This window comes from Trifolium pratense, linkage group LG3 (genome assembly GCF_020283565.1).
Source record: "Trifolium pratense cultivar HEN17-A07 linkage group LG3, ARS_RC_1.1, whole genome shotgun sequence".
Classification (NCBI taxonomy): Eukaryota; Viridiplantae; Streptophyta; class Magnoliopsida; order Fabales; family Fabaceae; genus Trifolium; species Trifolium pratense.
This window is the reverse complement of record NC_060061.1, coordinates 4,257,935-4,389,255: the sequence shown is the minus strand read 5'-3', so window position 1 is coordinate 4,389,255 and position 131,321 is coordinate 4,257,935. Positions and strand designations below refer to the sequence as shown.

Genomic DNA, 131,321 nt, shown 5'->3' with positions numbered 1-131,321 from the left:
GAGTTGCTAATTTACACTCATTTTTTTAGGAGTGTTTTAGAAGCATTCACATTAAGGTTTATTTAATCACTTTTTAGTTATAACTTGTTAAAATAAACCTTCATATTAGTGAATGTGTTCTAACAAATGTGTGTGTTACTCTTTCTCACCGAAGGTTTTTTCTTTTTTTATTGATTTCTGATCAAAGTATTTAAAAGTATTTAGAGGTAATATTGGATTTGGATGGTTTTAATTGAGTTTGCCAGTTGATTTCCAATCTGATTCGCTCTTTTGGATTGGGGTTTGGTGCAGTAAATAAACACAGTTTTTCCATAGTTTTCAATCTCAGCTATTAATTATTGATCGGATGGATTCTATTAATAAAGTATAAATTTTTTTAAAATGATCTCGACAGCACATTTTAGATCAGACAGTCCTAAATTAAAACTGTGTGAAAACTGTGGCAAACTTGACAGCAGAAATCTGATAAGCTCTTTCTAACCAAAGTGTTAATTGAGCTGCTGATGGCGTGAATGTGTAGAATCTTTTAATGCAAAATATTTGGATTCTTCACACTCACTATTTTAGTCACACATGGCAGCTAGTCTCCAACAACTACCACTTACATAGTGATGGATGGTCTTGAATCTGTCCCCATCCCTTGAGATTGCATGACACATCTCATTCCAAGGTTTGGTTTGGTGAATGATAAACATTACTCAACTTAACCTGGCTCGTCCCATGGCATGAATACTCACTCCCTCCTAACCTATCGTTATATTGAAAAGAAAAAAAAGCATCATGTCCATTGTTTCTCACCTTTCCATGACAAACAAGAAGTTCACTTACATTAACTTGAAGAGATAGGGTGAACAAGTTAATAGAGAAATACAAAATTTATATACTAATAACAGCCTTCATGACTGTGATTAAAGTAAGCAACAACCTAAGAAGCATCGAGAACGTCTACACCAAAATGATTTGTAGTCGTCCATACCATAACATGCCTAATATATTTGGCCTACTATAAAGTTTAGGATTAGAAAGCTTTGTATATAGAATTATACATACATAAGCAAACAACAAGGTATTTTAAACTTAAAATAGATGTCATCTTCAGTCTTTACTGATCAGTATACAACTTGCACATTGCATGCTAGTTGCGACTTTTGCACTTTTCCATGGCTCGAGGTGCTGCATGAATCAGAGTAATAATAAATCAGTCCAATTTGAATACAAGATTCTTGACGAATTAGTTATCATTTGTGAAGGAAATGTCGATATTTTTTATATAACAAACATCGGCCTTACCTAGTCCAATTGCTTCAGAGCTCTTCATTATCCTCAGCCTCTTGCAAGACTCGGTGAACATTCTAAAATATGAAAAATAACATCAGTTTAGATTGCAGAATGAAATCACTCTTCATTTGTTGATTATGATATTGTTCGTCGGACAAAATAATGTCTAACTATCAACTCAGTGAACATAGCTAATTATCGATTATCAATGTAATGAAAATGGACTTACTCCCATGGAACATCACCAACTAGCATCCAATCACCATCCTTGTCTTCATAGGTAAGCACATATTCCGAACCATGAAGAAGATCCACCAATCTACTTTCACTTAAAATTTTTTCTTGACAAGAAACTCCATATGATCCACATTGACCTAAACATGTCAAAAAGAAAAACATCAGAATCTGTGCCATATAAATACATGCATATCCCATAGTGGTTTTTCTATGCCACAATTTCAACCAACAATATACAAAATGGTTGAAAGTGAGTGTTGGTAGGTAGCAGCTATCTTCAATTGAAACACTATACAACACTGGAATTGATCAATGTTAAACTATCAAAGCATAGGCAAAATGTGTGACTGTGTTTGAACTAGCAATATATTTTTTACATTTGGATTCATCGTGTTTACCTTTTCATAGGCAACTAAATAATTACTATACGAAGAACTTTTTTCGGTAAAGAATTGATTGAACTGGTTGTAATTAGGGTATATGCTTTATGTTTTCAGAGTACAATATAGTTACCAGCATAGTTTTTATCACATAACTTATAACTATTTGTGATTATGCATGAGAACAAACACAAAACATCAAGACACACAAAGAATGTGAGAAAATGATAACAAGTAGATAAGAACTCACTGATTGTAAAACAACTGAACATCTTTTCGAGTGCCGAAGAAAGTTCCCTATAAGAGCTAAAACCATTCAGATCCACTTTCCTCAAGTATGGAGCACCTTCCATGCTGACTTTTACATAGAGGCATTCAGATTTGGCTTCTGCATCAGCATCATTCTTTTGAGGTGGAGTAGCCATTGAGTTCTTCCTGAAAGATCGGATTGGTGGCCATCCTACAACTTGCGCCCTGATTCACATAAGAATCCATATTGAGAAAAGAAAAAGAAAAAAAACCAATCATAAGGCCAGTGATTATAAATTCAAAGGAATCAAAACTAAACAGATGTATCTTCATGTGTAGGTGAAAATCAATGAAGACAACAGCATAGTAAACATCTTTCAGCGGAAGAAAAAAAAGAGCAATTGGATGAGATCAAATCTCATGCCATAAGCAAATAAATAAATCACAGATAACCAACATGCAGATTTATTTTTTAAGGAACAACTAAAGCAACTATCTATTTGAAATTTTGAAGAACACATAAAGAAAATCCTCTAATTCACTAGAGTACAATTAACAACAACACCATGATAACTATATATTAGCATAAACACATCACATGTGAGACTGTTTGGGAGAACTTAAAGAAACAAGTCCATAAGTTGTTTTCATCTTATTTCCATAAGTTCTCCATGACAGCTTAGGAAAACAAGTTATACCTTATATGAAAACAATTTAATCTTTATTTTAATTTTCTCTGAATTATCAGCATACTCAATTACTCTAAACCAAAAGAAACATCAAAATCAACATAATTTTGTTCTTGCTTTCAAGTTTCAACATTTAGCAAACACAAAGAAGAAAGCATAAACACTAAATAGTGACAAGACAAATAACAAAAAAAGAAACAAGCATCACACACACACAAAGAGAAACATAACCTACAACAAAATAAGAAGAAAAAAAATCTTACTTTGCAGAAGGAGGAGAAGAAATCTGTGGTTTGTTATCATGCAAAGGCTTTGGAGAGTGTGGAACAGATTCTTTAACAACTGAGGCAGCAGAGAAAGGGTTTTGTTGTTTGTTGCATTCACCAACACCACCTTTAGCTTTAGGAGAAAACAAGTTTCCATCTTTACACAACCCCACTTCAGATCCACCATTTCCAGACAAAACCCATTTCCCAGAACCTCCATCAATAGCATCAGAGAAACCCCTTTTAGCACCAGACACCAAACTCTTAAGCATAGACAACCCACCATTTTCTCTCTCAGGAGATTCAGAGCCTGGTAACCCAAGCCTCAGTTCAGTAGCTTTGAGGTTCAATCCAATGTTCCTCTCAGTAGTTTCCATTGAAGGAACCTCTTTCAAACAACCACCATAACCACCTTGTTCCACTGGCACAGACATCAAAAAAACCTTAAACCTTGTTCCACTCTTTTGTTTGTAGAAAAATGAAAAATCAGAAAACAGAACACAAGTTATTAACAGTAGACAAAGATAAGAGAATGTTCTGTGTAACTTATGAAGTGTTCATTAAAAAAATTGTATTGTATTCAAGTGAAGTGAGGGAGAAAGAACATAAACATGGAACATTTATTAAAGTGTTAAATACGGTTTTTGTGTTTTTGTTTGCTTTTATTAACAAATTTTTTAAGAGACTTTTTTTATTTTTAGATTTTAATAAATTTGAGTGAATCTTTTTGTGGCCAATTACTCCGACAACACACAGAAAGTACCGGCATACTTTTCTTATTTTATCATCCTTTTTATTCAAAAATAAATACTTATGCTTCATGAATGGTGTTGTTCAGGGCCGGCCCTGTGGGTGTGCAAGGTGAGCCACCGCACAGGGTCTCAAATATTTAGGGGTCTCAAATTGTTTATATCGGTCTATTAAAAAATTTATATATGTAAAAAATAATAATGACTTTGTTACTACTAAAAATATTTTAGTACTAAAAAAATTAATAGACACACTCTTAAATCTTAATTTTATAAGTAACTTGCGGTTGATTGTAAAAAAAGAAACTAGCATTTCAAGAAAGTTTTTTTTTACCGAAGGAACCGTAAGTTGATAATTATATTAGATTGAAGATGTATTTTAATGTTATTGATTAAAATATGTCGCTTTTAGATGTTATTTACTATAGTGACTATTTTTTATGTTATTTACGATTCAAATAGAGAATAACTTTTAAAAAAAATTGTATTTTTTATTAAAGATCTATTTTTAATTTTCAAACAGGGCCTCCAAATACTCGGGACCGGCCCTGGTGTTGTTAAATAAGGGTGGAGAATAATCATGATACTCCCTCCGTCCTATATTATAAGCAAAAAAATTCTTTTTTCATTTCTCAAATTATAAGCAAAAAAAATTGACTTTTATCATTTTCAAAATAAATTTTTACTTAATTTACTCTCTCTCTTCTTTTTCCTATAATCAATAACCAATAAAAACTGTTTTTACATCTTCCCATAAAACTTTGAAATTATCATATTTTACTTTTCTTAATAAGTGTGAAAATACTTTTTTTTGCCTATATTATAGGACGGAGACAGTATTTTCTTAAGAAAAAAATCTATTCTTTTATTTACTAAGTATAATCATAATAATGCACCCAAAAAATATAATCATAATTGTTATGAAGGGCAGAATGGGACCAATTTTCATTTGGCAAGGGCAAGACACTTGATGGGCAAATTAATGTCAGCAAGCGGTTGTCGGAAAACAGATGGAGAGTCATGAAAACAGTAAATGGTCATCATTCTGATGTCGGACATTACGACCTGGTGGCATGCTATCTATTGTCCTGGTGATGCGATCTTGGGCTGCTCCGTAAGTTGGGTTTTGCTCGACGGTTGAGGAATTGGACCTCATCAATCTTTGGGCCTTAGATCCAGTTTGGAAGAGTGTACTCTACATACTCTCTCCGTCCTAAATTGAGTGACATAGTTGTTTGTTCTTACTATTAATACATATTGCTTTGACAATATTTTTTTACTAGTCCCTAATCATAAGCACCATTTCAAAGATAAAATTTGTCCCTAAATATAAGCTCATTTTCAATTCCCTAGACACATTTATTATTACTTTTCCAAACATAACCATACTTTACATTGAAATCCGAAAAGTCAGCTACAAAAACATCTTTTCACCAAGGACAATTTAGTAATTGTAATACCCAAAAAATACACATTTATTACACTACTAACTTTTCTTAATATGCGTGAAAAACCACAATGGAGGATTATATTAAGGGACGGAGGGAGTAGCTTATAAGATTTTATTGAATTCGTCTCAATAAATATTTTTAAAATTATGCATCGACAAAATTATGTATCGGCAAACATGAAATGATCGACTGTGTCATCTTTTTGCGAAAGAGAAAGTATTATCTAAAGAAGATTAATCACTACCGTTAGAGGTGAAAATATTATACAGTTAACCAAAAAAATGTGGTATTTTATTGAAAAAAAAAACGGTAATATTGAACCCAAAAAAACAAAAGTGGCCTTGACTTGAATAGCGTTTGGAGGAAAAGTGAGACAGAGAGGACGGAAAGCGGAAAGAGTAAGGAACCAAAACAAAGGTCACATTTAAAAAATAGTACCTGTACGGTATTTCTTCTTTCCCATACAAATAAAAAAGATGATACACAAGACTTCAAAAAATAGGGATCTCACAGTTTAAAAGAAAATAGAACTTAAATAACAAGAAAGAACTTCACAGAAAATAATAATAGAAAAGGTAGAAATAAATGATTTTATTCAATTATCCATATTAATTATTGGTGATTTTTATTATTAACTACTGTGTTGACTAATTTACATATGTATTAACAAGTGTACATAAAAGAAAGAGAAATAATAGTATTTTTACAAAATACACTTATCATGCGTTGATATTTTTTTGGTAAATCATGCATTGATACATTAATTCATGCAAGAGTAATACAAATAATACAGTATTAATTAGGTTATACAATTAAAAAAAAGTCAATTATTTTAGAGCAAATATTTTTTGCAAATAGGATAATTATTTTGAGACGGAAAGTAACTTAAAAGTAGGGAAGAGAACATGTCAGACAAGTCAATAGAGACTACGAACAACCTAGCCGTTGAGCTTGAGACCATATTTGTTTTTATAATAGAAAAGATTAATTATGGCTTTTTTAAAAGAATATTTTGCTAAAAAAAAATCTCTGGAGCATAATTTTTATCTATACCTATATAAAGAGAATAAAAAAAAATTGGTGTGAATTTTTCAAAATATCAACAATACCCTTGATTTTTTTTTAACAAACAAAAATCTATCTTTTATTAACAAACTCACCATAACATAACACATTTTTTTTTTAACAGACAAATTCTTTTATTAACAAACTCAACACAACATAAGACATATTTTTTTTTAATTATTTTTTTACATAAATTTACATAATAGACACGAACAGGCGCGAAATTGACCCTATTTGACGCTAGTTTTTGATAAAGAAAACGATATAACATATTTTGAGATGATAAAAGAAACTTCAATTGAAACCTTTTCTTTAAAAAGAATTATTAACATATTTTGAGATGACAAAAGAAACTTGAATTGAAACTTTCCTAAAAAGAATTATTATTGATTAGGGATGTTATTTTTGTTTGGTATTGTTGTTGCAAAAGTATAGTCTTTTGATAAATGGAGTAGCATGGTGGGAGACAAAACGCCGTTACTTTGAGAAGTGAACGGCATCTTTGTTTTATTTCATCGTTATCTAAATACTATTACATGCTTAAATTCATCTCTAGTAGACACATGGAAAGATAATCATAATCAAGGGGATAATTAGTTTATCTCAATTCTATCCTTCACTCAATAACTGTTTCCAACAATTTGGTTGATTTTTCTTTTATATTTTCGTACAAAAATTATATATCTTAAGTTAGTCCTTGCATACTAATGTTAAAACAAGTTTCTATATGCATGGTTTATTTGCATACTAATTAATGCAAATCCCTTAAGTTTATATATTTTAAGTTAGTCCTTTCGCATAAACTTAAGTAAATTACAATAATGTTTCAAAAACCAAATTAATTGGACAATTTAATATGTTAAATCGTCTTTTTTGAAAAAGCTAAATTAGCAGTAACACTCTTTAAAATTCAATTATTTGAACTATTATGCATTGATTTCGTATCATCCTCAAAAATTTAAAAAATTACATGATTTCGTATCAATTCAAGTATTATAAAATACTTAAAATATAACTTAAAAGTTTTGTTAGTTCAATGCTTGGTTCAACTTTTTATTTTTCTACTTTGCTAATCCATTAATGATATAAAAAAATAAACATTATATCATGCTATGCTTAAATTACCAATACACTGAAGTTACTAGGTTTGATGTAATGATTAAAGGTTTGAGCAGTATGCTAGAGAATAGAGACCTAGTTTGATCATTAGTTCCATCGTAAACCAAACAAAAATTACCAATACACTTTTAATGTATAATAAACTTAACTCCAAATTAATTTAAGGTGTTCTATAAACGAAAATGATCATCACAAAGCAATGAACAAAATAATTGTAAGGTGTGACCTACATTCTCAAGTGGGTTCCATTATGAAAATTCTTACCCTAAATTGATGGCCCATTACAAAAGCACTGCTAGCAAAATTGTTAATGCTAAGTGCTTGTGCTTTAGCTTCTTTAGATTTTCCCCTCTCAAACAAAACTATGATTACACTCTCCACTATCAATTACACATTCAATAATGTTTTGTAAGAAGAGGCTTTTTATGGTTGTAAATTTGTTAGGCCAAGTTCAACTATATCCTAATCCTAATCTTTATAATCCTATGTTTGATGGCTAATTGTGGCAATATGTAGGGTCCAATTTGCCTACTATCATGCCACCATATACTATAACAAGATAATAAGATAAGCTCTCAACTTTCAAAACCGCACTTATTGAGGATCTTAACCTTTTTTCCTCAATACTCAAAGCATTGCATCTAATTTCTGCATGGAATAATGAACCATAACTACTGTCTACTAGTAATAATGGTACCAGTAATAATAATAATAATAACAACAATCCTTATCAATCATCATTGTAGCTTTATTTTACGGTGCCAAAGGGTTAAAACCTCTCATGCTGCCCAAGCACGGTACTTACTAACTACTAAAGTTTGTATGTTTTTATTCTTATTTCTTAGGGGTGTTTAATTTCATGCATTCTTATGTATGGAAAATTTTTGGAGACGGAGAGAAAAATTCACCTTATTTGTCGTATATATTTTTTGGTGGTGATTAGCCAGTATTAAACGACGATGAAAACTGTACTTATAATATGGTAATAAAATAAAATGTATATTATGGTGAGTGTGTAATGATAATCTATTCACTTAACTCTTCTACCAAGTCATCTTTGTATTACACCCATTACACATTTTTGAGAGAATGTTAACATCCTCAATCAACACTCGCAATCCCTCTTATTTTACAAATAGATTTTTTAGTTTAGTTAAAATTTACTATTCATTGGAAAGATCGGAGTTAGCATTTTTTAGTTTAATGAAACATTTTTTACATTCGTAATAATTCCTGATTCATGCAGGTTTTTCGACATAGATTAGTAACCATTGAGTGTAAAAAAAATAATTATTGAATGTGTGATAACACTCTTATTTTATTATTTTTCTTTAATTTAATATAACAACATTAAAAAATGAAGTAACCCTAATGCATTAAATCTTTTTTGAGACAAGAAGAAATGATGAAGCAAAAGTAATAATTATTTTGACCGTGTTGATCACCCTTTTACCTCTAGCACATGCAATGCAGCTGGATTCTATACACACACTCAACAGTGTTCCAGGTTTTGTTTTGTTTTTGTTAGTAAAAAGCCAAAACCACACCAAAAAGGACAACACAGCAAAATTAATAAAAAGTGAAAAGAAGAATTACAGCTTTCACACAGGTACAGAGTACTTCAATAAAGCCCAACACTAACGTGTGAAATGGTTGTCTTAATCGGACCAAAGACTTTTGTTGTAGTAAAAGGTAGAAGACAACATGAATCTTCAAAAACAATTCTCTTGACCCCATCATTGATTTGATTATACATCAAGTGGAATCCCAACCTAGCACTACCTTTTCTATTTTACAGTCCTAAATATATGCCTCTATGTATCAATAACAATGGCACAATTCCTACCCCATAACTTGTTGTACTTTACAAACCTTCAATAAACCCTAAATTTACTCCTCATAACATAACACTCCCACTTCACCAAATTTCTACGAACTTAGAATTTGACTTTGTCGAAACATATTTATATTTCGGCAAATTTAGCCTCTTACCTTTTATAATAGCACTTTAATCTCATTTTGCAAAAGATTGACCTGATCCACTGATGTTAACTAAGTCGTGGACCGGACAGTGTCACGTCAGCATGTCATGTGATAGTCATTGTCCACGTGTGCATTGACTTGGTCAAAATCAGCGAGATCAACCTTTTGCAAATGAGCTAAAATTAAAGGGTCAAAATTGATATTATGAAAGTTAGGGGCCAAAAATAAAAATTTGTAAAAGTTAGGGGTCAAAAATGAAATTTAGCCAAAAAATTATGTGTTTAAATAATTTACATCCACATAATCATAGCTTACTTACATGTTTACAACCATAGGTATGAAAAATCTAATCTAATCTAATCCAGCCTTTAATCTTAAAAGGTAGGTGAAATGAACCATCTAATTAATTTCCAATGTCAATCAAAAATCACATCCTTACATATATTTCTACTCTCTTGGTTTGTTTTTTTCAATCAGTGGGAAGTAGGGGTTTTCTTTATCAGAAATATTGTCAGCAACATGTTAATATAATGCTATTTAATTATTTGTAAAGTTTGTTTTATGAATAGAATGCACATGAACGGATTACCAAAATAAAAACATATTTATATGGATATTAAGCATGAATACCACTATCCAATTCAAGCCTTATTTTGTGCTAGCTCAATGGAATTCCCATTCATATTTTTACTATAGGAGATGAGAGTTCTTCATGTTCATTCATTCTTGTCATCTAGCACTATAAGTACTTGTGGGATATTTTAAAAAAGCCACCACCTTCTAGTTGTAATGAATTCTAATTCCAATCCATAATGCATTGCTACCAGCAAAGTAAAGGGCCCCTCCATTGCATGCATCAAACATGAATTATTAGGATTTTGATTCCTCACAATTAAGGTATGATGAATTTCTTTTTCCAAATAGCTTATTGACTAGAAATTCTACATTTGAGGTGGATAAATTGAATGTCCGAGGTTCGAATTTCGTCCCCTACATGCATAATGAGCTAAACTCACGGAGACAAAGTGTGATGCATTTAATTAGTGACAACTGTCTGATTCCAAATCAACCATAAAAATCATTTAAAAATAATTGGATAAAAATATAATCTCCAACTCGACCAGTCTCAAGTTAAATATTGCTGATATCAATTAATATGCGTAACTTATGTTTTTAAAATGTGGAGAATCCTTGATCCAATTTATGTATCATAAGATTTGTTGCAATGCAATCCTTTTTACTTAGACCCTTGTGATTTAATGATGTTTTTGAACATTTGTTTAACTTGATTGATTTTGATTTTACTAATTGACAAGTGCAGTGTACCATGATACCGTACAAGGATAAAGACAGAGAATGTTAGCCACTTGAAAACCACTAGCACTGAGTGTGTCAAAAGTAGAGCTTTTTCTGCAAAGCAAATATTTAGTTTCAGAAGCATAGATACAAGACATAACTTAAATCTTAACTATACATAAAGGATCGTACAAATTATTTGATTCAAAAAAAAATTGCAATGAAACTCTAATACATTGGAGGAAGCATGCTGATAAAATTTTGGAGAAGAGAGCTTATGAATCTCCTATGCATGGGATCAACCAAATAATAAACACTTGTCGGTGTATCATTGAATCCAATGGCGGATCCAGGAATTTTCTTCGGTGGGAGCTCAAAAATATTACAACCAATGAAAACATTGTATTTGTTACCTTGTTAAAAATACAAAATTTCTATTATTGTATAGTAGAGATTAATCATCGTCTGAAAACTTGTTGGGTACCCAAAACAATTTCTCTTCTTCTATCCAAATTTTTGCCATAAACACAAGTTGAGAGTCGAATGTCAAACAACTTGCTTAAATAGTCTTACCACTTGTATCAATTTATTGTTAGTAAATAATACTTTATTTACTTTGCTAAAGAGAGAGATATAAAATTATTTGATTGGAGAGTATGAGGATCTACACAAAATAAATTAGGAAGTAAAAATTGAGGTAATAATAAAAAGATGAACTTGAAATAAATATATAAGTGTAAGTTAGTGGTCTAATCAATTTTATGGGGCTTAAATAAAATAAATAAGTATTTTTGTATAATTCTTTTTTATATACGACGTCTCTGTTACGTAATTCTTTTTTTATTTATCTGTATTTCTCTTATGTAAAAAAACTGATTAATAATATATTTATCGTAAAAAAAAGAAATCTTAAATCTTATAAAAGAATTTATATTTACCTCTCTAAGAGGTATAAGAGACTCAAATCCAAATCCTATGAATTCAAAATATGTTTTATGTTTTATTAACACTCGAGACTCGACTCCTTAGAGTAATTAGTTTTTCATTCTATTCTTACATTTTTGTAAATTGAATTGATAAATAACGATCCTTAAATTAATGGACTGAATTTATCCATTTACTAGTGTTTCCGTGTCACTGTGCATGCATGTTAGTGGTGATTCATAACATTTGATTGACGTCTGACGAGATGGAGTTATGACAAAATTAAGCAAAATATTGAGTGCATATAATTTGGGAAAGGTGAGTATAAATCACACTAACTACGATATTAGAATAGTGAATGAGAGTTGTACCAAAAAAAAAAAGAATAGTGAATGAGAGTTCATGTGAATTTAACTCAATTGATAGAAACATCGATCGTATTATATTTGTAGGAGTTCGAGTTGAAACAAACATTTCATATTTATTTATTTACTCTAAAGGTAAACTACTTGAAAAAAAAAATAGTGAATGTGAAACAAGAAACTGAGTAGCAACACACTGCTAAGATGAAATTAATAGTATATACATGTTTCCTACATTGTTGTTGGAAAATCACAGATGACCAGTCCTAATCAGTCAACCGTAGTGGCATTGAAGTTAAAGTTTATAGTAAGATGAAAAATAAAATACCTATCTTTTCCAAAGACCACTTGTAACGGCTCATAATATTTAGCAATATAATAAACTTAATTATTTACATAGTAGCCATAAAAAAGATGTAAAATCACTATCTATGTATGTCGATAGAGTGGAGACATTCATGAATCTGTAGAAGTACTAGGTAGATAATTAACCAAAAGAGGTAAGGTAACCAAACCAACTAATTAAGGATATTGCTATTGCTATGTACATACATGAACCAGCAATACAAAATTAAGTCAAACTCTCAAGTCTAGATTGAACTGTAGAAAGTTATTTTAAGTTTTTCAATAGTGGCTGCATTGGAAGACTTGAGCTTTGTGTAGTTAGTGGAAGACTTTCAGAGTTGAGCAGTTATTTGAGTTTATGAAGGAATTTTAACTAGTGCAATTCTTAGTGGAATTTGACTTTAGGGATAATAATTTACATGCATAGAAAGCAAATACTCCTATCAATCTATGGCTCCTAATCACTAAAATGCTATATCTATCTATGCTATCAATATAACCAAAATTTTAAGAGTGGAAGTGTTGACTTACAAGTTATAAGTGAAACTAATCATTTTTTTCAATTATAAAACTATAAAGATACTGATGTTGGAGAAAGACATGGTTCCATTACTTTCTTCCAATCTAGTTTTATAATATTATATGTACAGAGCTTGAGATAATGAGTGGATAATGATAGAATAAGTTAATAAAAGGGATAAGTACTATCATTTGGTGGTTTGTGAAATGCATGTTTAATAAGATCATGTCTCTGACTGAATGGATCACAAACAAGATGTGACTTGGCTAAATATTTAAAATAACATATAAAGGATTTTACATACAAAGTTAGAACTCAAATCTCATTTAAATACCATCATGTGACTCAAACCTAAAGGTCTGTATTCCAATATATTGATTCTTTGAAAAAGTTTTAACTCATACAATCTTGTTATGTAAAAAGTTCATACAAAAACCCTGCAAAACAGACAAAAATGAAACACTTGAAAGGCTTAAATGATCGACTAAGTTTATAGCCATGCAAAGAGAATTGTGGGAATCCCATTTCTTTTCTAGAATGAGTCATAGTTTGTGGACTATATTTCATCTCATAACATTGAATTGAAATCATGTCTCTATAACTCGATCACTCAACTTTCATCAGAATCATTGTCAAGATAGCAATTTCATTATCTTATCCCATCATATGTACGATACACTAATGCAAAGCTCATGAATATTAACTGAGATAGATAAATGTTTAATCACCCTGTTTTAGGAATGATTATTACATTACACTGTTAAGACAGATAAAATTAGGTATTTGGCAAAAATTAATGGTTGATGACTACCTTTCCCTTGTGGGGATCAGCACAGTGAACATGACTATGTAATTGAAAGTAATGCTCCAAACTATCAAACATAACATGTGACACATGTAATTTATGCCATTACAGTAAAATATAAGCCGTTTGATGTAATACACCCTGAATATGTAAGAATATCCCTGCCTCATAGAGCATAGCATGTGTTTTACAGTCTGTGATGGAGCCAAAGAGGCAGAGCCACCCAAACATAATCTTCAGAAAATCACTTTGTTGGGCCACTTCTTTTTCCTTTTTGGGGCCACATGGGGCACTTCAAAATAGGTCAAATGTTAGAAAAGATATGGAGGGACAATAATTTCAATCTGAAATAGACTGTTTGGTTATGGCCTACTCCAAGTTTGGTTGAAGTTAAGATCAGTGCATCATATCATACAGGTAGCTGAGTACAGCCTGTGCTACAAAATTTAGTTAATGTGTACAATGAACTATGGAGCAAATAAGTGTTTAATAAATTACAATTATTAGAAATGATATCTGTAATGTCATTACTTATTTAATTTAATACAAAATAGTACAAAGACAATTGAAAGTGTCAATAAGACAATAACTATGCAATTATCATTGCTTAATTTCTAATTGTGTGCATTATTAGTATTGCAATCCAAAAATCATGCTTCTTACCGACACGAATCACAACAAAGAAGATTAGTACATTTTAGAAGCAAGAGAACTCTTGAACGGGACTTCCTTGTTGATATCTTCACCAATGAGTGTGTATATTGTCAAAAGCTTTCTTTCAATTATTTGGTTTTTCTTGGTGCATGATGAGATGTTTAACGGGGTAAAATAATGTATTACGTGGAATATTCAGTTCCTTCTGCGGTAGCTGTCAGTAGTTCGTTCCACGTGGCTAGTTTTTCCCTAGGCTTGTTCCTTGAACTTCCAAGCCTCCTTTCTTCAGAGTCTATCTTTTCCCAATCATTGAATGAAACTATTCTAACATTCCTATCATGCATAAGCTTGAGAAGACCATTTCTTCCCGGTTTCAGTGCGGCCGTTGATGAAATCAAAACTCCGTTCTCAAGGTCTTCTAATATGCTCGACACCTATCATCATGTCAATTGTCAGCAGAAAATACAATACTAGTAATCACAAGCAAACTTTAGCCACCCCTCCCTCCCTCTTCCTTGTTGTTAAAAGTTAAGCAGAAAAAATGAAACTAATACTAATGCTGCATACAGGTTCTTTATATGCACGAGGGAATAACAAAGAATTACAGCTAAATGAAATCAGATATTTGAACAATTAAAGCACGTGATTGTCACGTCAAATCTTAAGCAAGTCCAATCATAATTCTATGTACGATAATCAGATTAATTCATCTAAGTGTAATGAAGAGGATGGTGAGAAACAGATACAATCAGTATCCCTAATATCCCATCCAATATGCATGCTGCTGAAATATAATTCCAAGAGGAAAACAGAATGTTTTCTCATGAATTTAGTCTGACATTTGCAAGAGCTTATTCAGACTTATAACATAAGTACTTGTACCAATGTGCGAATACACTGTAAAAATAACTTGAGACGCCCATATTTTATCATACTTCAATAAACTCCCCAGAATAGCTTATAAGTAAGCATCAATTAAGAACCCTATAATTACTTATTAAATAAAGTATTTTATTAAGTTGTTTTCCTATCAAGTTCTTAGTATTTGGACATCAAGGTTAGTGGTGTTGGTTTGGTTAGTGAAATGTGATATTGCTGAAGCATCTGACTGCTGGAAAAGGCATGTTGTGTTAATACTGCGGTGTTCCCCCACAGCCAATATTGAACCGAAATGTGCATGCCACCTCCTCTGCCTTGTCACTTGTGGGAATTTTTCACACATGGTATTACAATTGGATATGTTCAATCAATAACACTTAAGAACCATTGAGAAGACCTGTTATAATTTGTCTAACTAGCAAGGAAAGGATCTTGTGTAAATGGATTATTGATGGACATGGACCCACCAAGAAAAGATTGTGGAGAATTTTCCCCAGATTTGGGACAGGGAACTGAAAATTAGAAAACTAGAGTTTGACCAGCATCAATTCTAGAATTGATTTTGATAGAATTGAGTTTGACAGAATTGATTTTGATAGAATTGAGTTTGATAGAATTGATTTATGTTTGGATATATTCATACAAAAGTGAGTTGAACAAATAATTTGAGTGTAAAAATCAATTCTAGAATGAGAAGCTACAATTTCTAGCTTCAAGTAGAATCCATTCTGGAGGCAGAATCAATTCTAGTTTTGAGGAACCAAACAAGTCAGAATTCATTCTACATGTCCAGAATCAATTCTGGCTGCTCCAGAATTGAAACCAAACATACACTCAGAATTGGGAATTGAAAAATAAGGGTTTGAGAGAAGCTGTTGAAGCAAGGTTCTAATACAACTTCTTTTATTGAGCTTAATCTAACTAGCATTAATGCTGCACGTTGTTAATATACACAAAGGAACGATGAAGAACTTCAGCTGACAAACTTTTGCCATGGTCAATACATCAAAATTATAACAAACATAACTAACTTCAACTAAATTTGTATACTGAATCAAGGCACATGCTTGTCATGTGCAGAATCTGAGCATGATATTGATGCATGACCAACAATACCACACCCTCTAGTCTCCCTTTCACGATGCAGCCTCATGCTTCAGTTAACTCAAGGTGTTAAATAACATGACAAAAATGCATTATCTGTTCGGACCTTTAAAATGCAGGTTAAGTTAAATGGGTAACAACCTAACTGCACAAAACTCACAATTGAGCTCATTAATTCAGACTCAGCTTTAATAATTCTAATGAAAACTGTAAGATTTGCTAGTTCTGTTAGTTTAGCTGTTTTAGGGATACTATGAATAGAAAAGAAAGAGACACATACAGTTTCTTCAGCACAATATAGGTTTGTCGCAACAATCCCGGTTGGTCCTCTCTTCAGCCAACCACATACATATAAGCCCTCTTCAAGAGCAGCAGTATCTGAAGTGTCACTCAACACTCGGCCTTCATCATTTGGAACTATACCTGAAAGGTAGACATATATATTAACTATGAGCTACTGTCAGATGACACATTTGGATTACCCCAAAGCATTATGTTTCTTAATTCTTGGCCAATGTCTGAAAAACACCAATTTAGTATTTATAAAGCATGAGTTATTGACAAAAGGAGATACTACAAAGCAGGAAGATCAGAATCCTCCATTCTCTTTAATCTTACAATGAACAGATGAAAGAAAGTAAAAATCCCATCATCACAAAAGAGCAACAGAATCCATTTACAAGTCCTACAGACACTGAAGAAAACACAACTGAATACACTAGTGCAAGACACTAGTGCAAGTGTAATCTATAAATTTTGATTTTAAGGTTTTAGATTTGGGCCATCCATGTACCGCTTCAATGCGACATAAAAACTTCAGAATCTCTGATCAACTGCTAAGTCTGGTATGGTCACAGAATCACAGTCAATCAAACAATAGAGTTCAAAATCCGGTCATTAACAAAACTACATGGCTTTTTCACAAGAAAATACGTAGCATGAATTAACAAAAATATATTCACTAAAAGTGAATAAATTGGGAACACTCATTATTCATTTACCTTTCTTATGATCAAAAGGTAGGCCATCCACTGGTACTGATTTGTAACCAATGCTCTTAAGAACAATCCTACAAAAAAAAGCCAGCAAGTGGCAATGTAACCAGTAAATACAAAAATAGAAATCTTGGTAATTTAATAGGTTTCTTGGTATACCCGCATTTAATATCTTCAAATTCTCCAGTACCAACGGCAATTTGTTTTCCAGGGCCAACACCTATAAAATCAGAGGTAATATCATTGTTCGACAAACAAGCAATTGTATTATATTATCCATGTTCTAATAAATTAAATTAATATAAAAATTACTTTCAAGAACGGTCTTCTCAAAGCGCACACCAGAGACATGGCCAGTATTGTCTTTTGATTCTTGAAAACTATCTGGCTTACGGAAGAAGACAAAATGGAGCCGACGTTGGTTCAAACCAGCATGTCTGGGTCTTGAGGTAGCTGCCTTGGATAGCAACTCAAAAATTCTTCTGTGTATTCGGTTGCTCTTAAGCTCTTCCTTTGCCAAGTGACAACATCAAGACATAGATAACATTAGTGAAAATGAATCTAATTTTTTTTTTCAATTATAAAAACATCTAAACAATAACATATCTATATAGAAGCTGTAAAACAGAAAAATAGTGATAAAGATTGGAAAAATAATGATGAAAGAAATAAAATAGATTCAATTTATACCTCATCAGCTGGGGTTAGAATTAGATCAGATTCCTGTATGGAAATATCAAGATTCTTAATACCTATAAATAAATGTTGAAGCTTCGGTTAGTGTTATGTGAGACAGGAATGGTGTAAGACCTACAGTATATGGAAAGTAAATTTATTTCAAGTAACTATCACCAATACAGATTAGGATGAGAAACCAATATAATATATCAGATGGTATGCCAAAAAAAAACATGGCCAAGGTTCCATTTCCAGTTCAACCGGTTTTCTTTATTAGCACCAATAAACATGGAAATCAATGGAGAATTCGAAGTTAACTTGACAAGGTATACTAGCTATGTGAATTGAGAAGTATCCATTTACAAAGGAAACATCCATGTCTAACAAAGAAAATCATTATGTAGTACATCATATAGCTTATGTGCCCCCTTCCCAAACAGTTCCATGGGACAACAACAAAAAGAATCAAACAAATACGTATAAGAAAACTGAATGGGTAAACTAAACTCTGTATAGGAATTTATGCAAAAGTTACCTAGAACTTCACGTAACTCTTTTGCAGTACAAGCTGCTTGGGCTGGACCCCGTCTTCCAACCAAATAAACTACCCTGTAATATTGCTTATATTACTGATAAATATCATACTGAATACTAATAAGAATATCTTCTGGCTGTTTCAAATAATGCAATTAAAAACCTGATAGAGCTCTCCTCTAAAGTAGCCAAAGCATGACTGGCAATATCAGTTGTTGCTAACTCTGAAGTAGGCCGTAAAAGAATACGTGCAACATCTAAGGCAACATTCCCCTGAAATTAAATAAAACCATTTATCTAGAAAACCTTAATCAAAGTTAAAAGTTAAATGTTTATAAGTCATCATATAGGTTAGAATTTGAGTTGTTGAATCACCAAGTTGCTTTTTATATTTTGGAAAGTCATCTCCATAAGTATGTACTTAACATTCATTTAGTACAAGTATATTTTCTTATGAGGTAAAGTTACCTGACCAAGAATGACAGCTGTATCAGTGCTCTTCAGGTCTGGATCAAGATTTTGTCCATCTGGATGCCCATTATACCACCAAACAAACTCTCTGGCTGACAGTACTCCTTTTAAGTTCTTAGAAGAAAAAAAAATGTAATAAAGGCATTAAAATGAAAGTAACAAACTATCGGTTAATGCACAGCCATACATTATAAACAATAAATTGTCACTTATACTATGGGAAGTATCAATGAACCCAAATATTCCAGCATTATATCAATATAATTATAATTCAGGAAAACAGAAAATGAATAAATCATCTCGTAAAAAAAAAAAGAATAAATCAAGCATACTTCTCCTGGTATACCAAGATTTCTGTCGCTTTCAGCACCATATGCAAGGACAACCTGCTCAAATGCATAAATGAGTTACTGAAAAGTTGAAAAGATGAACTGACCAATATGTACATGAACATTTTACCATTAGCATAACAAATTCAGAACCAAAGCCTCACCACATGATACAGCCTGCGCAATTCAGAAAGAGATACGCTGGATCCAAGGGTCACATTTCCAAAAAATGAGCATCGTTCATGTTGCGCCACCCTGGAAAATTGATTTACGACAATCTGTTGCAAGTTTTCTGGTAAAGTAAGCTGAATGGAGTTATTCTCACCAAAGAAACATACAGAAAAACCCCATCCCAACACCAAACAATAATAACACAAGTACACACTTTACCCACTTGTGGGAGTCAAGTATGTGAATCAAACGACGTCATAATGTCAGGCCAAGTACTAAACAAAGATAGATTGGTTAACACTAAATCTCAATTAATAATTTGACATATAGTTTTCCTTGATCTACCTCTATATGAAATTATGACTATCCTCTATTTGAAAGAATTAAGCATGGCAAGTGTGGCCGACATTTGTCATCATTCTTCAAAACAAGAGTGAAAATTACCAATGTTGATGAAACCCTATTTGGATAAATAGCTTAATTAAGCACTTTTTTTTTTGCAAAAGCAAAAATTGTTTATCAGTTAGCGCATAAGTGCTTATCCATAAGCTGTTTCTATAAAAGAAAGGAAAAATTAAGTCAAATTGTTTTTTATATAAGTTATAAGTTGTTTCCACTAGCTCTTCCAAAAGTTTCCAAAGTGCTTACACTACTAGCAGATAAGATCAAATAAGTCAATTCAACATCCCTTAAACTTAAAGTTGAACACTGATAAATGAATGCAGCAAAAATAATAGTAATAAAAATAAGAAGAGACCTTAGTTTCAGGGTGATCAGGTGCAACACCGGAGCGAACCAACCCAAAAGGCGTAGGCAACCTATCAATGATATCAACTTGTGCTTGTTCACGAGCCTTCAACATCTAACACAACACAATCCAATTACCCAAATTCGTTACATATTTTCAAAATTTCACAAAAATCAGAAAACCTAAAGTTGACGGAGCTTACCTTCTCAGCAGTGTAGCAACCGGCGGGACCACTTCCAACAACACAGACTCGTAAAGGCTCTGAATGAAGAGTGTTGGAAAAGCTTCTACATAGCAACTTTCTTGCTCGGAAAATTCTCATGTTGAACATTTTGATAATCTGAGGAATTCCCTTCGTATAAAAACAAAAACAACTATTATAAAACCTAGAATTTTTCTACTCACACACACTCACCCCAAAAAAATCTAGTTACACCCAAATTTCATCAAAATTTAATCATATATAATACTGAAATTGCCCTTCTTTATCTAATCTAAATTTTTTAAAAGCAGTTTCTCATCTTTTATTCTAATTGAAAGGTACAATTTTTCTTTTACAAGTTATTACTATGAATTTTCAATTCATTGTTCACCCATTTTTGTTAGTAAATGCAATTACATGCATAATCAAGTTAAGTTGAACAGAGAAAAATTGAATAATTTGAACGGTAGGTAAGCTCAGTTCACATATATAATACGCAAAAATGAATTCACGTTAACCAGCGAATCAAAACTCTGAGAGATGGAACTCAAATCAACATAATTTGCAGCAGATTCACAGTCAAACTCAAATAAATAGCAGAATCATCAATTGCTAAATGGAAAACTTACCTTTCAAATTTAGCTTCAGAAGCGTGGATGGAGATGAACGCGACGGCCGGTAACGGCGGTTTTTGCTGAGAATTAACGAGGAAGGAGAGATGGAAGCACGAACGCGTAAGTAAGGTAACGAGTCGTATGTGTTTGGATTCACGTTTGCACCCTTGAAACGTGATTTCTCTCAAAAGTTTGTTGTTTGGGTTTAAAAAGGTAAAAGTGCTTTTTTGGCTTAAACGTGCGTTCACTTGAAGCTTCGATTCCTAGCTTCTGCGTTGAGCTAAAATCGATTTTCAATTTCATGGCAGAAGAATTTATGTGTTGGACGAAAATACTAGGGATGGCAATGGGCGCCCACGGGTGCGGGTTTGAGTGATATCAAACCCACACCTGAAATCAACACCCAAACCCAAACCCAAACCCAAATCTGTTCGGGTGGCAAAACCACACCCACACCCACATCCATTGGGTTCGGGTTTTTTATACCCAAACCCAAACCCACAACATATTTTGTACTACTTTGCAAATTTAAGCAAAACAAGGTAAATTTAAGCAAAAACAATGGAATTTAAACATATTGTCAATCACTTAGCAAAAACATAGGTTTAAAATTACAAGGGAATTTAAAATTACAAAATAGTCTTTCAAGAAATTAAATTACAACTAAACCAAAATTAAGTTCTTCCAACTTTCAAGCAAAATTCAAACACAATTTTGGTTTGTGGTTTGTGAAAAACCTAATTTTACTTTTACACTTATATATATATATATATATGGGGGTATTTAGGTAATTTTAACATGTTTCGGGTGGGTGTATGGGTTTCGGGTGTGGGTTTGAGTGATACCAAACCCACACCCATATTTTCGGGTGTCACCCAAACCCAAACCCAAACCCAGTCAATTCAGGTTTCGCCCGTTGACTTGGATTTGGGTTCGGGTGGGTCTCACGGATTTGGGTTTTTCTGCCATCCCTAGAAAATACCCCATTTTTCCTTCCAAGATACCCTGCGTTTTTTCTTCTCTGGTTTTTTATCAGGAAAGCTCTAGGTTAGGGATGAAGAGATATTGGGCTAATGGGCTCAAAGCCCTTTTTTGTTACAATTAAAATACCCATCAGCATTTTTTTAGAGAAGCTGGAATTCCTAGCTTCTCAATTTTGAGAGAATCGATTTTGTTAATACACACTACACACAATCTTTGGTTTTTTTTTTTTTTTTGTACTGTTGGGTTATGTTTATTTTTTACGCAACTATTGTTATGTTTTGAGCTAAATAATTGGTTTTTTTTTATTTTATTTTTATGTTCAACTTTTTTTTTCTTTCTTTTTTTACTATTGGGTTGGAGGTTTATTTATTTATTTTTGACTAAAATGGTTTATTGTTTTTTTTACGAAAAAAATGGTTTATTGTTTATATATTATTATTGTCATATTATATATGTTAGGTCCTTTTTAGTAATTTTCACATTCAAAAGCAACTTTGATCTAAATTACCCAAACAACACATCTCATAAAAATTGTTTTTACAATCATAGTATCCAAACATAAATCAATTCACATTCAACTCATTTTTAACCAAAATCAATTATACCAAACTCAATTCTGTCAGAATCAATTCTAGTCACCGTTGAACCAAACACATACGAAGGAGATGGAAACAGAACGCGCAAGGTTTTTGGATTTCATTGGGAATTTTATTTATTTTAAGGCTATTTTGGTCATTCTGGGGTGTAACAAGGTTTTTTTGGGTGTGAGTAGAAAAATTAAGTAGACTTTGCTCTAGATTTAAAGTCCTTAGTAGATTGTTTTGAGGGAAATTCTAACATAGTCACAAACTCAAATGATTTTATCTTAGGCACACTCACAATAAAGGTAAAAAATTAAAAAGAAAATAATTTAGGTGATGTTGATTGATATGACTATTTAAATTTTCTTTTAATTTTATAAATATATGTGTGTGCGTCTAAATTTGTGTCTAAATTCCTTGTGTCTGTGCAAGAATACTTCTTGTTTCAATAAGGGGGACGAGGTGTCACGAAATTTAGAGACGTTATAGGGGAATGTAAACATTATTTTTCATTATATTTTAAAGGACAATGTTAATTTGTGCATCTAAGGCACATGATAAGGACTCATAAATGATGGTTGGTCTCACCTATTTTATTTTGAAAAAATGAAAAATTAACTTCAGTCAAATAAATATAAAAAAATGTGATTTTATTTTTTATTTTGTCAAAATTACCCTCACCCTCCCTCTATGCCTCCATTTTAGATTCAAAACGATCAATTTCAAATGAAAACTTTACTTTCTAGTGAACTATAATAGGTTGCACTTTCTTTTGAGAAGAAACTGATTTGAATATTCACTTTAAATCTTATCTATAGCTACCAGCTGCAAAAGTGGATCACGTTTTTGGACTAGTACGTTTTGTTATATCATCATCATCATCATCATCATCATCATGGCTCTGAAGTTCTCAACCACAACCGAGGGAGGGACGGGAGGCTCCGGGGGGGTCAAATATGACTTATGAATGAGGGTAAAGGCAAAATGATGCATGTGTACTCCTGTTTGATGGGATTCTGATGCGCACGCCATAATGATCAAACTTTTTCATTCAACAATCATCATTTGCTTAACAAACTTGCAAATGCCAAAACATGCATTAAACAATCTATAATGCTTTGCTTTGTGTCCTTTTCAACAACAATTGGATGAATGAATGAATGACTTTGCCTACTATTTCAACAATGAAACATCCTTTTCACGTGGTGAGCACACGAAGCTATTGTTATCATATGCATTATGCAGCATATGTCACGTATCCTTATAATATTAACTCATACTTGTGCAATTTATCTATATATTTTTCTTCAATATAAATATAGTAACAAAAATAAGATGTCCACAAATTCTTGTCAATACATAAAAATGTTAAAATTGTTAAGTTGGACATTGTAATTTGGTTTCAAACCGTTAAGAAGTCTCATATCGGTTGCGAGATGACTTAAATGTGTGTTTATAAAGTAAAGACAATCCTCACTTTATAAGTCTGTTTGGTAAGGATGAGCTATGCTTAAAACTAAATTTTAAATCAAACCTCCAACTCATCTGTTGTGTGAGTTTCTAATAAATTATTATGATTTTGTCCATTTACAAATAAAATGATATTTTATTTTATATTGATGATGAATAAGTAAAGTTCTCGGTGTTTGAACACCAGTTTCTATATATAAAAATGTGATATATCTACCAACTAAATAAAATTAACGGTAACAAGTTTTAATTTTAATATGCAAAAAACATAATAAAACCAATGCTGAGGATTAGTTCCTTTCATTTGGGATAATCCTTTAAAAAATAATATTTCTTAAACTACTTTTTTTTTACTATTTCATATATTCAAGATAATTACACTTGAATGAAAACAAACTATGCGTTAACCTTTTTTGGATGGTAAAATCAATTATCTTAAACATTGCATCAAGAGATCTAGAAGATACAATATTGTTATCCATGACTATTTAGACTCTTTTAAGAAGACCCACAACTTCTGATGCGAGGAAGACATAATCTAACGCAAATGGTATAGAAACATGTGGATTATCAGAACACACATTCTCAAGTTTGACCATTTTGCCCGAAACAACTTTGAATGTCGTCAGTCCCACAATAAAATCCTCATTCCCTAATTTCACAAGTGGGGAAACATCAGTCAAGTCCACATATGCATGTTTTCCTCCTACCCACTCGCACATTAGGACATATGTTGGCATCATCGTCGGTCTCTCGTCGTGTGTGTTGGTCAAAAAGTTCAAAGCTACCTCTTTCTTCACATATATTCATGCGTGCCTAAAAACATATAAAAGAAAAAAGACTTCGCTTACAAAGTCATGCTTATATATTTGAAGCCTGAAAATTCTATACAATGAATTGTATGCTCCCCAAATCTATATAAGCACACCTCACGACAAACAGGACAAACATCATCGATAGAAAACAATGGAATGACAATACTTGGAAATAATGTGATATTCTACCAGTGACATGTAATCAGGAACAGGTCTATGGGGGGCAAGCAAGGGCTTCAACCCCCCCTCTCCCTGCCAATCATGTTATATTATATAAGTAGTATAATACTAGTATATGTGTCATGTTATTTATTTGCTTATATGCAGTATAATATACCGGGGTTTCTATTTTATTAGTCATTTTGGTTTTCAAACATATTATTAAGTAGTCAATTTAGTCTTCAAATATATTTTTTGATGTCAGTTTAGTCCATAAATTTAATAACAAAAGACACATTATGAATGTATTTACAATTTTAATATATTTAGAAACTATTATGATAGCGTCTCATATATTCAGGGGCCAATTTTTTAATTCGTTCTTTATCGTTATATACTATTTATTACCGGAAAAATATTATGGCTCCCGTTAGGTAAATGTCTCGATCCATCCCTGCATGTAATGGCCTAATCCATTGACCGAAATAAGTAAAAGAAAATCATGAACATGTATGTGCTGCTTTCAGAGGCTTTATAATGTAAAATGTTGTTTTTATCTTAAATAAATGACCTTATATTATTTTTGACAGAATAAATGACCTTATATATTCACCCAAAAACAATGACCTTATATAATATGCATTGCATGATCACAAATGGCGTGAGGATGACGTAGTAATATGCATTGTTTAAAAACCAGTATGCAATACTTGTGGTTGTTGTTCACAAAAAAAAAAAAATACATATGTGGTTGTGTGGATTTTAAACATAAAAAACAAAAAGCATGCGAAATAATTAGATTGTGGACCTAGAGTTGATTTTCGGATGGTGAAAAATATTATTTAAAAAAATGTGGGAGATAGGAATTTCAATTATTTAATCCAACGGTAAAAGGACATGTCTTAAATTTAGAAAGAACTCCGTTAATATTTTTGAAGAAAGTAAATTTAAATATTTTTATAATTATTTTTTTTATTAACCTCTTTTTTTAGATTTATAAATGGAAAAATAATACTTTTATTAACCTCTTTAATTCTTAGGAGAAAAGGTTTGGTAATTCAAATTTCGTTTAAAAATAAATAAAATCTGATAAAAAATTATTTTTATCATAAATCAAACTCAAATTCTCTTTAGCAATTTGTCTTAAAAGAAGTTTATTAATCAATTAGATTTAATGTCTGTGTTATTTTTGAACCCCTATTTTAGACTGAGATTAACAAAAAGAAAATTAACCTAAGGAGGAGGTTTGTTATTAATTATTATACATAAAGGAAAGTTCTGAAACTTAAATCTCTAAATGTCATAAATAAAGTGGGAGAGTGAGAGTCTTAGCTCAACTGGTAAAAATGTCAAAATTGTTAGGCCGAACATTGTGATTTGGGTTCAAACCCGAAATCTCACTATTATATGTGAGTTTAATTTTAGTGAATTATCACTTCATCTAATAAAAAAAATTGGGAGAGTGAGAGAGAGAAAATAGGTATATTTTGGCCTTTTGCTTTGTATGAATAGGAAAAGGAGACATAGTAAGGCAATGAGGCCCACAGCACTAAGATTGAGTATTTGTGTCCAAAAACTTAAAGTCACTGTCAAATATGAAAAGCCCAAATAGAAAGGAGTACCCTTTGTTTGGAACTCTTTCCGGACCATAGCAGCCAACCCGGACCCACAAACCGCCTCTCTCACCTTCATAACTACTTTTTTTCAGGTCAATTTCTCTCCTTTATTTTTTCTTAGAAAAGAAAACTTTAATTTTTTTTACTATTTTCTAATTTTATTTTTTTTACCTTATTATGACTTTTTTTTTAAAAAAAATTAGTATATAAAACCTTGTCTTTTGATCATACCGATGAGGGCAAAATGCTAAAAATTTTAGAGTGTATATACTGCATTGATAATAATCATCTCTTCTTAAAATATAAGATTTGTTGATAAAATCAAAAGAATTTAAAAAATTTCTTTTTTTTTAAATGATCAAAGTTACTAGTAATTTTTTTCATCTTATTAACTGACCTTTACTCCTTAATTCATTATTTATACATTTATTACTACTAATAACTTTTTAAAAGGACGATATAATTCATATCAAAGTTTTAAGCAGTTTTTTAATATCGATCAATCTAATAACATTTTTTTTTCATCCTCCAATTTCTAAGGATAAGATGTCTTGACGGTGAAAATATCTAAAATATGATAATTATTCCTATTTTTTGTTAAGATTCGATTTCAATCTTGGAACTAAGCTCGTAATTGCCTCTTTACACCTTTATTTTCCAATCAATTGTAATTTGCCAATCAATGTTAAATGTCTTTTTCATCACTTTTGGCGGGACAGTATAAGTTGATCTATAATTTCTCAGTTTTATTTTTGCAATTGTTCAGAATTTTTAAATCTTGCCCTTGGACAACGAGTTGACTATCTGAATCAACTTATAAGATTTCTTAATGCCAAATTGCAAATCTATTACTTTTATCCTTGAAAACGATGTTGACAAATTATTAGAGCTTGTTCACCAAAACCTCAAAAAATATTAGGACTAATAATAATTAAGGTACCAATCATTCAACAAGCAAAAGATTATCTATAATAGTGGTTTTATTTTTTTATTTTTATAAATGTTAGTAATTAGTAAACTTTATGTTAGTATTCTCACGACTTAAATTCTTTGAGTCTCCTGTAAGACTATTTGATTCTCGAGTAAGCAACGGAGCATCCATCTTTTAATTTATTATTTGTTTTGTAAACCTTTCTTAATCAATTATTCGCTCATTTGACTTTGTTTCACTACTTTCACTTTCTAACAACACACATGAGAGGCTACAGAAAAAGCTAGTGAGAAAAACGAGCATTCTTCAACTGTACACTTCTTTTAAAATCGATATATAAGTCTCCATGTTGTCATTAAAAAATTGAAATTGTGAATTATTTTTCCGTATGATATATAAGAAGACAAAATAAATAAATAAATAAAAGCAATATATAAAATAACCATGATGTTGGAGTTTATATTTAAAATAATGTTAGCAATTTTCTAAAGAAAACGATTGAAGGTTTTGTTTGTAATCTACTGAGATATTATTGCCTTTTGCTTGTCTGCCAACAATTTGTTTTATAATTTAGTCGTATATATTCATAAATGAGTTTAGATCTTATATTGATAATTCACGTAATTGTGCAAAGGAAAAAAAAATAATCACGTAAAAAAGTATAGTAAATAATAATCGGGCAATTGTGAAAGTCCAAAGTTCAAGATAGAGAGGCTATTTATTTTCGTTAAATAGCCTAGTGACTAGAAAATCTACCTTAAAGGTGAATAAGTGGAGTGTTCCAGGTTCGAACTTGAGCTCCTGCACATATAGTGCGATGTCCCTACCAACTGAGCTAAACTCATGAGGATAGAGGCTATTTATCATTAAGTTGGTTTAAGAGATATATTTGTGCCGTATTTTTCACTACCGAGAAAAACCGTATTTACTTGTGGAAAATATCCATCAAAAGCACTTTTTTCTTCCAAAAAATGGTTATTTATTGGCTGAACAGATCTGCCAGAAAATCGCATGTCAATAAATTTTTTGGCAGAAAATTTCGCCACAAAATGTATTTGAAAGTCTGGATTCCTCAAATTTATTGGCAAAAAATTCCGCCAAAAAATGCGTCAGAAAAAGCAAATACTTATTTTATGTATCAACAATAAAAGTTTGTTCTGTTTTTTTTTATATATTTTTTATTTTCATATTTATCAAATAACAGATTTTATTTAGTGTATCAATGACAAATATTTATGTGGTATATTTTTTGTTTATAATTACAAAGGATTAATATATTTTTATTATTTTCTTTTTTATGTATCAATGTCAAACATATATCCTATCCATAAATTTTTTCTTTAATAAAGTTAATATAATGTAATTTGATACAAACAAATATCTACAATATTAACACGCTAGTTAATTGATGTCGATTAGCAAATCATTCAAGTATCGTGTTTAAATAGAAACATTTTTTAGCAAAACTCCTCAATTATAGTTTATAGTTTATCAAAATTTTATTCAAAAATAATAAAAAATTCACATTTGATTAAATACGTGTCTTTCTTTTAAATTCCTTCAAGTAACGTGTTTAAATATAAATAAATATCCCCCATTAGCAAATACTCTTCCATTAATTTGAAATTTGAAATATGTCATGTTTTATTTTGGGTATATATTATATGATCTCTTTGTAGATATTAAATATGTCATTTTCTTTTAAATTTCAAAAATATTTATGAATATAGATAAACATATAAAATATGAAGGAATCATTGAACGTTTTGGGAAAAATTTGTCAAATAACCGATTATCCCAAAAGCTTAAGCTGTTAGGATAGAGTCACATCAATGGTGTTATATTATTTCTAACACGCCCCCTCACGCAAGAGCCTACTTGGACTTGAAGCGTGGATAATGCATAGGCACACCTATCATATGCTTAAATTCCACTTTTTAACTTGAAAGTGAGAGCAGCGGGGATCAAACCCTAGACCACTTAGTCATAGAGGCTCTGATACCATGTCAAATAACCGATTATCTCAAAAGCTTAAGCTGTTAGGATAGAGTCACATCAATAATTTTATATTATTTCTAACAAAGTTTACCATCTATTTGAATGTCACAGGACCGAGTGATTATAATCTCTCTTTATAATTGTGTGTAGAGCATAAATTAGCTACATCCAATGAATAATTGGTTACATGGTGATGTAAGAACGAGGATTATCCATAAATCAATCATAAGCTTGAATTAATGATTTGAGGAGTATAGATCCGTGATATCTAACACTACCTATATATTTAGTACAAAATTGTAAGCATATAGCAAATATTTAAAATGCCTAATAAAGTACTAAGAAATCAAAAGAGAATATATGGGTAAGAATGTAAAGACAAGAAGGAAGTGCTACTCGGCTGTGTTTATTTAATATTGGAAAGACATGGAGGAAAATTAAAGCAAATTAAAGGAAAATAAAATGAGAAAATGATACGTGGGGGACTCAGGGGAAGAAAAAGTTGTTGTGTCATGTGCATGTGTGTGCACTAAAAATAAATTATCAATTTATTTTATTTTTTAAAAAAAAACACATAAATATTAGTTCAACCAAATTTTTTTAATATTATTATTAGTAGCGTATCTTCCTTTGGATTCAAACTTTCAAACACTGGGAATTAAATTTCCTACTATAACTACATTATGTAGTTACAATTCTCAACTGTTCGATCTAAATCAACAGTTGATATTGTTTTATTGTATATTTAATTATATAATCTAAATCATCCGATCTTAAATTAACAATTAACATTTATTCTTACATTACATAAAATTGTGTAATATTATTTATTATTACATTACATAAAATTGTGTAATATTATTTTAAATTGTAGTTAATCTTGATCCCAAATGTTGCAGTTGTGTAGGAGTATATATATATATAACTTGACATTTTGTTTATGAAAAAATAATTTAAAAAAGAAATTAAATATTATTATTGCACACGACAAAGATTTGGATGTACGGTACAGACAGACAGGCAATAAGGCATCCCTATAGCTAGCCATACCTATATTATATTTTCACCATTATATTCTTTTATTATTTGAAATATTTTGTTATAGTGACCTTACCCAAAAGAATATGAATGAGGAAAACTATACTATCATCGTTTCCAAGTATTATGACTCGAGATTTAAGGGATTATTTGTTTGTTTGTTGGTAACATATCGAAATGCGTACGGTTTAAGGGAATGTTTGTCTGGAATATAAAATTAGTACTACTAGTTGGTTGTATATTATTAATTGTTTGTGATTTATTTTTAATATATTTCTCATGAGCCCGTACTAAAATTAATCACAAATACTCCTATCTTGGTTAATCGTATCAAAGACCTCCCGAATCTACAGTGACACATTATTTTTAAGCACACATGACGTGAAGCTAGTTTTAGCCTCAACTAAAGTTCATATGTTATGAGAATTTTGGAGGATATATCCTCCTAGAAAACTCTCACATCTACTGATGACATATTCGGGACTTGCATGCCTAAAAGTATTAGAGTAGTCTTTTAGTTTTTTCTTTTCTTTTGGGCTTTTCTCTCTTTATTCAACAAAAAAAATTAATCACAAACAATTAATAGGATAATTTTGTAGCGACTAATGCAATGTGTAAAAGTATATTTAACCCTTAAAATTAATTGGCTTAAATGCAGTTTTGCCCCCTCTGTTTTGATTAAATCGGAATTTTACCCCCCCTGTTTTAAAACGCAGACTTTTACCCCCCCTGTTTTATAATTTGTTGGATTTTGCCCCCCCTAAAATTCTGCTTTCGAGTCACAACTTTAAAGCTTCTCACACAACTCAATTTTGATCAATAATTTACCAAAAGGATACCGAAATGACCGTAATCGAGTTATCTTTCCACATAATCAAACCCCACTGAATTTGGAGTTACAAAGAGAGATTAATTACCGTTTTAGTGAAGGTATGTCCCCAAAATTCTGCAAAAAAATCTCCTTTCGAGTCACAACTTCAAAGTTTCGCATACAACTCAATTTGGATCCATAATTCACCAAATGGCTACCGAAATGACCGTAATCGAGTTAGCTTTCCACAGAATCAAACCCCACTAAATTTGGAGTTACAGATTAATTACCGTTTTAGTGAATGTCTGTCCAATTACTAATTCTGCAGGAATCTACTTGTGATCTTCAAATTCAACATCGTCTACCGAACACATCGTAACTCCAAATTCGACGAAATTGAAATGCCAACAAGGGTAATTTCGTTAGATTTCCATACATGTAAATAGTATTAAAAAATGAGCTACAGGGTGAGAGGAATGACGAGAATACCAGTAGTAGTTTCATACGATAATTAATTTGAACAGACCTTCACTAAAACAGTAATTAATCTCTCTCTGTAACTCCAAATTTAGTGGAGTTTGATTCTGTGGAAAACTAACTCAATTGCGGTCGTTTCGGTACCAGTTTGGTGAATTATTGATCCAAATTGAGTTCTGTGCGTAGCTTTGAACTTGAGGCTCAGAAGCAGATTTTGTGCAAAATTTTGGTGGGGGGGCAAAATCCAACAAATTATAAAATAGGGGGGGTAAAATTCCGCATTTTAAAATAGGGGGGTAAAATTCCGCATTTTTCAAAATAGGGGGGGTAAAACTGCATTTAAGCCAAATTAATTAAAATTAATAACATAAGAGTTCTATAACAAATCATTTTACTCCCTCCCTATTAAATTTCTATTGGACTTTTATCCCCCGTATATTTTTTATTAGCAATTTTAGTTTATGTTGTTAAGAAAATTCATGTGTAACCTTCAAATTTTTGAATGATTTTAAATATTATAAACTTCACTACCACAACATTTTAAAATACTTTAATAAGTGATGTGTGTTAATTTTTACTATAGATTCATCCGCTAAAAATTAACGATGATTTTTTTGCAGTATAAAGTTTAAAGCTATGTTTGAATTGATGATACATAACGAAATAAAGCGGAATGGAATGAAACAGAGTGAGATGGAATAAAACAGAAATTCTATTCTATTGTTTGGACATTTTATGGAGAAGTTGTATTCTATTTCATACACCCCAAATTGAAGGTCGAGGAAGAAAAATGAGAGAAAATAATCAATTAAATACCATCATATACCACTCAATTCACCTTTTTTTTTTAAAAGAATTCAAACAATGAAACCTCACTTCATATCACTTTAAACTATTTCATTTCATCTCATTTCATCAATCCAAACAAAACCGTGATAAATTAATTACGGAGGAAGAGCTGCCAACTTTTGTTCCCACTTTATGATAAAGCAAAAGCAAGCAAGCTAAGGGAAAATAAAATAGAAAAGTAGAGAGGAAAGTAAGAAAGAAAAGAAAAGAAAAGCAATAAAGAAATTAAAGGCAAGGAGAAGAAAAAGAGAGGAAACAAAAGACAAAAGGTTCTAAAACTCCATGATTATTATTAATTCAAATTCTCTAAAAAAAAGTATACAATCAAAGCAACAATAATAACACTAGTGTTCCTCCCTACTTTCCTCTTATAGCTACTTAACCAACCACATAAGCTTTTCTCAAATTAAGTTTCAACTTAAAGACCCTATTTGAAGCATCAAGAAAGAAAGAAAGAAAGACATGAATAGAGGTGTTAATCTACAAAGCTCACCAGTGCAACAAATGATGGCTGGAAACCCTAACAACTGGTGGAACTCCATGCGCCCGCCGGCACCTGATCATCATCATCACCAACCTTTCTTCTCCACTACTACTACTACTACTAGTCCTTCTCCTTCTAATTACTTTGTAACTCCGTATCCTACTTCATCTTCTCTTCCTCTTCCTTCTTGGCATGAAAATCAAGATCAACTACCTGAGTCATGGAGTCAACTACTCATGTAACCTCTCTCTCAAATCACTCATACACTTCTAAAAAGTCGAGTTAAATCACGACGAAAATTAGTTACAAAAAATTAGATTTATTCTATTTTTGAATCTGTGACACTTAACGATCGACTGAATTAAAAAATATTTTTTATTTTGGTACATAAATATTAATTTTTTTTAGTGCACCTAATGGTTGCATGTCAAGACTATGTTTGATTATTTTAAGGATGAATTAATCTATATATAGATATAATTATTTTTTTTGTTTTAATTTTGAGTGTTTTTTTTTTGGAAAATCTATAGGAGTGGTGGGGTGGTGTATGAAGAAGATAAGGAACAAATTATGCTAAGTCAGCCTCTTTCAAATGCTTCTTCTCTTGTTGATCATGTCAAACAAGAAACTTCAGTGAACAACTATGTTTATGGAAATGAAGAATTTCATGGAACAACAAATTCTAGTACTTGGTCTCAAATAGTGTCGGTGCCTTCTTCTTCTTCCTCCAAATCTAGCATGTTGGATTTTTCTAACAATAAATTTGATACAAGATCTCCACCATCAGATCCATCTTCTGACCAGGTATATATCATACATACATATTTCATGATTAATCAAGCTAGAATTTTCTTCTCTTTCTCTTGAATTTATTGGTTTGTGCAAATTAATTAGAAGTATTTAATTTTTTTTTAAAACTTTACTAAATTCAACCAATTTTCAATTGAAATTATATTTTTCAATAAATATATAAAATTATGGTTTGCTTTCTATAATTCTATCTATTTATCTTCTCTAAATCAAAATAAATAATATATGGAAAAAAAAAATCTATGTTCTTTTTGGTTTGTGTGTTTTATTTACATTAATTCTATAATTTTTATTAACAAAAGTTTTTTTTGCTTCTTTTTCAATAGTGCAATAGTGGTGCAACTGGTGGGGCATTGAAGAAAGCTAGGGTTCAACCATCTACAACTCAGCCTACCTTCAAGGTATAGTCAATAGCAAACAATTCTAGACACAAAATTCCAACCTTTAAATCTCTTTCAACAAAAACATGTGTGGGTTGTAACTCTTGTCATTCATGGTTTGTCTTGTTCTCATTATCATGATGTTTTTTTTAAATCTTTCTTTCTCACTTTATCTTATGATGATTAGACAAATATATTATATATGCCAACATATATATTGAACCACCACATGTATATATAGTTTTATGATTTCTTAATTTTATTTCTCCATTTTTCAGGTTAGGAAGGAGAAGTTAGGTGACAGAATTACTGCCCTTCATCAACTAGTTTCCCCATTTGGAAAGGTATTTTTTTATAAGCCTAGCTACTTTTTGTTCAATTGATATTAGAACAAAGGTGATTATAATATATTATGTGGATTAAAATTGAGCCACTTTAAACAATTATCAAATGTTCGACCCAAACTTAATTCTAATATAGTCGTCGTATTCAAACAATCTAAAACCGTAAATTGATCTAAATAACCAAAAGTCGCACAAAACTGAATATTATTGAATGCTTTTAGATCTTCTCTTAAAACAGTTCAAATCGGATTTTAGAATTTTTTTTTTTCAAAATCAAACCAGACTAAACAACATGCATAGATTTTTTAATTAATACATATAGTATTTATTTTTATTTTTTAAATAATATTTATCATTATAATTTATTATTTTTTACTATTTCGTATGTTCTAAATATACTTGATAATGTTAATTTTTAATATATTATATGATATATATTTTGCATCAAACATGTCACTTTATTGTATCTTTACATTTTGGCGGGGCTTGAACCCTAGACTTATTCCAACTCATTTAACTCTTAGTTTAATTAATTTAATCAATTGAGCTACCTATTTCATCCCGCATAATCATTCAAATTGAACTGAAATCACATAATTTTTTTTAATGTTTTGACAATATTGTTGATCTTTTTGCCTAAAAAACACAATATATGTGTGTGTAGTTTTGAAGAACATTGAAAGTAATACGGTATAATTTGCTTTGATCTAGTAGTAAAAAACAGTTTTGTGTTTGATGTTATTGCACATCAACTTATGCTCAAAATTTGAATAAAATTAAAGAAGGTACGTACGAATCTTAAATTTGCATTAGAAAGAATATAAAAACAATCTTAAAGTTAAGCTATTTTTTTACACATATGTATAATTATTCATCTTTCCCATCCCTTTTATTAATATATATATTTGATGAGTGTGGTGTTTTTATAACTTTTGCAGACTGACACAGCATCTGTCTTATTAGAATCAATTGGTTATATCAGATTCCTTCAGAGTCAAATTGAGGCAATATTTCTTTTCCTCTCTCTTTCTTCAATTCATTTCCAAACAATCATACTCATTGAATAGTGATGGAATGGAACACTGTTAAAAGTATATTTCATTTTTCACTTTCTTGTTTTTCAAGTTCTAAAAATTCTCTTTACTTTTTCCCCGTGTATCATGCAGGCACTTAGTTTACCATACTTGGGAAATGGATCAGTAGGAGGAGGAAACATCAAGAACCAACAACAACAATATGTAAGCATGCAAAGTTTTAATTTCTCTCATTTCCCAATGTAACAAAGAATAATCACTTTTCTGCTTTTTACTATGTCTTCTAGTAATTTGCATGTGCTAGCAGCTCCTACACACTGCACTGCACACTAATTAGTTGGTAATTATATTGTACTAATTGTGATTATTATTTAATTATTAATGTTAGGTTCAAGGTGAGAAGAATTGTTTTTTCCCTGAACACCCTGGTCAGGTATGTGACTATTTATGCTTTTCTTTGGTATTTTGCATTTGGCAAATAAGCTACTCAATTCAACTTGCATAATTTCTGATTGTATTTTATTACTTTGTGGTTTATAGCTTCTGAATGAAAACTGTTTGAAGAGAAAGGCCAGTGAGCAGGTAATTGTTCTGTTTTTATATCAAAAATGTTTCGTGCACGTGCATTTCATACACTCGAGACACCTGATTAATTACGTGTAAAAATGTAGTCAATTCAGTTGAGTAAATGATTAATTCAATTCACGTTGAAAATGGTGGCTAATTCACCGTGAATTGAATTAACCATCTACTCAACTGAATTTGCTACATTTTTATACATGATTAATCAGGTGTCTGCACGAGTGTTAAAAAATGAGTGTCCATGTATCATTACTAATTTAATAATTTGAATTTTGACTGACTCTGACTTGATTTATTATTGAAAATTAGGATTGTGAAGAAGAAGAAAAGAAGGACTTGAGGAGTAGAGGATTATGTTTGGTTCCAGTTTCATGCACACTACAAGTTGGAAGTGACAATGGAGCTGATTATTGGAATTCTAGTTTTGGTGGTGGATATCAGTAGATTGGATTAATTTACAATTGGGGTAGCATGCATATATTCATCATATATATATATATGTGAAAAAACATACAAAGAGGCAAGCAAATTGGTGGAAATTTGTATAGCATCATGAGCAGTCAATCTGCTATATATAAAATATTATCTAAGGCTGATTGCTCATGATGCTATGCAAGGTTCCTTAATAAAAAATATGTATGCTGATTATATATTTGCAAGCCCTTGTTAATTAAGAATCCTCAATTTGTGCAAATAATTATTCAAGCTTTAACTTATTTTCATTTGATCATTAGCTTAATTTAAAGGTCAGATGCTAGATTTTAATGTATATATGGAATAATTGTATGATTAATCATTTGAATTCTAAACATTTAGAACAAGCTTTTGAATTTTGTTATAGTTACTGTGAGTTTATTTATATAAGCCAAAATATTATAACAAAGTAACCAGAAATTCTCTAATGGAGATAAGTCACATCTAAACAGCGATGAAACTTACTACTTATAACATAGAAACCGGAAAAAGATAATTACAAGAATAACAATTTAAATTAAAAAGTAAAAATAGAAGAAGTTATGCCTTAGATAAGGACAAAGATGATTACAAGAATAACAGTTCCTAAATGATAAAACTAGACAGATTTTCTTATAATTTGTTGTACTATACTCTCGAGCTCCTTCAGATGATTTTCAAGAACATGTATTTCACTCTGCTGCTTACCGCCAAGCAAATTTGTGACCTTCTTAATTGCAGAGGCAATCTTATCGTCTTTTTGAGAAGAGAGAGCATTCCTCAACTTGTAAACGCAGTCATCTAATTTATTCATTAGCTTGGCCCTCCTTAGAAATTTCTCATCTTCAACGCGGTACTTTTCAGCTTCTCTGATCTTTTCTTTAATTTCTTGAGATGATGACAATCTTTCTTTGTTATTAGTTATTGTAATCTTGTTTTTACTGCCAGTTGATTTTACATAAGCAGAAACAGTTAAGATACCATTTTCATCAATGTCAAAGCATACATCTATAGGGTGACCTCGAGGAGCACGTGGGAGGCCGGAAAGAACAAAAGAACCAAGCAGATTGTTGTCACTTGCTCTTGCTCTCTCACCCTCATAAACCTCAATACCAACAGCATCTAGGTTATCATAAACTGTCTCACAACGTTTTGTTATTTTTATGGGAATGCTAGTGTTCCTAGGAATTGCAACACCCATGATATGACCTTTAAGAGAGATACCGAGAGACAAAGGTGTAACGTCTTGTATAACCAAGTTTGGTACATTTTTAAAGCCTCCGCTCAACAAAGCAGCCTGCACAGCTGCACCATAAGCAACAGCTTCATCGGGGTTAATGCTCTTACACAGATCCTTCCCTGCAAAAAATTCCTGGAGGAGTTGTTGTAGTTTTGGAATTCTAGAGGAGCCGCCAACAAGAACAACATGATGTATATCACTCTTGTCCATCTTGGCATCAATGAGACAAGTCTCGACAATTTTCAAGCACTCGTTGAAAAGATCCATATTGATTTCCTCAAACATAGAACGAGTGATTGATGAAAAGAAATCAATGTCCTCAAATAAAGAATCTATCTCAATGTTGGCGACAAGAGCAAAAGATAGTGTCCTTTTTGCTCTCTCGCACTCTCTTCTCAACCTCCTTAAAGCTCTTGGGTTTCTGGTAATGTCCACATTAGTCTTCTTCTTAAACTCCCTTGCAAAGTAGTTCACCATCCTACTGTCAAAGTCCTCTCCCCCGAGGTGAGTGTTTCCGGCGGTGGCCTTCACTTGGATGACCTTATCCTTTTTATTTTTTAATAAATCCAAGACTGTATCCTTAATTGTTTTTTTCGAATGAATCACTTCATCCTTAATCGTAACGATAGACACATCAAAAGTCCCACCACCCAGGTCAAAGATGAAAATATTTCGTTTTCTTCCCACACAGTTAATTCTTTTGTCCAGTCCATATGCAATAGCTGCCGCAGTGGGTTCGTTGATTATCTTCATAACATTAAGACCAGCAATGGCACCGGCATCTATGGTGGCTTTCCGCTGATAATCATTGAAATAAGCAGGCACAGTAATAACTGCATTTGTGACAGGTGATTCCAAAAAAGTCTCTGCAATCTCGCGCATCCTTGTTAGAATCATAGATGAAATTTCTTCGGCACATAGGTGTTTCTCTTGTCCCTTGTACTTAACAGATATCATCGGTTTGTCATCAACTCCGGAAACAACCTTGAATGGCCACACCATCATATCATTTTGAACAACAGAATCACTAAACTTCCTACCAATTAACCTCTTAGCATCTGAATAAAAACAAAAAAACATTACTAGTTATATATATATGATCATTCATTCCATTGTCCAACTAACATATGAATGATATAAATATGAGAAAATTTAAAGAGAAAGAAACTTTAATGCTAGCTAGAGAAATAGAAATTTACCAAAGACAGTGTTTTGGGGGTTGGACGCAGTTTGATTCTTAGCAGCATCACCAATCAACCTTTGATAATCGGTGAAAGCAACAAAAGAAGGTGTTGTTTTGCTGCCTTGATCATTGTGAATAATCTCAACTCTGTTGTGTTCATCTAGCCACACAGCAACACATGAATTCGTTGTTCCGAGGTCTATTCCAATAGCTTTTCCTTGGTATTTTTTAGCCATGACCATGAGCGTCAGTTTTTAATTCTTCAAATATAGACGTTTTTCAATGTTTTATGGCATACTCTAGTGATGGATATATATACTAGTTAGTTACTTCTCACCCAAGCGAACCATATCTATTTAATCAAATCAAATCTGATCAAATTCTTGTGAAGATTGAATTCAAGATCAGGAAATAAAGATTATATTTTTTTTAAAGAAATTAGATATGTTTAAAAATAAAGATTTCTATCAAAAACAATAAAAATAAAGAAAGATTATATTTGTTTTTAAATTGGATATACTTGAAAATAAAGCGAGATTCTTTACATGTGTTCCTATCTTTAAGGCTTAATTTTATAAAAATACTTTCATATGGGTAAAAGGAATGATGAAGGGACATAAATATTAGATTTTATGAGGTTCACTACTTAAGTAGCGAACCATATTTTTTCAGATTTTACATTTACGATTTCACTACCTAAATAAGAAACTGTGTTTTTTAAAAAATTTACTCCCTTTAACACTTGCTACTTAAATAATGAGGGTGTATTTTTGGAATTTTTGGAGACGTAAGAGAAGCCGGGGGCGCAAAAAGAAGTTCTAAATGGGATTATAATTTGAAGCCCACACTACTTCCTATTAAAGAGATCCATCCTTTATTCGCCAAAAAAGTTGTATAACTCCCACCCTCTCATCCCAAAAAAAAACCTATAAGAATACTGAAATACCCTTTCAAAAGATAAAAAATTCAGTTTTTTTTTTAAAAAAATTGGGGATATAAAAAAAATCTTTGTTTATTTATTAAACATATGAAGATTTGTCCATGTTAACTTAGCTTAATTGGCAGAGACGTCACATTGTATAAATACGGACTAAAACCCAAATCTCAAACACTTTGCTTATTTAGTTTAAGAGGAATTTCTAACCACTAGGCTACATAAAAAAATAATATTTGATTTGATTTTCTTTCATTTTTTAAGGCGAATAAAACTTGGTCCTACATATATTACATGCAATGTCCTAATCAACTAAGTTGTATTCACGGGGTTTTATTATGTATATATTTTTTTGTCAAGTTGTGTAGTAACTAAAAATTTCATTCTTAAGGTGAATAAGTGAAGTGTCTCTAACCCCTACATATAATGTAATGTTTCTACCAACTTAGTTAAACTCACGAGAATCAAGCTAAATATATGTAACTACAATCGCATAAGAATATATATATAACTAAAAATATAATTAACTTGCTCACGAAATATAATATATAATCTATTCTCGTAAAAATGTCACTTTATTACTTGTTTGACTATTTACGTTTAGGCATAATTTTAAACAATAACCAAAGCTCCATCTACCATGCTTTTAGGGTGGGTTAGAATTTTTAAAAATACATAAATGAAATATAAGTAATATCAATCGACTTTATCGATGATGTATTGTGATCAAAGCCTATGTGTTTAGCATATGAATGAGTAACTTAGTTTTTGCTCTATCACATTCTTCTGGGTATATGTTTTCAACACGACAACCCCTCCCAAAATATTCCTATTCTCAACAATTGTCTCATGTCTCGCGCCTTTTCCCGAGTATGTGGGTAGGCCGGTAAAAACACGAGCATGGTCTATTTAGGCATTATTGATATGTGCCAAATAAAAGAAGAATGTGTTAAGTATGTGGACTTGGGTCAGGCCAACTAGCTCTACATTAAGTTCATTTGAGCTTATAGATTATGTACACGAAAAATTATGTTCCCCTCTCTTCTCCCAAATTTGAGAAACTGGGAGAGAAACTTTCGTGACACACATGATAATTTATGATGGTCCATAGCCTTTTAGGCTTAACTTAATTAAAGACAGAAAGAATTTTTCATCGATCCATCAAATTTATCCTACTAGTAGATAGATGGTATGAAATAGTGTATTAATCAATTAATTAACTACAAAGTTGAACTTGTAAATATCCAGCAATGAAAGATTCATAAAATAACAATAAGAAATTATTCTGCCAAATCAAAAGCATGAATCCAAAATCCAGAAACCGGATGACGTGATTAACAGTCAAAACGAGCCGGCTGGGCGGCAAAACAGGTCCCACTTGTTCGTATCTTGCCGCCACATTTCAAAGTCGATGATAGATTTACCAAAATGTCCCCACTCTTTTGATCTTACTTCTTCCACTCGCATACACCTGTCAATGAACAAAATCATAAACTATAAGCCGCGAAATTACCTTTGTCCTTTCAGAATGAGAACGCTGTTTTGACTAATTACTACTTTAACACAAGGGTAAATTTGTCATTTTCCAAACTGCCGTCTCGTTTCAAGACTTTTCGTTCCCGCAAATTGAATCCGTTAATACTGTTTTTTCCGTTAACATCATAAACCTCACTTCACAGTTAACTCCCATTCCGATCAAACCACCGCTATGGACACCGTAACCGTCACAACACGAGCTCAGATCCTCCGTCACATAACCGCATTCACCACCAGCGTTATTAACCAATCAGAACTCCGTCGCAGCCTCATTGAAACACTCCACCGTGAAACTTCAATCTCTAATCAAGTAACCCTAAAACAACTTAACCTCGCTGTAGACGCTCTCGAAAGCGCCATTTCCTTCTCCAGTTCCGCCATTCGTTCTTCTTCTTCTTCTTCTTCTCTCTCCCTCGCCGAGAAGCTTCTTATTCCTCTTCCAGAGTATCCTCTCTCCTCATTCCTCCTCTCCCTTATTCAAACCCTCCGTGACTGTCCCGACGAATCCGCAATAACTCTCCTCCGAATCTTCAATTCCAATCCTTCGCTTGCTCGATCTGAAATAGCACCTTCTCTCTACGAGCATCTCTTTTATCTTCACCTTTTCCCTGTTTTCCGGTGGTTTGATGAACAGAGAACGCGGATTTTGCCGTCAACTTCTGAAACACCGAGCCGCCACACCGGTGACTACTCGGCTTCGGATGAGTTAGTTGTTATGCCTTACGCCAAGTTGTTGTCGAGTGTGAGTGGTGATCAAGCGTCAAAGCTGAGGGAGTTGGAGAGAGAGTATGAAGAGGTTTTGGATGAGAATTGTAGGATTCTTGCTGTGTATTTTAAAGAGGTTTTGGTGAATAAAGACGAAGAATCAACAATTAGTCCACCGTTGTTGATATTGAAGAGTGCCGTAGAAGGTGGCCGTGGCAACGATGGTGGAGAGGACAGAAAGGAGGAAATGCAAATGCCTGTGTTGAAGAACGGACGGTATAATGTAATGTTGTCTTTTTCTTTGTTTATGAGTTTGTCACTTTTAACTAAATCAACTTACAAATGTTTATGTTTGATGTTGTAATTTCACTACAATTATAAAATCTTGATACCACATATGTTAATTGGACATGTATTTTGAAGATTTTGTTGGCCTGTGTGATTTTTAATTTTGCACCTCCTAAAGTCTCTTATGGGGAAAAATTTGTAACAAATTTTCTTATGTGCTATTTCGGACGTGTTTTCTGTAAACACAACTGAAGTAGTCGTTCGTTGTTCATTTGGGGAAACCTTAGTATGCAGATGTTATTTAAATTGAACTGGTCAATATTTGCTAGTTGTTGTGCATATAGTCTGGATCCTTGATTTGCTCCTCCAGTATTAGATGAACAGATTATTATTATTTATCTTTTTATAAATGAACTGATGATTTTTGTATTGGTGATACTTTTTTTCTTAATAGCCAGAAAACAAATTTGTATTTAAACCAAGGCCCGTTGGTTTTTGGAATTTTGGAGGAGCTATAGACTGGAATATGTGATTGTGGAGAAAACCAATATTTCTTTGCATTTGGTTTGATGATTTAAGGCACATGCATTTCATGATCATTCTGTAATTTCCTTTTCTACTGATTCCTGCAGCCAATATGGTCCGAAAGGGATACGTCTATTGAATACTTGAGCAGCAGTTCCAGCAATAGGTCCTCCCAGGCACCATTATATCCTCAAAGAGTCTCTTCTGGAGTCCTCAATCCCCGAAAATCTTCAAATTATTGGACAACACCGGTCTATTTAAACTCAGCCACCGAAACTCAATTTTCTTTGGATAAGAATTCACTTTGTTCTTCTTCGGATTCTGAAGCTGAAAATGAGGTAATTGATGCCACCTAGAGACGGAAAATCCAATGAGGACTGAACTTTCTATGCTTGTTGTTTTTGTTCTTTTGATGCTAAGTGCTGAATTATGTCCTGTAGGAAAAAGACAAAAATATAGCATTGTTGGAGCCTCAACAAAGCCAAACCCAGGAACAAATGCAAGCTATCTTCAAAGAATCCAGGGGGTATATATATTAAAAAACCATTCTTCAATATTTTGTTGTCTGCTGCATTTTCTTTAACTTGGACTCTTCCTGCTCCTAGCTCCCCAGATTATCCAATGGCAGACTATGAAATCACACCCCCACATGGAAGTGAGAAGCAAACACCTCCTAAAGACTTTGTCTGTCCAATAACCAGTAACATATTTGATGATCCAGTGACTCTTGAGACTGGTCAGACATATGAACGTAAAGCTATTGAGGAATGGTTCAATAGAGGGAACACAGCTTGTCCTATCACTCGTCAGAATCTGCAAAACACCAAGCTACCTAAGACAAATTATGTGCTCAAAAGACTAGTTGCTAGCTGGAAAGAACACAATCCCAGCTCAGCCCCGCCAACATGCGAGAGTCCATACAAAGATAACGAGGAAGACGTAAAGACAACAATGCCTTCGGCTTCTCCTAATAGTGTCATAACACAAGCCACCATTGATGGGATGGTTAGTGAGTTACGTTGTGCAATCAATAACCTGTACATGTCAGAGATTCTCCAGGAATCTGAAATGGCGGTTCTTCAAATTGATAAATTGTGGAGAGGAGGGAATCTGGGAGTGGATATCCATAGCATGCTATCAAAACCTCCAATAATTAACGGGTTTGTGGAGATACTTTTCAATTCTGTTGAACCCCATGTGCTACAGGCAGCAGTTTTCCTTCTGTCCGAGATGGGCTCTAGAGACAATGCTGTTATTCAGACTCTCACGCGTGTAGACACTGACGTTGAATGTATAATGGCTCTTTTCAAGAAAGGGTTGACAGAGGCTGTTGTGCTATTGTATCTCCTAAACCCTTCCCCTGTGACTCTTACTGAGATGGCCATAGTGGAGTCCCTCATAGAAGTTTTTAGTCAGAAAGAGGAAGACTTGGTTAAGATGTGTTTAAATCCCACAACAGCTGCAGTTCTTCTACTGGCACAGATTATCGGAAGCAGTGATGAGACAATTGCGTCTTCAGTTGTCAAGACTTTGTTCTCTGAAAAAGCCATTGGAGCTATTGCTGGCAGTTTGGGAGCTGAATGGGCAGAAGAAAGGATCGCTGCAGTGGAGATCTTATTGAGATGCATGCAAGAGGATGGGACTTGCAGAAACACCATTGCTGATAAAGCAGAGCTGTCTCCTATTCTGGAAACCTTCATCTGTGCAACTGATGTAGAGCGTTTCAAGATTGTTGAATTTTTTTCTGAATTGATCAAACTAAATAGGTATTTGTTTCGTATTCAGGATTATGTTAACCAAAATAGTAGCTAACTTATTACTTAATGTATGTACTTAGACAAAGATGAAAGAATTAACATATAGTAGAAAATATTTATCAAAAAACATAACATTTAATGCATTGACAACATCAAATAGTAAAGTTAATTACTTTCCATATTTTAGTTTATGTCTGATATCTTCCAATTGGTTCCTTTCAGGAGAACATTCAATGAACGAATCCTCCACATTATAAAGGAAGAAGGACCTTTTAGCACCATGCATACTCTTCTTATTCATTTGCAGACAGCCCTTCAAGATCAATGTCCAGTCATGGCCGGTCTCTTACTCCAACTTGATCTTCTGGTATGAATCTTAGAATTTGATACTAGTACTAGCTAAATCTTAAAAATAGGAACTGGTTTATGATTTCTATTTACACTTTTTACAAGGGAGTTAGCACTCATCATGCCGTTTTCAGGTGGAACCAAGAAATATGAGCATATACCGTGAAGAGGCGATAGATACTCTTATTTCATGCCTGAAGAACTCAGATTTCCCTGCTACCCAGTTAGCAGCTGCTAATACGATCATGTCACTGCAAGGGAGGTTCAGCTTCTCTGGAAAGCCTCTTATCAGAGAAGTCCTTCTTAAACGTGCAGGTATTGACAAAGGTCCCAGAAGTGATGTACAGGTGGATCATATGAGCAACTTCTTCTCAGAAATCGAAATAACACCAGTAATGCTCTTTGACACACTTAAAGTTTTTTGAGTTTCTGTTTCTGCTTCCCAAACTTTCCTTTTTAGTTTTTTTTTATTGTTTGGTGTTCTGTTATTTTAAAAATAACGCCATATACTTGGAATCAACAGGAAGAAGAGAAGGCGGCAGATGATTGGGAAAGAAAAATTGCATCTGTTCTAGTTAGCCACGAGTTTGGTATAATTTTTGAAGCTTTGGCAGATGGCATGAAGAGCAGAATTCCAGAACTACGTTCAGCGTGCTTTATATCAGCTACGTGGCTCATATACATGCTGACCGTTCTACCAGATACAGGGATACAAGGAGCAGCCCGTGTCTGTTTGCTAAAGCAGTTTGTAAATAAATTAAGCTCAGCGAAGGGCGTAGAACACAAAATCCTTTCTTTGCTTGCTCTCAATAGCTTTCTTCATTTCTCTGGTAAGTTTCAGAAATACGGCCATTTGTAACAACCTTGATTTTAAAAAATTAGAACAGCTAGATGATAATAAGAAAAAATATCTTGTCTACGAAGGAAAATAACATCCGATTTGCAGTTCTTGTAAGCATCATAAATTACTCAAATACATATTAGTCATTTCGAAAAAGATGAAAATTGTTGGCGAGCCTATGAACCTTTCTGTAGATTTATGTGTTTAAACTCCTGTATGTCGTTTATGTGAAGCAGAAGTATGATGATTGCACTTGATATTATAAATTTCAGACGGTGTACGTGATCTAACTGCTTCCTACGCTAAGGATATCTTAAAAGGTTTGAGAGAGCTAAAGAGATTCTCTCCCTTGGCATCTGAAATGCTGAAAGTTCTAGTTGATGAGAATGACCCTAAAACAGTAAGTTTGGTGTAGTCTTAAACAATTTTATTGGATAGGCATGGTGGATGATTTTAAAAAATTTATTGGAACAGGAAATTTGGAGACATAAAGAGCTAATCCAAGAAGATTGCAGAGAGAATGGAGAAGTGTTGTCTGTCATTTGCTTCAAGGATAAAATTATTTCAGGCCATACAGATGGAAGCATCAAGGTAATAAAATTTAGGATTTCAAATGCAGTGTAAATTCTAATGTATCATGATTACAATTATTGAAGCAAACATATAACTTTTATAGCAGTCTGGCGGATAATAGATTTCTACGTTTATCTATTATAGTTTATTTAAATATTTCTTTCCTTAAAATCATCAGAAAATAAATTATCACATTATCAAATTTTCCATTTGTGCAATAATCTAAAGGTAGACTTGGGTATGAGCATGAGCTAAATGCGTTAAGAAACAGATAAGATGTTGCAAAAAGGAGTAAATTTTTACGAAATAGTGTTTGCCATTTGCATGAAAGATTTAATAGCTTTCAAAAGGCCAGGATATGTATACCTTGTCATTAGCAAAATGTTTGGTTCATTGTTGCTTTGCATACAACAACTTCACAGTGATATGAGCTTACTGGAAAATACTTTGTAACTTTTGAAGGTCTGGACATTAAAGGATAACTTATTACTTCTGTTGCAAGAGATCCAAGAACATGTTAAGGCTGTGACAACCTTGACAATTTCAGAATCTCGTGACAGACTTTACAGTGGTTCACTTGATCGAACTGCAAAGGTAAAATTTTCTGCAGTTCTCGTCTCAATGTCAGGCAGCCTGCTAACAAAAGTTTTGTTTCGTTGAATAACAGATCTGGTCTATTGGAAAAGAAGAAATACATTGTGAGCAGGTGAACGATATGAAGGACCAGATTCATAATTTAGTTGTAACCAATAGCACAACTTGTTTCATTCCGCAGGGGACTGGTATCAAGGTATGCATGCAAGATTGTAAAATAACCTTAGTTCCCTCTCGTTATGAATGCCTGCACTCTCTCACACAATCATTATACTTGATATTTTGCTTTGAGCTGGATATTGTACCGTTTCCTTCCTATCTGATTCTATCCAAAAATGATTAGCAAGCCATTAATTTTTGGAACAGATTTGCTTCTTCTTCCCATCTAATGCTTAAAAGTGTACTGTAATTACTTTTGTCTTTCATCAGGTTCAGTCATTGAATGGAGAATCCAAGTTGTTAAATTCTAATAAATATGTGAAGTGTTTGGCTCATGCACATGGAAGATTATACTGTGGATGCCACGACAGTAGTGTTCAGGTATCAAGTTTTTTAAGAATTGTGGCATAGCCTAAACCTAATGTGATGCTATACTTGAGTATGTGATGGTATCTCAACACAATTGTGATAATACTATTGTGATGTTTCAGGAGATACATTTGGCCACTGGAACTATCAGTAATATTCAAAGTGGTTATAAAAGATTACTTGGGAAAGCATATCCTATTCATGCAATGCAAATTCATGGTGAACTTGTATATGCAGCTGGCTCTTCCTTGGACGGAACTTCGATAAAGGTATCTTGCACATATATAATATAGTTGTATATATAAAGATATAAATACTTTTTTCTTACTAGAAACATCAGGTTTCAATTCATGATATAATGAATTCCAAAGCATAGAAATTTCTTGAGCTTCTTGGTATTAATTTTACGGATGTCAATTCCACACCATAGTTAACTGACTGATTTACATATACATCAAGATATGGAACAATTCCAATTACAGTATGATTGGATCACTGCAAACTGGATCAGAAGTGCGGGCTATGGCAGTAAGTTCAGAATTAATTTATCTTGGGTGCAAGGGAGGTGCTGTAGAAATTTGGGATAAGAAGAAACTCGTTAAAGTTGGCACATTACAGTTGGGTACAAACTGTAAGGTTAATTGCATGGCTCTAGGTAGCAATGAAGAAATTTTGGTGATTGGAACTTCAGATGGCCAAATTCAGGTCATACACTTTTTGCTTGAATTTTAATTTCAATTTGTTATATTCTATTCTCACTTCACACTTCAGATGGTCATACTTTAAAAGTTTGCATATTTATATCATCTATATACCAAGTAGCAGAAGTACTACTATGTCTTCTTCTAAATCAGATATAAATAGAATGTAATAGTAGAGCTTTTTACTAACAATAGCAAAATTTCTGGTGATTGCAGGCGTGGGAAATGAATTAAAAGAAGATACTCTTTGTACTAGTCCAATATATGGAGCTAAACTTTACTTGATAATATTAAATTCATTAATTAAACCTTAGAAATGCTTGCATTTTCTAGGTTCATTAGGGGCTGTATATAGCTCAAAGGTTTATACATAAAAGAGTCTTGTACATATAGACTGATTTTCTATGTAGATATGTCATATGTGATTAGCTATATATGCATAAAACTATAATTTTATCCATTCATCTTTTCTCTTTTTTCCCTTCTATTCTTTTAGTTGTGTTTGGGTGAGAATTTTTAGAACAGAAGAAAGTGATTATCCACTCCTACTGTCCTACCTTATAAACTCATGTCTATTTTTGAGATTATGGTGACTTTTTCACATTTGATTCTTTTCAAATAGACACAGGTCATCTTCTCTTCATCTTCTAATATAGTATGTCTTTTGTACATTCACACCAGATCAAATAAATATTGTTTCCACTTTTCATATATCTTCATTCAAATGAGATCCTTTTTGTTTTCATTAATTTAATCAATTAATTTTAAAAAATCTTGAATCAAAATATGGACATTATATGTTTTTAAATTACTAATAAACCAACTGTTAGGTCTAGTATCTTGCAATGTGACAAATTAACTACATCGGGAGAGAAGCTTCTATTTCGTGTCTCTTGAATGTGATTATTTTGGTCAAATAATTATGGAAAAAAATTGCCAATGGGAGAATCTTATGTCAATTAATCAAATTAATATTTTAAATTTCAATTTAATTTTTAATTATAAATATTTATTCTCAATTTTGTTTATAATTGAAAGAAGAAAAAAATTGTTACAAATATTTTGCAGCATTTGATCCGTCGTTGGAATGCATCCATCCACTTAAACTAACCTTTACGTTCCACTTAACGTTTCTAAATAATACAGTAACAATTTGCTGCCAAAAAATTTCTATTAAACTTAGTTCATTGAAATTAATCCTGCTTTATTTATTCTTCCACCCATTTAACAATGACAGGATCACTTCGAGAGCAAGATTACAAAAGAAAATGAGGAAATCACATTAACAGCTAGCAACAAACACACTCTTACCTTTAGTGAAGGGGAATATTTAACGCACTTAGAGACAATGACATATTGAGAAATGGCCAATGCTAGCTAGCTGTAACTGTGTTTTTATGGTTTCCATTTCCACAAGCTATATGTATATAGTGTGTGCGCACGCACGCAGTGTGTAACAAGATTTACTACGTATCTGCACGAAACTACAAAGACTAACCATTCAAGTCATATGTGAATACGTGATTATCTATTATTTATTGTAGGGTGACATTTCTTATCTCGTCTCTATATTAGTCCTATTAATCTGTTCTGAACACAATATGACAATAATTTGTTTTTTCCCGTTTATTTTTTAATTAGAAAAAACGTGTACTCAAAATTCTTTCAACATTTTTATTCAGCCGTACAATTACAAGAATGGAAAAATCTTGATGATATGTGACAAATTAATTATTTTTAGATAAGAACGAGGTGCACGTACTTCATGAATTGAAGCTAGCTAGCCAGTTGTATTAAGGTGAGTTATACTTTTGGCGGTGCTGAGTTACAACAAGAGCTAATTCTTGTCCATTAATACTTGTTCTAAACGTATCTCTCTTTTTTTAATTTATTGAGTAACTTAGCAATTCAATTCAATTCAATTATATTAATGTGTATAACATAAACTTTTCCTTGAATGCAGAAGAAGAAAAATGGAGGAGTCAATTGAGCAAAACAAAGCCATAGAGACAGAACATGTTGGAAGGAAAAAGCTTGGTGGATATAGAACCATGCCCTTTATCATAGGTGATGACCCCTTAATTTTTTTATATATAGATCAGTTTTAAAGGTTGTGATTTATAATTAACTTTTTGTTGTTTTGTTTTTGATATATTGAATTAGCAAATGAGGCTTTTGAGAAGGTTGCAAATGTAGGGCTTCATGTGAACATGATTTTGTACCTACTGAGTGAATATCATGCAGACCCTTCAACTGCAGCTATCATAATATTTCTGTGGAATGCTGGATCCAATTTTATGCCACTCTTTGGTGCTTTTCTTTCTGATTCTTGTCTTGGTCGATATCGTGTTATTGCTTGGGGAACAATTATCGACCTTCTTGTAAGCTAATTATCATATACTAATCCGTCCTTAGGCCAGATTATATTTATAAACACTAAAAAATATTTAACCATATTTTAATTGATTGTAGGGATTAATTGTGTTGTGGCTTACTGCAATAATTAGGCATGCAAGGCCAGATTGCAAAAATGGACAAACATGTGAAACAGCAACAGGAATGCAATACTTGTTTCTTTTCACTTCACTTGCTCTAATGTCTTTTGGAGCTGGTGGTATTAGGCCATGTTCTTTAGCTTTTGCAGCTGATCAAATAAACAATCCGAAAAATCCGAAAAATGCGAGAATCATGAAGAGTTTCTTTAATTGGTATTATGTTTCAGTTGGTGTTTCAGTAATGTTTTCAGTGGTATTCATAGTATACATTCAAGTTGAAGCTGGATGGATTATTGGTTTTGGTATTCCTGTGGGTCTTATGTTGTTTTCTTCTGTCATGTTTTTCATGGGATCATTTATGTATGTTAAAGTGAAACCAAACAAAACTTTGCTTGCTGGATTTGCTCAAGTAATTGTTGCATCATGGAAAAATAGACACTTGACACTTCCTCCTCATGCAAACAACTCTGGTTTGTGGTATTTCCATAGTGGCTCTAATCTTGTTCAGCCTACGGATAAAGCAAGGTATTATTTTGTCTTATTCAATTTATGGAATCGGGATTGTCTGACGTCATTGACTACACGCAATCGTGCAGTCAAAGAGATTGTGAGATCTTGACCGTCCGATCTCCCTAACTGTGCAATTGCGTGTAGTTAGTGAATGCGGTCTAGATCATCCCTTGTCTTTTTGTCCATCCAATCAAATTTCAAGATTGAGTCGCGGTTTGACCAAACTAGTAAGATTTTATTGCATGACGGATGCAAGTTTGGATGTGTGTATATTATATATGTCAATTTTCATTAATTTTAATCATCAAACTAAAAATTTAAGCTTATAAAATTTGAAAAACTATGATTTTAATAATTAATAACTTAATTTAAGTTATATGTATTATTAAAATATAAAAATATTAACTATAAATAAACATTCAACTATCTACTATATTTTAATGTTCATAATTGTTGATAGATAATCTTGTAATATTCGATGGTTGAATTGATAAAATTTTATATTTGTTTACTCTATTTGAGAAATATTGAGCTTGTAAACCTGACTATATAATCTTAATTCAACGGTCACCAATGTGCGTCAATTCATAATATTGCAGTCACCATACGGACCCGACTTCTCAAATATAGCTGAGAAGCTGGATTTGTGTTCGATTACTTCGCAACTTATATTATATCAGTCTATATTATTTAATTCAATATGTTTTGATTCTCCATAGGTTCTTGAACAAGGCTTGCATTATCAAGAACAGAGAAAAGGATATAGATTCTAATGGAATGCCAACTGATCCATGGAGTTTATGTACAGTAAGACAAGTAGAGGAATTAAAAGCAGTGATCAAAGTCCTTCCAATTTGGTCAACTGGCATCACAATTGCCATTACAATAAGTCAACAATCATTTTCTGTGGTCCAAGCAGGAACAATGAACAGAATGGTTCACAAGTTTGAGATTCCATCAACAAGTTATGGTGCATTTGGAATCCTCACTTTAACCATATGGGTAGCTATTTATGACCGAATTATAGTTCCTTTGTTAACAAAATACACTAAGAAAGGAAAAGGACCAACTTTAAAGCAAAGAATGGGAATTGGTATAGCAATATCATGTTTAGCTACATTAGTGGCAGCATTAGTAGAGAAAAAGAGAAGAAATGAAGCAATTAGAGAAGGGTTTATAGATAATCCTAAAGGTGTAGTGAACATGTCAGCAATGTGGTTAGTGCCTCAACATTGTTTAGTTGGTTTTGCTGAGGCATTAAACGTGATTGGACAAATTGAGTTTTTTTATTCACAATTTCCTAAAACTATGTCTAGTATTGCTGTTGCTTTTTTTGCTCTTGGATTTGGGACAGGAAATTTGGTTGCTAGTATTATAGTTAAGGTTGTTAAAATTGGGACACAAAGAGGAGGTGAAGTTAGTTGGTTATCATCAAATATTAATCAAGGGCACTATGATTATTACTATTGGTTACTCACTATTTTAGGTTTGGTTAATTTGTTATACTTCTTGTTGTGTAGTTGGGCTTATGGGAGTGTTGAAGATATCAAAAATTGGGATGAAGAAGAGGTTGATACAAAATGTGATGAGGAAGAACATATCTAGTTCATTAATCCAAAGGGTTATATTGTGTATTTTATAATGATTGTATTGCTAAACTTAGCTCTTTTTTTTTCCTATGGTAAGAGGAAGTGTGGCTCTTTCCTGGTTATGGAGGGCAAGTAAATGTATTTTTATAATTAAATGTATGGATGTTTTATAAAAAACTTGTACAATGACAAGTTAGGAATTACTTTTTAATTAATGTAATTTTTTACCATCATCTTCTAGTTGTATTTTTTACTAGGATCATTTAACAGAGAGAGAGTTGATAACAAAAATGACAAACTTATATTGACATTAGTAATATAAAGGGTGAATTCGAAATTTTTTAAACACAAGATACCAAATTAAAAGTTAAAATAAACATTAGACCAAATATACAATTAAATTTTTTCATCACATCACACACATGAAAAAAGGGTCTACCTAAAGAAGAAGATATATTTAACTCATTAATTTATGTATGTGTACAATTTATTTCATTTGAAACATTATTTTCCACACAGAGATAAAACAAAATTTGAACAAAAAGGAAAGAAGTAAAAAAAAAAAAAAAAAATTGAAGTAAATATGTAGATGGCATTGTTTGTGTGATGTGAGTGAAACGAAAATGGCGACGGAGCGTCAATCCAAGAGTTGGAGCATCCATACCCGATCGGAGATCATCGCCAAGTACCAAATCATGGAACGAATCGGCTCCGGAGCTTACGCCGATGTTTACCGTGGCCGTCGTCTCTCCGACGACCTAACAGTTGCTCTCAAAGAAATCCACGACTACCAATCCGCCTTCCGAGAAATCGAAACATTGCAAATGCTTCAAGGTTCTCCAAACGTCGTCGTTTTGCACGAATACTTCTGGCGTGAAGACGAAGACGCTGTTATCGTTCTTGAATATCTCACCACCGACTTGTCTACCGTCATTTCCAATGCCGCCAAGGAAGGTATTCCACTTCCCGTTGGTGAGATAAAGCGCTGGATGATTCAGATTCTTTCCGGTCTTGATTCCTGTCACCGGAATATGATTGTTCATCGTGATTTGAAGCCTTCTAATCTCTTGATTTCTGATTCTGGTATTCTCAAATTGGCTGATTTTGGACAGGTAAACCTAATTTGCCGTAATCATTTTCATTTCATTTGGTTTTGCAACTTAATTCCTCATTATTTAATGTAATCACTCTGTTACTCACGTAATATCATTTAAAAAATTGTTTCCATTACCTAAATTATCCTTCAAGTTAATTAGGGGCATTTTGAATATTAGTGTCATAATTAAGTTAGAAAGTGTTAATTTTTGCTTATATTTCATTCAAGGAGTGCATTAGGTTTATGTCATGAATGAAATGTTTTGTTGACTAAATTTCTCAGGCAAGGATACTCACAGAACATGGATTTGATGCTTTTGAGGAAAATCCACCACCATGTGAGAATGATAGTTCTAACAATGAAAGTTCACTTCATGTGAGATGTGAAAATCAAGAGCAGGGAAGCAGTCATGAAGAGTATATTGGTGTTTCAGATGAGCTGAAAACAAAGAGATCTGCGGATGATGTTGATAAGGATACAAATATTCTGGATGGAAATACTTCTTGCCTTGCAACGTGCACAACAAGTGATATGGATAATGATCCTATGAGAACTTCTTTTAGTTATGAAGCAACGGAGGGGGAAGATAGAGAAAGTGGTGGTTTCACGTCATGTGTTGGAACTCGCTGGTTCCGTGCTCCTGAATTGCTTTACGGATCTATTAACTATGGTTTAGAAATTGATCTTTGGTCACTTGGATGTATTTTTGCTGAGCTCTTGACTCTTAAGCCCTTGTTTCCTGGAACGGCTGATATTGACCAGCTCAGTAGAATTATTAATGTTTTGGGCAACCTAGATGAGAGAGCTTGGTCTGATTGTTCAAAACTTCCTGATTACGGAATAATCTCGTTTAGCAAGGTAGAAAACCCTGCTGGTGTTGAAGCCTGCCTGCCCAACCGCTCACCCGATGAAGTATCTCTTGTCAAAAAACTGGTTTGTTATGATCCGGCTAGGAGGGCTACAACAATGGAGCTACTCCATGACAAGTACTTTATTGAAGAACCTCTTCCTGTTCCTGTTTCTGAGTTGCGAGTTCCTTTGACCAGAAATACAGAAGACGAGGATTCTGTTGGTGGGTGGCAGGATTACAATGACATGGGTTCTGATTCTGATTTTGATGACTTTGGCCCTGTGAATTTCACCAGAACTGGTACCGGTTTCTCCATACAGTTTCCTTGAACTTGATGGATTTGAGAAACATCATATTCTGGGAATTTCTGTTTCCATTTTTGATGTTCACCTGATATTTTACTCGCGGAACATGTGGAAAGTCCTCAGTGATGAGACTATGTGTAAGATAATATCTTTTTCTGTTATAACATGTTTTGTGAACTAAAGGATAAATTGTGAAAAGCAAGCAGCATAATGGAATGTGTGTTAGTGTTACACATTACAATGATATCTGTAGTTGATGTAATACAGCATTTTTTGAACACTGAACTTTCTGTGAGTGGACTAAACTCCTATGGTCCTGCCATTAAATGTTCCCGAGTGGAAATTTTCGCAACTCGACTATATTCAGAGAGAGCCAAATGTCCATTTTCTTTGAAATCCTTATTTTCTTAAAACTCGATCAAAACTGGAAGAAAATAGAAGGATACCTACATGTCCAAGAACCGAGTATCATGACTCCATAAAATATTTGTTCTGTTCTGTATGATGATTGGTTATGTCTACCCAATATATCTTTTTCCTGCATTCTTAACGGTGCATCCAATTTGTGAGGGCACTGAAGTCAAAAGTTAGAACATGTTCTTGTGAGGCATGGCATCTGTATCTGATACTAATGAATACCACTTGCTCTGCAGTCACAGCCTAAAGTCGGTTATTGGTTTCTGTCTTTACTTTTGATTATAAGTTCTTTCTGTTCTTTATTTATTGATTCTGTATTTTAAATGTCTTATTTATTGATTCTGTATTGATTCAGCAGAGCAGGAAGTACTCTCCATCTATCTTAGTCAAAAACTGAAGTTGCATAAATTGTGGTGCAAGCGCTGCAATTAGAGTGATTGTTCCGATCAAGTAAGAGAGCAAGTTAAACATTTTGGTTGTGGAGAGTGCACAGGGTGCATTGGCTATATAGCTTATATTGACTTCAACACTAAATAACACACTACATGTTTAATAATTAGGAGTTTATCCACTAAAAGAAATGCAAGAACAAAGAAAATAATTTAGACTATTTTATTACAAAAGAAGTACTAATAATTTAGACTTTTATGCCTCATTCTATTCGTGTGTGCCCCACCCGAAAAGAATCCAAGGTTGTTTGACTTTTATGGTATAATTGATTGATTACCTACCCATGTTGTGACATATTGGGTTAACAGTAGTTATGCCCTCAACAAGTCCCGATTTCATATAGTGGGTAGTTCAATTGAGGATGACAAAAATGTATATTCATAGAATTGATCTTGATATATTTAGTAAAACTTATTTTGCTTTTGATTGCGGAAAATTAAGATTTCAAATGTCATTCAAAAATTGAGATTTGAATTGGATCTCAAATGTCATTCAAAAATGGCCGGGAAATGGTGAGATTATCTTCTTTTGGAAGGATCCGTGGCTTGGTGAGTAGCCTCTATGTACAAGGATTCATTGTCATTTTTGGTTCGCAGAAAATTAAGACACCAAAGCAGCAGAAAAAATGGGTTATTGGCGGAACAACTCGTGGCATTGGAATTTGATCTGGTCTAGAGTTTTGGCTGTACCAGAGGAGGATTATGCTAGTACATTTTTGCAGTAGCAGCTGCTACCTGTTAGTTTGAGGATTAATGTTCTTGAACGGTGCAACTGGATGTTGGTTTTGGGGGCTGCTTTTTCTGCAAAATTTGTCGATGAAATGTTGTACAATATATGCTCTTTCATCAAATTTGATGACGACCTCATGGTAGCTATCAAGCGATTATGGATCATTGTTGTCCCTTAAAAATCAGCTTATTCAGTTGGTATTTGCTTAAAGACAGGCAGGCTTCCAACGAGAGTAGAATTTTAGAGGAGGAATATAATTGAGAATGTGCATCAACAATGTTGTGTTTGGTGCTTCAATGAAATAGAATCTGCAAATCATTTGTTTGAGATATGTCCCAAAACTTTAGAGTGTGGAATTTAATTTTTAAATGGATGGGTGTACAGTTTGATGGGTTGAGTTGAGTGAGTAGTGAAGCTGTGATGAATTTTTCTTCTCTTTAACAGTGTTTGCAAAGGCAAGAAAGAAAAAAAAGGTGTCTCATCTTTTAACAACGACACAATGTATTTAGTTGGAATGTAACGATGTTCTTTTTAACAACAAAATGGCAAATCCTCTTAAGTTGGTTGATTGCATTAAGCGTCTATTGTGAATTGTGATCTTGGTTCGTATGTAGGGAGGGTCGTAATAAAATTGTGTAATTCTTGACCTTTTGTGATGAGTTCCAAGTACCCATACCCATTAGGGATGGCAAAAAACCCCAAACCCGAGAGACCCACCCGAACTCAATCTCAAGTCAACGGGTGAAACCCGATTTGACTGAGTTTGGGTTTGGGTTCGGGTGACACCCGATAATATGGGTGTGGGTTTGGTATCAGTCAAACCCACACCCGAAACTCATACACCCACCCGAAATATTTTATAATTACCTAATTACCCCCATAGTCTCCCTCAATTTTCTTGGAAGACCTTAAATTTTAGTTGTAATTTAATTTCTTGAAAGTCTATGTTGTAATTTTTTTAAAGTCTATGTTTGAATTTCCTTGGAATACTTTAATTTTAGTTGTAATTTAATTAAAAGTCTATGTTGTAATTTAATTTCTTAAATTTGCAAATTATTTTCAAATGTGCTGCGGGTTTGGGTTTGGGTGGAAAAAACCCGAACCCAATGAGTGTGGGTGTTGTTTTGCCACCAGAATAGCCTTTGGGTTTGGGTTTGGGTGATGATTTCGGGTGTGGGTTTGGTAAGTGTCAAACCCGCACTCATGGGCGCCCGTTGCCATCCCTAATACCCATTGTATTCGCTTCAATAAATTATCTTCTTATAAAAAAAATACTAGGTAAAAGATAAATGATTAAACTAAAAGTATATTTTAGCCTAGTAAGAATTTATCGATAAATAACTCCCAATTTAAATCCAATTATCTAGATAACAACTAATTTCACATTTCTCTTAATGAGTTGGATTCTTTGTTGAAACTATCCCATTTGGAGATCGTAGAACACTAGAAGGGTTTTTTTTCTCTGTAAGGAATCACCCTGCTGAATCACATCCTCGATAGTATTACCAACAATATCATGTCCCCATTTTGCCTTTTTTTTTACACAATTTTCCCCCTTTTATGCATTAAAAAAAAATCATAATTTTTATTAAAAAAAAAAGCATCACATTATTTGTATGTTTGTTCTTCTAAAAAATTTCAAGTAGATTGTGGTTCATCTTTGATACGTATAATATAAAATTTACATTTTTTAATGTTGATCGAGTTTTCACGATATGAAATGAGAGAGAAACATACTTGTGATGAAGAACATCTTAGAATATTATTTGTCATTATTAGAATATTATATAATTATTATTAGTCATGATTGTATAGCAAATAAATATAGAAACAAACATTATATATACATCATTGCAAAATCAATAGAAAGACAAGGCCTATTATTCTTACAGAACATGAATAGAAACAAAAAAAATTTTAGGGGTGGAGATGTCGAGCGAGAAAAGACTTCTCTCCTCCTTCCTACTCCATTGGCATTTCTATACTATAAGCAATAGTAAAAAATACGATCATAGAAACAAAATTGAATGATACTAGTAATTTGCTGGAAATTGCATTGAGTCATACAACCCAATTTCCATAGTCTTGAAAGTCAACAACTTGGACAAATCTTTTATTTTAGCGCCAAATTCTCCCTGTATTAATTGCACTTATTACTTTCAGTTTTAAAATTTAACCCCTCCGTTAAAAAAGGAATCTCCACATATGCCATCCAATAATCAAACTACACGTACCCCCTCATCCACGAGTACCGCGCGCAGTACATAGTAATAGAGTTAGGTTATCTCGTCAAGAATAGCTTTAAATCCAACGGCTGAGGAACAAAATAGACTGATAGTTCTATGAATTTGTACCGTATGATGAGAATCTTAACAAATAACCGTACGATCAAACTGGAAACAAGATCTAACCGTAGATTATTTACAAAAATTGAAATTCAAAAGCTTCTAAGAGAGAGGGAGTAGAAGAAGAAGAAGAAGAAGAAGAATCACTTCTCTTCTGAAAATTGTTGCAGAGAGTTTCGTTTTTCTTCTTTTCTTAGATTTTCTTCTGTGAGTTTCTCTGTATCCGTGTCGTTATTCAGGTAGAATTTTAGGTTTAGTTTAAATCAGGTTGTGGAACTTAATACTCTTGATTTCAGAGAATTTCAGAGATTTAACTCCACAGCCCGCGCCGTTTTCGATTTTGGATCTGCTTAATTTGTTGTTAATTTAAATTAATTCTTCACCAATTATTGTTATTGTTGTTTTGATTATTGTTTTGGAATAATCCGTGAGTGAAGTGAAATTTGTGTTGATAATTTTTTGGTCGATCAGAATGAGTGAAGGTGAGAATAGTGATATCACTCCTAAAAACGTACCATTAGATTCGGTTGCAAATTCTACCTCAAAGAAGCTTGCTAGACAACTCGATTTCAACGCTTTTGGTGGTGCCCCGGTAACTGCACCTTTGCCGGAACAGCAGCAACCACCGCCGACACTGCCTCCTCTTCCTGCAGCCAAATTGGGGTGAGTCTTAGGGATAAAGTTATCATTTTTTTTTTATGTCGTAGTTTGAATTTCTGGAATTCAAAATTTCTGTGTTTTGTTTCTTATTTTAAATTTAAATTATTTGAAATGTTTTTAGTTTTTAATTTGAAATGTTTTTTCTATTGAATCGTTGTGTAATCAACTCCGGTGGATAATTTTTTAGTGATGGGCTGAAATATAGTGTCGTATCCCCTTCTTATAAGAATGATGGTGTAGTTTTTAATTTGGTTTTGGTAGCAGAGGTTTAAATTGGTTAGGAATTTGACTTGCCAACGCAGGTTGTAGATTTTATTATAGCTATTTTTCGTTATGGTTTCAGCTTTTTGTGGTTGTGAAATTAGATACAAGTGATCGATTATTTAATCATATGTTCTGGACAATTTGGTATATTTTGAATTCTTTGTTTTTTTTAGTTGAGATTCTTGTTAATAGAGTAACAGTGGAGTATAAGATATGGGTTCAAATCGGGTAGTGGATTTTTTTTAGACGTTTTTATTCTTTATAAAATGGCAACAGTAGTAGTATTCCTTTTTGAAGTCTCAATAAATGATTATTGTTTATTTTGGTCAGGAAACCAGAATCTCCAAAATCAAAATCAAGATCTAATTTTGAAACAAAAGATGCTACTCCAAAGAAGCAAAAGCAGTGCAACTGTAAACACTCAAGATGCTTAAAGTTGTGAGTAAAATATTCTCTCTCACTTTCCGGTTGCAATAATAAGCAATGTGAAGCTAAGCTAACATTTAAGTGATAACTTGTGTAGGTATTGTGAATGTTTTGCATCCGGAATATATTGTGACGGTTGTAATTGCGTAAATTGTTTTAACAATGTTGACAATGAAGCGGCTAGACGAGAAGCTGTGGAAGCAACTTTAGAACGTAATCCAAATGCATTTAGGCCGAAAATAGCGAGTAGCCCTCATGGCAGGGTATGCGGGCTTAACTTTTGTAATTGTCGGTATTGTATGTCGTTTTTTGAATCTTTTATGTCGGGGTCGGTTTTATCCATTGCATTTATTAACTAAATCTACTTTTGCACAACATGTCTATTGTCTTTGATTACTTTAGTTTCAATTCATTGAAAAAATTTGTGGGGAAAAGGATATTTTCACCCGTATATATTTTTGTTCTATTAGATGCATCATTACATATTCTGTATGACTAAGAGAACCTCTTTTGTTGTTAACATTGTTACTAGTGCATTACTTGCTCCCTTTGACCTTAATTATAAGCAAAAAAAACACATTTTCACACTTATTAAGAAGGATAGTTAAGTGCTTTTAATTTTCTTGATTTCATGTAAAAAAAGAAACATATTTACTAATCTACCCCTAATTAGTGGTATCTATTCACAACATTAAGTAACTAATTTAAGGTCATGTGTGGAAAAATAACATTAAATGTGCATAGAATAGTTGACATTTGTTTATATTTAAGGCCAAAAAACCATGAAGGCTTTTGCCTATAAATAAGGTCAGACAATTATTTGTCTATTACCTATCATCACTATGTCGATGTTTTCTTCAATCAGTTATAATTTAGATAGATTCCTTTTGTGGATCTCCTTAAATGTTTTATTTTTAAATTTCAATGAAATGAAACTCAAACCAGTGCATTTCAGTTTATGTTTCCTTATTTACATCTTTTTTTCCTATTATTAGCGACAAGAGGATATAAAGTCTATATAAATACCCACAATTTAAAATGTAGTAGTTTAGACTATTGATATTTTTCAACCACATCACTACAAGAGTGGGTTTGCACTTGAAGTAGGCATGCGATGGTAAAGAAATTATGACATGATAGGAAACTGTTATTAAAATACCTGTAAAATCAGAATACATGCAAATAAAATTTTCAGAAGTCAGTAATTGTTCTTGTATTGGAAAATATGTTGCCTTTTCCTTTTTGCTTGCTCAAAAATAATTGATGTTTTTTATTCTTATGCTTGTTTGAACTTCATAATAAATGTAGGAGGAAGTTTTAATATTGGGAAAGCACAATAAGGGGTGCCATTGTAAAAAATCTGGGTGCCTCAAGAAGTACTGTGAATGTTTCCAAGCCAACATTCTTTGTTCTGAAAATTGTAAATGCATGGATTGCAAAAACTTTGAAGGAAGTGAAGAGCGACAGGCTCTGTTCCATGGAGATCAAAACAACAATATGGCATATATTCAGCAGGCAGCCAATGCTGCCATCACTGGAGCTATTGGTTCCTCTGGTTATTCATCACCACCAGTATCGAGAAAAAGAAAAGGTTCGGAACTCTGGCCGTCCATCAAGGATCCATCTGTTAGCAAGCTGGGACAGCAGGTAAAAATTGATAAAACTATGGTTAGTTCAGGGGTTTATTACTTTATTTTAACTTGGAAATAGGCTAAACTGGAGAAATGAAGAGAACGGTTAATCCTGTTGAGACAGCATTTTGCAATCATGCAATATTTTCCCTATTAGGAGTACACAGTTTTTTCCCAATTAAACTGAAAGATGCATTTAAGCTTGATTTTGTGTTTTTCTTAAATTGATATATGCTCCCTTTGATTTGGTCCAATGTGTCCATGTCAACTCTAGCCCATGAAGAAAGCCGGGCAGTCACCGAAAACTATCCGATTGAAGGGGAAGGTCTCGTCGCTTTGATAAGTACAATATCAAGCTTACATATCCTTGCACGATCTGGGATATAGTATTTTACACTCGCCCGAAAGCTTGAGTTTGTGATGGCCCACTCTGGCTGACCACTCATAGTGGAATCCACTCTAACCCTTTTGATGCAGGTTTAGGATTTAAGTTCCACTCAAAATAGCATTTCCTTTGGTTTCTCATTCTTTGGTTGCTTTTTCCCATCCCCCCTTACTGGTTCTCAATGAAAACACCATTTGTTAGGACGACTCAAGCTCTCATTGAGAGTGTGTTCCAAAAGTCCAGCCTTTTCTCATGGCTTTAGTAGTTTAGTACCACATTGAGCTTCCATATTTTCTTAATGTGGAATAGTGTCAGCTTCAAATCTTATAATTGAATTAATATAGAAAATCCAGTCTATGACTATTTGGCTGAAAATTGTTTAAATACCATGATAACTTCTAGTCTAAAAATGTTCACCCAGAAGCTAAGTTGCTAGTTCAGCACATAAACTTCCTGCAGTTGAGAGTGGAAGCTATTAAGAGGTTTTATATTGCTCAATTTATACACACCGGCATTTTAAGTTTTTTTTTTTTTTGTCATGCTTATCAGGCAAATCCTATCAGAGGTCCTGCAGCACCCTCCTCATCCATGTCTCCTGTCCCAGTTGCTCGTGTTGGACCTGCAACAGTCGGCCCTTCAAAATTTATGTACAGGTAGGACTGGTTATATTCATGAAATGATGACATATATACTTGATTTACACATTTAGTGATTGACTTGATTGTTGTTGAAGGTCTCTTTTAGCAGACATCATACAACCACAGCACCTGAAGGAGCTTTGCTCTATTCTTGTGCTAGTATCCGGACAAGCCACTAAAACACTTACAGGTATATGTACATTTTAAATTTCCAATCATCGATGGTGTTATTTGTTTAAAAAGTACAAATACAGTTTTGAGTTTTCTTTCAACCTTCCTTATATGAGTGTACCAATATTTGGAAAGGATTTTCCCCAGTTCCCCACTGTCAATTCCATGTATTGCAAATTGAATTTTGTTAAATTACATGAGACAACTTTCTAAATTATAGCTCTAGACTGAATTGCATCATATCAGAATATAAAAAAGAAAAAAACTATAAAAAAGTTCAGCCACAGTAAAGTTTGGAAGGTTTATTCACCGATGAATTGACAAAATGGAATCAGCAAGATAATTATCATAGAAAACTTATCTCTCACTTTTACTTGCCCTGTTTGCATGTCCTCAAACTAGTTTGAGAATTTGATTTGCTAAATAATAAATTACTTAATTGTAAATACAACCTTTTTCAGATTTTTATTTGTTAATTGAGCTGTAAACAAATAGTTTCCTCTATGGGAAAAAGCAGAAAAGGAAGTGTGATCAATTAGATCTCGTTTCTGTAACATATTTTGAGTCTTAAGTGGAATTAATTCTACGGTGCCTCAAAATGTTTGGTAACCCTACTCAGTTGGCAGTGCTATTTGCCATTAGATAACTGTCTAGTGAATTTCAGATTTAGGATAGAGTACCTAAGATACCTCTATGTTTAACTGTCTGAAACATTTAATGAAACACTTACAATCGCGATCGGAAGGTTTATGTGTATTCTTTTTAAGTTTTTGGGCTAGGACCTTTTATTTTTCTGTTCAATTGATTATTCCATTTGTTACCAACCAATATCAACCTTATTGATGTACAATCTTTGTATTTTCTCTCACCAATATTGTTATTAATATGTGCAGAGCAGAAAAATTTAAAGGATAAGCATGCAGAAGATCAGACAGAAACTTCTCTTGCTTCTTCAAATCAAGAGCAATTACCAAATCAAAAGGAAGCTAATGTGGAGAAAGCTATGGCTGATGATTGTTCGAGTGCAACCCAAACTGATAAAACCAGTCCTGAAAATTCCAGTTCAGATGGTGCTGATGTTCCAAAAGGGAGGCCAATGTCTCCTGGAACTTTAGCATTGATGTGTGATGAGCAAGATACAATGTTCATGAATGCTGCCCCCTCTATTGGATCAATGGCTCATGCTTGCAACACATCTTCGCAATTGCCTTATGGACAAGGAGCGAAAGAGATCTATGCAGAGCAAGAAAGGATTGTATTGACGAAATTCAGAGATTTTCTTAATAGGGTTATCACTATGGGAGAAATAAATGGCAAGTGAATATTTTCTTCTCCTTTTGTTATAGTTTTTTTCTATAAAAAAATTCATAAATACCCATTCATAGCATTTGGAGTTTGCAAAAAAGTACCTTCAACTTTCAACTTAGGGAACTGTGATAGTGAATACCCCAACTTTTGAGAAATATTCATTTTGCATCATAGATAAGAAGTGGTTCTGGGTTTTGCTAGTTACAAGTGAACTTTGATAAAGAATGAGTGAGTTGTAAGGAGCATGAATTAGAGCATTGTTAGACCTGCTTTCTATGGCTATGTCGATTAAAATGACTATGTAAATCCAATTTCCATAGTGTATTGACTTTTGTGTGCTGGATTCCTTAGTTGTCATGTAGAAAATGTGTTGCATAATTGCACAAACTAACATACTAATATACTATACTATATATATTTTTTGCATATTTTGCAGTACCTACTGTTTTGTTTACACTTTAAGTGCCTAATTTCTATTCTATTCCTAATTTCAGAAACAAAGTGTTCTTCATTAGCAAGAAGTGAGTTAGAGATTCAAAAGGACCCTATCATCAATAGCACTGAAAGGGCCAGTACTGAGGCAGCGCATCAACAGGGAGTGGGAGCCACTAGTAATGGTGCTGCCAATGTTGTTGCCAACACCACCACTTCAACATCTTTGTTCCCTTGTAGTCTTGTTTCGGAAAGGGCCAGTACTGAGGCAGCGCATCAACAGGGAGTGGGAGCCACTAGTAATGGTGCTGCCAATGTTGTTGGCAACACCACCACTTCAACATCTTTGGTCCCTAGTAGTCTTGTTTCGGAAAAATGGGAAATTAAGCCGAAGGTTGAACAATAGATATAAAAGGAGTCTAACTTAGATGAGCAGAGGTACCATTTGGAAGGAAAATTAGAATGTTGTGAGGGTTTGTTCTCTGTAATGGAAAAACCTTGCCACTCTTCATTTTTGTGGCTTTCCTGCAATTCAAGGCTATAGAACGACTAGTCCAACTAAGATCCATTTTCTTTTATTAATTTTATTGTTCTAATTCATACATATCAATTAATTATTCAGCTTCGATATAGCCTGTACATTACAGAATCGTAATTTCATACTAAAAGAGAAACAATGTTAACCTAATTCCCCTTACTAGGGTTTTTCTTCTTCCTTTCCATTTATTTTGCATTGTTCATTATTTATTGTATTCACATAGAAAGAAATTTGTAGTTTGATCCTGAGCTCATTATAAATTAATTAATTGTTTTGGTTTACAGCCTAATTCCCCTTTCTCTAACACTGAAATCCATGAATGTCAAATTTATAATGCAAACATTGAATGGTCATGAAAGTGATAGAAACCAGTATGTGGAATGACAATGCTAAATGTCCAAACATTAGATTTCAACATCAGTTTTTTTCACTAGACGAAATCAGTTATAAATTTCTAAACAAAGTTAAGCCTATCAGTTATCATGAATCATCTTGAATGGCAAATATTTTAAAATAAAAACTTCATATTGGTTTTAAGAAATGATCTCTTCATCCCTTTTGCAATTGGATCCTCTCTTACTTTCTCTACATCTCTCTCTCTCTTGATTTGTTTATTATTTTTTAATGGAGAGAAATTGAAATTAAGACAGAGATAGAGAGAAAGAAGAGAGATGTAGAGAAAACAGAAAGGAGAGGATCCAAATCCATCTCTTTTTGTCTCTACTTAATGGACTATCCTCAATAACTTAAACCAGCAAAGTTGATAAACTATCAAATATTTGCTTGGTCTGTTCCTGCCAGTAAACTTTCATGACATTGTGAAATGTTATCCCATGGACACTTCTATGCTAACCTGGACTCAATTTATTGATTTAGAACTACTCAGAAGGCTTTGCTTGATCCTCTATTCATATAATAATTTATCATCATAAACTACAAAGAATTATGTTGCTCAAACTTTAAAATTTGGAAAATGTAACAGGTAGAAAGCTATGAAACACTTTTATCCCCAAAAAGAAAAAGAAAAAACTATATCTTTAGAATATGGGGACAAAAATAGGTCTTAATCCTATGTGATTAAATTACATTTATGACAGCATTTCCCTTTTTGTCAGGGTCATGAAAATTGTCAAATATTCCAGCTGAATTTGGTCCATCAGGTCGAAGCCTATATGCATCAACTTTAATAACATCCTCAACAACTTTATTAATAGTGTTTCCTTTAACCTGCATTCATTGAAAGATAACAATAACTTAGAATCTAAAAAAGAAAAAAGAAAAAGGATGAAGCCAAAATAGCATATTAGCATAGAAGATTATAGCGACATCTCGAGCCATGATCAAATAACATGAGCTCGTAGCTTATTAAACCCTTAAATTCTTCCCACCACAACACATTAAACCCGATAAATGGTCTTAGTGTTCTTGAGTATGTTCCTATAATAATAAGGAAACTGCAATCTAGAAATGCAGGATTGAAAAACAAGGGGTTGTGATATTGAAAATTAGCATTCCTCGAGGGAACCTATTGTAGTTACCCTAAATAATTTAAATCATGCAAAAACTAAAACATGTTTGAATTAGCTTATTTTATTTTGATAAAATAATAATTTCTCTTTGTAATTTCATAAGATCACTTTAAACAAAAAGCAGTTAAAAAACAAACAGAATATAAATCTTGTGTGAGGCTGGGACCTAACCTTAATTCCAATAGCAATGGCAGTTTTCAATTTAACAAGTTCACCTAATCTCAAAGAACCTTCTTTATTATCCTTAACAAAGATCAGGGGCACACTCCTTGATGAAGCCAAACTTTGCAGATGCTTTGTCAGCCATCGTGGATTACAGTCAGAAGCTACAAGCACAGCCTGCATCATCATAAAATAGAACGTGAATATTTTCTCTTCAAGACTTGCTATAAAATAAAGCCACGCACCCACACCAGAAAGAGCCGTACTTTAAACGGGTACCAAAAAAAGAAGTTATTTATTACTAAAGAAAACTAATTATATTCAAGCAATGTGAATGCAAAATACACTATCAAGTATCAACTGCTAGTATTATTTGCACGGATTGGCGAGAACAAAAAGCTTAACTATAACTGTTAGTACATGGATACTTGCAGCATCATGTAATGGTAGAAATATCAAAAATAGAGTAAGTTGGAGGATTTACTTAGAAATGATGAACTAGTAACAAAAGGTGTGGTGGGTACAAAATAAACGATTAACCAACGATTCACATTCTCTAAATAGCAGAATGGAGGAAATAAACCTGAAGTTTAACTGAAGATGTTTTATGATTGCTTGTGATTGATGGAAGGAGTTGAGCTGACCTTTCAAACTCAGCACACGGTTTCATACGCTCAAGGACGCGAGTTACATCATTGACTCCAATAGCAAATTGTTGCTGCAAGGTTCCACATAAATGTTATATAACTATGCAAGACTCCTATATATTACCTAATTCATTCAAATGTTTTATAATTTGCAAAATCAAGTTGAGGTTGAACCTTTATCCATATCTTCTCTGGCAAGGAACTTCCATCTAAATGTCTTGTGGATTCAACCCCCCTGCTCATCATAATAACCATTTGCAAGATCAGTTGAGAAAAATTGCACAAATATTGATTACTTTCAAAACTAAACATGGTATAGTTCAACAGTTCACTCTAAAATGTTAAATCTTCATTCATATCCTCCCCTCGGCTTTCATTAAACAGCATTGTGAAGCAAATCATGTTGTAAAGTTGATTAAGTCACAAAGAAAATAATTACACATGAACAAAAGGTAGGCAGACAACAAGCTACGCCGCTAAATTTTTCTGTATAGCAAAACCTAATCTTTGAAAAACTACATTCACAAACCTAATCACAAAGTAACACATGAAAAATTTAGTATTTTACCTCCGGATTGATTGGAGCAGATTGTTTAGAGATTCTCCTTCATAGCAACTGCAGACAGCAAAAAAATTCAGAATATTAAATAAAAAATTCAATTTTTTTTATACTACTTATTAGTTATAGCCCAAATGTAGGTACACCATTGAGCCACCAAAATCTAAGAAACGGTTCTGCAAACATGTTTCCAGCTTATGACATGTCTATAAGATGTTCTCAGCTTATTTCCACAAACTCTCCCGGAAAGAACAACTTACTGAAAACAATTTGACTTTATAGCTTATACATAACATGGACACTGACATGATAAACGCGCTTAATTAAACTACGTGTCCAAAAGAAACCTAAAATCTATAAAGGATAAAAAAGCATAGAGATTGAATTGACAGGAAATTGAAAATAATGCATAGATACAAAGAGAAGGGCGGTGCATATACATACTTAGGAGTTTCTAAAGAAGCAGAGTTTGAGTTTGAGTTGTTGTTGTTGTTTCCACCATTGTTGTTGGGAGTTTTGGCATTGTTACTTCTTCTACTATGCATCATCTACTCTCTCAATAACACGAAAGAGAGAATGAATGAATGAGATGGTTCTGTTCTGAACGTGCTTTTTGTTGCAACGTTTCAATGATGTATTGGTTTGGGCTTTGAAAACCACCGAATTAATCATGATTCATGACCCGACTTTATTCCTCTCACACCCTACAAAATTGCAAAAATACCCTTTTCACTATTTATCTTGTGCCCACCAAGCATATAGGTTTATTTTATTATGTGTATATTTTTTTTTTGACTTATTTATTATGTGTATATTTTATTCAATCTTTATCTTGATTTATTATATTATATATTGTATGTACAATATCTTGCACACCAAACACACTCATGTGGGATTAAATTTTCTTATTATAAGAAAAAAAAGTTACTTTGTAATCCATATAATATTTTATGCATCGAGTCACTATTTGTCTATGTTTGGTCGATTGGTGAAAGGTTTGGATAGTATGTATGAAGTCTTGGTTTGATCATCAGCTCCATCATCATGGTTGTGAGTCTCAAACTTGTTAAGTGGTCGGCACAAACATTTCTTTCTCAACCACTTTAACCCTCCCGTCTATAACGAGTAGCTCATTAATTCATTAATGCATCGAGCCACTATGATTGATCGAGTGGTGAGAGGTTTTGATAGTATATATGAGGTATTCAGTTTGATCCTAAGCTTCATCATCGTGATTGTGAGCTTCAAACTTAGTTAAGTCAAACATTTCTTTCTCAAATAGTATGAACCACTTTAACACTCTAGTCTCTAGCGAGTAGCTCCTTAGTATTTCGAATGATAGCCGCATAGTGATGTTATGTATTAACAGGTTCATATAGTAATTTAATGACGTAGTTAGAGTCAGAGTAACATCAAAGCTCCTTTATCTAACACTCAAGCCAAACTTAACGCGTGATATACTCAAATTGAAAAATAAATAAACTAATATTTCAAAAAAATTTAGTACTAAGTAGATTAATTAATTGGTAGAAACTTAAAGAGCAAGAAAGTCTATTCACTTGTTTTATTTTTATTATTATTCGAGTAAAATATGTTATTCCTCTTTATAAAACTAGATGGCTGCCCGTGCGTTGCACGGGTTTTGCGGAACACCCGGTATATATCAATCATGGTTGTAAACAATGAAAGGGGGCAGGCATAAGCATCTATATGCCAATCATGGTTGATATGAGCCAAGGGAGTTAGTCATAAGCATATGAATATTAAGTTAAAGCATGCAAAATATGGTAGTTAAGATAAAGTATAGAAAAATAATATGGGATCATGTTAATTCTTTGATTGAGGAAGAGGCAAGTAGATGAACCAAGGCCACAATCAAGACCTCTCTAGGGATAGGATACTTAACCTCCTCACTCCATTTATACTTATACTTCAAGCATCTCTATTAAACCGGTAGTTTTAGCGATTATCTTAAAAATTTAGAACCTGTTATTAAAGCCTAATGTTTAAGTGCTAGGTAAAAATTGATAATTTTTCCGAGATTTAAGTGATGGTTTTATCTTTTGTCAAAAAAAAAAAGCTAGTTTTATCTACAGGATAGCAAATCATTGCATCTCCTTTCTTAAATTAACTTCACCATGACGCTTTTGAATCCAACAAACAACCGCTTTTGTTGCTGTAAATATGACATTGTTTAAAACATCAAGTTTAAAATTTGAAATATAAATTGAATCATAGAAATTTATTTTAAAATAAATGGAAATAGGATTTAATAGTATTAGTTATAGAATGAAGTTGCTCATATGAATTGCTTCTATCTTCTAAATTCCTAAAATCAACAATAAAATGTGCAAGAGGAGGCACATAGCCTAACCATGACAGAAGGTATTATGGAAACATCACACATCATATCCATTCAACATTACTATCAAAATAAAATATGACACTACTATCAAAAGTCACATAATAAAGAAGAGCAAAAGCCATATTGCAAAAGCTTAACCAAGTACATAGCTTAAGCTTTCAACGTTACTATGAAAATAAAACATGACACTCCAATCAAAATTCACATAATAAACCATGAATTCATACATGTGAATCAAAGAAGACAACACAACTCGAACAATTCAAATCATGGTGTGACCGCAAAGAGTTGTGCCGCGACCACAGAAGGAACAAACTTTCCATCTATCACTTGCTGCACCGAAGTAGTTTGCATGGAAAAATCAACAGCAACCTTAACATAAATAACCTGGTTGTCAAGGGGTTTGGTGGCTATAAATTTAACCGGCATCCCTTCAACCAATATGCGTGTTCTACAAAAATCAACCCGTCCACCATTGTAGGCATTCATAGTAGCAGTGTCCACTAACATCAGATGATACACTTGCTCTTGAAATGAACTCTGACAAAACTCACGCCATGGAAGTCTGTTTTGCACACGAAAACAAAATTAATCAAATGCATAGTGTCATAAAAGATGATTAGTATAAGGTTCAGAAAAAAGAAACGTGTATATATACACACACTAACACTTAGTCCTTAGTACAAGCAAGCTTTTAATGCTCTAACGACAAACACATCTAAATAAGCCAACTTGATAAAAGTCATAAAGCTTGGAAAGTGTTCAGTAATAAAGCAGGACTCCAATTCATAATATATACACCATGGAGAAACACCTCTAAATAAGCAAAACATTTTTGCTTTCTAAAATGAAGTATTGTTATATCTGAATAAATAAGCTAAAAAATTATCAGTTATCACTAATTCTTTCACCATGAGTGCTCACTTTCACAATCAAAGAGAGTTTTCGAACACAATCAAAGCTATGTACCTTACCAATTGTCACTAAAGTAAGGAATTCAAAGACTGGAAATATTTTTTTCTATCTAAATGAAACTAAAAGTGATTAAAAGTATCAACCTATAAGTGATCTACTTATATGGTGATAGAGGAATCACAAAAACATTATCCACAAACCCAAACAAACTTGACAGCATACACAATACAATTCATTCTATTCATATTTTTATGTGTATAAGTTTTGAATAAAAAATTGAAACTGCACAAATATTTAAACAATGAGTTCAGAAAAATAATAATAAAAAAAAATTCATATTACCTAGAGAGGTCAAGGAATATAAATGCAATTGTTTTTGGATAGAAGTTTAGAGCACAAAATCTGCATAGATTATTGTAAAAATTTCACTAATAATTGTAATGTATCGTTGAAAATTTTGATTTCAACATATTCAGGATCTTAATTTTGGTTTATCTTGACATTGCAACATTGTTCAATCTACAATACAAAACAAAACAGTTAAAGAGTTAAGAAATTACCTTCTTGTGCTGCTTCCTGTACATGGCAGTCCATGTGAGCTTTGAAGGCTTCAAACGGTTGTGGAAATACCTTTTGCATTTTGAGTTTACAAACAGCAAAACCCGTCAAATCAACAAAAAAAAAACATTTATAGCAAACACAACAAAGGTATTTAAGTAAAGAAATGCATCAATCCAACATTCTACCTGAGAATCACTACGAATAAATCTGACGCATCTTCCTGGGTAGATCTTTGTCGATATAGGAAGAGATGCCAGATTTAGGACATGAATCAACTCTATATATGACTTATATTGTTATATGCGGTGATATGCAGCCCGGTACTTGCAATTGCCGAATAATACAATGAAAGAAAAAGACATTTTCTCGCCTTCAAGTCTTAGTCCCTGAAAATACGAAAATCTTCATATTTAACAATCAGTGGGCTGTGTGTATGATAGGAAACAACAAAAATTCAAAGGATAAGATAAAAAAATAAAGAATAAAAATAGGATTTTATTGTAGTGAACTTTTATAGGCTCAATGTGGCTAATTTACTCATTGAACTTTTTTGAAAACACCACCTATTTCCATCCTTAACCATTCAGTATAGAAATACATATCCCAAGACAGTGGTGGTATATGCTCGTCACAATATTTTTTTGGTCAAGATCGATAATAACCATTAAACCAAGAATTAGATTTTTAAAAATATTTCAATTTGATCCAACAGTAATTCGAAAACAGCGACATGCGATAACAACTGCTATCCAAATCTAAATGAGTAGTACCACAAGATAATCATTAGAAATAATGTGTACCTTTTGCATCTACCCAACTGTCAAACCATATTCCCAGACAAATTTTTCCCACAACTTATAAATATGCCTTCCATTGAGCCAAGATGCAGACATACATCTACCTCCATGAATGACACTGCCACAATTAACACAAAGAGAGTTAGAGAAAGAGAGAGTTGCAACATTTTTAAGACAGAATGACAGGTGTGTGTGATTGTGTGTAATCATTAGTTCATTGCTCTATAAGAACTGAAAGCATCCATGAATAAAAAATCGAAATTGTTTCATGGAGATGGGGAAAACGATTCAGTTAAAGCAGACAACATATAAGAATGCTAAATGAAAATTTCAATTACTAACTTTCCACTTAAGAAGGCAATAAATTGAAAACATAGGCACCAATTAAATCAAAATGCAATACTACTTCCAACAATCTTTAAAGTTAAACAACTGTCTAATAAGTTTCTAACATGTCAGGTGTTTTAAAATTCCCTCATGCTATTAAAAATTGAAATTGCATAAGAAAGCAGTTCCAAAATCATGTCAATATTTTCAAAATTACAAAATTGCAAAAAAGTACTCATCTTAAGTAACAAACTAACAACAAATATAAAATACACAAAATAATGCATATCAAGTTGAAATTGTCATTCCACTTAAAAATGCCTAATACAATGTCATTTTAGAACTAATAATTATCACATCCTAATCCTAATCCTAAATATAATATATAATTAAATAACAAAAAATCTCCACACTCTATAAGCCAGAGCCTACTAAAATCATGCATTCAATCAAATTCTCAGATACTAAACGTAACACAATAAGCCTAAATCTCGATTCAACAGCTAAATCCTATGGAAACATTTACATGTAGTTGAGAATAGATGCATAATCAAGTCATTGGATAGAAGAAAAGAAAACTGTTGATGAAAGCTGAGATCGTAATAAAGGAAGTGATAGACGAAAATGGAGAAGATATGAATCCTTACTTAAGTACTACCTGCAAGCAAAGCACTAAAATAAGTTTGCATCCTCTTGAACAAATCACAAGAAACATGTTAAAGCATATAATAGTACCTCTTCCTCAGTTTCTACATGAATTCAAAAGATTCATCATATTAATAACCTCTTCTAAAATGACCTAAAAACCATATAGATTACACTTAGATTATGAACTACCATACTTGGTGATCTATAACTCTCGCACTTCCGGTGCAGAATCCTCCTTCTGTGGCCAATGCATGTCCCATAGCAGCAGTTATAAGATCTAATTTCTCAACCTGCAGCACATTACAACAAATCACAAATAGCGGTAGAAATTTGAATGTACGAACAGTAGATCTGGTACAAGTGTATGCACCCACACCCAAACAAAAATTGCAGTACATACTGGAATTCCATAGTGTTCAGTGAGGCCTCTTCCAGAACTTCCAAGCACACCAAATGAGTTGCTCTCGTCTAATAAAATGCGAAACCGATATTTTTCCTTCAATTTAATGATATCATCTAAGGGTTTAGATCCGAATGTAATCATTTAGAAAATTCTTCAAGACCATTTTTAAGTTGGAAAATTGAACAATAGAATACAAATTTTCAATTTTTAAAGCCTCCAACAAAGATACACTGTATCATTAAAGAACAATCATAGTGCTGCATATAGTATAACATGTTAAAATTGAAAGCATAAGAATAGTATAACATGTTATTTCTGGAAGCATAACAGTTCTATACATTTAAATTAGGTACCTCAATTTATATTTGAAAGCATAAGAATATATAAAAGATCCACTGATTGTTCACCTTCTCCTTTTGCTTTCCTTTGCGCCACTTCTATCAAACACAAAAATACAACCCTTAATATCACACTTTCATATCTCATTACTCAAATCACAAAATCATCCATCTCCAAATCATCATTTACAATCACCTTCCAAAGAGATTCTTTGTAAAATCTAAATAATCATTTTTCTGGAATTAATATTTCTCAATTCCCTAGTTTAGATCAGCTAATTCAATGAAAAAACACTTATTTTTAAAAGTCGATTATTTGACCAAAAGTATAGCACAAAAAATGAACCTAAGCTCTGAAATTCACTATTAATTACATATATGATGAAACAATAGCTGCAAAAAATAAAATTTAAAAAACTTTGAAGAGAAAAATGAACCTTCTCTGCTTGCCACCACGATATTTGGCTGGCTTGGGGGAAGGTGGAGGTCTGGAGGAGCCTTATCCTTCCATGGAGCCTGCAAAAACACAACACAGAGAACCAGCATAGAAAACAATGTCTTATAAACCCAACCAGACAATGAACCAAGACAAAATCGCGATTGAACTGCTTAAATAACCAAACTATAGATAATGTCGGTTCATAGAAAGATTAAGCAAGTACCTGTTGCAGCGGCAGCAGTAAGAGTTATAAGATTACCCAATAATTGAAACTGAATCAAAACTACCCTCAAATCAAATTTCATGTTACTCACTCTTGTCCCATGATGGATTCAAGAAATCACATATCAAAACCTACACACAAAAAAAAAACGAAAAACAGTATGAAAGAGAGATGAGATTATTCTAGTCACCTGAGTGAGTTTATTGACATGAAAAGATCCAATTTCAGGGAAGATTTCAAACATGCAAGATCAAAAGAATGAAATCGAAAGATTACCAGAGAGGCTTTTCACATCCAAGGAATGAAATCGGCGAGGATGCTTCACTGAGTTAGAGGCGGCGGACGAGATGGTGGAGGCTGTGGTGGATGTGGCGGTGAAGGACGAGATGGTGTGGTGACTCGCCTGAGTATGGGATTCGCGATGGCCAGCCGCCGGAATCTGGGGACGAGACGGTGGTGTTCTTGTTGTTCTTCATGAAGAGGCGAGAGAGATAGAGAGAGCGTACCAGAGAGAGAGAAAAGATAGAAGAGAGAGAGAAAAAAAGTTGAGAAATGTAAGAAAAAGGGGCTCTAAGTAGGTTTGATTTATCTGGTGTCAAACTCATTGTTTGGGTAAACCATCAAACAGCCCATTGTTTGCATTAACCAGGAAATTGAGCCCCAATGCATGTATTTCTAGTTTGCCATTTGTCACCCCATCATTCAAATATGTCAAGTGCTAATTGGATGAAGGCAACTCAATGTTGGCAAGATACAATTGGACATGATACAAAGTTGTCAAGCATTGGTTGGACATGATGATATCACACATGACATAAGGCATTAGGGTTTTGATGGGGGAATTAGGGTTTGGGTTGGCAAAGTCCACCAACCTTTAGTATAATAGGAGGTTTGATTTATCTGGTGTCAAACTCATTGTTTGGGTAAACCATCAAACAGCCCATTGTTTGCATTAACCAGGAAATTGAGCCCAATGCATGTATTTCTAGTTTGCCATTTGTCACCCCATCATTCAAATATGTCAAGTGCTAATTGGATGAAGGCAACTCAATGTTGGCAAGATACAATTGGACATGATACAAAGTTGTCAAGCATTGGTTGGACATGATGATATCACACATGACATAAGGCATTAGGGTTTTGATGGGGGAATTAGGGTTTGGGTTGGCAAAGTCCACCAACCTTTAGTATAATAGGAGGTTTGATTTATCTGGTGTCAAACTCATTGTTTGGGTAAACCATCAAACAGCCCATTGTTTGCATTAACCAGGAAATTGAGCCCCAATGCATGTATTTCTAGTTTGCCATTTGTCACCCCATCATTCAAATATGTCAAGTGCTAATTGGATGAAGGCAACTCAATGTTGGCAAGATACAATTGGACATGATACAAAGTTGTCAAGCATTGGTTGGACATGATGATATCACACATGACATAAGGCATTAGGGTTTTGATGGGGGAATTAGGGTTTGGGTTGGCAAAGTCCACCAACCTTTAGTATAATAGGATAGGATAGGATAGGATAGAATAGGATAGGATTAGTGAATTTTAATCTTCTTTCCTATAAAGAAAAATCACATTTTCCTATAGAAATATAAAAAATGTCAAATTATAGAAAAGCAGAGAGAGGGTTACAGGAGTGTTACTGAGAAGCTGAGCTCAACAACAACAACAACAATGGCAACATCGTCGTACAAGGTTTTGAGTAGGTTATCGTGTCGGTTACAAACACTTGTTCATAATAACAACAACAAATTAACAACTAAACAATCACCATTCTCTATCAAACCCAAACCTCAATCTGCTTCTGTTCCACGCGTCTCTCTCACTTCCCGGTAACAATCCCTTTTTCTCTCTATTCTTCATTTTTTATTTTTTTTATAACCTAAATTCAATTCATATTTTAAATTTTTTTTCTTCAATTTGGTTTATTAGGTTACCAGTGGAGTTGGGTTGCTTAGAATCAATGTTGCCATTGTATAGTGCGGTTGCTTCTGCTCGATTAGTTTCAAGCTTATCTATTCAATCTCTTGGTTGGTGTTTGGTTCCTCAAGGTGCGTTTTTTCACACTTTTTGTCTTTTATTTTCATTCAAATTCAATTCTTTATGCTACATTTATCTTAGTACCTGTTTGGATACACTTATTAGAACTTATCTAGTGACATAAACACTATTTTGAGAGCTTAGGAAACAATTTATGACTTGCCCATAAGTTGTTTTTAGCTTATTTTTCATAAGTTGTTGTCCTTCTGCCTTTCATTCATGTGTAATTTATCTTTTGTTATAGAAATAGCTTATACATAATCACTTATATATCAATTAAGTTGTTTATCCAAAAAGAGTCCTAATTCACTGGGAAAGTAAATATTTGACATTTAGTGTAGTGTACATTCCTACACACTGCTTCAGTTTTTCAATTGCTTTGTAAACTAAGCTTGCTTCAATTAGTTTTTCAAGAACATGGATTAAAATGGTTGAAAATGTTTTTGAATTTTGCGAACCATGAATGTGCCATTACTTGTATGTTGGTTAGATTTAGAGGTAGGGGCATAGGGTTGGCTTCATTGTATAGATTTTTTTTTTTTACTAAACATGCACTTCCTGTATGATCAGAACTCGAATATCAGAAGTATTTATGTTTGTCATAGACTTTACTTAGATGTAAAAGTAGACTAGGGATGTTTTCTTGGAAGAAAATGGTGTGCTAGAGTCCGGAACAAAAGGGTAGTTTATTGGTCATATAATTTATGTTTGATCCATTGCTTTTAAATTTTGGAAGCCTTCGATCTTATGCTAAAGTCGAAATGGACATGTTGTTTATTAAACAATATCTTACTTTATCCATATTTAATTGTGAGATAGGGCCAAACCAAATAGTTAGTGACAGGTTGTGAATAGCACTGATGGTTGCACTACAACTCAAAATGTCTTAAAAAATGGTGTCTGTATAATTTATTTTAACGCTGTTTTGCTGAAGTGTGTTGTCTAGTGATACTCGATGCTGTAAAATGACAAATACAAACATTTTAGAGTAACTGCATAAAATTATGTATAGTAACTCAACAAAATTAATTATATTAGGGACTGTTTACTTCCCCTGGTTTCCTGATTTCATTTTTATTGAAAAATAATAAGCATTAAAAAATGGAAAGTAATCGCCCGTGCATGGCGCAAGTTGTAACACTACTTTTACATATTTTTTAATAGGCATACCGGATGAGAGATCCGGTGTGTCCGGAGATTTGGAAGATGATAAAAATCTATTTTCAGTAGTTCCAATAGTCACCTATTTTCTCTATAACAATAGTTCACTCTTGTAGCCTTCCATCCATGGCATGATGAAAATAATTTGAAAATTATAATTGGAAATGTTTTTAGAAAGCAAATTGGTGATTATATCCCTTAACACTTTTAAGAAGTACAAAACTTGTCACCATGACTGAATATATTTATCAAGAGTTTTTGAAGCACGTAGCTGGTAAGATAATTGTCCATAGCACGTTTCGTATCTAAATTGAGGTACCAATTATGACAACTGAATGAAAAGAACTCACCGCAATGCTTTTGTTTGTCAATTTTACAGGTATTTCCATGCCTTTATGACGGCGTTGGTCTGCAGTTAGTTGATTCAAGTAGCATTTCCATTTGATGACAGACTTTGGCTCATATTGATGTTTTCACTTTTTTGTAATCTTGAGGCCTTTTGACATAGAACCCTTCATCTGATATCTTTGGGGAACATGCAATGCAACTGGTGTTGCTTACTCATTGAATTGGTTCATTTTATCCTCTGATGTTTCTGGAATATCTTTTTTTGGCTTTCCTATTTCTGGTTAACTAATAATTCATTATGAAAGTGCATTATATCGGAAGAATTTAAACCTATTACTTGTTATCATTTCTGTGATCACTACAGTTAAAAGGTATGATATCGTATTGTGAAATGATTGTTACATAATTTAGAGGCTCTTCATTCTCTCATAATGAAAAATTTATTCTCTTAAAAATGAAAAGTATAACCAACGTGGTTTGGTCTAAGGGAAATTGCTAAACTCTAGTAACTCGATGAACCAATGTTCGAATTCCAACTGTCCTAAGTATACATTCATTCATATAAAAAATCAAAAAATTGACTGCTTCTTAATTTTATTGTATTTGTGACAAATTGAACTCATCCAATAAATATTTTTTAAAAAACAATGTTTATAATTAGGTGTTACGTTCATATTTATCTTTCGCGGGATTTGAATTTGAGTCCTCAAACGTCTTTAAACCTATACTCGAATCAATTTGAGTTCAAACTCGAGTTAGAGGATAAAAATTACTACAGTACATACCAGTACTAGTTTTTATTTTTCAATGATGAGATTGGTTTATGTTTTCTCTAGACGAAGAGTTTTAGGATTTCCTCTATAAATAAAATCCTCAAAAAATTTGTAACATAAATAAACGTTGTACTGACACGAAAAAACATGTATCAGGATTAGATTGGTCAAAAAGATTAGATTGAGGTGTGTTCCTTGTTAGCAGCCACAGATGATAAGGCAATGGCTACTTCTTCTCCCCTCACTCTCCAACTCCAACAATCTTTCTGTTTCTCTCATTCACTCAGACATACTCTACTCTCAAATTATGATTATGAATCCTTCCCTTCCACAACCACCACAAGAAAACTTACTGCAATTCAATGTTCTTCACACAACTCTCCAGTTGAAACCACCACCAAAAACTCAGTAAGAAGGGTTTCCAACAAAACCACTTCTCCTTCTTCATCTCATACTGACAAAAGGGTTTCTTTGGAATCAAAATCAGTTAACAGTACTACCAGTTACAAGGTTGTTGAGAAAAAGAAGAATAATGAAAATGAAACTAAAAATGTTGTGGAGAAGAAGAATACTAATACGAAGAAGAAGAAGATTAAGGACACCCCACAAGTTAAATTGCAGTATTCTTTGGATATGTGTTCTAAAAGAGGTGATTTAAAGGGAGCTTTATCTTTATATGATTCAACAATTTCTCAAGGTGTTAAATTGTCACAACGCCATTATACTGTTCTTTTGTATCTTTGTTCTTCTGCAGCTATTGGTGTTCTTCAACCCGCGAAAAGTGGAAGTCGTACTAGAACGTTAAACGCACAAGTCGCGGTAGATATAAATGACAATGATGATGATGATGATGATAGATATGGTAGTGATAATAATGATAATACATTGTTGGATAATTCGGTTTCAGTTTCACATAGTGATGATGACAGTGACAATGACATGGATAAGGACAAGAGGAATGCTATTTTGGTGAGTGAGGATGTTAAGAAACATGCACTTCAGAGAGGATTTGAAGTGTATGAGAATATGTGTTTGAATAAGGTTGAAATGAATGAAGCAGCATTGACATCTGTGGCAAGAATGGCCATGGCAATGGGCGACGGCGACATGGCTTTTGAGATGGTTAAACAAATGAAGATTTTAGGGATAAATCCTAGGTTAAGGTCTTATGGTCCTGCTTTATCTACTTATTGTAATAATAAAGAAATAGATAAAGCATTTGATGTTGAAAACCACATGTTGGAACATGGTGTATACCCTGAAGAGCCTGAGTTAGAAGCACTCTTGAGAGTAAGCATGAGAGCTGGTAAGAGTGATAGGGTCTATTATGTGTTGCATAAACTAAGAAGTAGTGTGAGAAAAGTCTCAACTTTTACTGCAGATTTGATTCTTGATTGGTTTAAGAGCAAAATGGCTTCAAGAGTTGGGAGAAGAAAATGGGATAAAGGATTGATAATGGAAGCAATGGAAAATAATGGTGGAGGTTGGCATGGGATAGGTTGGTTAGGTAAGGGGAAATGGCAAGTTCTTCATACTAGTGTTGGAAATGATGGAATGTGTAAATGTTGTGGGGTGCAATTAGCTACTATTGATCTTGATCCTGTTGAAACTGAGAATTTTGCTAAGTCAGTTGCATCCATTGCTATAAGTAAAGAGAAAAATTCCAACTTCCAGACATTTCAAGTAAGAAACTTCGATAATACTTATTATTTATAAAGAGAAACGGTTTTTTGTACAACCAAATTTAAACAACTTTCTAAGTGAAGTTCAAATAGGTGGTTACATATTTGTAATCTCATTACATATTGATAAAGTGAGATATGTGAAATTATGAATTGCAGAAATGGCTTGACTACTATGGACCTTTTGAAGCAGTGATAGATGCTGCAAATGTAGGTCTTTTCAGCCAAGGGAAGTTCATGCCATCCAAGGCAAGTAACTGAATGTGGAAAATGTCTTCAGTTTTTTCCTTGAATGTTATTCTTTTTGTGTTTACTGATTTTTTTCCATCTGTGGTGAAACCTATATAGATCAATGCTGTTGTCAATGAAATGCGCCACAAACTCCCTTCAAAGAAGTTTCCGCTTATTGTTTTACATCATAGGCGTATCAAAGGGGATAAAAGGGATGGACCAATCAACAAGGCATTGGTTGATAGATGGAATAATGCCGCTGCACTCTATGCGACACCTACCGGATCAAACGATGATTGGTAAGAACACAATGGTAGAAATATTCTTAATTAATAATTTATTTAATTAATTTCTACTGATATCATGCTTCATTTACCAACATTTGTTTCAGGTACTGGTTGTATGCAGCTATAAAATTTAAATGCTTACTTGTTACGAATGATGAGATGAGAGATCATTTGTTTCAACTTCTCGGAAATGACTTCTTCCCCAAGTGGAAAGAAAGGCATCAGGTAAGCATAACTCTTTGCAACGAAAATTTTCTTATCTTCATGTAGGTTTCTTTGATTACAATTTACAACTATGCTTACCATTGGAATCCCTATATTTTTCCAAATTTTAGGTACGCTTCGGTTTCTCTGATGCCGGTCTTGGGTTTTACATGCCGCCTCCTTGTTCTGTTGTTATTCAGGTAAGAAACATACACCAGAAAAGTCTTGCACTGTCTTAAAAATTTGGCGAGAGATGGCACTATTTAAACTTAATTTGTCTTTACAAATCTGAAGTTGAAATGGTTGAGATGTAAACATAAGTAAGAAGAAAATATAACATAACAATTGTGGTAGCAGGAATCAGAAGAAGGCCACTGGCATATTCCAATTGAAGCCGAACTTAACGATGAAGCGGATAGAAGATGGTTGTGCATCACACGGGCTAAATTGGACATGGTTAGCAAAGATTCTTCAACAACATTTAAAGGTAAATCTATCTAATTCACATTTACAAGGTTACTTTTACGACGACATGATATGACATCTTCATTACCAAAAATAAATCTTACAAATAAAATGGTAAGCCGTATAAACACATAATCATTTTCAAAATACACCGAATATAGTAGAAAATTCAAAATAGTACTTTTCCGCAGATTCTCTAAACTTTTTAGTGATTCATGCTTCTTGTATTAATACGAATTCAGCTAAACTTGTGAGCTGTCTCAATTTGATGAATCTGCTTGGTCGTTTTGTTTACTTTTGATTAGATGAGAAACCTCGGAAAAATGGAGCACGTGCAGACTCAGTTGCTAGAAATGAGTCTGCAAAGGAGTTGCAATATCAGACTATTGTGAATCACAAGGATATGAAAGAAACATCTCAACAATTATACAAAAATCTCAGATCATAACTCCATATTTATCCGAACATGAGGCAGTAGAGTTGATTGCTCGCTCCAATTTAGTTTTACATTGCACGGAGAAATACAAAAGCTAATGTTCTACTTCTACAATGCTTACTTTGTAAAGTAAGCGTTGTTTAAACTTTTAAAGTGCTTATGTGGAAGACCATCAATGCACACAAATGCTTATAACCGGCGTAGGGTTGCTCGATAGAACTCAGAAGAAAGGAAGAAAAGGTTCTATCATGTCATCAATGGGAACCATTGATTCCATGTTAATCAGTGTAACCAGTGCATTTGGTTAAGAATCAAGCAGAACTTAAATTTGTCTGTTGTTATTTTCCATATTTTACCTATTCCTTCGTTAGTATAGTATTTTCTTAGGAAAACTTGATATGCATGTTGTAGAGTGAGTTTTTTTTGGATAAAAGAGGAGACACTAGACTTGTTTGAATTGACTTATTTAAGTTTATCTATTGATATACCTACTGGTAACACTGTTCGGAAGAACTTATGAAAACATCTTACGACATGTTCATATGTTCTTTTCAACTTATTTTCACAAGCTTTCTAAAATAGCTTATGAAAATAACTTATAACTCGGTAATACAACAATTTAATTTTACCTTTTGTTATAGAAATAACTTATGCATACACATTTATCATGATTATTGCTTATACTATAAGGTTTTAATCCAAACACAGTCAGGTTAAGGAATTGAACTGGAAGTGAATGGCATAGACGGTTGTACATGGTGACAAATCTTCAATTGAATCTCATTAAACTTCAAACTCATGCATTGAAAGAAGAAGAAAAAAACTGATTTACCAAATCAAATTTGCACAACAAAACTCATTCAAAATTATGTTTCACAGACATTTACCTAAATATATATTACCATCTACTAAGGGCCCGATTGGTTCAAGGTAGATGGTAGGGAGGGGAAGAGAGGTGATATGGGTAATCTTGACAAAAAAATATTTGTTTTTATTAAATTATTTTTATAAAAAAAAACTTTTTTTTAACCAATCAAATCTCTCTAATAATTGAGATTTTTTGTTTTTATTTTTAAATTTATTTTTTCAAGAATAAAAAAACGTCTTTTTTTTATATAAAAAAAAGATTTAATAAAAAATAATCTTTTTTTTGACAAGATTACCCCATCACCTCCCCTCCCCTTCCCTACATCTACTCGAACCAATCGGGCCCTAAAGGATAACAATCAAGTGGATTGATCGGAACAAGATCAAATTTTATTTATCTTTCAACTAAGTTTTGAACTAACATAGTCTCATTGGGCTAAAAACCGAATGATTAAGATAAAAAAAAAAAAAGGTAAGAGTCAAGTTAATGTGTAATATATCTTCAATGGACTTACGAGTGCAAGTTTATTTGGTAGAATATTAAGTTTCACTATCATTATGTTCTAAAAATAATAAATTACAAGAAATGATGTTTGAACATAAAAAAAGAAAATTAATGGTAAATACGGTGTCAACTATATTTTTATTTTTTTAAAATATTTGTAAACAAAAGTTTATACAGTTTATCAATAAATATATGAACTTTTAATTTATAGATATTATCATTTTACAAGCCAATCCATCAATGTTATAAGCCAAAGACGACAACTCATGAACTACACTTGACAGCTTTATACACACACACACTGCTCATGTAACATAACCTAAACCCAATTAAAAAGAACAGGCTTACATTTTTTCTTGACTTCACATGTATCCCCAACTCAGCTAAATAATAAAATTAATAAAACTCACATGCATCCTTTCAATTTCATCACCCAAATATATATATTTTTTCATTTATAATGTCCACCCAATCAACAAAAGTACTTAAATTCCAACCTAAATAATATTTTCCCTAAAAAAAATCTTATTAAAAAGGGTCAAGTCTAACATGAACAAGTGGTTCATGTGGTGCACCATGCACAAGTTTCGGATAACGTTATAACGAATATGAATTTTACAAAATCGATCTTTGGATTGAAAGATTATATCATATAGATCATCCATGGAAACTTTTAGAAAAATTGAAAATGATTTGATATGTTATTGAGACTCATCAAAATTAACGGTATTTAATAAAACTCATAAACCGTTAATTTTGATAGATCTCAGTAACATATCAAATGATTTTTAATTTTTCTAAAAATTTCTATGGATGATCTATGTGATATAGTCTTTCAATCCAACGGTCGATTTTGTAAAATTCGTATTCGTTATAATGTTATTCGAGACTTGTGCATGGTGCACCACATAAACCACTTGTTCATGTTATAAAAAGCCTATTAAAAAGTACTAGTAGTATATCTTATTATTTCCAAATTTGTTTTTGGTCAAATTTTATGAATTTAACTTTATCCATGAATTCAATGATGTATTGTCAAATCATTTAATAAATGTAACACAACATGTGTTTTTAAACACCGACAAATTATATAAATAATTTTACAGTTTACACTATATAAATTAAATTCAAATGTTATTATTGATTTTCCGTTTTTGACTAATAATTTATGTTTTTTCCTTTAAAAGAAATTAAACTTTTTATTATCAACTTTCGTTTCAATTGAAATAAAATAAGCCCGCACAGAAAAACAAAAAAAAAAAATAATTGAAGAAAAAAAGAACTATACTGAAATTCGTCTTTTCTGCGGAGTCTACAACGGAGCTGTTGTTGCAGAAGAAACGAAGCAAAAGGGCACTATTGTCCACTTTTGCAAATTCCGAAACGGCGTCGTTTGTGTCGGTTCTTCCTCCAGTGATGGTCGACGAAAAATCCCCCTCTACTGTCATCGGCAATAGAGATCGAGAGCTTCTCATCCCTGTCTCTGATTCCGTCACCGATGCTTCCAAGCCATCTTCCTCCTCCGTTAATCATGCTGGTCGCGAGGTTTATCATCTTTCATTCTTCTACTTTAGGGTTTTATTCGCTTCAATTTTTAAGCATTTCATTAATCTATATTATGTGTGTCGCGCTTGATTCAATTCGTTAGTCTCTACAGTTTCTTTGACTTAGATTGAAACTATTTTAAAGGATTATTTATGTATCAATTTCAAACTATTATTGCTTTTCATTTCATTGGATGAACTTGTTGTTATCACCTGTAAACTAAGAGAGAGTAGAGTATCTCTACCAGTTGATGTCAGAACTGACCCCGAACAGATTAAACCGGTGGTGAAAGCAAAAAAAAGAAAAAAAAAACAGATAGTAGAGTATCTCCGATGGACATAATCTAAGGAACTCATTTTGCCAGCTCATTTAGCGGGCTTCGGTGTGCCACGTCACAATTATGCAACTCCTAAGATACAATAGCTTAATTAATTCATAGGTTGGTTGATTTTAACTAATTTTATATTTGTGTGGAACAATAACTTAAATGAGGTACTCTGCAATTTTTATGTAACTTGGATTGCCACGTAGATGTGCTCCAATGGGAAAATAATAATTATGAAACGGTTGCATAGTGTTTGAAATTCGATAATGAAACCCTTGTTGGAGATGCTTTATGAGAGCACTATTTGTAGTTCTTAGCTATGGTAGAAAATTTTCGTTCGCAGAAAATAACAGTTTGTTCAAAATCCGCTACACAACAGTGCTATAGCGCCACAATAGGAGCTATTTGACAACATTTTGTACTAATAGCCTATCATGGAACAATTGCGCTATCCTATGGTGTCGATGTGCTGCTATTTAACATCACTGAAATTCATACCAAAAAAACTAGTATGTGTTCATTTTTTCCTGGTTTGGATCAACATAATTTATGGAGGAGTTTGATATATTGAAGCTGATTTTAGGAGCAGTACGAGCTAATGCTTTATAAATCCCATTCATATATATTACAATGTTATGTGTTTTTGTGAATTTTGAGTACCTAAGCCTAGCATGAGTTATCCTATTCATTTTTTGTTACATGAAAGAATTTATCAGAAGTATTTGTCTGACAGATTGCCGTTTCTGTTAATTTGTAGACTTTTTCCATAGTTGTTAGGAGCTGGGCATCAAAGAAGTTCATGACCGGATGGTGAGCATCTCTTCCTTCAACCTAATATCGTGTCATTTTACATTCTTACACGTCAAACTAATGTATGTCTTACATGATAGATACATTAAATGTAGTGCACACGCACACACTGTGCTTTTGTTTGAGATGGGTAATATAATTTTATTTGTATTTCCTGTAATTCTTTTATCTACATTTAATGTATGCTGCCATCTTGGTGTATATGTGTTTGTATCATGAATCAAATGTAACCATTACATGATAGATACACTTCTCTCTTCTACTAGGATATGATAAATTTTGCTAGTTATACAGTGTTAGGGTATGGTAGCTGGAAAGTAGAGGACAGGTTCTTTTTTGGCAAATTGGGGAAGGGAATAAAAACCCTACAAACTCATAACATTTTTTTAATTAAAAAACCAAAGATCTCCAACCCCTCCTATCTGACATCTTTCATAAGCATGCCATTATATTTGACATATTTTTATGCTGTCATTCAACACAAATTCTTTATGCCTATATAATGGCACTAGAAGCCGAATGTTATGAATTCTTGTGTTTTTTTTCTTCTCATTGTTTTTTTTCTTTCTTATTGAAGTGTCATTCTTTTTCCGATTGCAATCACCTTCTACATTACCTGGTGGTTCATTCATTTCGTGGATGGGTTTTTTTCTCCAATCTATGCTCAACTTGGAATCAATATCTTTGGTAAGTGCTTCTTTTGCATGGTACTTTACATTTTACAATGCACCTTAAGCCCCCACCCCACCCCAAAAATAAAAAGATCAATAAAGTGTAGCTATTCAATTTTATTGGATAAAATATTTGTTAGCTCTAAATTTTTAATTTTCATTCCGTATACGTTTTGCTGTTTTTGGTTTTTGAGGATTACCGGAAGTAGAAATGTGCAATAGAGCTACAAAACTAATACAATTTTTATGTGAAAATAGATATGTTATTGGTTGCGGCTGTTGTCTCTATAACATATTATGTTACCAACTGGATGTCATGGTAACATTTAACATGTTGGACTAATTGATTAAACTGTTAAACTTATTGGACAGGTCTTGGATTCATAACTTCCATAACCTTCATCTTCTTGATTGGGGTTTTCATGTCATCATGGTTGGGTGCATCTGTCCTCGGACTTGGGGAGTGGTTTATCAAGCGAATGCCTCTTGTTCGTCATATCTATAATGCCTCTAAGCAGATTAGTGCTGCTATATCACCAGGTGTGTTTGCCAAAACCTTACTTGTTATTGTGATGCTAATATAAATCTAATGGCGGGTATGAAATGTTTATGTTAACAATTAACATTTGGTCTGCCGCAGATCAAAATTCACAAGCCTTTAAAGAAGTAGCCATCATTCGACATCCACGTGTGGGTGAATATGCATTGGGATTCATCACCTCGTCTGTTGTCCTTCAGGTTTTTTAAATAATTCTACTCTAGTAGTTTTTAATTTCAGAAAATTTCTTTCATTGCTGGTTAATATGGTGTTTCGCTATTTTTCCTATGAATGCCATGGTGTCTGTTAGAGCTCAATTTCAAAATGTGGGTCAGTTCTGGATCATACAGACAACAAGTCTAAAATGTACCTTGTGTACTCTGGGAAAAATGATAAAACAACAGAACATAATTATAATACGGCAGTTATATGGTAGGAGAATTATGCGGTAGAATTTTTATTGTGTAATGGAACAGTTATATGGTAGGAGTCGGGCAATTATGTAAAGTTACTAAATTTAATTTTACCTGGTGTAGTTATAGGGAGGTTTAATGACAATTTGTGATGTGCAGTGCCTTCTTTTTTTTCTTTCATGTATGGTTGAGAATTGTTTTCTGATAAGTATTCAAGCAGTTGGGGAACCCTCCCTTAAAAGATAACTATCAAGGGAGAAGAACCAAGTCACTTAAATACTCCACCGAGCATCCCCTACTACTCAATGTGGGACTCAGGGACCCATAATACCGAAGTCTCTATCATAGCACCATCCATGAGAGCGAATGTCCTGTGGTTTGCTCTCTACGACGCCTTGGCCTTTTTGGTCTTCCCCCACCATAAACCAGCTATGACACCGGTTGATAAGTATTGTGGCACTTGGGAAACCCTCATAAAAGCTAGTTGTCAATGTGTGGTACTTGGGCACCCCACTCCATAATACCCAATTTTATGTCAGTTTATCTACCAGATCCATGTGGTAATTGCCCATTATGACTCTGTAGCACGTAGTTAATGCTTGTTGGTTTTCATGTAGACTTTTTGGTTCTTTTTTCTTAGTTATTTATCTCTACAGCCATATGACATTGCATTTCACCATATTGTTATGAAGGTTAGTGATCAATATTTTTCACTTGCGGTCAATAGTTTGGAGTCACGAGTCCATATGGATGAACATTTGATGTATTGTGTTTGACAAGGCAGGATTAGTGACAATTAATGAAGATTATCTGCAATTATCACAGCTTTGAAAAACTTGTTGAATTGAACTATCTTAATTATATCTCTGTTTCGCAGACTTATTCAGGAGATGAGGAGTTATGCTGTGTCTATGTTCCCACAAACCATCTTTATATTGGTGATATATTTCTTGTCAACACCAAGGATGTCCTTAGGCCAAACTTATCAGTCCGGGAAGGAATTGGTGAGTTATACTAGTTTTTACAGTTACTCCAAGTCTTACAATTAAAGAAGGAAAAGCAGGCTGAATTATGTTGTACTCATTTTAATATTATGATTATGAAGATGCACTTCTTTGTGGAGCTTCCTCTGCTCTTAGGTGCAGGCAGTAAAATAGGCCAGCTTGAATTTTTAGCTTGAATTTCTACTTTTTTGGTTTTAGAGATTTAGAATTGAGTAATAACTAATAACAATCACATATACAATACAATTATACATTTCACTCACATACTGTTCATGATTGTGGAACTCACTAAATAACACACCTTAATTGTGTTGTAACTTTTTATTAACAGTCCATATTCATCGAATGCTTTAGTAGTCAGTAGGTGTAAATGTGACCATCACCTGTAGGCTAACTTGTGCACTTTGGGTTGCAAGGAATGAATATGCAAAATATATATATGAAAACTATAATTGAATTCACTCCTGTATATTTTTAACATATGCTAAGTTTTGCAGAAATTGTCGTTTCTGGAGGCATGTCAATGCCGCAGGTCCTATCAACACTTGATTCACATGTTCCGGTGCAAATAAGTAGACCGGATAGAACTCTTCAAAACAGTAGACCTGATAGAAGATGAAAGTTAAAGGTACAGTAGTTGTTCGTTTAACATCTTATTTCATATGGAGATATCAGAAAGGCAGCGCAAGAAATGTGTTGCAAATACAGGCATGGAATTTACATGTTGATCTGTGAGCAAGTGTTAGATCTATAGATTATGATGTTATGTGTAACATTCATATGTGCAATAGAATGTAGAATTTAGTGTTTGTTTGAAAATATAGTTTGGGTGATGATACAGGATTACAACATTCTATTTTGGTAGGGGTCTTAAATTTTCTACTTGTGCATATTATGGCAGTCTCTGCTCGTTATAGAGATTCAATTTTGTAGTGCTGACTACTTGCTTTCGGCTTAATATATGGTGTTTCTAAGTTTTCAATTTATTAGTGATAAACTTATTTAAATGTCGCCATTCTCGGTTGAGTTTAATGGAATATGCACCGAGAAAATGTAAAAAACTTTATACATTCTTCTAATGCATATCCATTAAAATTCTAAAAAATTAACCAATGTGGGATTTATATACTGAATTTTTCTCTAAAACTAAAATTCATGAATATGTTTTTCTTTAACTATTAACTTCATCACAAAGATCGCAATGTTATCTTGCAATATTCTAATCCCTTAACTTGAAAGGAGAGAAACAAATTGGTGTGTAATTTCTTTTCAGTGCAGTTTGCAGTGTGTTTGTGCACACGTTCATTTGGTTGTGCATTGAGTTTAAAAATTATATGAGTAATTGAATGGCTATTTATGAATCAAGGCTATGATACTGAAGAAAATATTAAAACGAAATTTCTTTTGAAGAATAAATAACAAGATGGAACATCAAATGAGTCAAGTACACTATTATTTTACTGGTCATCATAGATTACACAAGTTCTAAAATCCTAACTCCACTGATAGAAATGCCGAAATTATTAAATAAAAAACTATGATCGGGGTTTGAACCCCGACTCTCTTTACTTTATGTGTGTGAATTTTCTTGCTATTTTGTTTATGTACCCAATTTTTTTTTTAACTTTATAGGAAAATGCTAACATGTAAAGTCACATGTGTTAGCATGACTATTACCATATTTATCCTTTCATATCGGACTAATTACCCTCATTTTTATTGGCTGGGGCTGGATTGGATTAATGCTTCATGCATAACTGCATCAAGGTCGACCTACAACCGTGTTTCAATTTTATTTTGAGGAAGAGTTTTTGTAGGTTGGTTTTGATGGTGAATTTTAACTTTTATGATTTGATTGGTTTTGAAAATGAGTTTTTGATAAATTATTATTATTATTATTATTATTATTATTATTATATTTTCATGGCGAATTAAAGTGAATTTTAATTTCTTGACCAGAAAAGGAAGTTAATTTTTACTTTTATGAATTTGTAAAAATAAAAATAAAAAAAAAACTTGGATTCATAGCCTTGATTCATAAATATAAAAGGAAAAAATTGAGTTTTTGGATAGAAAAGAAAAAAATTGAGCCTTAGGAAAAGGAGCAAAGCTGCACTCATAAATGGTTGAAAGAGAGATTTTATTAAAGTGGTCAACTATGTTTTTCAATGAAGATTAGTCATCGATAAAATTGATGGAACCACTTGATGTCATAATTGACTCGGTCCCCTAAATCAGATTCAACCGGTGGTGAAAGTAAAAAAAATTATTATCCATTTGTGTTTTTAAATTTGTGCCTTAAAATAACATTAAATTATTATAAATGGATCAATATTTGTTGGCAAAAGAACACCTCATTCAAGTCACATGCAGCCTTTCAATTTCATCACCCATAATAACATCATGTTTTTTGTATTTTAATTCCATGAAGTCAACAAAAGTATCTCAATCCCAAATTATATAACTTTTTATTTTAAAATAAATTAAGATGAGATATAATCCATTTCAAAGTAGGGAAAATCTCCTAAACACAATTTATATTCATCTCGCTACGGGCACAGTAGCTTTCTTTTTTGATAGTAAGATTAAACTTTTGTAGTATGTGACAAGTGGAAGTGATAGATATTTTGGTCCTTTAATCTAGACTATTTTTTTTTGTTATCATATGTAGATAAGAAGTTTTTAGTTTTTACAATGATGATTAATTTGTGTAAGAAATTGCACACAGGTAAGATAAGTTCTTCACATTTCAATTAAATTCTTTTTATATGTAAAAAAATCAGAAATTAAATTTTTAACCACCTGTTTAAGAGATTCATTTCTTGCACTTGAATCAATTTATTGTTGATCACCATTCACCAATAATTTTTACCACTAGTTAACATTTTTGTTTAGTATATATAAAGGTGATCATTTATCAACCAAAAAAAAGCTGAACATTTCGGTAGCTACCACCCCGAAGTTTAGTTGGATATCAAATATCTCGTCAATATACAATAATTCAAAAAAAAAAAAAACTATAATTCACAGAAATATTAATTACGAGTAGTTTTTTTGTTTAGTTAAAATTAAAATAAAGAGAAATCATAAATAAAAAATAATAAAAAGAAATCAGAAAAGAAAGTCGAAGGAGAAAGGAAGAATAGAATTTTGAAAAATCTGTGATTTCTGCTTAGGATACATTATTCCCTTTTTCTAATTTATAATCAAACGTCGTTACTGATTCTTCCTCCGGCGATGGACGACGACAAATCTCCCTCCACTGTGATGGGAAACAGAGATAGAGATCGTGAGCTTCTCATCCCCGTCGCCGATTCCGGCGACGAAAGCGATACCTCCAGACCATCTGCTTCCTCCTCTTCCATGCATCATACCGGCCGCGAGGTACCTTAGGGTTTTAACTTTTCATTTCTTTATGCGTTGGAAATTTAAAGTGTTTGATTAATCACGATTTAGTCTCGGGAATTTCTTTTACTTACTACTTTTAGGAATGATTTCAATTGAAATTATTGCTTTCCAAATTAAACTAGTAACCAAATTATGGGCATAAAAGCCAATTTAAATTGTACAAATGTGTTTCCCCTTTCGTCTTTATTGATATTTTTTGTTAAAATAATACTAATACTTGATTATATGACAAAAAAAAAATAAATACTAATACTTGCTTGATTAATATGTAATTTTGCAAAACTGACATTGAAGCTAATTTTAGCAACTGTAAGAGCTAGAGCTTTAAATTTCCATATCTGTCTGACATTTGGTTATGTCTTTTTTCTGTCTATTTGTAGACTTTTTCCAAAGTTGTTAGGAGCTGGGCATCAAAAAAGTTCATGACTGGATGGTGCGTATCACTTTACTCAACCCAATTATCTTGTTATGTCATAATCTTTCAGTATCTTATTAGTAGTTCCCAAAGAAAGTTGAGCTTTTGTCTGCGTTAGATAACTTAAAACCATTTTTTACTTTTATCTGCATAATACATTCAATATCTGCTGGCATCTTGTTGTATTGATGTTTGTGTCTTGAACTACAAGTTAACATACATCATAGTTACACTTATGAAACTTTTTTCTAGTAATATATTTAAAGCGGTACTCCTTGTTTAATGGGGAAGGGGCGTCCTAATTGAACAAAAAACCTTTGGGTTCTAGATTATAAATCTCCGTATAGCTTATTTAATTTATGACATACTGACCTAATTATGGGATTTAATGTCTATTCCCATGATAATCTTTATAGAAATATACAGATATTTTGATCGTTATCTATCACTTGTTTTAGAAGGATGATCAATGTGTATTTGTTACTGTCAGCATGCATACGTCTATTTGCACTTATCTTAGGTTTGCTAAATTATCTCCCTGCTTCATGGTTTACTGTCATAACATTTCAGACCAGTTGTTGCTTTAACTTCTTGTAATTCCACGGTCCTTTATCTTTGCGTTTTAGTTTCTTTTTTTGGCAATTTTTGTCATTGGAGGCTTTGCAAGTTAAAATAATAGTTGAGGATTAAAGGTTGTTTTTTTCCCCATATTGGTTGCACTTTTTAATCATTTTTTCTTTCTCATGTTGTGCCACTAAACGTGACATCTTTTTATGTTGTCATTTAAGATCAAGGGAGCATTACAATAAACAGCTTAGTTAAACCCTTATTAAATGAGTGCTTATGTATAAGCTATTTCTACAATCAAAGAGTGAATGAAGGTAAACTCTTTATAAGCTAAAAATAAACTACATGAAGGAGTTTATGAAAATAAGTTGAAAACACCTAATGGACATATCATAAGCTATTTTTATAAGCTCCTCCAAACATTTACACAATAAGGTAAATAGGTTCTTTCAATCCTCCCGAATCTGATGTGTATTATTACCTATAGAAGGGCCACTAGCAGCTAAATGTTATGAATTCTTTGTTAATGTGTTATGTTGAATTAGTGATAAGTCTTTTTGTGTTTTGTTTTTGTTTTTGAAGTGTCATTCTTCTTCCAATTGCAATCACTTTCTACATAACATGGTGGTTCATTCATTTCGTGGACGGGTTTTTTTCTCCAATATATGTTCAACTTGGAATCGACATCTTTGGTAAGGGCTTCCATTTTATATACACCTTTACTATTTTCCCCATAAGGGCAGAACAGCAAGGCTATTCAATTTTATTGGATCCTATATTTTATTAATGCTACATGTTTAATAGTCATTTTATTTAGGGTTTTCTATTTTTAGTATTTGGGAGTTATTGGTAGTAGAAATATGCAATTGAATGTCATTGGTAGCATTGTATATGTTGAAGTAATTGCTTACACTTCTTGGTCAGGTCTTGGATTCATAACTTCCATTACCTTCATCTTCTTGGTTGGGGTTTTCATGTCATCATGGCTGGGTGCATCTGTCCTGGGACTTGGGGAGTGGTTTATCAAGCGAATGCCTCTTGTTCGTCATATCTATAATGCCTCCAAGCAGATTAGTGCTGCTATTTCACCAGGTGTGTTTGCAAAACATCTTTTTCTTTAACATCTTACTCTTTTTTGTAATGTTAATGTTGGCTAAGAACTGTTTATGTTAACACGTGTTGCCACAGATCAAAACTCACAAGCCTTCAAAGAAGTAGCTATCATTCGACATCCACGTGTTGGTGAATATGCATTTGGATTCATCACCTCATCTGTTGTCCTTCAGGTTTCTGAAATATTTCTACATTTGGCACTTTACAAGTTCAGAATTTTATTTTCATAATGTCTTAAATTGGTGTTTCACTGTTTTTCTATGAATGCCGTGGTGTTTCTTAGTGTGTTCATAGTCGAACAATGGGCCAAGTTCTAGATCATGCAGAGAGAAAGAAAGAAAAAAAAGCCTAACATATGGCTTGGTGTACTATGAGAAACAGGAATATAACATGGCCGAATTAGTAACTAATATGGTAATTATATGGTTGGAGAGTTGTGAAGTGATTTTAATTTTGAAGTAACTAGTAAGGCAGACAGTTATACGGTAGAACAATTATGTAGCTTTTATTTAATTTTATGTAGTGTATTTATAGGAAGGATTTGTTTAACTCCCTGGTGTAAGGCCGAGCCTTGGCTCTAAAGCTGGTATGGAAGTTCACCAAAAATTTTGATACCTCTAGTGACTTAGTTAGTTAGTGAGGGATGGAATAATTAGAGATATTAGGTATGTTGCCTATAAATAAGATGTGGGTGGAAAGAGAGATGGCTAGTCATTTGACAAAGAGCGGGAGCCTTCGGCTGTAGGGAGGTTTACTGACCCTCAAAGTTTTGCAATGATCTATCTTGGAGGCGAGAAGCAAAATCGGAGAGGCTTTTTATTCATAATCAGCAGGAACTGCAAGATGCTTGGATGAGGATACTTGAAGAGATGCTGGAATGGAGTTAATATTGCAAAGCATCGAGAGTCGAGACAGGAAGGTTGTTGGATCAAGAACCACAGGGACAGTCCACAAAACGACGGAAGAAGCTAGGAATACTTAACAAGTGGGAGGAGGCCGATGGATGAATTAATAAGCTTGAAAGGTACTTCCACTTTAAATGGGCGCATAATGAGGAAGGATTACTGGCTGTAACTGATGGCCTTGGAAGGATGTGGTCTAAGTTGTTATCAATGATGGGGCTTCCTCCTCCAATCGGACTTTTAGGAGTATCAACCAAGACTCTTCAAACCTTCCGAGAGAAATTTGAGCTCTAAGTAGTTGATGCTCGTTAGTTTCCATGTAGCCTTTTATGTTCTTTTTTCTTGGTTAGTTAACACTAAAGCCATATAGTATTGCAAAATACCATATTGTTTTCAAAGCCTTCTAGATGATAACTTGTGATTAATAGTTTGGAATCATTGGTCTCTATAGATAAGCATTTAGTGTATTATATTTGACAAAGCAGGTTTAATTTTAATTAATGAAGATTTTCTGCAATTATCGCAACTTTGAATAACTTGTTGAATTTAACTATATACATTACTATTTCAGAGTTATTCTGGAGATGAGGAGTTATGCTGTGTCTATGTTCCCACAAACCATCTTTATATTGGTGATATCTTTCTTGTGAACACCAAGGATGTCATTAGACCAACATTATCGGTCCGGGAAGGAATTGGTGAGTTGTCTAGTTTTTATAGTTACACGTAATCTTGTTTTAGTTACTCGAAGTCTTGGATAGTTTAATTGAAGAAAAAGCAGGCTAATCATAATTACTTTGCACTCTCCATTAATGTTATGACTTATGAAGATCGTTTCTTTTTTATGAGTGGACTACTTCCTGGGGCTTCCTTTTCTAATGCTAATAATGCCGGTGGATATTCTAAAAGGAAAAGTAACTAAAAACAATATAAATGAACTCATTCCAGTATATTTTTAACATATGATATACGTTTTGCAGAAATCGTCGTTTCTGGAGGTATGTCAATGCCGCAGATCCTATCAACACTTGATTCACATGTTGCAGTGGAAATAAGTAGACCTGATAGAATGAAAGCAAAAGTATAGTATAGTTGTTCGTTCAGTAGCTTATGTTTTTTCATATGTAGCCATCAGAATGGCAATGCAACCAATTTGTGTTGCAGATGCAGGCATTTAATTTACATTGTTGATTTATGAGCAAGTGTTAGATTCTGATGGTTGGTGTAACATTCATTTGTGTAATAGAATATAGAAATTAGCGATTGTTTGGAAATATAGTTTGGAAGTACAGACTTACCACTTTCTACCGTGGCAGGCAGGAGTCCTGAATTTTCTATATGTGCATATTTATGGTGGTCGCCTGTTTTTTAAATCTATAATAACAAACAGGTCCAACATCTAACTAGAATGATATTTTACTATTTTTAAAAAGTATTGTATTTTGTGTCAAAAAAAGTACTGTATTTATTTTATCAAGAAAAAAAAAAGGTACTGTATTTGTTAATTCGCAATAATGAGGGGCTATTTGGGTGATGGTTACAATTTTGAGGACCAAATTCGCAAAAAATACTGTATTCTTAATGTTTTATATATATATATATATATAAAAAAAAATAATGAATAGGAAAATTGATTTTTGGAAATTTTTAGTATTGATAAAAATAAGTTTTTTTTTTTTTTAAGAAGCTAAATTAGTCCACTCAAATTGACACCAGAGAGAATCGAACTTCAGACTTCAAAAGTAGCACACTCTCATGTTCCAAGTCAATATCAATGCACCAACCCGAGTACTTCAATTGCCCGCCCAATTCTTATATAATGTTTATTTGATAAAAATAAGTCTTTGAATTTTACAAATTGACAAATATGTTAATAATGAACTTACACGGGGTTTTATAAAAAAAAAAAAAAATTATAGTGGGGAATTGGCCAAATGTGGGTTGCCACGTGCACCCAACAATCATTGAAAATTAAATGGACTAAATATTTGCATTTTTATAGTTTGATAGACTATAGTGAGTAGCGACTACACTCATATGAAATGAGGATCAAGATTGAACATGGATTTCATGCACTCATTATTTAACTGCAGGTTAATCTCATCATTAAATTTTATTAAAGTATATTATTTATTTGATCAAACTTTAATTCAAAGGCTGAAATGTAATGCCTGCATGACCACGGGATATCTTGACTGCATGGAATCCAAGTTTGGACTTGAACTAATGTTCTTAACAATTACCAACGGAGCTACATATTAAATAGTTGTATTTAGAGTTAGGATTCATCGACACGTTGTGTTAAAATAAATTTTTGACACCAAATTAAGCCACTAGGTATGATCTAGTGGTGAATGATTTATGTAGTATACTAGAGATCCTAAATTCGAGCTCATTGTAAAAAAAAAAAATTACAACAAATTCCTTTAATTTTGGTTTGATTGTAAGGTTGAAATTAATTCATTTACAGTGTGACATGTCTCACTCCTCAAATTGTTCTTTGCCACTTTCACAACAATTTTAACTCCGAATTAGTCATATTTTATTTTGCTCTGGCCAGTTGCCACTCATATCAACATCATTACTATTTTTTACATGGCGTTGCTATTTAGAATTTTTTTTCAAAGTGCTCCTGTCATAAGTCAAATACACCAAAACATCCTACCTGAGGAAAAATTAACCGAAATGCCCTAGTGCTTTTTTGTGAGGGGGACGCGCCATCCCCAGCTTAGTGTTGTAATGAAGGACGCGCCAACGGGGGGTCAGCGACCTTATGAAGGACGCGCCATCCCCAAGGCGGCGTCCTGAGTTGGTTTTTTTTTTTTTTTTTTTCATTTTCGTTTTAGAAGGTAAGGGTGTAGGGTTTTGGAAGGGTTAGAAGGGTTTTGAGGGTTAAGGGTTAGGAGGGTTTTGAGGGTTAAGGGTTAGATGGGGTTTTGAGGGTTAGGGTTTAGGGTTTTTTTTTTTTTAAAGAAATTATTGAAAAAAATTATACAAAAATTATATTAATTAATATAAACACACTACAACAATTTTTTTTTTTTTTTTTGACATTTTGTATTTTTAGGGTTTTTAAGGGTTTTAGTTTTTTTTTTTTATTATATATATTATGTTTCTATTTTACTTGTTTATCAACAAAACAAAATCGTGCAATAATAATATTTAATATTATTTTTTACAATACAATACAAAAAAATTGTAAATTAATTGGAATTTGGACAATTCCTACGATCATGGCCCGGCACCCTACATAAAGCACACTTATTCAAAGTTTCGATCTCGTCGTCCATTTCCGTCCTAATGCGCGTACTTTTCGGACGACCTCTCTTACATCTTTTCATTGCTGGGTCGGGGCAAAGTCGACGGCCATAATATTGGGGCCAATATGATTGGTCTTGAATTCCCGGGAAGGTGTTATTGTATACACAAAATACACTTGCAGCTTTGTACACGTCATGTATATGAACTTGATAAGCTTGTGCAGCATGGGAGCATGCAGCAATAACATGCGAACAAGGCAAATGTAAAGCTTGAAATTCTCCACAATCACAGCAGCTTTCACCCAACTTGAGCAGAAATCGACCCATTGGTCGACCCTCGTTGTGATTGACAGTTTCCATTACCCTGAAAGTTTGATTGAGTCGATCAAAAGCAATGACTTGATGTGAGTTTGCTTTATGCATTGCTTCTTTAATCCGTTTCTGACAAGCTTCTGAATATTGTTGTCCAGATTGCAACACAGCTGCTGATTCAGTGGCTCTTCTTTGAAACAGTACGACACACTTATAGAACGTTGATTGGACCAAAGCTGTGATGGGTTCATTGCGAATACCCTTAAACACGTTGTTCATCGACTCAGCAAGGTTGGTTGTCATATGACCCCACCGACGACCTTCATCGAATGCTTGCGTCCACTTCGCTATGGGGATATTATCAAGCCACCCTATTGCATTAGTGTTCTGCGCAGCAATTTTGCTGCGGTAGTATCTGTGCAAAGGTTGATTTACTGCAAATCCTATATAAGAAGAGCAATTAATAAAACAGCATAAAAAAAATGTATCGTTGAAATTATAGAAAAGTTGTAGTGACTTGCAGATAGTTACCCATGTTAACAACCAACTTGCGAAGCTTTTTATTGTTGAACTTTCGCATGAAGTTTTGGGCAATGTGTCTGATGCAGTACACATGTCTGCATGTAGGATCATTCCAACCATTTGCAGGATTATCATAAGCACTTTTAATGGATGGATGTCTATCTGAAATCACACAAAGATGTTGTTGTGGAGTGACATATGTTCTCAAATTTTTTAAAAAGAAGTTCCATGCTTCCTTTGTTTCACCTTCCACAATTGCAAAAGCGACTGGAAATATATGGTCATTTCCGTCTTGTGCAACAGCTAGCAACAATGTCCCTTTATACTTCCCATATAACCATGTTCCATCAACCTGCACAATTGGTTTACAATATGCAAAACCTTTAATAAGTGGTTCAAAAGACCAAAACAGACGATGGAAGGTCACATCATCAGGAGTGTCTGCCGGTAGGGTCTCTAGTATTGTGACGACATTTGGAAGATAATGTTGCATTGTCATCAACCACTGCGGAAGAGCATGATATGAGTCCACCCAGCTCCCAAACATGTTTTCGATGGCCTTATTTTTTGCTATCCATGCCTTTCGGTACGTGACAGTGTAATTGAACTTATCCCTTATGTGTGCAATTATAGTTTTCACTTTAATTGATAGGTCTTTGTGCAAGAGTGAGGCAATGCTTTCACTTATCATAGTAGAATTAAGTTTGTGGTGATCTTGTGTCAAACCCAAAGATATGCATGTGTGCTCATTTTTTATAACACCAATTACCCAACGACCATTTGTTCTCTCAGATGCTCTCAAACTGAATTTACATGTAGGTTGTTTACATTGAATGACATACCTTTCTTTGTCGGACTGTTTTACCTTATAATCCCGAGATTGTTTAATATGGTACGTTCTTATTGCACTCACACAATCTGCTTTGGTATGAAATTGCATTCCCACCTCAATCCCTTGATCTACTGGAAGTCTCGGATTCATTGATCGCAGAACTTCGGTACGTTCATCAATGCTTGCATCCAAGGTAAGCATGTGGGGTGGTGGATTATACATGGGGTGGTCGTCAACGTCTTCATCTTCAACGTCACCGAATGCTTGTGCAACATATTCTTCTTCATTCTCGCTTTCCTCACCGACAATTACTCCATTTACGATGTCATCTTCGTCTTCCTCTTCTTCTTCTTGGTGATATGAGGATGATGGTTGTGAGTAAAATTGTGAGGCTTCGTGTTGATGAGACTGGTGGTATGAGGATGATGGTTGTGGGTGAAATTGTGAGGCTTCAAGTTGATGAGACTGGTGGTATGAGGATGATGGTTGTGTGTTCAGATCTGGGAGGTATGAGGATGATGGTTGTGACTCACAATCTTGTGAAAGCATCGAATAATATTGTGTATAATCAAATGGTGGTGCTTCGATCTGATGTTGGTCAGTTTGGAGGTACATCTTCCAATGTAACATATAACTCGATACTGACTAGAGCTTCAAATTGGCAATGAGTCGCAAACATATATTCAACATCATCGTTGTCTACAACTTTGTATGATTCAAATCGTTCATTTGAGTTTCCAAAAACCACCAGTTGCCTCCAATAAATTTCAGATATAACCTTATTGTCTAAATTCAACTTTTCTGATATTCTCTCCTTTAAATGAGCAAAGTTGCTTCTTGTATTGATCCTAAAACCTCTTGTTGTATTGCTTTGAAAAAAAACACTATTGTTTTGTCTAAAACATTGTCCATTGTAATAGACAAGAACATTTTTTTGTTGTGCTGGAGCCATTGTAAATGGTGAAATTTTTAAGAGTAATTTTTTTTGTTGTTAGGATGGTAAATTCGTATCTCTTAGAAGAAAAAATACGATGTTGTGTGTAGATTGGATGATGAATAATGTTTGGTCCGCAAAGGTCTAAATAACGACGAAAAAAAGCTGAACGCTAAACACTAAGGTATTATAACTGGCACACTAAGGTGATAACTGGCACACATGCAAATAAACTTCCAAATTCTTATTTTGAGTGGTATTATAATACCTTCAATTCGTTCTTCTTCAAACCCCCACCCACACTAAACAATCCATCTACCTCAACCCGTGAATTTACCCCTGACCCTGACCAAACACCCATGCAAACCACAACACAAAATCAATCAGCTCCATACCTAGATTATACGCCTCCCCAATTCCCAATCTATGACCATCAAACCTACATCTCACCACCAACAACAAATTTCTACGACCAACAAAACTTCTACCCATCTAATGACCCAAATTTCCACACACCAGCCCAACAAAATTTCTACACACCGGCCCAACAAAATTTCCCCAACAACCTATTCACTTCACCCCAACACAATACCTACGACACTCAAAACTCTGTGGGTTCGTCATGGATTAATGAGTTGATTACTCTTGATGATCCTAATAATCCTAATATTTTTGACAACCTTTCTGGTGTGCCATTTACCTCCTTGTTCAACGACACATCTACATCAAACTTTTTCAATGCCTCAAGTTCGAGTAATCCTACTGCATCTTTTCAGTATCAACAAGACGATGTGGAACAACATCAAGGAGAACTTCGAAGAGGTGATCGTGTTCGTCATGCTCCTACATGTGGTACTGGAGGTCATTTAGGTGACGATGACGTTGGTGGTGGTGGTGGTCGTGGTCGTGGTCGTGCTCGTGGTCGTGATAATTAGTCCAAATTCCAATTAATTTGTGATTTTTTGTATTGTATTGTAAAAAAATAATATTAAATACGATTTTTCCTCAAAATCTTTTGTTTTCTATTTACTTCTAATTTTTGTTTTGTTGATAAACAAGTAAAATAGAAACATAATATATATAATAAAAAAAAAAAACTAAAACCCTTAAAAACCCTAAAAATACAAAATGTCAAAAAAAAAAAAAAATTGTTGTAGTGTGTTTATATTAATTAATATAATTTTTGTATAATTTTTTTCAATAATTTCTTTAAAAAAAAAAAAAACCTAAACCCTAACCCTCAAAACCCCATCTAACCCTTAACCCTCAAAACCCTCCTAACCCTTAACCCTCAAAACCCTTCTAACCCTTCCAAAACCCTACACCCTTACCTTCTAAAACGAAAATGAAAAAAAAAAAAAAAAAACCAACTCAGGACGCCGCCTTGGGGATGGCGCGTCCTTCATAAGGTCGCTGACCCCCCGTTGGCGCGTCCTTCATTACAACACTAAGCTGGGGATGGCGCGTCCCCCTCACAAAAAAGCACTAGGGCATTTCGGTTAATTTTTCCTCAGGTAGGATGTTTTGGTGTATTTGACTTATGACAGGAGCACTTTGAAAAAAAATTCTTGCTATTTAACCACTTTGGTTGTCGTAACCATGCATGAATCTTTTTCCCTTACACAAAAATAAACTTGCTGAAAAAATTTATCCTTAAGTTGGATACGTCGGCTCGAATCTCAGCTTCTTACATATATCATAATAAAATATCTTTGTCAACCGAGGTAAACTCACTAAACTGATTTATTTATATTAAATGAGGGCTATTAAATGAGTTAAATAGAGTAACCAGTACATCCAACCTCTTGATGACTATTTTGTTATCCCCTATTTTTAACCACCACCGATAAGGTTCACAAAATAAAAAATACAATAACATAATATTTTCATATATTGAAATCTAGACATCAAAGTAATATAGCTAGTCACATGACACTTTAAGTGACTAAATCCAAGCCATTAGATTAAACCAAATCAACGAATAATATTTGATGTCAAACAAAACTTTGACATTTGATCTTATCTAATCCAACTCTTGTATTTAACATTTTAAGATTTATTGTTGGGAGTTTATTTTTTACAAAATATTTTTTATATAAATATTTGAGTTTTCATGATTTTTTTAAATAAAAAACTAAGTAAAAAAAAAAATATATATATATATATATTGAAAAATTATATATAAAAAAAAAGTCAAAATAAAAACTAGGTTAAGGAAGGAGTCAATGTTATTTGGCGGCGTAGGTTAAGCAAAGGCTCACCCTAAGCACATTCTAGAAATCAGCTACATCACACACACAAAACCCTAGCTCTCACTCCCAACTCTTTATAAACCCCTCTTTACCCCTTTTTTTATTGTATCTTCCCCTCTCTCCAAATTAGGGTTTCTCATAGTCACAGCCGCTTCATTATTTTCATTACTCTTTTTCATTATTCTTCATTTTTAATTTTAGTTTATAGAATTCGAAGTTGACAATGACGATTGTGATTAGGTCTCGTTCGTCGTAATGGCCAAATCGGCCTTGCCGACCATCCTGTTATATCACCACCCATATTCTGAGTCACTTTTTAATTTTTCATTCTCTTGTTTTTGTTTTCAATTGGCCAATGATTATAATAATTATTGACAAGCATATGTCTGAATTAATTCATGTGGAAAATTCTAATCTTCTCTATGAGGCCATTTTCTTTTAATTTTAGATCTGTTTTTGAAAATTTATTTAATCTGTTATTCCAATGATGAAGATCAATGGAAAATGTGTTAGGCATGAAACATTGATGATTATTATACCATACTGCCTTCCTTCTGAGGAATTTTTTTGATTTTATATTTCTCTGTTTGTTCATTTTGTTGCAATATTTATGTTTATTAATTTTCATAAATTTGAAAATTAATTGATTATTTTTTATGGAGAGTCATATGATGATCAATAGCATAGTTCAAATGATCTATAAATGATTATACAATTTTTTAGTCTTTCGCTCCTATCTGATGATTCTCCTTCACATTAATTTATTTAATTATTTGTTGATGAAGTGTTTGGCGTGGATTTATATTTGTTTCAATCTTTTGGGACTTTTCGTCTGCCCTGAAAGCAGTGATTCTGATTGCTTTTGGGAAGAAGATGTCCCTCATATCCAAATTATCCATCTGCTTCACTTTGTCAGCTCTTTTTTTCCTAATATTTTGCTGATCATTTTAGGATGGAATATTCTGTTTCTGATTGTTTAATTAAATTGTTTTATCATGATCATTGCCTTAGTTTTAAGTTTTTTTATTAATGTCGTCTATGATGATAATATCTTAGGCTTGTTTCTCAACATTCGCAGTGGCCGACTAAGAGCTTTCGCCTTTCGCCGGGCTTGAGAGCTAATGCTGCGACTAAGAGCTTTCGCCTTTCGCCGGGCTTGAGAGCTAATGCTGCTTTATCCTTCCTTGGATGTCTGAGATGACATTTTTAATTGAGAATTTTGTAATGTTGTTTTTGTATAATTGCTTAATGTTTTTTGAATTGATCAGTGATGACAAATCTAAGGCTTGTTTCTCAAAACATTCGCAGTGGCCGCCCAAGAGCTTTCGCCTTCGCCAGGCTTGAGAGCTAGTGCTGTTTTATCCTTCCTTGGATGTCTGAGATTATTTATTTGTTTTGATTTTTGTTTACTTGTCTATGCACATTCTTATGTTACTCATTGTTTGCAATTACTTCTGCACTTACCCTGTTCATTTGTTCCAACTGATTGCTTCTATGGAGCCTGCCAGTTTTGTTGATGATAGTGACTTTGACATTGGAGGATTATGCTATTGGCTTCAAATGTTAAAATTTAGTTGTACCCTTTTTAACATGGGATGATTATGATGGATATGTAAATGATGTAATCTAGTTGTACTATTTATAAAGAATTAACTTGGATTTCTTTTGTCTTCCAATCAAGCTCTAATATTCAATTAATTTAGTAAACATTGCAATGGAAATGATTTAAAATGTTCTTCTGGACAAATCCATATCTTTGTAGACGTGACCTAGATCATAAGCATTTTGCTATGTTTTGTTGTAACAAATTATACAAACATACACTTTGTGCTATTTCTACTACATTTTTTCTGAATTTTGTAATCAATTGGAATTTACTGCTTTAGTATCTACATATAAATGTTTTCTGAAGAGTTCTAACCTTACAAGGCATCGATTACGTTTTAGAATAATAATGCGTTATTAATCTGTTTTGAGGCAAACCGTAAGTTGTAGCTGGCTTTTGACTTTATCTGCCAAACATAACTGAAAACATTTGAGGATTTTTGCACCCAATTTTACCTTGAATTAGCCAATAATTAAATCTATGAAAGTTAACTAAATTAGCAAGCAAAGTTAGGTTGTGTTTAAAATTCGGAACTTAATATATAAGAAATATGTCATTTTTTAGTTTAATATAATTGCTTTATGTTGTTTTGAATTGATCAGTGATGACAAATTTAAGGCTTGTTTCTCAACATTGGCCGTGGCTGACTAAGAGGTTCCGCCTTTCGCCAGGCTTGAGAGTTAATGCTGCTTTATCCTTCGTTGGATGTCTGGGATGACATTTTTAATTGTTTAAAATTGACAAATTCATAATGTTGCTTGTTCTTGACATTCATAGTAATACATTCTGATTCTGATGAACATTTGTTAGTTTAGGTTTGTAGTTAGTATTTGAATCTCAGATCAATTCAGTTGGCATTTACTGGAAATGGTGTCTTCAGTGTGAATTCCAGTGTTACACATTGTTTTATTCCTTTGTAGTTATAATTTCCAGTTTTTTCCAAACTGATTTGTATCTATGGAGCTAACCAATTCTGTAGTTTATTGATGTAGTCCTTATTTTAACTTTGGAGAATTATGCTATTGACATCAATTTTCAGTAATTATGAGTATACAATTTTCAGTAATTAAATGAGTATACAATTTTCAGTAATTAAATGAGTATTCAATATACAATTTTCTGTGATGGATTGGACAAACAAATAGGCTTCAGGCCAGCCGAGTTGTTCAATAAATGACGAATTACAATGAGTAATTTAACGGATTTGGATTATCTTTTTTTTTTTTTTTACTAAAAAGATAACGATATTCATTCATTCCAATAATTGATATAGTACATCAGATCCAAATACACATTCAACATCGCTAATAACAAAAAGGATGAATCTGCGAACAAACTCACAACATCCGTGTTAATAGCATGTAACGGCAAAATGCCTACAAATAATAATATGATAAAACTAAAGTCACCGAAATATCCATGCTTCCGGATCTGCAACGTTGATGCCCAAATCATTGATTGAATCTGCAATTGATTGAAGATGATCTTTCAATATGAACTAAACGAACACCGTAACAAGACGGAGAATTCAACAACGTCGTACCAAGACGACGATCAACACAAACGCCGCACTCAGACGACGATATCACACAAATAAAAAAGAAAAACAACTAAAAAACTTAATCTATGTGAAAAATCACTTATTTAGATTGAAAACAACAAGAAAAAAGGTGAAGAGGGGTAAAATGTATCAAAGAAAAAGAAAAAGAAGAAAACGTATAATTTGTATGTGTAAAATGTATCAATATGTTTATTTTACGGATTTGGATTATCTAAAATCACAATTATCTACATTTAACCAAAATTGTAGGGTATTTTGGTCTTTACAATACACATAAATGCATTTAAATATGCAACATTTTCTCTTTCTTAGTTAAAATTTATTTGAATGTAGGTGAATTTAGGACTTTTGAAGGTAGAGAATCCAAATCCGTACTTTAACAGTACTATTATCAGTTTACATTAATAAAGTGAGTATTCAACATTGTTACCAAAAAAAAGAGTATTCAACAGTTTTTTATTTATTAAGAGTTTGATTATTCAATTTTTTAAATAGTTTTACTATATTTGTGTCGTTCGAAAAATTATTTATTAAGTCCTTAAAAAATAAATAGAAAATTATTAAGGGTGTCTCATACCCACCTCATGAACATGAAGAAAACATGTGCGTTTGGAACTAGTATGTTTTGAAATGAGCTTAAAAGTAATTTTGTAAGTTTTATGAATCTATGCACATTATTGTCTTGTCAGAGGAGCAATTTATGAATCTAGGCACATTTTGTAACGTTACTTGTGATCTTGACAACAATTGTGTGTATCTCATTTTCATGTCTGATTTCTAGTCATAACAATATTGAGTCGTACTGTACTGTATTATATAAGTGGGAAAGCAAAGTTAATGCACCTTATGTCATGGGTCTTTAACAGTGACGCGGTTGAAATAAGCTTGGAAACTGGTGATTTGAAAAGCTTTAACAGGACCTTACTTACTAAATGGATGTGTTATCTTCTTAGTGAGTAGTTCCAATGGTCCAAAGTGTTGAAAGTGAAGTATGGTAATGGAATTACTAAGCAATTAAATTTATGGGAAACATTCATTTTACGCAACTTACTGTTATTTTGGTCGCCGACTGAAGCAAAAATACTAAACAGTATTTGACTCCGTAATCCGTTAGTCAATTTGGTTCCCGGTGTTAAAAATGACAATTAACTTTATAAAAAAGCTGACGTGCCATTCTTTTGGGGACACATGACACACTAAATAGGCATTAGTTGGACAAGTGACTGGATGATACGGCCAGAGACCAAAATGACAATATTTTTTTCTCTTTCATTTCTTCATATTCTTCCTCTCATTATTCTTCATTTCTTTATACAGAGGAGGGCTAATGCCCTTATAGGTTTAAATCTCATTGACTATAAAGTAACAAAAACAAAATGTATTAATTATAGTTAATTTATGAATCAAATGAATTGAATTACATATGATTCAATTCATTTATTTTATGAGTTTAGTTTTGAGCTCAAATTCTATTTATTTGATTCATAAACTAAGTTCAACGAGTTAATTTTTGAGTTAAGTCGAGTTGATTTTGAGGTTATTCAGTTCATTATGAACCCTAATCACAATTACTATAATTGATTATAAATTATTATCCTGAATATTTATTTTTTGTACAAGAAATTATTATTCTAAATGTCAATATTAAAATCACAAATTTTAGAGACCTTTTATATATTTTAGATAGTAAATTGAAGAAAGTTTGAATTTAAATTGATTTTTTTATTCATTGATATTAAATTGATAGTTTATTTAAAAATATACTAATACTATACGTTGGTAGTCCATGAGTAGAATGGTGGCGTGGCCTAATCCACTCCACTCCACTAGTGATCTTGTTATTGTCTTTTTGTTACCATAGCCTCAAAAAAGTGTCACGAAATCTCATTGTGATAAATATTTGTGGATAAGAATCTCCAATGTATGCCATACACACGAAACCCACTAAATTTTTCTTCACTAATCACATTACATGCACAACATACACATTTGCACATTCAACTATCCCCATAAGCTCCCTTCAACTCAGGTAGGTAGGTACCTCTTCACCAAAATCTACTTGTTTCTATAACAGTTATAAACACTTATATAGCATATAACATTTTTACAAGTGCTTATGCATAAGTTATTTTTATAATTGAAGAGATAAAATAAAGTCAAACGGTTTTCATATAAGCTTATTATGAAGAGCTTATGAGAGTATGTCATAAGTTGATTCTGTAAGCTCATGCAAACAGTCTCACAAGTGCTTATATCAGCTCAAATAAGTCATTCCAAACAAGTTCTTTATCAATTGGAGCATAGATAGATGTCATTTATAGTAACTAATGTTCATCTTATCTTAGATTAATGTAGTCATTTGTTGATTAATTATGTGTGTTCCCTTTGTTAATCATTGTATTTTTAAATTTGACAGTTGATTGATGTTAACATTTTCTGGTTTATTATATTTTGTAGTTGTGATAGAATAATCCAGGATGAGAATATAGCGAGTCTTGCAGCCAGAATTTGATTCTGGCCAGGGTAGAAAGGTAGTTTGCTGAGGCTTACAGAAGCAGTCAAAAGAGATTTCTGAGAATCTGATCAAATCTATTCATTGTCATGGATAGCAGCCAGAAGGTAGCACTCATGAGTTATGAAAACGCTAAAGATTTATCAGTCATTGTACTATGATCTTTTTAACTTTTTTATGCGCAACAATATCAGAAAATCATATCTTTTGTATTTAGGCATTTAGATGTAAAATGTAATTGTCCTTATGATATCGAGCATTTAGACACATTTGTATTAATATATTATTCGCTCATACAAGCTCTAATCGTGTCTCAGTGTTGTTCATTCTTGAATTCTTTGATGATGGTTTAGATAGTTTCAATGAATTTTAGATAGACTCTGATACCATCTTAAAATTTGAGTTAGGCCTAACTAAACCTCACAAAATTGACTTGCAGTGTGAGAGATGTGCCACACTTATACACACTTTTTCAAGCCACATTTCATCCAATGTGGGGCTTTTAGTACACATCAGTCATCTATGATAATGATCGGCATCACGTTCTTTCAGGAACTTTAGGATAATCTCATTCTAAATGATCTAAGGTTCTAGAATAATTTGAGAGTACAGTCAAGTGTATATAACAAGATGTTATCACCAGCTTGGTTGCAAGCTATTTGGAATTTCTAATGACTGCATAATTATCCACATCTTAGGGATGAAAAATTCAGTTACTCTAAGTGATGGCCTGAAAAATTATCTGAACTTCAATTTGTGCATTGGATCCCAATGACTGACGTGTTAAAGACAATCATCATAATGTATTGTAACATTTCCTATAATTTTCAACTTTTGGCGACTCTGAAACAGGACTTGAGGGAATACAAGACCAATCAGTCAAAATCAAGTTCTACTCCAGAAGAAACGGGCAATCCATCCCACTGTCTAATCTGTAGGGGGGGCAATAGTTGTCAAACAGTTATTTCAAGAACAAAACTGATGAATAGTTTGGTTGGAAAAGGAAAACCGCAAGAAGCTGCGACCATCTTCTATAATTTGACCGAAGAAGGGCATAGGCCTACTCTTATAACATACACAACACTTGTGGCCGCCCTAACACGTCTAAAGCGTTTCAAGTCTATACCTTCACTCCTTTCTAAAGTTGAAGAGAATGGAATGAAGCCAGATTCAATACTTTTCAACGCCATGATCAATGCTTTTTGTGATTCTGGTAAGGTACATGAAGCCATGAAAATCTTTCAGAAAATGAAGGAATGCGGATGCAAACCGACAACCAGTACTTTCAATATTCTCATTAAAGGATTTGGAGTTGTTGGAAAACCTTATGAAGCTATGAAATTTCTAGAGATGATGCGTCAGGATGGAAATGTGAAACCGAACGAGAGAACTTATAATATTCTCATCCAAGCATGGTGTACCAGAAAGAAATTGGAAGAAGCATGGTACGTTATGCATAAAATGGTGGATTCTGGCCTGCAGCCGGACGTTGTCACATACAACACACTGGCAAGGGCATATGCTCAGAATGGCGAAACAGATAAAGCGGAAAGGTTAATATTGAAAATGCAGCAGTATAATAACAAGGTGAAGCCTAATGAACGAACATGCGGCATCATAATAAGCGGTTATTGTAAGGAAGGTAACATGACAGAAGCCTTGACATTTCTATACAGAATGAAGGAGCTTGGAGTGCATCCGAATCCTGTAGTTTTCAACGCCCTTATCAAAGGATATTTAGACATTAAAGACACAAATGGAGTAGATGAGGTAAGTTCTAATATCTGATAATTTTCATAAAATCAATTGTTCATTGTTGGCATTTTTAATCCCCCACTATTGTGAGTCTATGACACCCTGAAGGAGTATTAACACACAGCAAGATTAAGGTCCTGTTTGGATAAACAACTTAGTTAAGTGCTTATCATACGAGTTCTTATGTATAAGCTAATTCTATAACAAAATATAAAATAAAGTCACAGTTTTCGTATAAACTATATGATCAATAGTTCATTGTATGTGTTTTTTTATTCTCCCCAAATATTGTTCATTCACTGAAGGAATATTAACACTAGCAAAATTAATAGTCCAAGATATCAACCATCTACTGCAAAATTGATTTTTTATACCTGTATCTTATATAGTGATCAAAATAGTAACCTACAAATGAAATTTGGTCAGGCATTGACATTGATGGAAGAATTCGGGATCAAACCAGATGTAGTGACGTATAGCACCATCATGAATGGATGGAGTTCATCTGGGTTTATGGACAATTGTGAAGAGATATTCGATGATATGGTGAAGGCTGGGATAGAACCTGACATCCACGCTTATAGCATCCTTGCGAAAGGCTATGTACGTGCAGGGCAGCCAGATAAAGCTGATGCTCTTTTGTCTTCGATGACTAAATATGGTATACAACCAAATGTTGTGATCTTCACTACCATCATTAGTGGATGGTGTACCGCTGGCAAAATGGACCGTGCTGTTGGACTTTACGAGAAAATGCACGAAATAGGAACTCCCCCGAATTTGAAAACTTACGAAACTTTAATATGGGGGTATGCAGAAGCAAAACAACCTTGGAAAGCCGAAGAGTTACTTGTTATTATGGAAGAAAGTGGTGTAGCTCCTGAAATGTCCACCATCGAGCTGGTTGCTAATGCTTGGCGTGCAGTTGGTTTGTCAAACGAAGCCAATAGAATTTTAAATGGTACAGAAGAAGAATCTGAGACCGATGAAAATTTCGATAGTGAAAAGATACCAGGGCGGAGCTTGGAGAGAATTTATACAAAACAGAAACTTGGTGCTTCTCAGTCTAATAATCTACTGCAAATGCCTGATATAGTGGTAGCTCAACCAGAAAGAACCACTAATAATGGTAACATAAAAAGCCAAATGATAGTTAAAACATACGACACGATGCGAAATGCTACCGTTTCGATGGTTTATGTTCGTACAAATTCATATGGAGTACAGCCATTGATTGTAAGTAGGCATCAAATTCAAAATCAGATTATTAGGCCTTTACTTGATTGTGGCAGATTAGTGTCAATACATTGTTGAGGTGACTTTCTGGTGTGGTTATCTCATTGATTTGTGATGAAACACAAAATCATATTTGAATATATTTTATGGACTGTTGCACTTGCCAATGACTGAAATTTATGCAAAGTAGATATTTGTAAAGATAATTTAGAAAAGGGTAAAATGTGGTCAATTTGGATTCTAGTCCCTGTCAACAAAAATTCACCCATTTTACCCCTGCAAAATTTAAAACCATAGATTTTCATCCCTCATTAACCCTGTCAGCACAATAGACCATGACATGGCTTAATTTGGCTGATTAGGCAACTGCCATGTGTGAGAAGGACTAGGCATTAGTGTGTTGAATCACAACAAAAAGTATTTCAAAATATTAAAAATCAATTAAAATAAATTCATCATCATCAACGCTAACACTCATAAGAGATTGGAGATACTAATGTAACAGTGATATTTGTGTTATAACCGATGAATGAGTATTGGTGGTCTTGAATCTTGATTGATGATGATGATGAAAGATGAATTTATTTTTATTTAGCATTTTCCTATTTTTATTTATTTTATTTTTCACATAATGTGTTATTTACTAATTGATCCTTTAAATAATTAAATTTAAATTAACGCTTCTTGCAAAAACAACTATAAACACCTACTTAAATATTTAAAATGAATGGTTTTCAAAAAAAAAAAAATTTAAAATGAATGACTTTTTCTTGTAATTTGGACCCGATAAAACTCCAAACATCCTTTTAAAAACTATTTTGTTCCTTAACAACCAGAAAATCACCAACACTAACCAAATAGTTTCATACCCTTCTTGTTTTCTTCTAGTTTGATATTTCATAACCATATAGTACAGTATATAGTCACCGCCTAACATTATTAGTCACGGTCACCATCATCAATGTGTCATTTCAGAATTTGTAGGATAAACTACTAGACAGTTGGCATTTAAGTTGTGGTAACTAAAAGTGATTTCAAGTAGTAACTTGTTAGAAAAAGTGACTTAAAATGCTAGTAGTAATTGCGTACTAATGCATAGGCGAGTTTAGCAGTAGTAACTTGTTTGATATTGACATGCCCTATATTCTATTGACCCGTCCTATATTCCAAATTTATCAAACCTCAAAACGGGTGGATTTTTTTACAGGAGTAAAATTTAAATTCACAAATTTTACAGGAATGAAAAACACCTTTTACTCTTTAGAAAATAACCTAAAATTATGGGATCATATAATAATTTAATTCGATGCATGTGTAAAAAGAAAATTTACGTATAAATTAAATCATTTATTGAAATACTCTAGGATTAAAATGAGGGCTTGTCTTAAAATGAGTGACTTTTTCTTATAATTGGGACCTGATAAAACTCCAAACATTTTTTTTTTCTTTTTGCTTTTGGTCAACCTCCAAACATCCTTTTAAAAACTATTTTGTTCCTTAACAACCAGAAATTCACCAACACTAACCAAATAGCTTCATACCCTTCTTGTTTTCTTCTAGTTTGCTTTTTCATAACATATAGACATAGTACAGTATATAGTCACCCCCTAACATTATTAGTCACGGGCACCATCATCAATGTGCCATTTCAGAATTTGTAGGATAAGCTACTAGACAGTTGGCATTTGAGTTGTGGTAACTATAAGTGATTTCAAGTAGTAACTTGTCAGAAAAAGTGACTTAAAATTCTAGTAGTAATTGCGTACTAATGCATAGGCGAGTTTAGTAGTAGTAACTTATTTGATATTGACCTGCCCTATATTCTATTGACCCATCCTATATTCCAAATTTATCAAACCTCAAAACGGGTGGAATTTTTTACAGGAGTAAAATCCAAATTCACAAATTTTACAGGAATGAAAAACACCTTTTACTCTTTAGAAAATAACCTAAAATTATGGGATCATATAATAATTTAATTTGATGCATGTGTAAAAAGAAAATTTACGTATAAATTAAATCATTTATTGAAATACTCTAGGATTAAAATGAGGGCTTCTCTTAAAATGAGTGACTTTTTCTTATAATTGAAACCTGATAAAACTCCAAACATCTTTTTTTTTTTTTCTTTTTTCTTTTGGTCAACCTCCAAACATCCTTTTAAAGACTATTTTATTCCTTAACAACCAGAAATTCACCAACACTAACCAAATAGCTTCATACCCTTCTTGTTTTCTTTTAGTTTGATCTTTCATAACCATATAGTACAGTATATAGTCACCCCCTAACATTATTACTCACGGGCACCATCATCAATGTGTCATTTCAGAATTTGTAGGATAAGCTACTAGACAGTTGTCATTTAAGTTGTGGTAACTAGAAGTGATTTCAAGTAGTAACATGTGAGAAAAAGTGACTTAAATGCTAGTAGTAATTGCGTATTAATGCATATACAAGTTTAGCAGTAGTAACTTGTTTGATATTGACCTGCCCTATATTTTATTGTCCTGTCCTATATTCCAAATTTATCAAAACTCAGAACATTGTGGATTTTTTTTCATGGACTAAAATTCAAATTCTCAAATTTTAAAGGAATGAAAAACAGCTTTTACTCTTTTGAATATAACCTAAAATTATGGATCATATAATGATTTAATTCGATGCATGTGTAACAAGAAAATTTACGTACAAATTAAATCATTTATTGAAATACTCTAAGATTAACATAGTTTAATTAAAGCAATCAATTGTTATGCACCGATGATGTAAAACATTTTTACACATGTATCCGATAAATCATCCTTTTACATGTTAGTTCATTTATTGATTATTTTAAATCAACATTAATTCACTCATCAAAATTCGTAACATTATGATACTATTTTTACATGGTTACATGGTTATTTGAAATCTAGTGTGACATCAAAGAATAGTATCTTTTTTATTAGATTTACCTCCATAATGTATGTCCATTATTCACAAAACACTAGTCTTCTATTTTTTTGGGTACAGTATATGACATTGAGATTGCCACTTTTTTTCCAAACGGAGAGGATCTTGACTCTTATCTTTTTATCCTCATTTATTTTTTCATTTTTTGTTACAACCTCACTTACTTTTTCTATTACCAGACTTTCAGATCACCATTTCAAAATCAATTGTAGGAGAGTAGATTCTCTCCATTGAAAAACAAATTGAGGGAATACTGCGTGGATCTAAATCATGTGATAATATTTTAATGAGAAAAAATTGAAGAAAAATTATCCAATGATTATGATATAACAATTGAGGAAAAAATAATTGAGAGAATCCTTTCTCCTATTGTACTTTTAGACACACATTTTTTGACACAGTATACCCTTAAATCTAAATATCTAAATATGAGCTAAAAGCTAGAGAAAAATCACTAAAAAAACAATTTAAAACTATCTTAAAAAACATTTGTCATTAAAAAATTCATCACAAAGAACAAAGTGACACTTATATTCAATGTCCCATTTTCCCAAACAATAAATCGAAATTATCAAACTTGAGAAACAAGAGAGAAAAAAGACACTGTTTCTAGGGAACAGACAAAATCCCATCAAATAGTAACAAAGATTTTATTATTATATAGTAAAGTACTAATAATATCCAAAACTGGTTTTGTTTCAATTGAAGCTTCAACTCAAACTCAAACTCAAACAAAAGCAAGAACATGTCATCTTCATTCTCTATCTTCCCATCACTTCAAAACCCTAACTTGGACCATGCCCATTTCTTCAATCCCATCAAATTCCCCAATTTCCATTTCAATTCAACAAGACTCACTTCACCACCACGCACTCGCCCCAACTTCCCCCAACTCTACAAAACTTCTTCAACTCTTCGCCGTAGAATCCCCTGCAATAAAGCTTTGAAGGATTCCGGTGGTGATGGTGGCGGTGGAGATGGTGGTGGTGACCGTGAGGTGGAGAAGGAAAATGGGTCGTCGGGACCTTTTCCAGGTTGGTTGAATTTCACTTCTGATGACGCAAAAACGGTGTTTGCTACTCTTGCAATATCGCTTGCATTTCGTACATTCATTGCTGAACCTAGGTTCATTCCTTCCTTGTCAATGTATCCTACTTATGATGTTGGAGATCGAATTGTTGCTGAAAAGGTACTCTTTTTTGGTCTTCTGCTTTTCATTTCAATCAAATGGACTTGTCACTTAGCTTTGCATTTTTTGTTAGGATCTTGAAATTAGAAAACTAGTTTAGGATTTGCTTAATGTTTATTTTAACTACTCCCAAATATATATAATGTTAGTTATGTAAGACCTATGGTTTAGATTGAAGATGTGTCCAATGTTCGCCACATGTCAGCGTCATGTATGTGTTTGCATCAATGCTTCATAGAATGTTAGACCATTGAAGTAAATATGTATGGCTATGCTCTTGTAATAGGTTTTTACTTCAGCATCCAAAACTCTATTATGATGCATTTCTATGTAGATTGTTAATGTTTCTTCATATGAAAACTTCAGCTATTTGTTGAAACCTGGCGATACTTCTATATTTGGTGCTCTTCTTACAAACATTCGTGGGGGTTGGGAACAGGGTACTGAGGTGTTTTTTAATTTTCCAAACACTAATTTTGGACTGATTGACAGAAGTTTACGCGGAAATGGTTAGATTATGATGTTTGTGTGAGTATTAGTGATTTCAATGTTGATTCAGGACATATATAATGTTTTCAAGTTTGCTGTGCATTGTAGGTTTTAGTTCATTTTGTACTAATTTTAATTTGATAAAATATATCTTTTTGTGCATACTAGTTCATGTTGTTGAAGCATATTGATTGCCGGCCTAATTCTTTATTGGTAATAGTTTTATAGTTGCATCTATTTGTTGTCCTGAGAGTTGTTATTGTAAGCTTCAATATTCAATTACTTAGGGGATAAAATCACATAAATTTATGGCTATACTGTTTTAATAGATTTGACATCAAATTTCAACACGACTTTATGTTATGATGCATGCATCTTTTAGTAATGATACATCTTCATGTTTTCAGGTTTCATACTATTTTAGAAAGCCGTGTGCAAATGATATTGTGATATTTAAAAGCCCTCCAGTCCTTCAAGAAGTTGGATACACTGATAATGACGTTTTCATTAAACGTGTTGTTGCAAAGGAAGGAGATGTCGTAGAGGTAGGATCTTTGGAGATGAACATTCTTGAACTTGTTTCATGATGTTGTCTTTTAGTTTGTTGTTCAATTCCTTGCTTGATCTAATGTTATTGTGCATTGTCGGGTTTCATGATTACAACAAATTTTTATAATGTTATTAAAGGTCATGTTCTTATCTTTTGTTGGTCAATATTTTATCTTTCCTCTTGTTTGGTTAACATTTTTAAGGTTTGGTTAATGACTAGTGATCACTCTTTGTTTCCTGTACTCGGAACTTTGAAATTTGCATGAATGTAGAATATTACATCAGCATTCAGTTACTATAACTTATAACTTCGATCAGACTATTGCTGCATTTGATTCAGTGCCGTGGTTTACTAAATGTGAGCAATTGAATTATTTGCAGGTTCGTAATGGGCATCTTGTAGTTAATGGGGTTGAGAGGGACGAGAAATTTATCAATGAACCACCGAAGTATGAGATGAAACCCACAGTAAGTTCTACCCTTTTATATTGCAACCAAGGTTTTAAATAGCGGTCGCGGTCGCGGTCGCGTCAAGGATTTCGCGATTTCGGCTGTTACGGCTGTTGCGTTATGAAATACGGTCGTCGCGGTGTGAATAAATGACAATATCGCACAAATCTTATTAAAATTATTTGTACTATGATATATGTATAACAACTTAAATATGAGATAAATGTAAAGTTTTGAACTTGGAAAGAGTTAAAAAGATATAACACTTTATAATTTATGTTCATATTTGTATTAAAAATGTGATTTTTATGCATTTCTATTGGAAAAAATAGAAATATCTATCTATTAGCATTTTGTCGCGGCCGTATTGCGTTTCTTTGCGGCTGTATCGGTGTTTCGTCGCGGCCGTAACGGCGTTTCGGCGTGATTTTTTTTCACCATATAAAAACGGTGAAAAACGGTAACGCTAGGCCCCAATACCTTTTTGTCGCGGCCGTTTTCGCGGTAACGGACCTTTATTTAAAACCTTGATTGCAACACTGTTTTCTTCCCATTCTCTTATTAGTACTTAAGGATCACCCTAGCTAGGGTGTTTAAAAGTAAGAAGAACATATGCATAATTGATAAGTAATACAAAACAATGTAATTCTCCTAAAAATATTATTTGCATTGCAGCGTGTGCCAGAGAACTTTGTTTTTGTGATGGGAGACAACCGCAATAACAGCTATGACTCACATGTGTGGTAATATGTTTAAACTTTAAAGATTATATGCATCATGTACACTATTCTTACTTTTTATCTGAGTTATTTCCTTACTTGTTAAATGCAATTTTCTTAGGGGTCCCTTGCCTGCCAAGAATATCATAGGTAGATCAGTATTCCGCTATTGGCCACCAAATAGAATTGGCAACACAGTTGCTAAGGGAGGGTGCCCTGTTGAAACCAAGCCGGAGACAACTACTACTACTAGTAGTAGTAGTAGTAGTACTACTCTAGCATCTCAATGATGAAAGCAGCAACATTTTTGTCAATTATATGATATGATTTTTGTCAAGCTTTATTATTCATTATGTACACTAGTTTGTTGAGAACACAATTTTATGATCCTTTCCATTCTTTGTGTTAGCTTGTGTTATTGCTGATCACCCTTCTCTGTAACAAGATATTGAACCCAAACATTAGCCAGACACACACAAAATATGAAATTATGGACTTGTGTATTCAGTTTTTGTATTACTAACAATTGGTTGTACTAATATCCCATTTACATTGGTTAATATTTGTAATGGAAAATTGGATGAAGTTTTGCTTGCGGTAGGTGGCAATTGCACTCTTCAAGCAACTTTCTCAATCTTATCAACTATAGCAAACATACCAAAATATCATATACCTTCTGTCTATATAACATATACCACAAAGTTCTTCTGTCTATATAGCTTTCTCAATAAACTACAAATGGGTAATAGATTTAATGTAAAATATAACATTAAAAAAATATTTCTTTTGGAATGACAATATTGATTATATTTGAAACACAAAATAGTTAAAAACATAGATTAAATTGAACTAATAACTAGTATTAAAAAATTTAAAATCAATAAATAATAAGTTAATGCAATATATATTATACTATAAATACTCTCTACGTTCCTTTTTAATTGTTGTTTTAACATAACCCTCCAATCAAGGTAGTGGATTGTTATATTTTTTTCTTCAAAATGGTGAATTATAGTTGACGACCAGAACAACAACATAAAAAAATTTGCAATACTAATAAATAATATTATTTTTCAAATTTGATTCATGAGCGGCCTACCATATCATTTTTTCAGGTCTCATTCCTAGCCATAGGCATGTAGTATTAAGTAGTACTCTTGGTTGGTGTATGTCATTGTCATTGACTCATGGGTCTTCAATGACAAGTACTCCATATTTTTATTACTTATTGAATTACAAACTTTACTAAACCAAAAAATTTTACAAACTTCAGTTTTTTTTTAACCAAAGTATTCCGAATAATTACAGAGACTAATTTTGAATAATTACAGAGATTAATTTTTTAAAATAACTGAAATTCATTTAAAAGATTTACTTCTTCCAATAAATATTTTCTATATGCAATGATAAAAAATCAAGCTCTAAAACAAATATTGATTCGTCACATTATAAGACTCTAATATCTTCTATCGGACTCAGCACATGTTAATAAATTGAAGAAAAAATTTATTCGACCCAAGTGAAAATTAATTTTAGAAAATTGTGATGCTATACAGACTTGAGTCATCTCTGAACCGCAGGAGATATATAGTTGCCTATCATACGGCTCACCAACTTCACTTGCCTCTATGGGAGACTCGCTTCGGGCAGGTTCATATTACAATACACGGCTCTACGAAGGAAAGGGTTGGTGGGTTGGGAACGTTTTCAATATTATTATTTTTTCGCGAAGAGAAATGCAAGACGAAAAAGGAACCAATCTTTTCGACCGGAAAATGCAAGTCTGTTATGTCAACTTTCTTGATATCTAGATGCCGTTAATTTATAAAAAAAAAATCTTTCATAATTTATATTTTATAACATTATTTTTTCTTCTTAAAAAAAAACATTATTTTTTCTTATTTTATAATAATTAGTATAGCAAACATCAATTAGTACTTCAATAATATGATTTTTATGATATATGTTATTGGAACACATTTTTTAAACAAAAATACAACATCAAACACAATATTGTCATTTCAATCACACATTTATACGACAATAACCACATCTTTAAGGCTAAGATCGATCTCTTGAACACCACATCCAGAAGCTATGGATATTCACAAAACACTCTACAATACAATTGTCGCGCGAGAAATAAATATGTTGACTTCTAAAATAACGTTTGACTTACTCAATGCTGAAGCTTTAGCTCGCATGCATGCATCTTAAATTTGAGAAATCATGAATTATAGTATATCGTATATATAGTTAGTCTTAACATGCATACGTTTGGAGGAGAAGCAAATTTACTTTCTTAAAATTGATTCCACTAGTTGAAGCATCATTTTGTAGCTTTATTAATCACTTTAATTATATTCATTACACTTTAATCAAACTCAATTCTCTCAAAATCAATTTAATCAAATTCAATTTTTGCCACCATCAAACTAAACACATAGTTAAACGATTTTGAAAAAAACCTAAATAACCACGTTAGTATGCCTAGTATGAATGTGTAAAAACTAAAAACAAATTAAAGAGACCTTTAAAAATGATATAGTACTACCACAAGGAAATCAAACACGCTCTATAGATTTAATTCATATTAGGTCATTGTTTTTCCATTGTAAATGTAAAAATTAGAATTTCAATTTGATCTAAGCTGAAGTTGTTGATAAGATCCTAACGATCGAGAGGCCTACAGTTTCAAAAAGAGAAAGGTATACAAGTATAATGGGTCGATCAATAGTATAATTAATCATAAAAATATTATTAGGACTATGTTCATAAAAGGGATTGAAGAGAAAGAGAGATGTATTAGGACTATGTTCATAAAAGGAAGGGATTGAAGAAAATTAATACGTTACAGAAAAGTAGTTGGGGATTGTAAATGCTGCATATGTTGTTTTTTACTTTTTCCTTTTCATATAGTATAGCTTTAGATGTTGGACCATTTGGGTGATCAATTTCGATTTCCTCTTGTTCATTTTTTTACTTTTTTACACCAGAAAATTTGCATTAATTTCGATCTAATCATGAAACTCACACATTTAATACAAAGGTTTGAAGATGTACAAATACAAACCAATGCTCCAATATAACATATATGTTTCTGCAACTTTTTATCATATGATATATGATCGAATTGTGTTAATTAAGGGGTTAAAGACTTAAAAGTTTAACACAAGTCCTCTAACTATGTGGCAAAAGAAAGGTCCTACAATTTTTATTTTTATTTTGACAGGAAAGGTCCTACAATTAAAGTTGGAGTTAAGGAAAATTCAATTATCATAAAACATGTGCAGTTAAGGAAAGGAAATCAAAAAATGAAATTTATTTATATTTGCAGAAATTTACAAATAATGGCTCCAAAAAGTAGGCTGGGTTTGCCTACGTGCCAACCCTATTTGTACGCATTTTAACTCATGTTAGAATAAGCATCTATTAGTACTACACTACATGTGCAATATACAGAAAAAAATCATGAGTTCCCACCATGGTTCCCTTTGTTATAATATTTCATTATAATAATAATTTATTTTAAAGTAATATTAATTTTTGTTGGCACGTTTAATTAGTTTTGCTGAGTCAAAATAGCTGTTCCAATTTATTTGCTACATTACCATTAATTATCTGAATTATTGCTTAATTATTGGAACGGTTATAATTTGCTGGCAAGATAATTGCAACAGTCATATGCTTAATGAAGGGAGATATATATAGATGTGTGAGAAGTCTAAAAATATATACAAAAACAAGGTTTTCACTTCACTTACAGTCTGTAATATCCTTTCCTACATTCAGCATACGATACAAGTTATTTTTGTCCCTTGAGCATCCAAAAGTTAGTTCTTGTGTTCTTGCTAATTCATGTGCGGTGTTAGCAAGACTGTTGTATCCTGGAGGGTATTAGCTTTGAGACCAACTGCACCGGGTAATAACTAAACTGCGGTGGCGAAATACTCTTATTTATAATTGTAATAATAAGTAAAATCTATTAATTCCTATGGATCATATTAGTTTATAGGGTTATTCTAAGATGATCAAATTAGTCCCTCTTTTATTTTTAATGGTTATAGCTAGTAATTAATTAGTTGTTATTGTTAATTTTTTTGAGATCGTCGAACTTGAACCATAGACTTTTTACTTCTTAACTTTGTTCACTCTTAACTCAAACCAATTACTCCACTATAATAAAACAATTCACCAACACTAACAAAATAGTTTCATACCCTTCTTGTTTTCTTCTAGTTTGATTTTTCATAACCATATAGACATAGTACATTATATAGTCACCCCCTAACATTATTAGTCACGGGCACCATCATCAATGTGCCATTTCAGAATTTGTAGGATAAGCTACTAGACGGTTGACATTTAAGTTGTGGTAACTAGAAGTGATTTAAAGTAGTAACTTGTCAAAAAAAATGACTTAAATGCTAGTGCTAGTAGTAATTGCCTAATTCCGAGTACATAGGCAAGTTTAGCAGTAATAATAACTTGTTTGATATTGATCTGCCCTATATTCTATTGAGGCACAAAATAAGGCCACGTGGCAGTATCAAATACAGTGGCCATAGAGAATTGTACGGTTTGCATATAGTGGTGTTGGTCCAATGCAGCAAAGTGGTTTGGACTTTGGAGAGAACTGCTAGATTGGAGGCTTGGAGCTAGGATTGGGATTCTACTGAACTTTGGCTCTTGGCTCAAAATAGGGATGAAAAGGAGAGGTTTAGAGTTTGGCTTGAAGTTGGGCCTGGTGTAACTTGAAATTGGCCTTGGTGTAGAGCTTGCCAAGCTCGGCCAGGCTTGGTTTGGCTAAGTGCCAAGCTTGGCTTGAACTACTTTGGCCTCCCTTGGCCTGTAGCCTCAAAATGGAAGGAGATGTAGGGACCAATCCTGGTTGTCATCCTTACCCTATTGAACGTAGTAAAAACTTGCAAACAAAACAAACTCTTTCCTTCTCCTTTTTTTATTATAATTAAAAACAATCATCTGACTTATGACTTTACTTATTTTGCAGGGAAAAATAAAAGGAGGAAATTTAGAAAAGGGAAGTCAACGGAGCAAGCCAAGCTTATATATTTTTCTTGCGAAAAACTTGTAATCTTACATTTTCTAGCATGTATTTAGGCTTTAATGTAAATTTGTGCAAAACATGTAACTTGACTTACAAGTATGCATCAAAGTGTAAATAACTTGAGAATTTCGCCTTTTGTGCCAGAAAAAATAAAATGTACATGCTCTTTCTCTTTATCTAAACCCTAATTTTAAAATTGTTTGGAAAAAATAAAAAGGTTAAAAGATAAAAAAGGTGGGGCAAAATTGGGGTATGACAAGTATGTTATATTATACAACTAGCAGTCTCTTTCTCTCCTCTTCATTTTAATTTTGTTTATTTATAATTGTAATAATAAGTAAAATCTATTAATTCCTATGGATTTTATAGGGTTATTCTAAGATGATCAAATTAGTCCCTCTTTTATTTTTAATGGTTATAGCTAGTAATCAATTAGTTGTTATTTGTTGATTTTTTTGAGCTCGTCGAACTTAAATCTTAGACTTTTTACTTCTTAACTTTGTTTCCTCTTAACTCAAACCAATTATTCCACTATAATAAAACGATTCATGTTGGTCTCTCTTTAATTCCTCATAGTAAAATGAGTATTGTCAATGTTTATGTTATAATTTTGAAGTTGTCAATGTTAGAATTAACTTAATAATTTAATCATAAAAATCATGCTCAACAATAAATATTAAATCCATAATTTACTTTAGTGCGGAAGCTTAATAAACATGAACATGTATATAAAACAGGATCTACGATATGTTGATTTATCAATTATTAGTATTAGGAATACCTGGATGATGAATCCATTAGATGAACTAACCTCTCGGTAGCAATCCCGAAACACAAAGAGAGACGGACAGAGACGGACGACGAGCATCCATTGGCATGTGGTTCTTCCTCAACCGGTACCCTAATGCCTTAAGTTCTCTTCAGATGGGGAGAAGAGATTATTTGCTTATGTACAGTATATTGGGGACCATAGCCTATATATAGTGTGATGGTCAATTAGGTTCCCATTATTCTGAAATGGGTCATCCTGACAGCCACTCATATTGAGTCCATATCCAATTAATTAAATACTTAATTAATTAATTTCTAAATAGAAATCTAATAAGCCTTATAACTTTATTTGATCACTTAATCAATTAAGACTCCTAATTGATAAATAACTAATATAATTATATATAAAGATATTTGCCCACACAATATTATTGGAATATTATGAAATATTCTAACATAAGTAACTCTTGATTTCAAAATTTTTGTATGTGAGCTATAAAGGAGATCATTACCTCCTTTCAAAATAAATAAATAAACAAAAGAAAACATATCGTCAATAAGGCTAAGTACCCAGAACAGAACTAATCTTTTGAGAGTCTAGTCTATTAGTAGTTCCTCTCTTATTAGTTCTCGCGAAAATTTATTTCCTGTTCAAAAAGAAAAATTATTTGCAAAAGTTGTTAGACTCTCAAAATGACGAATCATATAATATTTAGGATTTATTTGAATATTTTAAAATAAACAAAATAGAACGAAGCATAATATATATAATTGAAGAAAAACTCCTTCAACACAATCAAGCTTACGAATTAGCTATAAATCTTGAATAAATTAAACTTTTGTTAGTGAAAAAGCTCAACTCGTGAGACATCTTCTTCTTGCAAAAAATCACTTTTATCTCAATTATTTTTATTTTCTAAGATTGGATTTAAATCTTTTCAATTGAAATTTCTCTCAATTTTTCTCATGTAAAATTTCATCCATCCAACTTGAAAGAAAATAGGAGTTAAGTTATAATAAATTATATAAAAAAGTGAATGATGTGTTTTTAGTAGTGGTAATTTACAATGGAGAAAAATTGAGAGAATTTTTTAAACACAAATACAACATCAAACACAATATTGTCATTTCAATCACACATTTATACGAAAAGAGAGACAGTTATACGACAATAACCACATCTTTAAGGCTAATATCGATCTCTTGAACACCACATTCAAAAACAAGATAACGTTATGGATATTCACAAAACACTCTACAATACAACTGTCTCTCAGGATATGGTTGAAGGCATAGCGCTGACGACTGACGTTGTCGCGCGAGAAATAAATATGTTGACTTCTAAAATAACATTTGACTTACTCAATGCTGAAGCTTTAGCTCGCATGCATGCATCTTAAATTTGAGAAATCATGAATTATAGTATATCATATAGTTAGTCTTAACATGCATACATTTGGAGGAGAAGCAAATTTACTTTCTTAAAATTGATTCCACCAGTTGAAGCATCATTTTGTAGCTTTATTAATCACTTTAATTATATTCATTACACTTTAATCAAACTCAATTCTCTCAAAATCAATTTAATCAAATTCAATTTTTGCCACCATCAAACCAAACACATAGTTAAATGATTTTGAAAAAAACCTAAATAACCACGTTAGTATGCCTAGTATGAATGTGTAAAAACTAAAAACAAATTAAAGAGACCTTTAAAAATGATATAGTACTAGTACTACCACAAGGAAATCAAACACGATCTATAGATTTAATTCATATTAGGTCAATGTTTTTCCATTGTAAATGTAAAAATTAGAATTTCAATTTGATCTAAGCTGAAGTTGTTGATAAGATCCTAACGATCGAGAGGCCTACGGTTTCAAAAAGAGAAAGGTATACAAGTATAATGGGTCGATCAATAGTATAATTATTCATAAAAATATTATTAGGACTATGTTCATAAAAGGGATTGAAGAGAAAGAGAGAGGGTAATAGAAATTTGATTCTATTATTTAAAATGTATGTAACTAACAAGCCTTATATTCAAGTTTCTCTAATTTACTTCAAACACAACCGTAAATACTGTTAATATAACAAACTACTCTCCGGACATAAATATAAGAAAAAACATTTCAAATTTTGGACACGAATATAAGCAAAAGTCAACTACTTTTAAACTAATTAATATTATTATTCCTAATATACCCTTATTTAATTATTTTACTTTTCAAAAGTTTATGTGATTTCCAAGGCATAGATCACTTTTCAAAGGGTAATATAGTAAACTTAACTCAGGTTTTGCATTAAATCAAGAAAATTAACTACATTTAACTAAATTTCTTAAACACCGCATAAACAGTTATTTTTTCTTATATCTGTGTCCGGAGGGAGTAACTAACATATTAACCAACTAACTAACAAACTCACAAAGTCACTAGGTTTGGTCTAGTTGTAACGATTTGGATAATATACATGAGATTCTGAGTTCAATATATCATCTGCATCTGCTCCGATGTAAGCGAAAAAAGAAAAAAAAAAAAACTAACGTACAAACTTATATTTGAATTAAATCATAACACAAATATGATGGTATTGGTTCATCATGCAATTAAATTGAGTACCATCATGATCGTCAATTCAACGTTGTAAACATGAAATATTTATCGTAAAGAAAATTAATATGTTACAGAAAAGTAGTTGGGAATTGTAAATGCTGCATATGTAGTTGGCACAGCGGAATGAGAAACTCTGTTTGCAGGAAGAATGTAAAACCAAAACGTTCTCATCTTTATTAATTAATTTCCATTACCTGTTGTGGTTTTGTGGGGACTCAATCACTGCATACATAATGCATATTTTGCCCAATTCTTATCTGCCCCTATGACTATGATAGCTATGTAACATATTCACATGGCAAGATCGAATTTGTTACCAATCTCGATCTCACTATTTGTTTCTTTTGTTAACTTTTAGTTTACTTCAACAGATTTTCTCATAATAGAAAAAAATGTTTACTATCCAAATTCAAACTCCGACTTTTCAAATTGTGTAATATGTGACTATGTGAGTGAGATTTTAAAAATTATTATTGAAATTTTGCAAGTATCTGTTTTCATCGTGTTTATTAATATCACAATTTTTGTTTTTATTTCAAAAAGTTTTAGTCTTCAAATACTCAACATGGAGTGAGTGACCCTACCTTAGTACCTTAAAATATCTGCATTATTACTTATAAAAATCCAAATTATTCATTTCTTTAGTTGTTCATCAATAAAAATTCACACTTTTTTTACATACCTCCCCACCCACAAGAAAATTTGCATTAATTTCGATCTAATCATGAAACTCACACATTTAATACAAAGGTTTGTTGGAGATGTACAAATACAAACCAATGCTCCAATATAACATATGTTTCTGCTGTTGGAATATTTTATAATATTTCAATAATATTATGTGGGCAAATATCTTTATATATAATTATATTAGCTATTTATCAATTAGGAGCCTTAATTGATTAAGTGATCAAATAAAGTAAAAGGCTAATTAGATTTCTATTTAGAATTAATTAATTAATTTGATATGGGCTCAATATGAGTGGATGTCAGGATGGCCCATTTCGGAATAATGGGAACCCTAATTGGCCATCACACTATATATAGGCTATGGTCCCCAATATACCGGACACACTGCATATTGACTCTTCTCCCCATCAGAAGAGTCCTAAAGGCATAAGGAGTCCTGGTTGAGGAAGAACCACAAGCCAACGGATGCTCGTCGTCCGTCTCTCTCTTTGTGTTTCAGGATTATAACGGTTAGTTCATCTAATGGATTCGTCATCCAGGTATTCCTATTACTATGATCTTTGATAAATCAACATGTCGTAGATCCTGTTTTATATACATGCTTGTGTTTATTTGGCTTCCGCACTAAAGTAAGATTATAGATTTAATCTTTGTTATTAAGAGCATGTATATGATTAAATTATTAAGTTAATTCTAACAAGTGGTATCAGAGCGGGTCTTCATGTTTGATTTATTAAGATTATAAGTTATATATACAATCTTGATCGTATTGTATTTTCTGGTTCTTCTAATCTTTGTGTGAATCATGTTAATATCGATCGTAAGTAAAATGAGTATTGTCAATGTTTATGTTATAATTTTGAAGTTGTCAATCATAAGTTGTTAGAATTAACTTAATAATTTAATCATAAAAATCATGCTCAACAATAAATATTAAATCCATAATTTACTTTAGTGCGGAAGCTTAATAAACATGAGCATGTATATAAAACAGGATCTACGAAATGTTGATTTATTAATGATTAGTATTAGGAATACCTGGATGATGAATCCATTAGATGAACTAACCTCTCGGTAGCAATCCCGAAACACAAAGAGAGACGGATAGAGACGGACGACGAGCATCCGTTGGCATGTGGTTCTTCCTCAACCGGTACCCTAATGCCTTAAGTTCTCTTCAGATGGGGAGAAGAGATTATTTGCTTATGTACGGTATATTGGGGACCATAGCCTATATATAGTGTGATGGTCAATTAGGTTCCCATTATTCTGAAATGGGTCATCCTGACATCCACTCATATTGAGTCCATATCCAATTAATTAAATACTTAATTAATTAATTTCTAAATAGAAATCTAATAAGCCTTATAACTTTATTTGATCACTTAATCAATTAAGACTCCTAATTGATAAATAACTAATATAATTATATATAAAGATATTTGCCCACATAATATTATTGGAATATTATGAAATATTCTAACATAAGTAACTCTTGATTTCAAAATTTTTGTATGTGAGCTATAAAGGAGATCATTACCTCCTTTCAAAATAAATAAATAAACAAAAGAAAACATATTGTCAATAAGGCTAAGTACCCAGAACAGAACTAATCTTTTGAGAGTCTAGTCTATTAGTAGTTCCTCTCTTATTAGTTCTCGCGAAAATTTATTTCCTGTTCAAAAAGAAAAATTATTTGCAAAAGTTGTTAGACTCTCAAAATGACGAATCATATAATATTTAGGATTTATTTGAATATTTTAAAATAAACAAAATAGAACGAAGCATAATATATATAATTGAAGAAAAACTCCTTCAACACAATCAAGCTTACGAATTAGCTATAAATCTTGAATAAATTAAACTTTTGTTAGTGAAAAAGCTCAACTCGTGAGACATCTTCTTCTTGCAAAAAATCACTTTTATCTCAATTATTTTTATTTTCTAAGATTGGATTTAAATCTTTTCAATTGAAATTTCTCTCAATTTTTCTCATGTAAAATTTCATCCATCCAACTTGAAAGAAAATAGGAGTTAAGTTATAATAAATTATATAAAAAAGTGAATGATGTGTTTTTAGTAGTGGTAATTTACAATGGAGAAAAATTGAGAGAATTTTTTAAACACAAATACAACATCAAACACAATATTGTCATTTCAATCACACATTTATACGAAAAGAGAGACAGTTATACGACAATAACCACATCTTTAAGGTTAATATCGATCTCTTGAACATAGGCATGGCAATGGGTACCCGCGGGTACGGTTTTTACCTTCCCCGTTCCCCATACCCGAATCATTGATAAATACCCGTTCCCCGCCCATTACCCGACGGGGATGAAAAATTGAACCCAATCCCCGTCTCAAATGGGTTCGGGTATACCCAAATGGGTTCGGGTATCCCCGAACCTTGCCCTGCCCTGCTGAACCTTACCCGAACTCAAAATTTTCCCGAACACTGCCATACATACAATACAAAAAATTTCAAATAATAAAGTACAAACCAAAATTT

General features: G+C 32.7%; 17 protein-coding genes, 5 non-coding genes and 1 pseudogene across 86 annotated transcripts; 17 read left to right on the top strand and 6 right to left on the bottom strand.

Moving 5' to 3' along the window:
• Positions 1-805: 805 nt before the first annotated feature.
• LOC123915480 (auxin-responsive protein IAA27-like) lies at positions 806-3,920 on the bottom strand. Its single transcript, XM_045966619.1, has 5 exons — positions 3,097-3,920; positions 2,146-2,369; positions 1,508-1,652; positions 1,291-1,352; positions 806-1,173 (listed from the first exon to the last, which is right to left on the bottom strand). The coding sequence occupies exons 1-5, from the start codon at positions 3,531-3,533 to the stop codon at positions 1,136-1,138; spliced, it is 906 nt and encodes a 301-aa protein (XP_045822575.1). The 5' UTR covers positions 3,534-3,920; the 3' UTR covers positions 806-1,135.
• A 9,672-nt stretch (positions 3,921-13,592) lies between these two features.
• Positions 13,593-21,426, bottom strand: LOC123915479 (NADPH:adrenodoxin oxidoreductase, mitochondrial). Of its 5 annotated transcripts, none has more exons than XM_045966616.1 (14): positions 21,113-21,426; positions 20,484-20,621; positions 20,291-20,395; positions 19,527-19,654; positions 19,380-19,419; positions 19,031-19,147; positions 18,726-18,835; positions 18,564-18,637; positions 18,041-18,102; positions 17,663-17,861; positions 17,510-17,570; positions 17,357-17,424; positions 16,636-16,778; positions 13,593-14,806 (listed from the first exon to the last, which is right to left on the bottom strand). In XM_045966616.1, exons 4-14 carry the CDS (start codon positions 19,529-19,531, stop codon positions 14,555-14,557), a joined length of 1,131 nt encoding a protein of 376 aa, XP_045822572.1. In that variant the 5' UTR covers positions 19,532-19,654; positions 20,291-20,395; positions 20,484-20,621; positions 21,113-21,426; the 3' UTR covers positions 13,593-14,554. The 5 variants fall into 5 exon arrangements, with proteins under 5 accessions (XP_045822572.1, XP_045822574.1, XP_045822573.1 ...); XM_045966615.1 differs by having other exon boundaries at positions 13,594-14,806; positions 19,366-19,419; positions 19,527-19,640; positions 20,484-20,633; XM_045966613.1 differs by having other exon boundaries at positions 13,594-14,806; positions 19,366-19,419; positions 19,527-19,640.
• An 11,521-nt stretch (positions 21,427-32,947) lies between these two features.
• LOC123915478 (transcription factor bHLH68-like) lies at positions 32,948-37,300 on the top strand. The gene is made up of 9 exons (XM_045966612.1): positions 32,948-33,548; positions 33,841-34,114; positions 34,447-34,521; positions 34,779-34,844; positions 35,783-35,848; positions 36,011-36,082; positions 36,267-36,311; positions 36,419-36,460; positions 36,770-37,300. Exons 1-9 carry the CDS (start codon positions 33,289-33,291, stop codon positions 36,902-36,904), a joined length of 1,035 nt encoding a protein of 344 aa, XP_045822568.1. The 5' UTR covers positions 32,948-33,288; the 3' UTR covers positions 36,905-37,300.
• A 232-nt stretch (positions 37,301-37,532) lies between these two features.
• LOC123915477 (heat shock 70 kDa protein 4-like) lies at positions 37,533-39,572 on the bottom strand. Its single transcript, XM_045966611.1, has 2 exons — positions 39,353-39,572; positions 37,533-39,211 (listed from the first exon to the last, which is right to left on the bottom strand). The coding sequence occupies exons 1-2, from the start codon at positions 39,570-39,572 to the stop codon at positions 37,533-37,535; spliced, it is 1,899 nt and encodes a 632-aa protein (XP_045822567.1).
• Positions 39,573-42,452: 2,880 nt separating this feature from the next.
• Positions 42,453-48,665, top strand: LOC123915476 (putative E3 ubiquitin-protein ligase LIN-1). Its single transcript, XM_045966610.1, is given in 15 exon segments — positions 42,453-42,794; positions 43,432-43,662; positions 43,765-43,850; positions 43,930-45,090; positions 45,304-45,448; positions 45,564-45,821; positions 45,953-46,259; positions 46,543-46,670; positions 46,745-46,861; positions 47,306-47,437; positions 47,511-47,633; positions 47,867-47,977; positions 48,088-48,234; positions 48,425-48,565; positions 48,568-48,665. Coding segments are annotated over 15 exon segments (3,393 nt in total). The 5' UTR covers positions 42,453-42,521; the 3' UTR covers positions 48,601-48,665.
• A 1,156-nt stretch (positions 48,666-49,821) lies between these two features.
• On the top strand, positions 49,822-53,493 carry LOC123915475 (protein NRT1/ PTR FAMILY 1.1-like). Of its 4 annotated transcripts, none has more exons than XM_045966607.1 (6): positions 49,822-50,206; positions 50,408-50,464; positions 50,630-50,733; positions 50,830-51,047; positions 51,139-51,686; positions 52,391-53,493. In XM_045966607.1, the coding sequence occupies exons 3-6, from the start codon at positions 50,640-50,642 to the stop codon at positions 53,274-53,276; spliced, it is 1,746 nt and encodes a 581-aa protein (XP_045822563.1). In that variant the 5' UTR covers positions 49,822-50,206; positions 50,408-50,464; positions 50,630-50,639; the 3' UTR covers positions 53,277-53,493. The 4 variants fall into 4 exon arrangements, with proteins under 4 accessions (XP_045822563.1, XP_045822564.1, XP_045822562.1 ...); XM_045966608.1 differs by having other exon boundaries at positions 49,822-50,211; XM_045966606.1 differs by having other exon boundaries at positions 49,822-50,464.
• Positions 53,494-53,740: 247 nt separating this feature from the next.
• LOC123915469 (cyclin-dependent kinase F-1-like) lies at positions 53,741-55,863 on the top strand. Its single transcript, XM_045966595.1, has 2 exons — positions 53,741-54,372; positions 54,639-55,863. Exons 1-2 carry the CDS (start codon positions 53,884-53,886, stop codon positions 55,533-55,535), a joined length of 1,386 nt encoding a protein of 461 aa, XP_045822551.1. The 5' UTR covers positions 53,741-53,883; the 3' UTR covers positions 55,536-55,863.
• A 3,676-nt stretch (positions 55,864-59,539) lies between these two features.
• On the top strand, positions 59,540-66,074 carry LOC123915467 (protein tesmin/TSO1-like CXC 5). 2 transcript variants are annotated; one of them, XM_045966594.1, is made up of 9 exons: positions 59,557-60,115; positions 60,707-60,814; positions 60,900-61,065; positions 62,111-62,449; positions 63,368-63,471; positions 63,552-63,646; positions 64,521-64,940; positions 65,430-65,515; positions 65,636-66,074. In XM_045966594.1, the coding sequence occupies exons 1-9, from the start codon at positions 59,925-59,927 to the stop codon at positions 65,771-65,773; spliced, it is 1,647 nt and encodes a 548-aa protein (XP_045822550.1). In that variant the 5' UTR covers positions 59,557-59,924; the 3' UTR covers positions 65,774-66,074. The 2 variants fall into 2 exon arrangements, with proteins under 2 accessions (XP_045822548.1, XP_045822550.1); XM_045966592.1 differs by having other exon boundaries at positions 59,540-60,115; positions 65,430-66,074.
• On the bottom strand, positions 65,037-76,676 carry LOC123915473 (long chain base biosynthesis protein 1-like). 48 transcript variants are annotated; one of them, XR_006811905.1, is made up of 12 exons: positions 76,095-76,668; positions 75,819-75,949; positions 75,594-75,672; positions 75,172-75,255; positions 74,816-74,911; positions 74,610-74,705; positions 74,415-74,516; positions 73,444-73,558; positions 72,829-73,045; positions 72,643-72,712; positions 72,425-72,484; positions 71,191-71,732 (listed from the first exon to the last, which is right to left on the bottom strand). XR_006811905.1 is itself a non-coding variant. In XM_045966601.1 (6 exons), the coding sequence occupies exons 2-6, from the start codon at positions 75,700-75,702 to the stop codon at positions 65,051-65,053; spliced, it is 315 nt and encodes a 104-aa protein (XP_045822557.1). In that variant the 5' UTR covers positions 75,703-75,949; positions 76,095-76,675; the 3' UTR covers positions 65,037-65,050. The 48 variants fall into 48 exon arrangements, 1 of the variants encoding a protein (XP_045822557.1); XR_006811891.1 differs by having other exon boundaries at positions 72,829-73,029; positions 76,095-76,658; XR_006811890.1 differs by having other exon boundaries at positions 72,829-73,029; positions 74,426-74,516; positions 76,095-76,658.
• On the bottom strand, positions 66,766-69,464 carry LOC123915472. 2 transcript variants are annotated; one of them, XM_045966600.1, is made up of 6 exons: positions 69,247-69,464; positions 68,812-68,859; positions 68,418-68,478; positions 68,180-68,314; positions 67,601-67,773; positions 66,766-67,132 (listed from the first exon to the last, which is right to left on the bottom strand). In XM_045966600.1, exons 1-6 carry the CDS (start codon positions 69,348-69,350, stop codon positions 66,994-66,996), a joined length of 660 nt encoding a protein of 219 aa, XP_045822556.1. In that variant the 5' UTR covers positions 69,351-69,464; the 3' UTR covers positions 66,766-66,993. The 2 variants fall into 2 exon arrangements, with proteins under 2 accessions (XP_045822556.1, XP_045822555.1); XM_045966599.1 differs by having other exon boundaries at positions 66,767-67,132; positions 67,606-67,773.
• A 722-nt stretch (positions 76,677-77,398) lies between the features above and the next one.
• LOC123915474 (protein NONRESPONDING TO OXYLIPINS 2, mitochondrial-like) lies at positions 77,399-79,694 on the top strand. The gene is made up of 3 exons (XM_045966604.1): positions 77,399-77,654; positions 77,755-77,873; positions 79,403-79,694. The coding sequence occupies exons 1-3, from the start codon at positions 77,497-77,499 to the stop codon at positions 79,420-79,422; spliced, it is 297 nt and encodes a 98-aa protein (XP_045822560.1). The 5' UTR covers positions 77,399-77,496; the 3' UTR covers positions 79,423-79,694.
• A 501-nt stretch (positions 79,695-80,195) lies between these two features.
• On the top strand, positions 80,196-83,910 carry LOC123915465 (proteinaceous RNase P 1, chloroplastic/mitochondrial-like). The gene is made up of 7 exons (XM_045966584.1): positions 80,196-81,827; positions 81,986-82,075; positions 82,175-82,356; positions 82,449-82,569; positions 82,680-82,748; positions 82,906-83,035; positions 83,319-83,910. Exons 1-7 carry the CDS (start codon positions 80,367-80,369, stop codon positions 83,459-83,461), a joined length of 2,196 nt encoding a protein of 731 aa, XP_045822540.1. The 5' UTR covers positions 80,196-80,366; the 3' UTR covers positions 83,462-83,910.
• A 2,149-nt stretch (positions 83,911-86,059) lies between these two features.
• On the top strand, positions 86,060-91,109 carry LOC123915471 (protein LIKE COV 1-like). The gene is made up of 7 exons (XM_045966598.1): positions 86,060-86,366; positions 87,449-87,501; positions 88,079-88,188; positions 88,545-88,712; positions 88,813-88,910; positions 90,001-90,127; positions 90,625-91,109. The coding sequence occupies exons 1-7, from the start codon at positions 86,238-86,240 to the stop codon at positions 90,744-90,746; spliced, it is 807 nt and encodes a 268-aa protein (XP_045822554.1). The 5' UTR covers positions 86,060-86,237; the 3' UTR covers positions 90,747-91,109.
• Positions 91,110-93,212: 2,103 nt separating this feature from the next.
• Positions 93,213-97,869, top strand: LOC123915470 (protein LIKE COV 1-like). The gene is made up of 7 exons (XM_045966596.1): positions 93,213-93,511; positions 93,916-93,968; positions 95,100-95,209; positions 95,442-95,609; positions 95,706-95,803; positions 97,104-97,230; positions 97,513-97,869. The coding sequence occupies exons 1-7, from the start codon at positions 93,365-93,367 to the stop codon at positions 97,617-97,619; spliced, it is 810 nt and encodes a 269-aa protein (XP_045822552.1). The 5' UTR covers positions 93,213-93,364; the 3' UTR covers positions 97,620-97,869.
• Positions 97,870-99,735: 1,866 nt separating this feature from the next.
• Positions 99,736-102,073, bottom strand: LOC123913643. Its single transcript, XM_045964447.1, has 2 exons — positions 100,636-102,073; positions 99,736-100,547 (listed from the first exon to the last, which is right to left on the bottom strand). The coding sequence occupies exons 1-2, from the start codon at positions 102,071-102,073 to the stop codon at positions 99,736-99,738; spliced, it is 2,250 nt and encodes a 749-aa protein (XP_045820403.1).
• A 2,789-nt stretch (positions 102,074-104,862) lies between these two features.
• LOC123919215 lies at positions 104,863-104,956 on the top strand. Its single transcript, XR_006813125.1, has one exon. It is a non-coding gene; the product is annotated as a small nucleolar RNA Z43 (small nucleolar RNA).
• Positions 104,957-105,123: 167 nt separating this feature from the next.
• On the top strand, positions 105,124-105,206 carry LOC123919229. The gene has a single exon (XR_006813139.1). It is a non-coding gene; the product is annotated as a small nucleolar RNA U83 (small nucleolar RNA).
• Positions 105,207-105,303: 97 nt separating this feature from the next.
• LOC123919211 lies at positions 105,304-105,393 on the top strand. Its single transcript, XR_006813122.1, has one exon. It is a non-coding gene; the product is annotated as a small nucleolar RNA snR60/Z15/Z230/Z193/J17 (small nucleolar RNA).
• Positions 105,394-105,500: 107 nt separating this feature from the next.
• On the top strand, positions 105,501-105,607 carry LOC123919231. Its single transcript, XR_006813140.1, has one exon. It is a non-coding gene; the product is annotated as a small nucleolar RNA snoR99 (small nucleolar RNA).
• A 70-nt stretch (positions 105,608-105,677) lies between these two features.
• Positions 105,678-105,844, top strand: LOC123919156 (annotated as a pseudogene).
• A 62-nt stretch (positions 105,845-105,906) lies between these two features.
• On the top strand, positions 105,907-106,028 carry LOC123919155. The gene has a single exon (XR_006813071.1). It is a non-coding gene; the product is annotated as a small nucleolar RNA SNORD14 (small nucleolar RNA).
• Positions 106,029-109,702: 3,674 nt separating this feature from the next.
• Positions 109,703-113,481, top strand: LOC123915466 (pentatricopeptide repeat-containing protein At5g25630-like). Of its 9 annotated transcripts, none has more exons than XM_045966591.1 (4): positions 109,703-109,840; positions 110,269-110,430; positions 111,176-112,093; positions 112,505-113,481. In XM_045966591.1, the coding sequence occupies exons 2-4, from the start codon at positions 110,413-110,415 to the stop codon at positions 113,390-113,392; spliced, it is 1,824 nt and encodes a 607-aa protein (XP_045822547.1). In that variant the 5' UTR covers positions 109,703-109,840; positions 110,269-110,412; the 3' UTR covers positions 113,393-113,481. The 9 variants fall into 9 exon arrangements, 7 of the variants coding, with proteins under 7 accessions (XP_045822547.1, XP_045822546.1, XP_045822543.1 ...); XM_045966590.1 differs by having other exon boundaries at positions 109,703-109,844; XM_045966587.1 differs by having other exon boundaries at positions 109,703-109,844; positions 110,269-110,475.
• A 3,452-nt stretch (positions 113,482-116,933) lies between these two features.
• Positions 116,934-120,310, top strand: LOC123915464 (chloroplast processing peptidase-like). The gene is made up of 5 exons (XM_045966583.1): positions 116,934-117,455; positions 118,352-118,489; positions 118,875-118,961; positions 119,619-119,686; positions 119,784-120,310. Exons 1-5 carry the CDS (start codon positions 117,012-117,014, stop codon positions 119,950-119,952), a joined length of 906 nt encoding a protein of 301 aa, XP_045822539.1. The 5' UTR covers positions 116,934-117,011; the 3' UTR covers positions 119,953-120,310.
• The last annotated feature ends 11,011 nt before the right edge of the window (positions 120,311-131,321 follow it).

Excerpts from the sequence above, each read along its gene's own strand:
- LOC123915480 (XM_045966619.1), bottom strand. The coding sequence starts at position 3,533 with ATGTCTGTGCCAGTGGAACAAGGTGGTTATGGTGGTTGTTTGAAAGAG. Across the intron at positions 2,370-3,096 it reads TCTTCTCCTCCTTCTGCAAA|GGCGCAAGTTGTAGGATGGC; the intron begins GTAAGATTTTTT and ends TATGTGAATCAG. Across the intron at positions 1,653-2,145 it reads GTTCAGTTGTTTTACAATCA|GTCAATGTGGATCATATGGA; the intron begins GTGAGTTCTTAT and ends TGACATGTTTAG.
- LOC123915479 (XM_045966615.1), bottom strand. The coding sequence starts at position 20,612 with ATGTTCAACATGAGAATTTTCCGAGCAAGAAAGTTGCTATGTAGAAGC. Across the intron at positions 17,862-18,040 it reads TTCTAACCCCAGCTGATGAG|GAAGAGCTTAAGAGCAACCG; the intron begins GTATAAATTGAA and ends CACTTGGCAAAG. Across the intron at positions 16,779-17,356 it reads ACCTTTTGATCATAAGAAAG|GTATAGTTCCAAATGATGAA; the intron begins GTAAATGAATAA and ends TCTACCTTTCAG.
- LOC123915478 (XM_045966612.1), top strand. The coding sequence starts at position 33,289 with ATGAATAGAGGTGTTAATCTACAAAGCTCACCAGTGCAACAAATGATG. Across the intron at positions 33,549-33,840 it reads TCATGGAGTCAACTACTCAT|GAGTGGTGGGGTGGTGTATG; the intron begins GTAACCTCTCTC and ends GAAAATCTATAG. Across the intron at positions 34,845-35,782 it reads TAGTTTCCCCATTTGGAAAG|ACTGACACAGCATCTGTCTT; the intron begins GTATTTTTTTAT and ends TAACTTTTGCAG.
- LOC123915477 (XM_045966611.1), bottom strand. The coding sequence starts at position 39,572 with ATGGCTAAAAAATACCAAGGAAAAGCTATTGGAATAGACCTCGGAACA. Across the intron at positions 39,212-39,352 it reads CCCCCAAAACACTGTCTTTG|ATGCTAAGAGGTTAATTGGT; the intron begins GTAAATTTCTAT and ends GTTTTTATTCAG.
- LOC123915475 (XM_045966607.1), top strand. The coding sequence starts at position 50,640 with ATGGAGGAGTCAATTGAGCAAAACAAAGCCATAGAGACAGAACATGTT. Across the intron at positions 50,734-50,829 it reads AACCATGCCCTTTATCATAG|CAAATGAGGCTTTTGAGAAG; the intron begins GTGATGACCCCT and ends ATATTGAATTAG. Across the intron at positions 51,048-51,138 it reads GAACAATTATCGACCTTCTT|GGATTAATTGTGTTGTGGCT; the intron begins GTAAGCTAATTA and ends AATTGATTGTAG.
- LOC123915469 (XM_045966595.1), top strand. The coding sequence starts at position 53,884 with ATGGCGACGGAGCGTCAATCCAAGAGTTGGAGCATCCATACCCGATCG. Across the intron at positions 54,373-54,638 it reads AATTGGCTGATTTTGGACAG|GCAAGGATACTCACAGAACA; the intron begins GTAAACCTAATT and ends TAAATTTCTCAG.
- LOC123915467 (XM_045966592.1), top strand. The coding sequence starts at position 59,925 with ATGAGTGAAGGTGAGAATAGTGATATCACTCCTAAAAACGTACCATTA. Across the intron at positions 60,116-60,706 it reads CTTCCTGCAGCCAAATTGGG|GAAACCAGAATCTCCAAAAT; the intron begins GTGAGTCTTAGG and ends TATTTTGGTCAG. Across the intron at positions 60,815-60,899 it reads CACTCAAGATGCTTAAAGTT|GTATTGTGAATGTTTTGCAT; the intron begins GTGAGTAAAATA and ends TAACTTGTGTAG.
- LOC123915472 (XM_045966599.1), bottom strand. The coding sequence starts at position 69,350 with ATGATGCATAGTAGAAGAAGTAACAATGCCAAAACTCCCAACAACAAT. Across the intron at positions 67,774-68,179 it reads CATCTTCAGTTAAACTTCAG|GCTGTGCTTGTAGCTTCTGA; the intron begins GTTTATTTCCTC and ends ATGATGATGCAG. Across the intron at positions 67,133-67,605 it reads CCATTGCTATTGGAATTAAG|GTTAAAGGAAACACTATTAA; the intron begins GTTAGGTCCCAG and ends CAATGAATGCAG.
- LOC123915473 (XM_045966601.1), bottom strand. The coding sequence starts at position 75,702 with ATGCTGGTTCTCTGTGTTGTGTTTTTGCAGGCTCCATGGAAGGATAAG. Across the intron at positions 75,256-75,593 it reads CGTGGTGGCAAGCAGAGAAG|AAGTGGCGCAAAGGAAAGCA; the intron begins GTTCATTTTTCT and ends TGTGTTTGATAG. Across the intron at positions 74,706-74,815 it reads CTGAACACTATGGAATTCCA|GTTGAGAAATTAGATCTTAT; the intron begins GTATGTACTGCA and ends AATGTGCTGCAG.
- LOC123915474 (XM_045966604.1), top strand. The coding sequence starts at position 77,497 with ATGGCAACATCGTCGTACAAGGTTTTGAGTAGGTTATCGTGTCGGTTA. Across the intron at positions 77,655-77,754 it reads CGCGTCTCTCTCACTTCCCG|GTTACCAGTGGAGTTGGGTT; the intron begins GTAACAATCCCT and ends TTGGTTTATTAG. Across the intron at positions 77,874-79,402 it reads TTGGTGTTTGGTTCCTCAAG|GTATTTCCATGCCTTTATGA; the intron begins GTGCGTTTTTTC and ends TCAATTTTACAG.
- LOC123915465 (XM_045966584.1), top strand. The coding sequence starts at position 80,367 with ATGGCTACTTCTTCTCCCCTCACTCTCCAACTCCAACAATCTTTCTGT. Across the intron at positions 82,357-82,448 it reads ACCGGATCAAACGATGATTG|GTACTGGTTGTATGCAGCTA; the intron begins GTAAGAACACAA and ends CATTTGTTTCAG. Across the intron at positions 82,749-82,905 it reads CTTGTTCTGTTGTTATTCAG|GAATCAGAAGAAGGCCACTG; the intron begins GTAAGAAACATA and ends TTGTGGTAGCAG.
- LOC123915471 (XM_045966598.1), top strand. The coding sequence starts at position 86,238 with ATGGTCGACGAAAAATCCCCCTCTACTGTCATCGGCAATAGAGATCGA. Across the intron at positions 86,367-87,448 it reads TTAATCATGCTGGTCGCGAG|ACTTTTTCCATAGTTGTTAG; the intron begins GTTTATCATCTT and ends GTTAATTTGTAG. Across the intron at positions 88,911-90,000 it reads CCTCGTCTGTTGTCCTTCAG|ACTTATTCAGGAGATGAGGA; the intron begins GTTTTTTAAATA and ends TCTGTTTCGCAG.
- LOC123915470 (XM_045966596.1), top strand. The coding sequence starts at position 93,365 with ATGGACGACGACAAATCTCCCTCCACTGTGATGGGAAACAGAGATAGA. Across the intron at positions 93,512-93,915 it reads TGCATCATACCGGCCGCGAG|ACTTTTTCCAAAGTTGTTAG; the intron begins GTACCTTAGGGT and ends GTCTATTTGTAG. Across the intron at positions 97,231-97,512 it reads ATCGGTCCGGGAAGGAATTG|AAATCGTCGTTTCTGGAGGT; the intron begins GTGAGTTGTCTA and ends TACGTTTTGCAG.
- LOC123913643 (XM_045964447.1), bottom strand. The coding sequence starts at position 102,073 with ATGTACCTCCAAACTGACCAACATCAGATCGAAGCACCACCATTTGAT. Across the intron at positions 100,548-100,635 it reads CAAGTTGGTTGTTAACATGG|GATTTGCAGTAAATCAACCT; the intron begins GTAACTATCTGC and ends CTTCTTATATAG.
- LOC123915466 (XM_045966586.1), top strand. The coding sequence starts at position 111,095 with ATGACTGACGTGTTAAAGACAATCATCATAATGTATTGTAACATTTCC. Across the intron at positions 112,094-112,504 it reads ACACAAATGGAGTAGATGAG|GCATTGACATTGATGGAAGA; the intron begins GTAAGTTCTAAT and ends AAATTTGGTCAG.
- LOC123915464 (XM_045966583.1), top strand. The coding sequence starts at position 117,012 with ATGTCATCTTCATTCTCTATCTTCCCATCACTTCAAAACCCTAACTTG. Across the intron at positions 117,456-118,351 it reads ATCGAATTGTTGCTGAAAAG|GTTTCATACTATTTTAGAAA; the intron begins GTACTCTTTTTT and ends TCATGTTTTCAG. Across the intron at positions 118,490-118,874 it reads AGGAAGGAGATGTCGTAGAG|GTTCGTAATGGGCATCTTGT; the intron begins GTAGGATCTTTG and ends AATTATTTGCAG.